Below are 125,462 nucleotides of genomic sequence, written 5' to 3' on the forward strand. Positions count from 1 at the left end.
AGAACCATAGAAATGGAAGAGACCTCAGAAGGTCATCAAGTCCAGCCTCCAACTAAATCAACCCGGCCAGGGTTTTGTCAAGCCGAGACTTAAACACCTCTAGGGATGGAGACTCCACTACTTTCCTAGGTAACCCATTCCAGTGCTTCACTACCCTCCTAGTGAAATAGTTTTTCCTAATATCCAACCTGGACCTCTCCCACCACAACTTGAGACCATTGCTCCTTGTTCTGCCATCTGTCACTACTGAGAACAGCCTCTCTCCATCCTCTTTGGAACCTCCCTTCAGGAAGTTGAAGGCTGCTATCAAATCCCCCCCTCACTCTTCACTTCTGAAGACTAAACAGACCCAAGTCCCTCAGCCTCTCCTCATAAGTCATATGCTCCAGCCCCCTAATCATTTTGGTTGCCCTTCGTTGGACCCTCTCCAATGCGTCCACATCCTTTTTGTAGTGGGGGACCCAGAACTGGACACAGTACTCCTGATGTGGCCTCACCAAAGCCGAATAAAGGGGAATAATGACATCTCTGGATCTGCTGGCAGTGCTCCTCTTAATGCAACCTAATATGCCATTAGCCTTCTTGGCTACAAGACACACTGTTGACTCATATCCAGCTTCTCATCCACTGTAACCCCCAGGTCTTTTTCTGCAGAACTACTACTTAACTGGTTGTTCCCCAGCTTGTAACTATGCTTGGGATTCTTCCATCACAAGTGCAGGACTCTACACTTGTCCTTGTTGAACCTCATCAGATTTCTTGTGGCCCAATCCTCCAATTTGTCTAAGTCACTCTGGACCCTATCTCTGCCCTCAAGTGTATCTACCTCTCCCCCCATCTTAGTGTCATCTGCAAACTTGCTGAGGATGCAATCCATCCCCTCATCCAGGTCATTAATAAAGATATTGAACAAAACCGGTCCTAGAACCGAACCTTGGGGCACTCCGCTAGAAACCGACCGGCATCCTGACATCGAGCCATTGATCACTACCTGCTGGGCCCAGCCTTCTAGCCATCTTTCTATCCATCTTACCATCCATTTATCCAATCCACATTCCCTTAACTTGCTGGCAAGAATATTGTGGGAGACCGTATCAAAAGCCTTGCTAAAGTCAAGGTATATAACATCCACTGACTTTCCCATGTCCACCGAGCCAGTTACCTCATCATAGAAGCTAATCAGATTGGTCAGGCATGACTTGCCCTTTGTGAATCCATGCTGACTATTCCTAATCACTTTCCTCTCATCCAAGTGCCTCAAAATGGATTCCTTAAGGATCCCTTCCATGATTTTTCCTGGGACCTAGGTAAGACTGACCGGCCTATAGTTCCCTGGATTGTCCTTCTTCCCTTTTTTGAAGATGGGCACTACATTTGCCTTTTTCCAATCATCCGGGATTTCTCCGGATCTCCACGACTTTTCAAAGATAAGATTAGAGATCATTATACTCACTAGAAATATCAGATTTTTTTCTCTTGAGACTAATGATATGAATGCAAAATTATAGTCACATTCAAAGACAACTAGTAAAATAGTTTTGGCATCTCCAGTGCACCTCCTTACGACTTGTTACCAGAAACAAATGAGTATGTCAGTGGCAAACTGACCAGGGTATGATTGAAGATGATACTCTGTCTGTCTTACAAGTAAAAACACTTCCTTTTAAAATTCTGACAGCACATTTTGCTCTCAATATTTACTAAAATGGGGATGCAGGGAGGAAGCTTGTCATAAAATCAGCCAGGTAAGGCAGGCAGTTACAAAGGATTGGCCTATAGTAAAGATTGGAAGGATTTGATTTTTTTTAATGGATTTCAGTAGATAACATAAGGGACTTGGTCCATAAGATTCAATGTTGGATTCAGATTCTGAATACTCCAAACAGTCTGTTGTTTTGTCAGGGATTTTAGACTGGTGTTTCGTTTCAAGGTATGTGTGTGATTAAAAATACAATTTGTCATCTAGAAGGTGTAACTAATTCTATTTTTGTTGTCAGTAGAAATTGAGATTGTTAAGACTCAAATAAAATCGGATTAGTTGATCGTAACATTTTATACAGTAATTCCTCATTTAACACTATAGATATGTTTCAGAAAATGACCGTGTATAATGGCTCACGGTTTGTGGTTGCGGCGCTATCCCAGCAGAGGCCAGAGCCACAAGATTCTTAAATAGCCTCAGCAACCCCAGGCAGTTCCCAGACCTGAATTGGCTCACCCTCTAGGCTGGTCATGTAACTCCTTTAAAAGGCCGGCCCTGGTCAAGTATATGTGGGTATGCAGATACCATAGAATCACAGAATCATTGAGAACTAGAACTGGAAGGAACCTTGAGAGATCAAGTCCAGCCCCCTGCTCTCATGGCAGAATCAAGCACCATCTAGATTAGGGGTACTCAACACACAGCCTGTAGGCCACTTGTAGCCTGTGGCCTGTTTGTTTGAGGCTCATTGTGCGGTTTGGGTTTACATGGGGCTCAACACGTGGCCCGCAGGTGGGATCCTTTGAACATGCCCTTCGCTGGAAACATGCTCCACAATGGTGAAGTGTCTCCCAAGTGGTGTGAGCATTGAAAGACGCAAGCGGATGGGCTGGCTGGAACAGACGGGTACAGGGTGTCAATATTTCGAGACCCCAGGGAGGAAGTGCTGGAAGCGCTGTGTGAAATAATCTAGTTGCATATATTTGCATATGTATTTGCATGTATATGCAACCACACTAAAGTTGTGGTCCTTTGCATGTGCTGTGAGTATCATTGTGGCTCCTGGGGCTTCCAAAGTTGAGTAGCCCTGATCTAGATCATCCCCGTCAGATGTCTATCCATCCTGCTCTCAAATATCTCCAGTGATGGAGATTCCACAACCTCCCTAGGCAACTTATTCCAGTGTTTAACCACCCTGACAGTTAGGAAGTTTTTCTTAATGTCCAACCTAAACCTTCCTTTTTGCAATTTAAGCCCCATTGCTTCTTGTCCTGTCATCAGAGGCCAAGGAGAACAATTTTTCTCTCTCTTCTTTGAAACCCCTTTTAGATACTTGTAACACCTTTTTAGATACTGCTGCAGTTCTGTTGTGGCAGGAAAAAAATTGCAATGTGGTTGTGCTGAACTGTTAGCTCTACATGTCAGGTGTGCACAAGTGTGTCAGCACGCATTTGCACAAACACAGTTCTGTCATCAGTGTTCTTGATCTTTCTTTTTCATCACCATGGTATCAGAGAACCTTAATCCATAAGAGTCTTCAAACATGCTGATTGCTCTGTGAATTGTTTCTGCCCCATTCAGAGAGTTAATTATTATTACTAACAAAGACACAAAAAGGCTAAACATGAACAGAGGCCTTCTGACCCTGGATGACCTTTAAACTCGAAGACTGCTGTGGTGATGAAAAGGAAACTTTTTTTGTATTTTTTTAAAGTAACTAGTTAAAATTAATAAATAAACCTTTAAAATAAGACATGTTCTATCATTGTCAAGCAGCTTGTCTCTAGAGAATTGTACTTTGCATACAGCATTAGACTTTGCTCCTTGTTTTTATGTCTATGCTAACAAATCCTTGTGGCTTTTTAAAATTCTGCTTTAATTTTCTGCTGTTATTCCAGATATTACAGTGCCCTCTTGATACTTACGATAGCTACATCTGTGTTATACATTGATATTTAAAGAAATCCAAGAGGAACCAAACAAAAATTCTGAATTCCAAATGCCTTATTGTTGAGGTTTCAAACATCTAGGTCTGGATCTGAATCTTGTGGCTTAAACCCACACTATTAATAAGCAAAATAAAAAAAGCCTTCAGTCCCAAAAGATATACACTCCCTGATATACCCTCCTTGGACATATCCACTTGTAGTCCATTGTCCTCTTCATTCTGAGGTCACCTTCCTTCCATTTCTATGTCACCCCATGGCTGGTAAATGTCCTTCTGGTCCTGCATAATTTGCCTTTATTGTGATTCACTTCTGCTCAGGCCCACCAATGGAGGATGGGCAAAGGGGGGCAATTGCACTGGGGCCCAGCAATTCCAAAGGCCCTAGGGCTCTGGCCACTGCTGCTACCACAGCATCAGCTGAAATCCTGGGGCCCTTTAAATCACTAGGAGAATGCCGTTGCCACGGCGCGCTCCAGACTGCTCTGAGGGTTGTGGGAGGAGGGAGGGTGTGGTGCACGCTGGGTGGCACAAGGACTGGCTTCTCCAGCCCTGCCACTTCTGCCCAAGACCCCTCCCCTTCCAGGGAGCCTTGCTCCTCCCACCTTGCTCGGGGGCTGGCTGTCAGCCCCACTGCTTGTATTTCATGCTTTTGGCTAGCTGGCAGTGGTGCAGCTTGAATGCTATAGAACTAGAGAGCAACATTCAGGGGTGGGAAAAGGATAAAAAAGATCCAAAGTCACCAATAATTCAAGGCTTCACCCATCTCTGATAATATTTTTCCTTCCAGGCGCATTCCTTCCAAACTTGAATCCCTGATCTTTCTCTCACGTGTGGCAAATAAACTCAGCTAGCTGGTGGGCAGCAATCACGTATGTTGCTGCAACTCAGCCTGTTGCTCTCAATCAGTGGTGTAAGTGGGCCAGTACAATAACTTGTACCAAGAAATTATTTTTAGTGGGTACAGTATACCACAAAGACTCCCTGCCCTCCATCCTCAGCCCCTGCAGAGGCTACTACTCCTCCATGGACGGGGCTAGGACCTGGGGGAGTGGAGCTGGGAGTGCTGCGGCTGCTGGAAAGGAGCAGAATTGCCAGGTCTCCCTCCCTCCCCTTGCCCTTTACACAGAGAAGAGGCAGCTCTATGGAGGAGCAGAGGCCAAGCTGACACTTCTGCTTCTTTCTCTGCTGGGAGGGGCAGTGGGGAAAGGAGCAGAATTGCTAGCAGCTCCTCTAGCTGCCGTTCAGCCCCTTTTTCCCTCCTCAGTTGGGGAAGATCACGATGGTCCTGAGCTAGAATCAGGGCGGAGTCACATGGGGAGGTCAATGTCGTTCTCCCCCTCCCCTCCTCCGGTTAGCTAGTGTGCCCTCCCTCTCCTACACTGGCAAGAACTTTTGTTGACTTGCCGCACTGCTCTCACTATTTGACACTGTGGCCTCTGGGTCTGCTCTGAATTTGGGACCATAAGCACAGGATATGCACTGCATCTAAGATGATAATACTTTTCCTTCCAGGCGCATTCCTTCCAAACTTGAATCCCTGATCTTTCTCTCACGTGTGGCAAATAAACTCAGCTAGCTGGTGGGCAGCAATCACGTATGTTGCTGCAACTCACCCTGTTGCTCTCAATGGCTACGTCTACATTGGCCGCCTATTACAGAATAGGCATGCTAATGTAGAACTTTGGAAGAGGCAAATGCGCGGGGGATTTAAATATCCCCCACGGCATTTGCATTTTCATGGCCGCCGCTTTTTTCCGGCTTGGAGATAAGCCGGAGAAAAGCGTCTAGACTGGCGCGATCCTTCGGAATAAAGGCCTATTCCGGAGGATCTCTTATTCCTACTTGCAAGTAGGGCTTTATTCCGGAGGATCGCGCCAGTCTGGACGCTTTTCTCGGCTTATCTCCAAGCCGGAAAAAAGTGGCGGCCATGAAAATGCAAATGCCGCGGGGGATATTTAAATCCCCCGCGCATTTGCCTCTTCCAAAGTTCTACATTAGCATGCCTATTCCGTAATAGGCGGCCAATGTAGACGTAGCCAATCAGTGGTGTAAGTGGGCCAGTACAATAACTTGTACCAAGAAATTATTTGTAGTCGGTACAGTATACCTTTATTCATATTAAACACTCATTGAAATTCGAGGGGTAGAAGGACACTCTTCTGGTTAAGGCACTGGACTGGGACTCAGGTGATTTGGGGTCAGTTTCTTGCTCAGCCTTAGACAAGTCCTTTAGGGTACATCTACACTGCACAACTATTTTGGGATACCAGAGGTATCCCGAAATAGCTACCCCACGTCTACACAAGCCACCCGTTATTTTGAAATATTTTTCAAAATAACAGGCAGCTGTTTCGGCATCCCAGTAATCCTCGTTCCACAAGGGTTAAGGGATGTCTCGAAATAGCGTGTTACGTTGAAATTGGGCACTGTGTAGATGCGCCAAATTTCAAAAACAGCTATTTCGAAATAGATTTGAAATAAGATACACAATTTGCATAGTCCATGAGGATGGGTGGAGAAGACGTTTCTCCACCCCTCAAGATTTGGTGCAGCTCCCTGTAGTAGGAGCAGGTGTGGGGTCCTGCCCCTGAGCGGGAGCTGTGCACAATGGCCTGAACATATCCTTGGCAGAGCTCTTTGACTTTACTCTGGACCTGTTCCAAGGTTTGGGGTGGGTGTCCGCGCTCCGCCAGGGAGTCAGCCATCCAGCCATAAATGTCTGCATTTCTGTGCTTTGCCTGGGGATCCTGTAAGGCCTCCTCTTCACCCCAAAGTTCCAGCAGAGACTGGATCTCTGGGCCTCACCAGGATGGGGTGCACCTCTTGTTCACAGTGGGTAGGTTCTGGGACCCCGGTGCTGCTCCCGGTGAGGACCAGAGAGGTGCGGGGGCTTGAGGCTCAGCCATCTGAGCAAGCCTGTGGCAGGGGGAGCCGCGGTGAAGTGCTGCTCTCTGGCCAGCTTCCTGCCACAAGTCTTGTCCAGGGTACCCAGGGGCAGACTGGCTCGGTGGGATACGAGGAATTTCCCGGTGGGCTGTCCTCTGAAGGGCCGGCTGGTGGCTGCTGAAGGAGGAGGGGGATTGTGACGGGGCACCACAGCCCTGCACTTTAAATTCTCCGGTGCTGGCCATGTACGGGGCACGGTGGGGCTGAGGGAGCACATGCATGGCGTGCTTAAATGCCGCGCAACAGCTGACAGGGGAGACGCCCGGGTGTGGTGTGACGTCACGGCCCGGGACTTTAAAACCTCCCGGCCCAGAGTTGCACCGCACAACCCAGCTACAGACCCGGCAAGTGGTCTGGAGCCCTGAAAGCATCTGGGGCCAGGGCTGTGGGAACTTTTGGGGCCCAATCACAGACTCCAGTGCTGCAATCTGGAAGGCAGAAGGTGGGGGAGAAGAGGGGAAGGGGGAAAAATAGGGAGAAGGGGTGGGAGAGGAAGGGGCTTGTGCTGAGGGGAGGGGGGCAGGTCAGGAGAAGAAAGGGGAAGGCACCAAGGGACAGGGTGGAGGAAAGACAAATGCCAGGGGGCCAAGAGGAGACAATGAGGAAAAGGGCAGGAAGGGAGGTGTCAGTGGGAGGGGGACAGGGTTATCCTGGGAGAGGAGAGGGTAAGGGCATTGGGAGCTAGAGGAGAGGGGGAGGTGAAGGTGCTGGGAGAAGGCTTGAAAGAAGGGGTGGGCATGTAGAAAGCGGGGATGGAGCAAGTCATGTGTGAGGGCACAGGGGCATGAGGGGAATGGGAACAGAGGGTAGTGAGAGGGTGGGCATCAGAGATAAAGAGGGCAAAGGGGGCAGAGGCAGTGAGGGAAGGGGGGCACAAGGAGGGTGCCGGGGTAAGGGATGGTGCAGGTGTCAGGGGATTCTGGAGGTGAAGCAGAAGGGCAGACACCTGCAGGGGAGGGACCAGCACCAGAGGAGAGAGGCAGGGCAGGTGTGTAGAGGGAGGTGTTAGGAGAGGGGATGAGGAGGGGTAGCTCACATGATCAGAGTGGGGCTACTGGAGGAGTGGGCACAGGGGGGAGGGAAGGGCTGATGGAAGGGGGCAGGTCGCAGGAGGGCTGAGGGCAGTGAGAAGGGCAGGAATCAGGACAGCAGAGGAGGGTGAAGGGTTTGGGGGGCAGCAGGCACCAGGGGAGCTGATGGAGCAAGGGGAGGAGACATGGCAGCAGAGGGAAAAGGTAGAGGTTTATAAGATATTTATTAATAACTTGGGTGCCACAGTGGCACATCTAAACAAGCCACGTGAACTCAGTACTGGTGTACAACACAAAATTCATTCTGCTCATGGGAGGAAACTCTTAGAGGGAACACTTCTCCTAGCCTCTCCACCCCCGAGTTACTGTCACACAGATTGGGTTAATGCAATTGCAGGACAGTTGCATGAGGGGGGCTTGGAGGGGGCCAAACTAATTCCTATTGGTAGGAGGATGGTGGGAAAAGTCCTTAGAGAGGGGTCACATGACACCTTTTACTTCGGGTCATGTGTCCATCTTGCCCCGAGAGTGTTACCTCCAGAGGCCTAGCTAATGGGAGTCAGGGAGTGTGGCTAATGGGGGTCAAAGAGTAAATTTTTAAAAATTATTTGATGTGAAAAAGTGGGCTGTTCTCAACCCATTTCCCGGGTCTATTTTGATTGCCAGTCTGTTCCTGAGGGAACCTGCAGCTTTAAGAGGGGCCAGGAGACAGGAACTATAGAGTTGTGATTATTTTATATGGAGTGGGCACTAGGGCACCTGAGCTTTTTCCTGGAGGCCTCTTCTTCCGAAAAAAAAACCCTCCTCCCTGTCCACACATGCCTTTTTGTGAAAGAGCTCTTTTGCAAAAAGGCTTCTTCCTCGTAGAATGAGGATTACCGCTGTCGGAAAAAGCCCTCTGTTCTTTCAATTTACTTGTGAAAGAATGCGATAGCACTGTGGGTGTTCCTCAAGTTTTGTCGGAAAAACGGCCATTTTTCTGCCAAAATTCTGTAGTGGATACTTGCTTATGCAAACGAAATGTTAATTTATATAAAATTGGTTCCACCAACATTTAACATTACTGTCTACCTGTGGCAACATGCAAATAGGTTTGTTTTTTTCCTGGAATGAGTTAATTCTGCAATCCGTTGAGGATCCTGCTGATTCTAGAGTTGCTACCTGTGCAGTGTTCCCCTGGACTGTCTAGTTTTTGGCTCATTGTATCTGGGTGCCATTTTACAAGCCCTGATGTCCAGGTTTTTTTTTTATCTGGGGGCGGGGAGGAAAGTAGAGAGTGGGGTAAAGTCTGGAGGAAAGAGATGGAGTAAGGCTGGGCCTTGGAGGGAAGAGGCAGAACAGTGGTCAGGATCTTGGGGGTCCAGTTACTAGTCATCAGAAAGATGGCACCCTGAGATTGTGTGCCTCAGAACAGTACAGAGTGATTTATTTGCTTGGGCTGCAATTCATATTTACTCTACAAAATAAAAATTTAGAGAGCCTCATGCTGTCACACTTGAGGAGACCCAGTGGTGCAGTTCCTGAAAGGTACTGAGCATGGGTTAAAGCCATTACTTTCAATGAGAACATTGCTCGAGTAAATACTGCATAAAAACGTCATTGTCTGATCCATTGACTTTACTGGTTCTATTAATGTCAGTTAGGTCTCAGGATTTGGCCTACAATGTGGCAATAGTTTCTCTGCATTTTTAACACATTATTTTGTCTTTATATATGTCTATTTAAAGAATTACAGCAATAGATACTCATTTGATTAATTAGTTTCTTACTATATTTAGTTCTCCTGCCAGACTGTGCCTGGAATAGAATTTTCTGACTTTGCACAGAGTACAATATTTACTGAAAACAAATAGAAGAGGGTAGCAAAAATCTTATAATACAGTATCTACATGAAAGTTATGAAATAGAAACAGAGAACAAAGACCATATCTCTGCAATTGTGTTGACTAAACACCTCTTGTAAGGTCATGAATGCCCTTGGTTAGGTAAGTGGGATACACAATACTTTATTATATTGAGGCATTAGGAATATGATTTATCTGGACCAAGGGTTTCAGGACTATTATGTAACTTATTTTAAAATTACTGCACACTTCTTTAAGATTCTGCAGACTGAATTTTCAGCCAACATCCAAAAATGTGTGTGCATATAATTTTCAGGAGCACCTGTTTGCGTGTGCAAAGCTAGACATTTGTGTGCACACGCAAATCAGACAGTTCAGCTCCAAAGCCAGTTTTGGGACAAGGGGCATGATTTGGGAGGCTGGTTGAACATTAGGCCTTAAATATCAAAATTTTATTTTGTTAGTTTTGAAGCTTCTGTTCTATAGATATTTTGGGGGGGGGGGGCGGGAGGGGGAGGAATCCATAAAATCATATTTTGCATTTTCATGCTGGCTCTGCATAGCAGTTGATGATGAAACCCTACTAGAGCTCTAAAAACACTCTCTAGCTACTTGGAAGCCAAATAAAGAGAAGTTGTTAAAGTCAGCCATGTTATCATCAGCTCCATTTAAAATTGATGGGGAATATTATGCTCATATTACAGACAGAGAAACCGAGGCACAGAGAGCTTAAGGAATCTGTTCACAGTTTATCTCAAGAGCTATGTCTACACTGCAGGCTTTTTGCGCAAGAAGCTTTTTGTGGAAGAGATCTTCCGCAAAAAGTTCTTGCGCAAAAGTGCATCCACACCTCAAAAGCGCATTGCAAAAGTGATGCGCTTTTGCATAAGAGAGCGTCTACACTATTGGATGCTCTCTCGCATATAAAGCCACCCGAACCGGATCTAGCCAGGCCTTAGGCCAACAGTTTCTCTCGAGTGCTGTTGCCAGAGCCTTGCAGAGACACTCGCTTAAAGGGATCCCCCTGGATAGCCTTTTCTCTGTTTCTGTTGCCTGCTTGCGGACCTCTGTTGAGGGACAGCAAAGCTTCAGCAGTGCCTGCTGTGGTTGCCCTGTTCTTTTTTGGGATGCCACAGCATTTTTCCTTGGTGTGTGCTATGGAGCTGGAGCTGCCCCTGGACAGGCAATGGCCCCACATGGCCACGCTGCAGTTTCTGCAGCATTTGCTTCCAGCTGCCTAGTTCAGTTCGGACTGGTGGGACTGGCTGGTTATGGAGCAGTGGGACGACCAGCAGTGGCTGCACAACTTTAGAATGCACAGGCCACTTTCCTCGGCTCTGTTGTGCCTGGCTTGCACCCACCCTCCAGAGACATGACACCCACCTGTGGCCTGCCATCCCCTGCAGAACTGGGTCGCAATCGTCCTCTGAAAGCTGGCCACCCCACACAGCTACCGCTCGGTGGCCAGCCAGTTTGGGGTGGGGAAGTCCACCATTGGGGCCCTGCTTATGCAGGTAAGGAGCACGCGGGCTGCAGTCCCTGCCCGGAGGGGTGGGGGAAGGGTGCTGGATAAGGGGGACCCTCGAGAGAGGTGGGGCTAGGGACTGTAGGGGGTGGAATGGGCGTGGGGGGAAAGCCCGGTCCCCGGGGGTTTGTGCCATCCTGCCCTCAACACAGCCCTGCTGCTGGGGGCGGGACAGGACATGGCCTCGTAGGGGGTGGCTCCTGCTGTGGGGGGGGCAGGAGAGGGGAGCAGGACTGGCACCTCCCAAGGGCTCAGGCACCCCCTCTCTCATTCTCTGTTCTGTGTGTTTCGTTATCTTCTTCTGTAGGTTGTACAGGTCATCAACTCTATCCTGTTGCAGAGGGTCATCCATCTGGAGTACCTGGACACGACCATGGCTGGATTAGCTGCCCTGGGGTTCCCCAACTGCGAGGGAGCCATTGACGGTACACACATCCCCATCCGGGCCCCGGAACATTAGGTGGCCCAATTTATCAACAGAAAGGGCTAATTTCAGTAGTCCTGCAGGCCCTGGTGGACCACCGGGGCCACTTTACAAACATTTACATGGCGTGGTCGACCAAGGCACATGATTCCAGAGTTTTTAGGAACTCAAGCTGGTATGCCACGCTGGAGATGGACACCTTTTTCCCCCACCAGGACTTTGCGGCGGGTGACCAGACTATGCCAGTGTGCATAGTGGGGGACGTGGCATACCCACTCACGCTCTGGCTGATGAAGTCATACACCAGCCACCTCGATCCCAGCAAGGACTTTTACAATGCCCGCCTCAGCTGAGCCTGGATGCAGATGGATTGTGCCTTTGGGTGCCTCAAAGGATGCTTCCGCTGCCTCCTTACCTGCCTGGATGTCGGGGAGCACAATATCCCCGAGGTGGTGGCAGCGAGCTGTGTGCTCCACAGTCTTGTGGAGCGCAAGAGGGAGGCCTTCCTCCTGGGGAGGGGGGCAGACGCCGTCTGCGAGGGCTGTGCATTTGAGCAGCCCCCGATAGCTGCCACCCGCCAGGCCCATTAGTTGGGGGTGTGCATCCGGAAGGCCCTGAGGGAGAGGTTTCTCAGGTCCTCCAGTAACTCTCCCCAGGGCTTCCCCAACAGGGGCTTTTGCCTTTCTGCTTTCTTCCTTCCCCCTCTAACTCCTCCCCTTGCCCTGACCTCCCAGTAAACACACCTGTTTGGTTTGAACAAAAAAGGAGTGCTTCTTTATTGAACATGAGGAGAAGGTGGGCAGGGAGAGGGGTGATCAGGACTGGGAGGAGTAATGGGGCAGCTTGCAGTGCCACCTCTGGTGCAGGGACCTCTTTAGGGTTGAGTGTGTCTGGGGACCAGAAAGGGGTGGGCAAGAAGGTCAGCTAGAGCGGGATCAGGGGGGACAGGAGGATGGGCCATAGGCATCACTTGGGGAGGGGGCATGGGCGTTGGGAAGGGAGGGAGCAGAGGCATGCCATAGGGAGGGATGAGAGGCACAGCAGGGTGGCCAGACAGATGGGCAATGGCCATAGGAACAGATGCAGGAGGGTGGAAGGGAGGAGCAGTGGCATCAGGCGGGTGTTCCCCCATGTGGGACAGGATGTTGCACATGGTGTCACACTGTGCTATCATGTTGGTCCATGCATGCTCCGGCCATTCCAGGTCCGCACTGAGCCTGCACGACAGGGTGTTGTGGATGTCATGCAGGATGCCGATGTGTTGCCACTTGAGGTCCTCCGCCTCTCTGGCTTGTCTGCAGGTCCCCTAGACTCTGGAAGATGGCTGTGGTGGTGATGTGGTTGGGCCCTCTGTCCTGGCTGGTCCGGCTGTGGAGAACACATAAGAGGGAGAGGCTGTCGGTCCTCCCTGCGCACACATTCTCTGAGGCCGTGCCCTCCTCTGTGAGTGGCGACAGCACCAGTCCGCAGCCCACAGGAGGGGGATGTCCCGGGTGCAAGGCCATGTGTGGCCTGCACAGCACGTCCTGTCTCACAGGAGCCCCGGTGTGGCCAGAGGACAGTGGCGCTCCCTTTCCCCCCCCACACACATGCCATGGCTAGGCAGGCAAGGGAAGTGTGTAAACACAGTGGGATCCCCTCATGGGCAGCAGAGGAGCTGTGAGCAGCCTGGCCCACCCTGGGGTCTGTACACACAGCGGCGGCTTGCTGGGCTGTCTGTGGGAGCGGCTGCTGCCTTGCATGTGCAGGCATGTCTGTGTGGTGTGTGCAGCACTCCGGGGCGCATAGGGGGTCATACCTGTGCCCTTGCAGCTAGCCTTCTTGCAGCTGGGTGTGACCCCTTTCCCATGTGTGCCCATGCATGAGACTGGCAGCAGGATCCCAGACATGTTCAGGGGCTGCCTGCTGTGCCCGTGTGCCACACCCTCCCACTGCATGTGGTTGCATGTGCATAGACTGCAGCACCATGTGCTGGCTGAGCAACCCAAGCTACACTGTGCCCCCAGTGCCCTGTGCGCCTGCCTCCCCCACCCTGTGTGTGTGCCAACTCACTTGAAGATCCCTCCCAGGTGTCTGCGGAGGCCTGGTAGACATCCTGGCTTGCAGTGACCAGCTCGAGGAACAAGATGACAGTCTCTGCCTCCTCCTCCTCCTCTGGCTGGGGATGGACCTGGCCCTCCGGCTTGGCCTCGGGGCAACCACTGGGCAGGATGACCACTGGGATGTCCAGGCCGGAGTCCACCAGGATGGGGCGGAAGAGGTTTCCCCACCCCTCAAGATGTGGTGGAGCTCTTGATAGTAGGGGCAGATGTGGGGTCCGCCCCTGAGCATGCCTTATGCTCTGTGGCCCTCATGTACCCCTGACGGAGCTCCTTCACCTTTGCCCGGACTTGTTTCATGGTCTGGGCAGGGTGACCTCACTCCACCATGCGGGAGAAGATGTCTGCATTCCTCCTCTTGGCACAGGGATCCTGGAGCGACTCCTCCTTGCCCCACAACTCGAGGAGGGTCGTGATTTCAGGGCCACTCCAGGTGGGGGCATGCCTTTTTGTCCCCCGGGGGGAGATTCTAGGACCGCTGGGACTGCTCCCTGGAAGGGCCAGGTGGGTCTCGGGGAGCTTGGTGGTCCACCATTGTGACTAAAGCAGAGCCGTGCAGTGAAGGCACCTGGTTCTCTGCGAACTTCCTGCCACAAGGCTTGTGCAGCTTTAAGGGGGGCCAGCAGACAGGAACTATAGAGTTCTGATGAACTTGGCCAGAGTGGCCAAGAGGTCACCTGTTTTTTTTTTCCTGGAGGCCAATTCTTGCACAAAACCCCCTGCTGAGCATCCACACACACCTTTTTGCACAAGAACGCTTGCGCAAAAAGGGGTTATTCCTCGTAGAAGGAGGAATACCTACAATGCAAAAAGCCCTCTGTTCTGCTGATGTATTGTACATTTTCTTGCGCAAAAACATGCTTGAGGTGTGGATGCTCTGCAGGGTTAAAGTAAAAACCCTGTAGTGTAGATGTAGCCAAAGAGAGCTGGTAAAATAATCCAGCATTTATGACTCCCAGGTCTGTGCTCTAGCTGCTAGACAACACTACTTCCAAACTAATAACATTATCAGAAGCATTTAAGAAAATCTCCCAGAAATAAAACACTCCACATCCCTCAGTTGATCCAATTATCTCTCTCTAAAAAAAGGTTTTTAACACCTCCCACACATAACAGCAATTTGGTGATGGTAACAGTGCATAATCAAGACACAGGAGGCTGTGCTGTTAGGTAATGTATATCCCATTTTGTGTATGAGATTTTTGTTTTATTTTAATAAATATAAATGTTTGGAAATGTTTAATTTTAAGTGTCTTCTGGACTATTTGTCATAATATTACCCACTGTATTAGCCTAATAGTAGCTACAAATGCCTCACAGCAGAAATATCTGTAGGTAGATCATGCAATTCCTGGTAATGGTAGGTAAGAGGGTACTTTGTACACCTTTGTCACCCTGATTGTTATTTTTTTAAAGGCAGAGAGTAATATGGGCAAGTAGTTGAATAGGACTGTGAGTTAGATTTCCTGTATACTACTCCTGGGTTTGTCACTGACTCACTGTGGACTTTATCCTGACTCACAGTACCTTACTGCATCACAATTAGAAAATGGCATTGGGAAATTTTGCATTCTGACTAGTACCTCTGATAATATCTTAGCATAAAAGTCAGGATAGTGTTGTAACTTGGCATCTTATTGTTTTAAAGGCCTGATGTTTATTTATGATAGGTGGATTGTGAAATAAATGTCTGCTGTATCTAAGAAACATTAACTACTTGTTGTCTCACTGATTAAATAAAAATGCCCTTATATTGTAAACTTATGGAAGAGTTACAGATATATCTATAATTTTATTGTATGTAGGCCCCTAGATAAAAAGGGGATTGGAACATTAGTCGTGTATCTATATTGGAAATGGTTTAAATTCTGTGTGAAGGCAGGGTTGACAAACAGGTTTTTCTGTCAGACAAAAGATGTTTATTCACCAAACTGGCAGCATGTAAATTAAGCATTATAACTAGCTAACACAATGGAGGGACATTCACATTTGAAGTCAACAGGGAAGAGCACACAGGTAAAACAAGCAATGGTAGGGTATATTATCTCTGGTTATGTCTAAACTACAATCTCCTTCGGAAGAGCAAATACAAATGGAGCTCCCATTTGCATATGTCGCACTCTCATTTTTATTTTCGCTTCCTTTCCCTTATGCGCAAGAGGTTTTTGCGCAAAACAGCGCTGTGCAGATGGCGCTTTTTTGCGCAAAAAAAAAACCTTTTGCACAAGAGCCATTCTTCCTCAGGAAGAACAGCTCTTGCACAGAAGGGGATTTTTGCAAATGAGCGCTCCATTTACATTTGCTCTTCCTCAAGAGGATCGTAGTTTAGATGTAGCCTCTGAGTATCTACAATTAACTATGGGGATATGAGAAAAAGACAAAGAGGATGCCCCCTTATCCTGCACCTATGAAGTAATCTGGAAGCATGTTTACATTTATAAAAATGGGCTCACAGCCAGCTTTGGCTGAAGATGCTACAAAAGGCTTTGAATGAAAAAAATTTCTTTAGACAGGAGGATAACCTGTTAAGTTTAGTCTCTAGAAAGTATGCTATGATTTTTTTATATGTAATCTTTTGTTTCCATTATCCTTACACATTATTTCTTGAATCTTGAATCTTTTGTAATAAACAAATCCTTGTTTTCAATATATCTAAATGCTGTGATATTAAGCAAAGTGCTGATCCTGGGTTCAATCATACAAGGCGATATGTACGCTGTTCCAGTGGGGACAACAGACCTGCTATTTCTGTGAGTGTTCAGTAGATTAAAGGATGGACACTAGAGGGGAACATTTTAAAGGAATATGGGCAGTAAGAGAAAAATCAGGCCATATGAATTCCTCATCCACCTAATTCTTCTCCTTCCCAAGGATAAGAATGTAATTATTGTAACTATTTTGATTTTATCTTCTGTGTATGACACAGTGATTCATAGAATCATAGAATACTAGAACTGGAAGGGATCTTGAGAGGTCATCCAATTCAGTCCCCATCCCTGATAGATGCCTATCTAACCTGCTCTTAAATATCTCCAGTGATGGAGATTCCACAGCCTCCCTAGGCAATTTATTCCAGTGATTAACCATCTTGACAATTAGGAAGTTTTTCCTAATGTCCAACCTAAACCCCATTTGCTGCAATTTAAGCCCATTGCTTCTTGTCCTATCATCAGAGGTTAAGGAGAACATTTTTTCTCCCTCCTTCTTGTAACACCTTTTTAGGTACTTGAAAACTGTTATCGTGTCCTGTCTCAGTCTTCTCTTTTCCAAACTAAACAAATCAAATTATTTTAGTCTTCCTTCATAGGTCATGTCTTCTAGACTTTTAATAATTTTTGTTGATCTTCTCTGGATTCTCTCCAATTTCTCCATAAATGCAGTGCCCAGAGCTGGACACAATACTCCCATTGATTATATAATGAGCACAGAGTAGAGAGGAAAAATTACTTTTTGAAAAATTTAGATGATGGAGAGTACGATTATTAAGTTTGCAGATGATACCAAGCTGGGAGAGGTTTCAAGTGCTTTGGAGGGTAGGGTCAAAATTCAAAATGATTTGGACAAACTAGATAAATGATCTGAGGTAAACAGGATGAAGTTTAATAAGAAGAAATGCAAAGTACTCCACTTAAGAAGGAACAATCAATTTCACACATACAGAATGGGAAGTGATTGTCTAGGAAATACTGCAGAAAGGGATCTAGGTGTCATAGTGGACCACAGGTTAAATATGAGTCAACAGCATTTGACTCATGCAAAAAAAGCAAACATGATTCTGGGATGCATTAGCAGGAGTGTTGTGAGCAAGACACAAGAAGTCATTCTTCTACTCTACTCTGATTAGGCCCCAATTGGAGTATTGTGTCTGGTTCTGGGCACCACATTCCAATAAAGATGTGGAGAAATTGGAGAAGGTCCAGAGAAGAGCAACAAAAATGATTAAGGGTCTAGAAAACATGACCTATGAGGAAAGACTGAAAGAACTGGTCTTGTTTAGTTTAGAAAAGAGAAGACTGAGAGGGGACATGATAGTAGTTTTCAAGTATTTAAAAGCGAGTCACAAGAAAGAGGGAGAAAAATTGTTCTCCTTGGCCTCTGATGACAGGACAAGAAGCAATGGGCTTAAATTGCAACAAGGGAGGTTTAGTTTAGACATTAGGAAAAACTTCATAACTGTCAGGGTGGTTAAACACTGGAACAAATTGCTGAGGGACGTTGTGGAATCTCCATCACTGGAGATATTTAAGAGCAGATTTGATACGCATCTATCAGGAATGAACTAGGCAGTGTTCGGTCCTGCCATGAGGGCAGGGGACTGGACTTGATGACCTTTCGAAGTCCCTTCCCATGTTGGAACTGAAAGTTTTATTCTTTTTTTATATTTGTATTTTAGGTTTAGTAATGTAGTAACGTACGGTAATATATAATCATATTTAAGATTGTAGTAAGTCAAATCCTTTAGTTAAGTGTATATCTCCTTGTTCTAAAGTTTAGTAATTAAAGAGACAGGCTCTCATATTGTGTCTATGTTAATTAGATTAGAAATATTGAAGGCCCGGGCCTTCAATGTGAATTGTTTTGCTTTTGCTTTTGCTTTTGCTTTTGCTGCTTTTGCTTTTGCTTAATATAAAACAGTATTGTTTACTTTTGAAGGATTTTGTGAAAGACTGTTTGTGTGAATGAGATAACATGTGAAGGTCATCATTAGAGCCAGACTGGTAAAGAGAAAAGGGGCAATGTGGGCGAAGACGAACTGTAAAAGACAGACTGCGAAGAGCAGAGAAACCGTCAGTGCATAAACATGGTCAAGAATGGATCAGATTGGCAGAATTGACGGCTCAAAAGGTTAAGGGCGGGCATCCCTAAAAACAACTGATTAACAATCAAGTACAGGATGAGACTTCAAGAGATGTTTGGGAATGATTGACATCAACAAGATAACACTCCAGTCACAGGATAGCACAGCGGAATACATTGATTTCAACACAGAAAACGATTATAAAAGCAGGGTGCTTTGCTTTGGAACTTTGGGTTCATCTTGCCAGCCACCAATTCCAGAGGAGCATCAGATCGATCGACCAACAAAGGCTCTGCTTCCCACTGTGTTCAATCTAGCTGGCCACTAGATTGATACAGAATCTGGACTGGTAACTATGACATTGTCTGGTGGGACTGTGTATGCATGATGTTTTGTGTCTGTATGATTGAAAAGCATATGCAACTGTTGTATTCTCAATAAATGCGGCGTACTGCCTTTTCCCCTATAAAAGATATCGTGTGCTTCGTTTAAGCATAACACCCATTCATGTCTTGCTCACAACACTCCTGTTAATGCATCCCAGAAGGATGTTTGCTTTTTTTGCACACTGGTGACTGGGGGTGTCTCTAGACTACACCTCTCTGTCGACAGAGAGATGTAGATTAGGCACATCGAAATAGCTAATGAAGCAGGGATTTAAATATTCCACGCTTCATTAGCATAAATATGGCCGCTGCTTTTTTCCAAAATTGAGGTTTTTTGAAAAAATAAACCCTTTTTGACAGATTCTGTAAACCTCATTTTTTGAGGAACACAGGATCTGTTGAAAAAGGGTTTATTTTTGACAGATCTGCGTCTAGACTGCTGTTTTTTTTTTTTTTCAAAAAAACTCTGTTTCGAAAAAAGCTGCGGCCATGTTTATGATAATGAAGCACGGGATATTTAAATCCCTGCTTCATTAGTAATTTCGATATGCTTGATTTGCATCCCTCTGTTGACAGAGGGATGCAGTCTAGACATAGCCTCATATTTAGCTTGTGGTCCTTTATGACCTCTAGATCCCTTTCTGCAGTTCTCCTTCCTAGACAGCCGCTTCCCATTCTGTATGTGTGAAACTGATCCTTCCTAAGTGGAGTATTTTAAACTTCCTCCTCGCTGGCTACAGTGGTAGACAAATGATGCAAAAATTAAGAGTTCTGGCTCATCACCCCTCAACCCTCTGGAACATACTTTCTACATTTAGCATGCTTTTGTCATTCTGATGTTCCTCTCTCAAGCCACACCTCTGAGCAGAGTTCCTCTGGGCCATATCCATTGGCTTCTTGGATGCCTTTTAGGCACAGTGGGCACTGTCTGGTGTTCTCTGCTCCGTGTCTCCCTCTGGATCCCTGATTGTTTTACCTGTGACCCCACTTCCATCCCTCTTTTTTCATTTGTTCAGTTATATGATACCTGTGTCTGGAGGCCCCTCCTCTTATAATGAAAGGGGCCTCCCACCTAGCTGCAGTGTTTCAGAAGGTGCATTCGGATGGAGTGTTTACTATATACAAAGTCTGACTAGGTGAAAAATAGCCAATTAATCCAGTGACAGGCTGCACCTGGAGGAGAGTCAGGGCTGCTAAGGCCTAATGGCTGATGAATGCAGCTGGAGAAGGAGCTGAGCTAGGCATAATGACAGAAAGTTGGTGGGAAGAGGAGGATGTGGGAGGAAATTCTGCAATCACTCTCTAGAGAGGAGGGGGTGTTGGTTGCAGAGATCATGGAGTCCTAGGAGACAAAACTGTAGGATTCTGCCTGGTAAGAACATGAGAGAGTGTGAAGTAGCCACAGGTAGTGGAGGAGGCCCCAGTGATATCCTGGAGATGGGATAGGACAGGTGTCCTTTTTTTTTGGTCTATAAATTACAGTCAAAGGGGGGAGTTGACAGAGTCTGGTTAGATCTATTGACTAGACACCCAAAGTCAGTTACTGTAGGAGGGGGAGGTGCCAGGTCATTGCCTGTAACAGTCACTCACTACTCAGATGGGGCTGCTCAGTGCCTACACCCCTCACTCCTTCCAGTGCAGACCTGTACCCCAACCCTCAGTCTTGAGCTCCTTCATGCAACCAAACTCCTCCCCAGAGCTTGCACCCTCTGCTCTCTCCTGCACCTCAACTCTCTGCCTCTGTCTTTAGCAGCCTCCTGCACTCTGAACCCCTATGCCTCATCCTAGAGTCTGTACCCCCAGACTGCAGCCCCTTCTCACATTTTGAAGCCCTTGGCGCCACCCTAGAGTCCTGTCCTGTCCCCAAAATCTCTCATCGCCAGCTTGCACACCCAGCCCTCGCCCTCGCCCTCTCTTGAATCTTGCCTGGTGAAAATGGGGGAGGGACGGTAGGGAGACAGAATGAGCAGCAGTGGGGACTTGGAGAAGGGATGGAGCAAGGTTCAGTTTTCTGCAAACAGAAAGTTGGCCATCCTAGAGTATATATACAATGGAGGTTCCTTGATCCACATCATAGCAAAAGATCTCTCCATTAAGCCAGAAGAAACTATAAAACAAGAGGAGTGATATCATGACGTGGCCTCACTCCCACACAACTGAGAACCTGGAAACGCATTTGGAGGACAAAGGTTTTGAACTGGGGAAGTGTTGCCAGGTAGGAGGAGAGTTCCATCCTGTGTATTGACAATATTCCATTATCAGGGGTGACACGTGGAGGGTGCACGAGAGGTCACAGGAACCCCAAATGCCGTGGACAGGAAGGGTAGGTTGGAGGAAGGGGCGGGGCGAAGCAAGGGCAGGGAGGGGTTTGGAAAAGGCGGAGCCTGGGGCAGGAGGGGTTGTCCCAGCCCTTCCCTGGTTGGGGTGGGGTCACATCGCCAGTGTCCCCCACTCATCTTCCCTCTCCAGTCATCTTTCTTCATTATCATGATAAGACACTGCTTGATCCAAATCCTGTTTGGTCTATAAAACTAAGACTTCAAATTTATTTCTTAAGTAGCCAACTTTGATTTTGAGGCTCACTGCTTATAATCACTTAAAATCTATCTATAATTAATACATTTGTTTGTTTTACTTAAAACAGTCTGTTGGGTTGAAATGCTTGGGAAATCTCAGCTTGCAAACGATCTCCACACCAATAGAGGCACAGACTGGATAATGGACTTACGTTAGCCAGGGCAAGATGATTACAGTTCTGGGTTGCAAGGCTGGGTAGCTGGGGGAACTGGCTGAAGCCTTTCTATTGTTGGTTCATGACTGGCTGAGTAAAGCATTCATGTAACTCAGTCAGGTGTGTCCATGGCTGTGTATGTTTGGGCAAGTGCAGAACCTGCCAGAGGTTTGTGGCTTATCACAGCATCACAATGTGAGAGAAATCCCCCAGGTTGTTGGGACAGAGGACTATGCAGTTCCACAATTCAGATTGCACACTGAAAAAACCAATCACCTTGGGGACAGAGACAAGACCTGGGAGTGGAGGAGGAAAGAGGGAAGCAGGTCAGGGGAGATTTTTTTTTTCTGCATATCACTGTGCAAGCAAAATATTTCCCTGAAAAAAGGAAAATTAATTAGAACATCTTAAGAATATGGGTCAGCTAGTAATAAAATTGGTGTCATCAAGCCAATGACAGGATAAATTAAAGGAGAGACAGAGAAGTTGTAGTTGAAGTAAATCCTTTTTTGAGGGGAAAATGGCCTCTGAGAAAAATCACTTCAAGATGTAGGGAAGATTTGGCTTTGCATGTTATCCTGGACATAATGTCATAATTTCCATTTAGTTCATATAGCTTTGAAGTCCTAGCTGTGCAGTCAATGAACATATCTTTTGACAATTTGTGCTCTGAAAGCCATCATCTAATCTTGATGTAATTAGCCTTTTCTGCTAAGTTCTTGGAAAAATAGGAATCTAGTTTGACACCTGTATCATATGTCTCAATTTTTCCTCATTTTCTAGAGCATCTCATAGATTACAATTAAAATATTAATTTGTTCCATTTAATGCTGTCAGCCTGCTTTTGCTTTTGGTAATTTTTAAAAAATCAGGAGGATTATGAACCTCAAACACAGGAATCTCTAATTTATTTCTATCTCATCTGGTGTTTCTCATTTACCTCATGTCCTTTATTGAGTTTAATGTTCAGCACTGGAAATCTACATGTTGTTAAGATGGTATTAATGTGTGCTCATCTACGACTATCCTTGTTTTCACATTGCTTTCCCTGTGAATTATTCCTTCCAGGGATAGTAATAGTTCAAGTTTAGGGGTCACTCATAGGGACTCTGTATCTAGCTCTACCCTTTCTCATGCTGAGAGGCTGGTCAAAGTTCTGGGCCATGGGGATATTTCAGTTGGAAATAGAAATTGATAGGCATGTCTTTGCACTTTTGTTTAGCTATGAAAAATGTACACAGTCCAGTTGCTAAGTGAAGGACCCAAATTGCTGGAAACAACTTCTTTGGTTCAAGAACAGGAACACTTTTTCTCAGTCTGAGTCCTTGACCCAAGAAAACGTCTCTTGAGTTTTCTTCCAATGTCTGCCACTGTGTTTTCATCTACCCCTTCTGGGTGTCTCTGTCTCCCAGTCCTCTCCTGTTCTGCCTTCCTGCTCAGTGACCTCTCTCCCCTACCCCACAATACTAAGCAGAAGTTCCTGGTACATGTGCTCCTTGTGTCCTAAGTGAGGATATAAAATGTATCTGTATACTTGTGTTAATTGAAGGGTGTGTTCATCACTAGTCAGAGGTGTGTGTTTCATGCAGTCCCTAATCACGCTCAGGATATACCAGTATGATGAGAGGGATTGTACAAGGTCCGTAGAAGTTGCCAAGAGCTTCCTTTCCCTGGGAGTTCCACAGAAGGGGACTGTGGCTCTTGCAGGCAGCCAAAAAAAACCTTTTAATTTTACCCTTTACAAAAGCCATGACCAGCAGTAAAGGTTGTGTGCTGTGTATGCAAAGGGGGTGCCGCTCACAATGGCAGCGTGGTACTGTTGCACTTACTTTGTGCAGGTATAACTGGCGACACTGGCTGGGCACTGGGAATTTGATGCTGGGAAGCCCAAAGGATTCAAACCAGCTCCCAGCTATAGGCCAGGCCCAGCAAGCTCAGGTGCATGCTGGCCTGAGTGGTGATATTGTCACAGGCAAGGGATGATGAGCAGGATTGCGATACTCTTGGTCTATGTCTACACTGGCGGGTTCTCACGCAAGAACAGCCGTTCTTGCTCAAGAACACCCAGAGCGTCCACACTGCCCGCCTGCTCTTGCGCAAGAAGATTTACAGTACAGCGTCAGAAGACAGGGCTTCTTGTGCAAGAGCTACACTCTTTTCCAACAAGTGTAAGCCCTCTTGCGCAAAAACTTGCGCAAGAGGGCAATGTGGACGCATGGCAGGGGTTTCTTGCGCAAGAAAGCCCTATGGCTAAAATGGCCATCAGAGCTTTCTTGCACAAGAGAGCGTCCACACTGCCATGGATGCTCTTGCGCAAAAGCACATGGCAGTATGGACGTGTTCTTGCACAAGATGTTCTTGTGCAAGAACCCAGCAGGGTAGACATAGCCCCAGTGACCTGAGGAGTAGCTCCTCTAACCCTAACTTCTCAGGGGATGGACTCTAGCCACTAGCTGGGACGTAGGTGGCACATGTTAGTTACCTGTGGCCAGGGGAGCTTGTTGTAGCCTCCCACTAAAGTGAGGCAGCAAGGGGCCTGGAGTCCCCCAGCGGGCACTACTCTCCCTCTAGGGGGCACTGCTCGCTCGCCCGCTCCCACCACTCTGCTTTGCCCTTCCTCCCCATCCTTCTCATTCTATCTCCTCAATCCGCCGTAGCCTCGAGTTAGCTCCACCCCTCTCTAATCCAGAAGCCGAGTCCGAAACGCATTCTGATTGGCAGATCTTCTTGTCAATCCCTCGCTCGCCCCGCCCCACGTCCCTGCTCGGTGCGGCTCGGGCTGTCAATCACGGATCAACATGGTCCCATGCCCTGCTCCCGCCTCCTGAGCGCGAAACGGATTGGCGCACAGGAATGTCCATCGACGATTAGCTCCACCCGCCCGCTCAGGTAGCCCGGAAGATGGCGGCGACTGCGGCGGCCGGTGAGGCCGGCTGGGTTCTGTGAGGGGAAGGGGCTTGCGGGGTCCGATGCCGGCGACGGCCGGGCCGCGGCGGAGGGGGGCAACGGCCGCTGGGGGCGCTCGCCGGAGACTCTGAGAGCCCAGTCCCCGTGTCCGGCGCTGAACGTTGGGGCCTGGAGCGAGCGAGATGCGGTGGCGGCTTTGGGGGCGCTGCGGGGGGAGCTGGCAGCGACCGGGGCCGCTCCTGTGCCTCGGACCCGGGCCCGGGCTCGGGCTCCGGCTTCTCTTCCTCTTGCTGCTCCTGGGATGTGGCGAGGCGGCTCCACTTCCGCAAACAGGTGCAGGTGAGAGGCCGGCGGGTGGGGGCTGAAGCGTCTCACGCGAGGGGGTCGGGACCCAAGGGATCAGGGCGCGATGGGGGGAGAGGCCTGCGGAACGAAGGGGTTGGGGGGGACCTGCCGAGCGAGGCGGTTGTGTGTGTGTGTGGGGGGGGAACCTACTCCCGGGGGAAATCTGCCGTGCGAGGGGTCTGGGGGGGAGAGACGAGATCTGCCGTGGGAGGGGGCTGGGGGCAGACCTGCCGTGGGAGGGGGCTGGGGGGAGAGACGAGACCTGCCGTGGGAGGGGGCTGGGGGGAGAGACGAGACCTGCCGTGGGAGGGGGCTGGGGGGAGAGACGAGACCTGCCGTGGGAGGGGGCTGGGGACAGACCTGCCGTGCGAGGGGGCTGGGGGGAGAGACGAGACCTGCCGTGGGACGGGGCTGGGGGCAGACCTGCCGTGCGTGGGGGCTGGGGAGAGAGACGAGATCTGCCGTGCGTGGGGATCTGGGAGGGGGTTGGCGGCCGGGGGGGTCCTGCTATGTGACGGGGTCACGGAGAGGAGGGAGGAAGACTTGCTGTGTTAGGAGGAGATGGGGGGAGGGAGGACCTGCTGTATGAGGGGGCTGTGGAGTGTAGCGACAGGTCGCTGGTTGGGAGGAATGAGGCAGATGGCTCTGGAAGAGAGTAAGCTGGGAGGAGCGAGGATGGGGGGGGGGGGGGGAAGGAAGTCACCATGGTCCCTGCTGCTGATGATCATTGTGTTTTGAGGTAGGACAGGGAGGCTGCAGTGATCCATGGTGGGGCTAGGAAGGCAGGGTCAAATGTGTCCAGTAAATTCTCCCAGTATAGTTTTGGTAGCAATTGTGCTGTTTGGAATCAGGAAGGAGTTGCTTCCCTTCCTTGTTCCACCTCAAGAGTGTCACATTTAATTGATTTATCTGAAGAAGTGGGTTGTGCCTATGAAAGCTCATGATACAATCTACATGTTTTAATGTGCTGCAAGACTAGTCGTTGTTTTTTACATTCAATTGGGTTTGTTAATGTGGTATATGTCAAGGACTTTACCTTCTCTGACACGGCAGGTACTGGATACTGTTATCTAGATGAAATGGTCCAGGGTTCTGAACCAGTGGGCAAATACTGTGCTTGTAGCATTATTATATGTTGTCTCACTTTAGTTATCTCTCTGGAGCTGTTGAGTTTTGTGCCTTATCTTTTCCCACAGTTCTAAGCTTTTAGCCCTGTGGCTCACAGCTATGAGACCTTTGTGTGATTATCTCTTTTTTTTTTTTTCCTCTCTTTTTGCGAATTCATTACTGAGACTAACATGCAGAGGATGGAGGCGCCCTAGTACAGATTTGCTTATCCTATTTCCAGCCAGATTAGTGTAGCTTTTTACTTGCTGCTTGTAGTTTACTTTTGCCTGTTACTTCTGTTTCCTGGCTTTTAGACCTATGGGTTTTCCTTCTATTTTTCTGTACACCATTTAAAAATATGGATTTGGGAGGGGATCTCTCTTTTCATAGTATAATTTGGTTTTTTGAAATCTTACTAGTGGTGATACAAAGGAGGTAGCTTTTTTACCTTTTTGTATTCTATTAGTGTTTTGAAATTTTAATTGATCCTGGGACCTGTTTTGCGATGCGGTGTACAGAAGCATAGTAAAAGTGGCCCCTGGCCCCAAAAAGCTTTTAGTTGAAATACACAGTATGGTCAAAGGGTGGAAGAAAAGAATACAGCATGCAAGCAGAGATTGGGAACTGATGGACAGAAATTAAATGATTTGTCCAAGGTATCACATGAAGTCTGGAGCAAAGCCGGAATTTACCCTTGTTCTCTATTCTAGGCCAGCACCTGAACCACAAAACCACCCTTTCTCCTGAATTTTCTTTGGAGAAAGCATTCTAAATTGTTTATAAACCACTTCTTTAGTTCCATGTAAAGATGCATTTTTGAAGATGAGAAATTGGTAAATCAAATGTATATGTTTGTAAATGGAATGACAGGTTTCTCCCTTGTGAATTTTTTGATTATTCAAATAGGATAAATTTGTCAGCAGGCTGTATGATGCTACATGACAAATTCAGTATCGTGATTTGTCCTCCCTTAAGTGGAATGCAAGATTTGTTTCTATAGAGTGATTTCAGAAGTAGGGGACTCTTCCTGATTACCTTTTCTCAGAGTATCTCTGCTTTTTTTGTTGTTGTTGTTTAGATTCCTCCTTACCATCAGAATTATGCAGTATATCTTAGAAAACTAGACACTCAAAACATTAGTTTTTAGTATTAATAACGAGCTTCATTTTGAATCTGGAAGATTGGAGGCAAAACTTGAATAGGTTTTGTATGGCATATAGTAATAAAGGTATCTTAATACTGTAATACTAACGTGCCATCTACAATGCAGTTAGAGTTACTATGTATAGAGCCCTTTGCTTGAGAAAAGGTTATTACTGAATGGAGTATTGTAACTCTCCATGAATTCATTAAGCACAGTATTCAGTGTATTTAGGTTTGATAGACCAGTTGAACTCAACCTTTTTAATAGTGGGGCTACCAGGTGTCAGTGGCTTTTTTTTCTCCTGTAGAATAACCTGCCAGTGTACAAAATAGGGATGTCAATATGTAGTCCAAATAGGGATGTCAGTGTGTAACCCGGGCGTGCTGCAGATAGAGGCTGGTCCGTGGCAGTAGCTTCTGTCTTTGGGGGGTGGGTCCGAGCTCCATGCAGACAGAGGTTGGAGCCTCTGTCTGTGGCCAGAGGTTGCTTCATGGCAGCTACTCCTCTCCCTCACCACAGCAGACTCTGTCTGTGGGGAGCTTGGACCCCTGCCAGCAGGGGCTGCTGCCAGGCCAGCTTCTGTCTGCGGTGAGCTGGGAGGCCTGTGGACAGGGGCTGCTGCCTCTCCGCGCTGCTGCCTCTGTATCAAAGGCAGCAGCAGGGAGCTAGTTTTTAGATTCTCTCTTGGACTGGCTCCCACCTGGTACCCCTTGCTGCTGCCTCTGATAGAAAGGCAACAGCATGGGGTGATAGGGCTCCTAGGGAGTACACTGGCTGCTGGCCCCACCCTCAGGAACTATCGAATAGTCATGTAACTGCTAAGATTTTATGCAGTTAAACCACTATTCAATTTCACTGTATCTAACACACTGGTACAAGGGTTTGCAGCCAATGACTTGTGAACCAAATATGTCTCACTGGGGAGCCAGATACGGCTCTTCTGGAGCCCCATCTCAGCCTCTCTAGCTCCCCTGCAGCAAGGAGCCAGCGCTGGCACTACAGCCTTCTGTTCCCCCACATGATGGGAATGCCAGCGTCGGCTTCCCTGCCGGATCCATTTTGTGGGAACAAGTGGAGCCAAAGATGGCTCCGTGTGTGCTGCCTTTTTCCTTTCCCCAGGACACATTTTCTGGGGGCTTCCTGTGCAAATCCTTCCTGGAGGCTTCCTTCTAGTAAACGGGAGCAGGGGGAGGACATGTTACATGGTCCCTGTGACGTGGCACAAAAACAAGTAAATGTCCCCCACCCCTCTAGTCCCTGCATGCCTACCCTCCCCATGCATTCTTCCTCCCCCTTGGCCAGACAACCTGCCCCCAGCCTGCTCCTGTCCCCTGGCCAGACAGCCTGCTCCAGCCCACTCCTACCCCCTTGACCCGGCCAGACACCCTATTCCCAACCTGCTCCTGCACCCTACCTCCCACCCAGACTTTGCACCCTATCCACCTCCCACTCAGATCCTGCACCCCCATCCCTAACCCATTTGCTGGCAGCCCTGTCCCCTACACTTAACTCCTCATTTTGGCCCCACCCCAGAGCCAGGGGAGGGGGGCAGGAAGAGACACAAAATCCACTAAACCTAGAACTCCAGAAGAGTAAGTTTGGCCTGAGGCCTTGAATCTCAGTCCTCCCTGCCTCTCCCCCCCACCATGGGGCTGGAGCACCAGGGGAGTGAGGTGTTTCAGTTGGGGGCCACATCTGTAAGAGTTGAGGGTTTTGGAGGTTTTTTTTTCTTTTCACTTGTGTGGTCCCTGACTGATTTTTCTGTGGGTCAGTGGCCCCTGACCCAAAAAAGGTTCCCCACTCCCGCCATAGATAAACACAGTGTTGAAACCTTTTCTGTTGGACATAATATTTTACTTTCATTATTTAAAAACGAAGCCTGGCCAACAAGCTCCCCGTTGGGACCCAGCCCCCGTGTGGCCACAGCATCATAACACCTATGTTATGAAGCTAGCAGCTTTAGTTGTTTGCACTGACACAGCTTGATGCTCCAGTGGCAGTAATGCTTACAAAATTGCTATTAATAAGTCATATAGATTTGTAAACCTGTAAGCTTTTCATTGAATAATCGTGTTGGTTTCTTTCATAAACATGTAAGATTGGTCTCGAACAAGCTCAATTGTCTTTCCTTTTTATGTCTGTGTGCAGGCTTCAGAATCCTTTACCAACTATTGTGACTGCTCCTTTGAAGAATTTTGGTAGTTGATAAGCATTCTAGGGGATGGATGTATCCATCCATGTACTGAGCTCAGGTTAGGAAAGTGAGGAAGAGGTAGGCTGAAACAGCATAGGAAACAGGCACTAATCAAGCTAGCTTCCCTGTGAAGCTAAAGCTGGAGAGCAAAATGAAGCTATAGGTAGATCCCTGCGAGACAGAGGGACAGAAAAATAGTGTTGGACATTGAGATTCATCTTGATTAAGATGAATGCTTCTTGGAGCTATAAGACACAACATCAGGGGATCATGCACCTGCACATCCACTAATTGTAATATACGCCATAAAGTGCCAGCAATGCCTCTCTGCCATGTATATTGACCACACTGGATAGTCTCTGCATCAAAGAATAAATGGACACAGATCAGGCATCAGGAATGGTAACACACACAAACCTGTAGGGGAACATTTTAACCTCCCTCAACATTCAATAATGGATTTGAAAGTAGCCATCCTTTTACAAAATAATTTTATCACCTGATTACAAAGGAAACAGCTGAACTGGAGTTCATTTACAAGTTCAATACTATCAATTTAGGTCTGAATAGATCTCATCTGGTTAACGCACCACAAAGGCATTTCCTTCGCCTCTGATATTTGCATCTTCATACCATATGCTGTGAATGAGGCAAGTCCACCCTGACTTAATTAGTTTCATTAGCACTGATCTTACAATTCACAGATAACTTATTTTGCTGTTAACATGAATTCTGTAATTTCCATTCCAATTCATCTGATGAAGTGGGTTTTACCTACAAAAGCTAATGACCTAATAAATGTGTTAGTCTCTAAGGTGCCACAGGACTGGTTGTTGTTTTTGGAGCTGTAGTTTTTCAGGCTGTTAGGAGATTGACAGTCATTTCTACATTTATTTACATTTGGCTCAGGTTTTTGTGGTTCTCTTCCCAATAATTTTTTTCAGTAAATCAGCCTAAAAAATGGGGAGAAAAGGGAGAAAAAAAGAGTAGCTGTGATTACCCTTGTGATTGCAGCAGAGATTGAGTGCCACTGTGCTACACACAAGAAACAGTTACATGAGATGGGAAAGTGTATCTAAAGAAAACACCAGCTCAAGTAGATTGATTAAGATCAACTTAGTTGAGGCTGTGAATGTAAAAACTAAGGTAAAAAGGTGGCTAGTGGTATGCATAATGATTGAGAACTGGAATCAATCCTGAATCTTGGATTTGGGAAAAGTAGATGTCTGATGTGTGTGGATTTACCCAGTATCCCTCAGTATAGAAACATCCATAGACTGAAGCATGGTTATTAGCTGTGCTTGGAGCCTGTGGAGCATCAGTGGTTTTAAACTGATGAGGGGACTGTCTTGTAATGTTTTTGTATTTTGTGTGGCAGAGAGTTAAAGGGTTTGCAAGAGAATTCTCTTCTGTGAAGATAGGCGTTTGCAAGCAAATTTACCACACCGCCATCTGACACTTCTACTTTAGCATTGGTTGACTTAAATACAAAATCAAACCCTTTCCAATGTGGCCAAGTTCTACTCTCATTTCTGATTATATACTCTTAAAACTTAATCTGGTCTGCCAAAATGAAAATATGCACCTCTCATCAAACGATGTCTCTGTCGTGATTATAATAGAAGATAACCTGACAAGTAATGAAAAGAAGGAAGAGCAATTCTAAAAATAGCCTTCTCTACTGTAAAACTTGACCAAAAAATCTAAGAGTTGTTCAGGAAATGCCAAATATAAAAAAAAGGGGTTTGCATTTAAGTCCAGATATTGCCAGGTTAATAGTCATGTTGCCTGCACAGGAATGAGTTCCATTGTCTGGATCTGGCTCCCCTAAAACTTCTGTTTGGTGCTCACGACCCCCTGTTGTTTCCCAATTTTGCAGTTCCAGAGGAGTGTTGCTATTAAGGATGGTTATGGTTAGAAACTGGAAGATGATCTGTTATCTAGCTTAATCCACTTTTGTAGAAGGTTTTGAATATTAGGGTGGACACCTGTAAATAAGACCGCATATTCAATGGAGACGCAGTGTTAAGAGCACAGCATTGGGAGTGGTGTGGTACATTCATAACCACTTATATGGTACTGTTGTATTTTGTACTAGTTAGCGTTTGGGGATGGCTTCATTTCTAGTTAGAACTTGCAGTAAACTGATTTGGTGGTCACTATGGCCTGATGTATGCCTCACAGTATGAGGGTATAATCTCTTAGATATCTGCAAGTGTCAGAAATGAGGCTCTTGCAGCTAGGGATGTGAAAGGCTAACTGTTAAGCATCACTCTTAGTGGTTGATGCTTACTGATTCTGGTTAACTGGTGGAGGCTGGAGCAGCTCTCCATTTGTGGCGGGAAGGGGGGCTGCTCTAGTTCTGTGCGGGGCCTGCTGCAGACAGGGCCGGGCTAGAGCAGCTCTTGCCTGTGGCAGGGGGACTGCTCCAGCGTGTGGGAAGGCCGCTCCAGCCCAGTGGGTCTGGAGCAGTCTCCTCACCTGCCCCTCTTGAATAGGTTAACCAGTTAAACATGATAGTTCACTGATTAACTGATTAAATAGAATTTTATATTCCTGATCTCACACATGGGCATTTAGGAAGGTGAGAAGGACCATGGGGGTAACTTTTCAGTCAGTTGGCTAATTCCCTTGATAGGAGTTGATATGGAGGAGGCAAGTTCTTAAAAACATTTCCTTCTTAGAACTAGTATCTGCAATGTCTTGCCTTGGTTCGTCTTAACTAGCTACTTTTGAAGTATGAGCTAGTCTCCTGTAGATCTTGGAAGAGCTGGAAGACAATGGTGTTGAAATCTGCCCTTTAGAGATGTGAACTGTGTGTATTGTAGCATTTTAACTTTTGTTGTCTACCCATATACCTACTTTCTTCTGGCTGAAGGATTCTAGCTGGATCTCTACCTCTGATGGTTGTTGCTTACTGTTATGTTTAATTTAAATAGTGATGCACTAAGAGTTAATTTCTGAGAGTCCTATGACACATCTTACTCTACTATTTTAGTAACGAAATAGGATATTTAGTAATCTTCAGCTAGGTTCTATAGAATTTGTACATTTTTAAACTAAGCTGCTTAGGTAGTTACAGACTTTTTTGTAGCCTTTACAGGGAAAAGGGAAGGATTTGAGCCACCATCAAAGTCAAGATTATACATCTATCCATATAATGCTCTAGCACAGGGGTTCCTAAACTTTTTGACACAGGGACTAGTAAATCCATTCACGAGCTTTTGGAGGACCGGTAATGTATATTTGCATATTCATTAAGCAAATTATGAATATTCAGATAAGTTATTTCTGGTCCTCCCAAAGCCCCCAGTGCCAGCTTTAGCAAAGCATTTGATACGGTCACCCACAATATTCTTGCCAGCAAGTTAAGGGAATATGGATTGGATGAATGGATTGTAAGATGAATAGAAAGCTGGGTAGACCAGGGTTTCCCAAACTTTTTACTTTAGTTGGAACCCGTTTTTTTTCAGTACTGTTTTTTGCAGCCCAAAAATATAAACACATATTAAAAAAAAGAATTAAAAATGAATACATTTTCATTGTTTCACCCGGCTGCATCCTCCGTCCAGCCTGGACCAGGGCTTGGGGGACCCGGCGCTGCATGGGCACTCCAGGAGGCGGGAGCAGGAGCAGATTGGGGGTAGCGTATCTGGCTAGGAGGGAGAGTGCAAGGAGGGGTAGGGTTGCCAGGTGTCCGGTTTTGTACCGGACAGTCCAGTATTTGAGACTTCTATCTGGGAAACAAATTGAGAAAATACCAGACATATAAAATGTCCAGTATTTTCTAATTAGGTAAGTTTTATTATTATTAGGTGTATCAGTCCGTAGCTGCTTGGCTGGTAGATGTGCTCGCGCTGCGTGAGTGTGTCTACCAGCCAGGCAGTTCGCAACGACTCGAGGGAGGGTATGGAGCAGGGGGGGCAAAATGGAATCCCCGGGGCCGGACTCACTCATTTTGTGCCCGGGTCTGCATGTGCCCGGGTGAATCCCGCTTTCCGCTTGCCGATTCGTGCCTCCCCCCCCCCCAACTTCTCCTCCTGATCTCCCCCGGCCAGCCCCGCTCCCCCCACCCTCTCTCAGCCTGTCAGTTCTCCCCTGCTTCTCCTCCCCATCTCCCCTGGCCAGCCCCGCTGCCGTGGCCAGCTCTGCTTCCAGTGACAGGTTCTCCCATCCTCCGTCTCCCGATCTCCCCTGGCCAGTCTCTCTCCCCTCCCCCCCAATCCCTTGACAAAGCCCTGGCCGGGTTGATTTAGTTGGAATTGGTCCTGCCTAGAGCAGGGGGCTGGATTTGATGACCTTCTGAGGTCTCTTCCAGTTCTATGATCCCCCCAGCCAGCCCTGCTTCCGCCGGCCGGTCTCCTCCCCCCCTCGATCTCCCACGACCAGCCCTGCTCCTCCTGACCACCTACCAGCCAGCTGATTCTCCCCCGCTTCTCCTCCCAATCTCCCCTGGCCAGCCCCACTGTCCCTGGCCAGCCCTGCTTCCGGCGGCTGGTTCTCCCATCCTCCTCCTCCTGATCTCCCCTGTCCAGTCTCTTCTCCCCATCCCCTATCCAGCCCTGCTTCCGCCGGCTGGTCTCCCCTCCCCCCTGATCTCCCCTGACCAGCCCTACTCCCCCCAACCACTTCCCAGCCAGCCGATTCTCCCCCCCTTCTCCTCCCGATCTCCCCTAGCCAGCCCCGCTGCCCCCATCCAGCCCTGCTTCCAGAGGCTGGTTCTCCTACCCTCCTCCCGATCTCCCCCGGCCAGCCCCGCCCCCCGACCAGCTCTGCTTCTGCAGCCTGCCCGCCCGCTCCCCCATCTCTGCCGGACAGCTCCGCTGCCCCCAACCCTGCTTCCCGGTGGCTGGTTCCCCCTCCCCACACACACACTTCCTCCCAGCCTGCTCCGTTCCCGTCCCAGCAGCCACGCTGAGGCCTAGTATTTTTTTCCCCACGCCCCTGTTACCAGGCTACAGCCCATAGATTGGGAAACGCTGCTCTAGCACATGCTTCTGTTCTTCAATGTGTTAGAGTTCACACAACTTGGGAAGTGGTAATTTCAAGAGTATGTATCTGCAAAATCTATTCAATCTGTAATATGCGTGTGAAGTTTACCACTTCATGGATCACTATTTTCTCAGCAATGTATCAACAGCAGATGCTGACTTCAAGTTTTTCAATCCTTGCTAAACTGCAGCAGGATCCACATGGCCAATTAGTGTGTGACAGGCTAGGATGCTTTACACTCTGATTTTCTGTGCAGTAAATTGCCATACAGACAAGACCTTTAACATCTGAGTTTTTCCTTTGACCTGTGGCATGTTTTAAAAGCCTATGAGAGAGGTTTAGGTACAGTATAACCTAATAAATCCCTGCATGCTGTTGTGTCTTTCTGCTGTAGGGTTACATTACAATGAAGGGACATGTCCAGTCTTCATTTGAAATAGTTTCAATGGTCAAAGTATATAATTTTTGTCAAAATATTAGCATTATGCTGAAGTTACTGTATCAGCAGGTCAGATATATTTTCTTGCAGAGTACCAGTTGCTAATTGATGTTTGCAGTACAGCATAAGACAGCTAAGTTACTTGAAGTGTATGAAGACCATACTTTAATTCTTCTTTCTTCTTTTTAAAAGAAGTTTAACTTCAGAATACATTCCTTTACCAATTCCCTTTAACTTGTGCTTGTTGCTTGTTTGCAGTGTTTCAGAAGATGATGGTATGCTACTCAGAAAGCAGAATTCAAGTGCAAAACATATAACAGCTGTAATTTTAAGGGTTGTTTGATTTTTATTATGCAGTGATATATTCTATTGTACCACTGCAGAAATAGATATTAAAGGCATTAATTTGAGGAACAAATAGTGTTTTTTTTTTTTTGGCTCAGAGTTGCTTAGTGGAACCCAGGAGAAGAAATGCAGGATGACAGGAATGAGGCGAGCAATGGAATGTGCTCTACAGTCTGTCATTATAAATCTAGGAAAGTCTCAGGTGGTACTGTTTTCTTAACCTTCAGATTGGTTCTTATGAAGAAATATATATTGTGACACAGTTTTAAAAAGGCTAAATGATTTAAGGTGCCTGCCACCTATATTCAAAACTCATGGACTTGACTAAGAAAATACTAAAAATGGCACTCTCACGTTTTCATGCCTATATGTACTATCCCCTTTCTATATTTAGATGGTTCTTAAAATGTGTTTTGGAGGTTTGTGGAGCAAATAATAGTGTTATATGGTCCTTGTCCCAAACTGCTAAGAATCAAAGAGACTTGTGTAGAAGTCAGGTAGAATTTCCAGAGTATTTCTCCATTTAAAAGCAATTGCTAATATAGAAGACAAATCAAAGCTACTGTCTTTTTTTTTTTATCAGTATGTCTCCTATTTGGATCTACACTTTACCCCAGAACCATTGACATTTGCAAAATCATATAATCCATTTTACAGATACACATGAGATTGCACACTTCAAACATCAGCTCTCAATAGTACCCTCTAATAAGATATTGTCCAGAAACAAGGAGCTCTGATACTTGTAAGTTATGAAGTAATGAACGAGAAAACCAGAGAATGGCCATACAACTACCAGGAATGCCTATATATTATAGGTGTTTCAGAGTAATAGACACTACTCTGGGCCTGACTCAATGAAAAGCAGCTTTTTTTCCCGGACACCATCACATTAGTATTTTATAATGTTAACTCTCACTAGTAATATTGCTTGCTCACTGCATGTTTCCCCAGTGTACCTTGCTTATGGATGCTATTTATATCCTCCATTGGGTGCCCACTCTCCAAATTCCCACTGCACTAGTTTAATGCTAAGTGTGTAGATGCTTATGTGAAATAAGTGTTCTCGTCAGGTTTTTACAGCTGTTCATTGCATATTCATTTGCTACTCTTTTATACCCGTGGTGTCCAACCAGTTCTGAAGCTATTAAACTAGCCACACTCAACTGGCCAAATAACCACATTTATCCACACACAACCTGCCAAGTAGCCACATGTGGCTAGCAAATAACATGTTAGGCACCATGGGAGAGAGGTAAATGAGTAAATTTAAATTAATGGAGATTGCCTATCTCCTAGAACTGGAAGGGACCTTGAAAGGTCATTGAGTCCAGTCCCCTGCCTTCACAGCAGGACCAAGTACCATCCCTGACAAATTTTTGCCCCAAATCCCTAAATGGCCTTTGCAAGGATTGAACTCACAACCCTGGGTTTAGCAGGCTAATGCTCAAACCACTGAGCTATCCCTCCCTCGCTATACAAGTAGATGAGTATATGTTTAACTGATAAACCTAGGCTTATCAGTTAATTTTCTTGACTATTCGTATTTCCCCCCCTTGCTTAAAAGCAGGTTTTCCCCCAGCACCGGCTTTGTGGTGCCATCTGCTTCCCCGTGCCCCCGCCATGCTGCTCCCCATATTAGGGGTCCCAGCTCCTCAAGGGCAGAGGCTGGAGTAGCCTCTGTCTGTGGGGAACTGGGACTGCTCTGCAGACAGGGGCTGCTGCCACCCACGCTGCTGCCTCTCGTTTTTAAACTGTCTCCTCTTGCAGACTGGCTCACACCTGGCACCTCCACACTGCTGCCTCTGATACAGAGGCTGCAACATGGAGTGACAGAAGGCTCCCCAGGTGTAGGGTCATGAGCGCACTGGCTGCTGGCCCCATCCCCGGGGACTGTAAAATAGTTGAGTAACTGCAAAGTTTTCATGCGGTTACTTGACTATTCAGTTAACCGATAGTTAACATCCCTACACCATGGTCTTATACTGTGTGACAACTTCAGGATTAATGCTGAAGTAGCTCTATAGGTGTGCATGAAGTTCCAGGGAACTCTGGATCTTTTTGACAACATCAGCTACATTGCTGCAATGATAGTGTTGTGGTTGAGCAGTGGTTCTTAAAGTGGGGTCTGCAGACCACTAGTGGTCCATGGATGCCTTGCAGGTGGTCTGTGCTGCCTTCCTGCTGGTGGGGAGGAAGAAAGGCCCCAAGTTTTGCTGTGCAATCCAGCTCATGGGGAAGAAACGGCTGTGTGCGCTGCTGCTCCCCTCCTCCTCCTCTTCCTGGGGAAACAGCAGCCCACTGCCTGAAAGCTTTCCCTGCTGCTCCTATTGGCTGGATTCTGGCCAGTGGGAGCAGTGGGGGGCTGTGTTACATGGTGCCCTCCCTCTCATGCCCTGAGCAGAGCCACATGGAGCAGGAAGCAGAGCCTGCTTCTGGTATCCTGGCCTCTGCCTTCCCCAAAACTCTGCAATCCCCGCACATGCCCAAACCTTCTGCCCCCTCCTGCACCTATACCCCTCTCCCACATCTGGCACCCCAATCTCCTGCCCTATCACAATCCCCTCCTAACCTAGGTCACATCCCAAAATCCTGCATCCCAGGCCCCTGCTCTAGGTCACAGCTGTCTCCTTCACTCAAACTCCCTCCCAGACTCCATTCTCTTTCCTGCACCCCAATCCCTTACCCCAACCTCCTTCTGCACCTAACTTCCACCCCGACCTCACACCTTCATTAAGATCCTGGAAGAGTGCAGCCCTCGACCACTTTCTAAAATCTTGGAGTGCCCCCCCATCAAAAATTATTGCCCACCCCTGCTCCAGGCAGTGCTTTGCTTCACCAGCAATGGGAGAGGTGCAGTAGTGCATGGAGCTGCTCTCCTGCCCACCTCCGTACACAGAGCCAGTGGGTTGGATCCAGTCCCAGGCTTACCTGATTCAGACCTACCAGGCCAGAGGCTCCCAACTGTGCGTGTGTGTTGGTGGGAGCCCTGAGCCTTGGGGGCCAGGTCTAGGTAAGCCTGGGCCTGCGGTTCCCCACTCTGCCTTAAATTATAAAATTGCTTAACATACGGTATGTTTGAAGAAGTGTTAATTACAGTAATAGTGTAGTAGCAAAAACACACTGGATTTTGTGTATGAATTTAGTGATTTTAATGCAGTAGTAATAAAGCAGTGTTCCTTCTGCATGTTGAATTCCATAAGTTGAAAAATATTTTAATTCCTCAAATAGAAACACATTTTTGCAGCTTCTACTCAACATTTTAAGTGCCATTTATTCATCTGTCATCCTAGATGCCTAAAAGTTGCAGACACTTATCCATAGTGGCTTAAAAGAAAATGGTTTAAATGAAGAGCATGTATTTTACCTTTATCCATAGTTTACACTCCAAATTATGTAACGTTGGGAATTACAGCACTCTTCTACCCCATCCCCCAAATTTCTGTACTCAGCTCTTTATTCTGAGGTGATCATCTTCTACTTTTTTCCTTCACTAGCTGCACCGTTTGATTGTTGTAGCTTCACATTCTTCCAGTGGCTTGGAAATCTTAAGTAGTCTCTTTTTTTTTTTTTCTTTTAAGCTTCTGTTTTGATGTTCCTTCCTAAACCAGTCAACTAAATCAGTATGGTGAAATTCTCTATATTTATTCAATGCATTTTCAAGGGATTATATGAAGATGACAGATAATGCCACAGGGCTTTTGAAAAAAATCTGATCTATATATAGAACATTTTGAAGCTTTTAGACTCAAATGTTAAGATTTTCTTCAGAAAGCTACTTAGTACATTTTAAAACAAGAATTCATAGTCTTAACGAGCCCTTTTTAATGTAAGTTGCATAGACAATGTTCCTAGTATGTTAATTCAGTAGTAAGCATAGCTCAAACATACCTTCCTTCACTTGTATCCAATTCTAAAATGTGATAAGCACAACTATAAGAATGGACAGAAAGTTGGATTCTCAGAAATAAAGAATTAGTCATGAGGATTTGGAAACAAGCAACTCAGAAACTTTAAGTGGGTATGCCGTTCTAGCATTTCTAGCTACCTATAACTTTTAGTAATCCCATTTCCAGTGTTCAAGAGGTACTGTATCCAGAGTATACTTTTTTGCTTTTAACTACAAACTGATTGTTCATTCGAAATCTGTTTTCATTATATACATTCACCAGACATTATATATTGGAATAATCCAAGGAGAACCTGTTCTAAATGTGTAAACATAGAAATATCCCAATATCTGATGCAGTCTGTTTCATGCCACTATTTTATATTTCAGAGGCATAGACATGCAAGGGTTTCTTGACATAATGCATCTGTATCTTCAGAATCAAACAGTAAATTCCAAAAGTCTAGGTTTATCTCCTCTTCCACATTTAGTGATAGGACAGTGCATGTGATGACAGAGGGTGTGATCTGTAGAGTGTTGTCAGTTGTTTCTCTTTATGGTGAAAGAAAATGATAACATTTCACATGGAAACACGTTTTGGACTGTACAACCCATCCTAGCTATTGAAGAAAAGCCTTTCAAAGATTTGCTTGAATTAGTTAATTATTGCTTCCTTCACAAGGAACATTTTAAGTTCAAGCCATCTCCAGTGACGTTCAACCTAGGTTACTTGGTATTGCCATGTCCAGTTTTTCTGAATAAACAGTATACTTGGTGTCTTTCCTAATGGTCTTACATTTTATGATTTGGCTTCAGTTAGAAAGTCAAAGTAAAATGTTCTAGCTCTTTACCTACAGGTTATCTGAAACTGATTGCAGCACCTGAGAAACCACAGTAATCTTGCTTATTTATCTAGGATTCAGCAGAATATGAAGTAAACAGTTTTCAGTGCTCTACCTAAGGTTACTGATGGCAGAGGACTAGCTAAATTTCTTGAGAAAGTGTGTATGTGTGCGTTTTCACATTTGACAACTCGTTTAGAGGACTATCTTTCTTATAGTAATATTCAAATAGGCTGTTTTTCTTAAAGTACTGAGATACTGTTTTTGTACCTCCTTCAATCTAGCTACAATAATGTTTTCAGAATTTAACATGTTAAGGTTGGTATTCTGTAAAATGAAAAGAATTATTTTGTGGTCTGTCTAAATACTTCTCAGTTAACTTTCCTGTTGACAGTTATTTTTTCCCTTTAATGACTTAAAATTTCTCAGCTTCATGTTAAGATACAGATAAGGATTTTAGGTTTGTTTTTTGTCTGTCAGTCTTGCATGAGAGATCTTTCATGGAATTTAATATCATATGATCTTGGTGATTTCCCTACCTGTATTACAAAAAATATTTCCCACTAAATTGTAAACGCAGCTTTTTAAAATTCTTTGATAGGTAGAACATCTTACTTGAATTTTATAGAACCAGTGTAGGCAAAAACCAAAGTATTAAGGCAGGTATATAACTTTACTCAAACAAAGAGTCTCCTTGAGGACAAGGAAATTTGTCATGTGCTTAAAATCAATAGAAGTGGTTGTAACAAGGGCTAAAATTTTATTTTCATTTAGAATACTTCATTGCCATCAAACAGGTCACTTCATACAAACGCTATTTTGTTTTGAACAGTGCAAATTATTTAGCTTTCTAGTACATTAACAAAGTTACTGTGTGTGTGGGTTTTTTTAATTAGGCCAAAATCATGTAAAAGGGTAGGTTTTAAAAGCACTTATTTGATTTAGATACAAATCCCACTGAGTTCAGACTGCAAACCCTGACAGAATATAGCCTAGTCAAAGCATTTCAGCTTTCTTGACTTGTGGAAGTTCAGTTCATTGAGGAAAAGTGCTGGTTGCAAATAAAGCATGGACTGTTGCTTACTTATCTTGGTTTAGTTTGTGGTGTTCCCATCATAAAAGTGTTCTTACAGCTGGCTCCCACTCCCACCTCTGGGGCACGGATGTTGCCAGACCAGAGAGTCCCAGATTTGGGAGGTTCAACCTGTATTAGGAAACAAAAGTAACAAGTACGTAGTCAATTTTAAAGCCTGTTTTTGCATTAACTTTTTCTCCTTGTAATACTGTTGCCTTAGTCGATATAAGAATTAGAGATGTTAAAATGCTGCTATTAAGTAAATGTGTAACCGCTGAAATTTTCAGCGGTTACACTGGGTGGGACAGGTGGCCCTTTTCTGCCTCCTCTCCGTGTTGCTGCCTGTGATACAGACACAGCAGCGCGGGGGTGCATGTGTGTATCTAACCGTGCTTTTTAACTGATGATCCCAAACTCATCAGTTAACCATGTAAAAGGTACACTTTCACATCACTACTACTAATTAGTTTTTATAAACTGTACACATTTTTTAAATAGTCTTTTCATAAATAAAAATGCCAAGAATGTAATATTTGATGTGGGGTTTTTTTTTTGGACAGCTAGTAGGAATAAGTAAATAAACTAACTTATTGCCATTAGAAAGGGTAGTGTTCTGGACCAATTGCAAGATACTGAAACTTAATATAGAGGATCTGATTCATTTATATGCATAGTGCTGTTCTGGTGATTCAAAGAAGAGTGCCCATTACCCTGGAGTTAAAAATACTTTTTGTTGACAGAGCAGCGAAAAGCACCCTGATTGTACCGGTAAATCTAATCAAAGTGTAATTTTCAGTCTGTGCTTTTGCCTGAAATAGTTAGGAAAAATGGAAAGTTTTGTACAACTTTTTATGAAAAAGGGGTTTACTTAAAAATATCAAGTGGCTGGCAGAAAGGTCTATGGTACAAAGTACATCTACAAAAATTAGGGATGTTAGCATATAAATATTTAAATGATTAACTGATAAACCTGGTTTATTGGTTATTCCAAATGACCCTTCCTTGCTGCCTCACACAGATGAAGTGGGGGGGCGCATGGGATCCTGTGCTCGGGGGGAGCCGTGCCTATCGGCTCTGCAGAGCCCCTTGCACCGCAGAGCCCCCTGCACCACGCTGCTGCCTCTGTATTAGAGGCAGCAGTGTGGGACAGCAGGTAGGAGCCAGTCTGCACACAAGTCAATTTTTGATACAGGCAGTCCCCGAGTTACGCGGATCCGACTTACGTCGGATCCGCAGTTACGAACAGGGCCCTTCCTCTCCCTGGTCTCCAGCAGACCAGGGAGAGGAAGCAAAGCGGCGGAACACGTCTGGGCTGTCAGCTGGCCGCGTGTTCCGCCGCTCTGCTCTGCTCTGCTCCCCCTCCCCCTGGTCTGCAGACCAGGGGGAGGGGGAGCAGAGCGGAGCACGCGGCCAGCTGACAGCCCAGACGCGTCTGGGCTGTCAGCTGGCCGTGTGTTCCGCCGCTCTGCTCTGCTCTGCTCCCCCTCCCCCTGGTCTGCAGACCAGGGGGAGGGGGAGCAGAGCAGAGCAAAGCCACGGAGCCCGAGGGCAGCAGGATAGCCACGGCGCGTCTGGGCTCTCCCGCTGCCCCCGTGCTCCGCGGCTTTGCTCCGGACGCCTGTGGTACAGCAGCTGGGGCGCTGCAGTTTGGTCCCGTAGCGCCGCTCTGGGCGCCACTGGACCAACCCAGCAGCACCCCAGCTGCTCTGCCCCAGGTGTCCCCAAGTCAGCAGCTGCTGAAAATGACCAGTGGCTGACTACAGGAAGCCCCTGCCCCAGGCTTCCTGGAATCAGCCGCTGATCAGTTTCAGTAGCAGCTGACTTGGGGATGCCTGGGGTTCTTAAGTTGAATCTGTATGTAAGTCAGAACTGGCGTCCAGATTCAGCCACTGTTGAAACTGATCAGTTTCAGCAGCGGCTGAATCTGGACGCCAGTTCCGACTTACATACAGATTCAACTTAAGAACAAACCTACAGTCCCTATCTTGTACGTAACCCGGGGACTGCCTGTACAGAGGCAGCAGCGCAGAGTGATAGGGGGCTCCCCAGGAGAGGGGCCGGGAGCACACTGTCTGCTGGCTCCCTCCCAGGGAATATTTTAATAACCACGTAACAGCTTAAAAAATGGTTGCAGCTACATGATTACTAAAATAACCAATACCTAACATCCCTAACAAAAAATATACTGATTCATCGAGGTCATTGTTAAAATTTATTTCAAACATCGTAAGCTTTATATTTTCAGTGTTGTTGTTTTTACTCTCAGAATTGAGAAAATTTGGATTATGAGGAGGTATAACATCTTCACACTATACCCAACCTTATTAATTAAGGAAACTCAGTTCAGAGATGTGGAATAGATGACGTGACAAATTGCTGACATTTCTGAATTATTACAAATAGAAAACATAACAGGCATTATGTAGATTTTATTTAAATGGATATAATTTATTTTGCCAACAGAGTTCTTTGCATTCCTGGCTACATAATTGTGACAGATGACCTTATGGTCAATATTTACAGCAGCAGTGTGCCTGGTACTTGTTTAGATTAGAATACTTAAAGCCTTTCTAAGGCACCAACTGCAGTTGAAGTCTCATAACTTCTGAACTTGTTTTTTCTGCATTAATAATATTTCATACTCTTTTATTGTCAGGATTAAAATGTTTAAACATCCTAAAATATGCCAATATGATCGTTGTAAGCCATATTTTGATTAATTATGTCAATTGTATTAATTTAAAAATGTGTACAGAATATATGAGGGTTGTGTTTTTTTTCCTGCTTAATACATGCTGAAGAGCAAGGCAACCAACTGTTTACGATGCGCTTGTTAAAGCTTCAACACTTAAAACCTGGAAAGAATATTTAAAAGGTAGAAAAAGAAGTTTGTGTTCTCTGTAACAAATAGATGACCTTCAAAAAGTTAATTGTCAGAAATAAAATTCCTTTTATTACAGACCTACACCGTTTATTTTGTTCAGATCCCTTGAGCATTGTCCACAATAATTGAAGGTTACTTTTAGGGACAATTAGTTGACTACTTTTCTTAAATTCAAAAAGTGATCTTGTGCTTAAAAAGGTTGGAGATCACCGGGTTCAGAACTTAAATTAAGTGCAATCCAGGATCTACCTCAAATCCAAACACCCTTGCCCCACCTTCTTCCCACCCTAAGGCCCTGCATCTGCTCACTCCATCCTCCCTCCCTTGCCCACCCTCATTCACTTTTATAAGGCAGAGAGCTGAGGTACAGGAGAGGGAGATACAGTCTCTGATCTTGAGCTAAAGGATTTGGAGTATGGGAAGGGTTCTGAGCTGAGCCTGGGGTAGGGAGTTGAGGTGCAGGAAGGTGGTTCAAGGTGCAGGCTCTGGGAGGGAGTTTGAGTGCAGGGGGGACTCGGAGCTAGGACTGGAATTTGGGTTACAGGAGGGGTTCGGAATTCAGGCTCCAGTTAGGCACCACTTACCACAGGTGGCTTCTGGATGGTGGTACAGCGGTGCTAAGGCAGATTCCCCCCTACTCTGTCCCTGCACTACTCCCAAAAGCAGCCAGCAAACTCTCTTCATCCCCGTCCCTCCTCTCCTCTGTGGAGATGGGGCATGGAAGGAAGATGGGCACCCAGATATCAGCACCCCCTCCTCTTCTTTCCATGCCTTGCTCAACAAGCAGGAAGCTCCCAAGGGGTGGGAGTCAGCTCCAAGGCAAAGGGCGGGGGCAGGTGAAGTGCTGGCACTTGATAGCCTCCTGGCCAAACCTGTCAAGATCACTTGTCAAAGACTCCAAGATCTACTGGTTGGTGACCACTGGCCTATATCAAGATTTGGTTACTAGTCGACTAGGATGGTTTAATAGATATCAGTTTTGATCTAAATGGTATAATACAATCTTAGTCTGAGATATTCCAGATGTTACTCCTGAGACCACCCCAGTATTTTTGTATTTGTACTTAGTATTAAAAGTGAATGGGAAATTAACTTGGCAGTCACACAAGACTTCCAAATAAACATTAATATTTTCTTACTGAAAATGTGTTCTCGTGACCAAATCAGGTATTCCCTTGCTGTGTATGCAAGGTCTGGAAAGTCAAAGAATCATAATGTATTTACATTTTGGAGCAGAAAGGGGAAGATTAGAGATGCAACAGCAGGAAATTTTGAATCACTTTGTGCTGTGCAGTACAGGCAGTCCCCGAGTTATGCGGATCCAACTTACCTGCGGCTTTGCTCCCCGTGTCCCTGGTCTGCTTGGGGGAGGGGGGACTGCTAGGGAGATGTGGAGCAAAGCCCCGGGCCTGTGGTAGAGCAGGTGGGACGCTGCCGGTTGGTCCTGCAGCACCGCTCCTTGGCGCTACTGGACCAACCCGGCAGCACCCCAGCTGCTCTGCCCCAGGAGTCCTGATTCAGCCGCTGATGATCAGTTTCAGCAGGGGCTGAATCAGGACACCTGGGGCAGAGCAGCTGGGGTGCTGCTGGGTTGGTCCAGTAGCGCCGAGGAGCAGCGCTACTGGACCAACCCGGCAGCACCCCAGCTGCTCTGCCCCAGGCGTCCCCAAGTCAGCCGCTGCTGAAACTGACCAGTGGCTGACTACAGGAAGCCCCTGCCCCGGGCTTCCTGGAATCAGCCGCTGATCAGTTTCAGCAGCAGCTGACTTGGGGATGCTTGGGGTTCTTAAGTTGAATCAGAACTGGCGTCCAGATTCAGCTGCTGTTGAAATTGATCAGTTTCAGCAGCGGCTGAATCTGGACGCCAGTTCCGACTTACATACAGATTCAGCTTAAGTACAAACCTACAGTCCCTATCTTGTACGTAACCCGGGGACTGCCTGTACTGACATCCTGCAGCAAAATGCTGGCAGAACTGGTAAGTCTGCAACTGAACGGAACCACTGGCTTTAAGCCTTTTGTTTAGAGGAAGACAGTGAGTATTATTGTTCTAGCTTTTGGTGTTCTACTGTTGTGTTTGGATTGGGAAGAAGATTAGTTGCCTTCTGATTAAGGCTGTCAAGTGACTAAAAAACTCCCACCATTAATTGTTCAATTAATTGTGCTGTTAAAAAATAAAGTACTATTTATTTAAATATTTTTTGGATATTTCCATATTTTCACATATGTTGTCAGTTACAATGCAGAATCCAAAGTGTATAGTTCTCACTATTTTTGATTTATAAATATTTGCACTGTGGAAAAAAACCAAAATAAATAGCATCTTAGTTCACCTAATACAAGTACTATGGTGCAGTCTCTTCATCATGAAAGTTGAATTTATGAATTTAGACTAATGTACAAAAAATAACTGCATTCAAGAGCCTACAAGCCCACTCAGTCGTACTTTTTGTTCAGCCAGTCCCTTGGACAAACAAGTTTGTTTATATTTGAGGGAGGTAATGCTGATAAGCTTCTTGTTTACAATGTCAGCTGAAAATGAGAATAGGCATTGGCATGGTACTGTTGTAGCCAGCATCGCAAGATATTTTAATGCCAGATGCAGTAAAGATTCATATGTCCCTTTGTCACAATTCTAGAGGACCTATATTCATGCTGCTGCTGCTAATAATCCAAAGCAGTGTGAACCAGTGCATGATTATTTTAATAATCTGAATCAGATACCACCCCAGAAGGTTGTTATCCTCTTTTGTAGAGCCGAGGGGGGAGAGAGAGAGAGGAAGTGTTATTTCTGCATTGGGATTTTGGAAAGCATGTTCCACATAGTGTCTCCAGATTCTTAAACCTTGGTTCAAGTGATGTAACTCTCTTTAGAAATCTCACATTGGTACCTTCTTTGCATTTTGTTAAATTTGTATTGTAAGTGATTCTTAAAATAAACAATGTGTACTAGGTCGTCGTCATCATCATCCTCTTCCAAGACTGCCGTAACATACGGTACGTCTAGACTAAAAGCCTCTTTCAAAAGAGATCGTCTAGACATCTGCAAGACTTTCAAAAAAGCAGATCGCTTTTTTGAAAGAGAGCACCCAGGCAATCTGGACGCTCTCTTTCGAAAAAGCCCTGTTTGTGTTCAAGAATGCCTTTTTTTCAAAAGAGCTCTTTCGAAAAAAAGGCATTCTTTCTCGTAAAATGAGGTTTACCACTGTCGAAAAAACAGCTGCGTTCTTTCAATTTAATTTGGAAAGAACGCAACAGCAGTCTAGATGCATGTGAAGTTTTTTCAAAAAAAGGCTACTTTTTTCGAAAAAACTGTAATCTAGACATACCCACATTGTGCCAAATATATTATGGCTAAAACACAGAGCAGGAGATGTACAATTCTCCACCAAGGAGTTCAGCCACAAATTAACACATTTTTTTAAATGAGAGTCATCAGCATGTAAGCATGTCTTCTGGAATGATGGATGAAGCAAGAAGGGGCATAAGAATGTTTAGCATATTTGGCACGTAAATAATTTGTGACGTCTGCTACAAAAATCCCATGTGAACACCTCTTCACTTTCTGGTGATGCTGTAAATAAGAAATGTGCAGCATTCTCTCCCATAAATGTAAACAGACTTGTTTGTCTTAGTGAGCAGTTGAACAAAAAATAGGATTGAATGGACTTGTAAGCTCTAAAGTTTAACATTTGTTTTGTTTTTTTAAAGTTACAAATATAAACTTTTGTTATGTAAGTTGCATTTTCATGATAGTTTGCACTTATCAGATTAATTGAAAAATACTATTACAACTTTTACAATACAAATACTTAATAAAAATAGTATAGAATAAGCACTGTATACTTTATAGTCTGTGCTACAATTGAAATAAATATATTTGAAAATGTGGAAGAAAAACATTAAAAAATATTTAATAAATTATAGTTGTCATTCTGTTTAACAGTAGTATAAGTGATTAATAGTGGTTAATTTTTTTAAATCATGTGAGTTCTGTGATTGCCTCTCCTATTTTCTATATTCCCTGAAACAACCCTTCCTCATGTTTCATAAGGGTTTGATTATTATTCCAGGGAGAATTCCACACTAAACAATTAAAAATTCTGTGCACAATATGTAAATTTTTGGATATTTGTCAAGTAATGCAATATAATCACTCTGGTTTCAATTCTTTTGGTAATTTCTAGGGCTGTCAAGCGATTTAAAAAAAAAAAAAGTATCGCGATTAAACATGTACACCTCTCCTTTGAAATGCCGCTGTGGCATTTCAACGGGACAGCGCTGCATGGAGCCCAGGTGATCAGCTAGATTCCCTAGCTGATCCTGGGCTCCGCGTTGCACTGCCCCTTGGAAATGCTGCCCCACTGCTTCAAAAGGGCAGCACATTAGGAGCCCGGGATCAGCTGGAGTGCCCAACTACCCTGTGTTCTGCTGCTGCGCAGAGCCCAGGATCAACTGGCCAGTCCCCAGCTGACCCTTTAAAATGCTGCATCTGGCATTTCAAAGGGACAGCTGCCGTGGAGACTGGAGTCAGCTGGGGACTCCCCAGCTGATCCCGGGTTCTGGGGAAATGCTACATGGAGCCTGGTGTCAGCTGGTCAGTCCCCAGCTGATCCTAGGCTCCACTGCCCCTTTGAAACACGCGGAGGCGGTGCTTGAGGGGCAGCTGCCGCACAGCTGATCCCTGGCTCAGCTGTGAGGTTGCTGTTCCTTTGAAATGCTGCTTCTGTGCATTTCAGAGGGGGTAGTGGAGCCCGGGATCAGCTGGGGAGTTGGCTCCACATTGCGCTGCCCCTTTGAAGTGCTGCAGCGGCACTTCAAAGGGGCAGAGCAGCATTAATGCCTGTGATTAATGTGTTAATCCTGGACTATGTTAATTGCAGGTATTAACACATGTCAATTGACAGCCCTGGTAATTTCTTTAAACTACAGTACAATGAATGGGGAGCATGGAAGGAAATCCTCAACTTTCTCGGCCCCCCCTTTGTGTAATAGGTTTTATCCTTTGATTCCCAAGTCCTAACTAGAAATAAATTCACAATTTTATATTGGCTGTTGACGATCTCCAGAAAGGAAGTATCAAACAGTTCATGAAGCACATTTTGGTAGCAATTTCTTTTAGTCTGAAAACATTGCTAGTTCTAATCACTAATTCCACATAAGCATTTATAAGGCCATACTGCCCTTTACACGCTTCTGGCAATGTAATGGAACCTTCAGATTTTTACACCTTCTTCATTTTCCTGGGGGGGAGTCTCAAAGATAATGAGAACAATTCACTAAGGGGGCAAGTGGCTACATTTCTGTTCTGCCTGCTATATTTCTTTTCTTCCTGTTGAAGTATCCTTTTTTTGCAGTATTGTAGCTGTGTCGGTCCATTTCATGAAAGGAACCCTGCATAATGCTTTAAAAAACTGAAGAGCATAACTTTGCTAGACTCTAACATCACAGACTCAATAAAAAGACACTGGATTTATGGTTCAATAGTATGTTGCATTTTGTTCTAACTCTCCTTTGTCTTATGACTGTAAGGTATTAACTGCCACTTCGCTTTCAATGGTCCCTTTCAACATGTTAATTCCTTTGCTGAAGTGGATTGTGCCCACGAAAGCTCATGATACCATCTATATGTTTTGTTAGTCTCTATGTGCTGCAAGACTATTTATTGTCTAAGTTTTTCCTTTGCTTAATGGTCTGTTTCACCTTGGCTGTGTCTACACTGGGCCACATATTCCGGAAAATCAGCCACTTTTCCGGAATAAGCTGCGAGCTGTCTACACTGGCCCTTGAATTTCCGGAAAAGCAACCATGCTCTACTGTACAAAATCAGCCGCTATTCCGGAAAAACTATTCTGCTTTCGCTCGGGCATAAGTCCTTATTCCGGAACACTGTTCCGGAAAAGGGCCAGTGTAGACAGCCCAATAGTCTTTTCCGGAAAAGCGCATCTACATTGGCCACAGACGCTTTTCCGGAAAAAGGGCTTTTCCGGAAAAGCAGCCTGCCAATGTAGACGCTCCTTTTCCGGAAAAACTGAAAACGGAATAGTATTCCGTTTTAAGTATTTCCAGAAATTCATGCCAGTGTAGACACAGCCCTTGTGTATAGTTGTGGCGCTCTGAGTACCTTCCCCAGATCTGGCAAGGAAGAACTCTGTAGGCTCAAAAGTTTGTCTGTTTCACCAACAGAAGTTGGTCCAATAAAAGATTATTACCTCACCTATCTTAAATCTCATTGGGTATGTCTACACTTACCTTCTAGTTCGAACTAGGGAGGCAAATGAAGCATACTGAAGTTGCTAATGAAGTGCGGGATTTAAATATCCCGTGCTTGATTAGCATATTCGTGGCTGGTGGCCATTTTAAAAAGCTGGTAGCCCAAATTAACTCGCCGCGTGTAGACATGGTAGTCTGATCCAAAACCCTTCCCTCGAATTAACTGTTACTCCTCATTGCACGAGGAGTATTTTGGGAATAGCAAAAGCAGTGTTCTGTACTAGCTTTTTCACATAACTGTCATCTTCCTGCTATAGATAGTTCCTGAACTTGTTCATTCATGGTAGAATTTGTGACAACTGAGAACTAATTTAAGACGTGTAAGCAAGTTTGACCTCACTTGAAATGATTTTTAGACCTGAATTCTGTCTACTGTGCATATTCAATAACATGTTTTTTTTAATTGTCCCTCTGTTCCCTGTTTCACTCTCTACTCTGGTCTGTTTCCCTGTACCTTTGGCTCACAGCAGTCTGCCACAGTCACCTCTATCAAATCTATGCTCATAATTTCCAGATCTTATGGTGTCTTGTGTGCACTTAAGACTCATTTGATGTTTACTGGATGCCAGATCAAGTTCTGTCAAAAACTGAATTAATTATTCTCCCTTTCCCATGTGTCATCAAACTTGGTGTTATATTTAGCTGCTTTCTCTTCTCTGTTATAATCTTGATCACTAAATTCTATCAATTTTGTCCTTGTTGTTGAAGTTGCTCTTTCATCTGCCCACACTATAAAAACCTTGTTCAGTCCTAAATCTTGCACATCATCTCTTTAGCTGTTCTAACACTTGAATCACCTTCAGTTACATTCCCTCACTGTGTAGTGAAACACCAGTGGCTGAAGCGGGTTGGGGCAGTCCAGAGCTTTGGTCAGGAGACATGCAGATAATCTGGTAATTGGGAGGCCAGTTGACATTAAAGGCAATCCAGGGCAAGGGGGCAGTAGTTTGGAGATCCAATCCAAGGGACTAGGTTGTCAGGATTGGAAGGCAAAGTCAGGTGAGCTGATTAGGCAGCATGGCAGAGAGGTCTAGGTAACAACCAGCAGGCAACGACTTATTACTCAGTTTCCACTTCCTGTTGGAGTCTTTATATAATCCAGATATCAGGTGGGAATGCTTTCTGGCCAGCTAATCAGGGTTTTTTGGTATGGTTGCTATGAAGTTGTAGACCTTTGCACTAAGACTGCTGGTTGGAACATTGATTCAGCAATACTGTCATGGCACAGAGTCCATGGATTTGATTCCAAGGTCCAGACATCACCCACTCCCTCAGGGTAACATTGAGATACTGAGGGACCAGGTTTATCTAGGTGGGCTTTATGGAAGGCTCTGAACTTTTGGGGACTTTGCACCTATAAGCTCGTTCCTAGGATCACTTCCGTCTGTACCTTTCCCAGTAAATGAGGTATTATATATTTCTTCCTTCGTGTATGGAAGTCTAGGATCTCTAAGGCAAGATACTCTTGGCCTTGGACCAGGAGAGTGGAGGTGATTTTCACTTGGGAAGGAGGTTGTTGAAGAATGGTGTAAGAAGTGAGACCTAGGCTACAAAGTGTACCTTCAGGGACTGGCAAAGTTCAAGTTCAAAAGTAACCAGTTTGATTTGCCTGCGTATCTTGTGGGATTTTAAGTACTCGTGGTTCACTTTGTGTAAGGTACTCGTTTTGAGTTATTTGGCCATTAGCCACATATTCGGCCATACTGGAAATGTAGGTCCCTCCTTCTGAGGATGGTGAGCATGGTGCCTTGGTTGCATTTAAGTTTTGTTTCAACTCTTCAGATGTTTGCATATGACAAACCAGAGCTAAGGTCTGAGGTGATGTAATTTGGGAGACTAGAGCAGGGGTCCCCAAACTTTAAGCTGCAAGGGCTACACCACTTAGTGTTGTTCTCTTGGTGGGCTGGAGCAGTTCAATTATAGGAAATAATATGTACCAGATGTGTGTAAGACATCCTGCCCTGAAGAGCTTATAGGTAACCTAGACAAGACAGCAGAGGGAGAAAATTGGTAAGTGTGGGCAGTTATTTTATCTCACGAGTGTGCACGAGGGATTTTAAATATCAGGTAATTGAATAGTCAAGTAACCTCATGAATTCTTATCGGTTAGATGACTATTCTATAATCCCCAGGGGCAGGGCTGGCAGCCAGTGTAGGGCAGAGTGTCTGCCTTCCTGATAGGGGAGCCAGGTGTGATGTAGTGTCAGTACCTTGCTGGTTGCTATGCTTGAGCTGTGGATGACCCCTACTGGCCTCTGCCTGTAAGCACTGCCTCGCTGGGGGTGCCTTGAGGGCCCCCATGACAGTGACCGAATCGGTCCTACCGGTTAACGGAAGGGATGGAACAAAGGAAGTGAGTGTTGGGGCAAGGGGCAGTTTTTGGGATGTAACCATGAAGGAGACCGACTAAGGGAGCTGGGAGTCTAGGGGCCCAGGTACCCTATCTCAAGGGGTCTGAGGCATCCTGGCCCAGACTCCTGTAGTTACGTCACGTCTATGCTGTGCTCTATCCTGGAGAAGCAATAAACCCTCTCTATTCTACTGGCTGGCAGAGTCTGTTCTCACTGCTATGGGGCTGCAGGATTGGGGGGAACCCCGACACGCCATCACACCAGGAAGATAGGTGATAAGGATGTTAAAATGTTATCTGGCTAATCCTATAGTTGATACAATTAGTATCGACTATATGATTAGTCAATAAGCACCTCTGTAGAGCCACAGTGGACATAGCTCCGCAGGCACCAATTCAAGCTGGGACTGACCAGTCCTGGCTCATGCTGGCTCCGAAACCACCTGCCACTAGGGTCTTGCTACATTTAAAATGCAGAGACGTAGCGATCAGCATGAGCTGGGACTACTTGTTTGTGGCGCACTGCAGAAGCGCCTGCAGTGTGAACTGGCGTGAGTGGGGACTGAAGCAATCTCCACTCGTGCTCTTTTCCGCTACGCCTCTGCCTCCCCTGTCCCCCACAGAGATGGTGCTGGGGGGAACCTGATAGAGGCAGCAAAGGCGGGGGGGAGAGAAGTGACTAATCGAGTCAGCTATCCAATAAGCATTTGTTTATCATATAGTTGACTAGTTGCTTAGATCCCTAGTAGGTGACAGTAAAATCAAATCCTGAAAAAAGATCCAAGCATAGCTGATTTGTCCCAAGAGTCACAATGATGGCAGTCTGGGTAGGCCAAACTTGAGCGAATGGCTGTGCAATCCCACGACCCAGGTCACAACTCTACTCACACAAATTAGGTTTAATCCTGCTCTCCATGGCTGGACCAAAGTAGCATTGCAACCTGGCGCAGAGATCCAGGCCCTGTAGGCTGCACATCATAGGAGCTGCTGATGTGGTGTGAGTGCTGGGCGGGGCCCATGGTGCCTCCCCCCACCCCCCGACTTGAGAGTGGAACCTGACTGTAACAACCACAGAGTCTGTGCTCTCAAGCCATTTACAGGGTTGTGACAGGCTGTCAAGGCCCAGTCCCCACTCTGGCAAGATGAATGCAGAAGTGGGGGTCTGCAAAAGTACCCCAAAACCTTATCTTTCCAGGCTTTGGTATAAAGCTTCCCCCCAAAAATCTTAAAAACCTAGATTTTTGGGGTTAAAAATCTGCTGCCACCACCCAAGTAATGATGATAAACCCAGGGAAGAGATCACTTGGGAAATCTCAGCCCTAAAGTAAAATCAGGACACACGGAAATTAACCAATACCAGGTTAATAAAAAAAGAGAGAGAACTTTTATTATCACCACAATACTCCTGTTACAAGCATAATGACTAGAAGGAAAAGTCTCCAATTAATATACTCATGGGGAGACCTTCCATGGACCAAGAGCTTAGTTACAAAGGAGAGGAAACCCCATTTTTAAATGCACAGACATCAGATTCCTATTCCCAATCCGTAAAACAATAAAACCTAACGGATTTATCTAAACTTTACCCTATTTACAGATAGTGAAGAGTCTTTTCTTGGAGAGAGAGAGAGAGAGACATGTCTTATCTCCCTCAGCATCTGGAGAGAAACTGCCCAGGGACAAAGGAGGGAAAACCCAAAATTTCTTTTGTCCCAGTTTGAAATCCCTACCTGCATTTTTATTGGCAGACTGCTACCTGGCTTAGGTATAATTAACCCCCTAGTCTCCAGGTTGCTGGCCATCTCTCATGATCAGGGCTCAAGAAATAATACAAGTAGATTGCAACCTGGGACGAGTAGATTGCAACCTGGAAGAGCTGGGTTCGGGCGATCTGCGCATGCACATGCGCAGATCGCCGGACAGAGCTGCTGGCGAGCGGGGCTCGCTGTGGTTCAGCGAGCCCTGCTCATGATCATGACACAGGCCACAAACATTTACAAATGGATCATGAGCCCAAGTTCTCAAGTAAGGATATGGGTATATCTGAGGGTACACAGAGGTCTTCCAGAAGGTACATCAGCTCACCTAATTTTACAAGAGGCTACATGCAAAGCACTAGTATAATCAGTACAAACTGATATTTCATGCAGAATAATGATTTTGTATTTTTATGTCTGGTTTTGTAAGCAAGTAGCTTTTAAATGAGGGTAAATTTTGGGTAAATTTGGGGGATATGCAAGACAAATCAGACTCTTGCAAGGGATATAGTTGAATGATTGATAGCCATTGTTCTAGATAATGCCCACAGGTCTTGAAAGCTGCTTTGATGGCAAGTAGCTTCTTATCTGAAATCTAATAATTATGTCTGGCAGGGCAGACCACAGGGAAACTTTTTTGTTGAGACCCTGTTTGTGACAGCACTGGCTGGCGAAATTAGAGGAGTCAGTTTCCAAGTTGAGTGACGGTCTTGGGCCACAGTGTTTGAGGATAGGCATAGTCATGAATCCTGTCTTCAAATGTTTGAATTCTCTTTGGGCTTCTAATTCCAAGCAAACTTGGCGAGGTTCCAGAGCAAAGATATTATAAGGGGCAGGATTCAGAAGTAGTCATGTATAAAATGTCTCTAATAATTTGCATATCCATTGAAGTATCTAACTTCTCAAATGTTTCATGGCATTAACCAATCGCAGTGCTTCCACCTTTTTGATATCCATGCAAGCTCTCTTGGCAGTCAGAATGTAGCCTAAGAATTCAGTGGTGGACTGCTTGAAGATGCATTTCTCAAGTTTTGCATGGAGCCCATGTTGGCAACATTTTTTTAGAATGCTATGCATGTGCTGGTTATACATAGATTTTTCCATCGACTAGTCGGTTAGTCAATAAGCGGGGTAGCCGCTGTGGGATTAACTCCTGTCCCAGGGAGTTAACCCTGCTGCAGCTCTGCCTTTTAAATGTAGAGGCAGCAAGTGGGGGGAAGCAACTAGTCGAGGGACTAATGCACTAGTCACTTACATCCCTTGTGTAGAGACCAGGTCAGGCTGAATTGGAAGAGCTCGTGTTGCTCCCCAACCATCACTTCCAAAACTGTAGCTTCTTGGTTGACTAGACCAGAGGCAAACAGCGAACCATGGACTGTTTTGACAAAATCAATTGTGGCCTTTGACTGTATGGGTAGCTGAGCCACAACAGAAACTGTAAAATTTACTCTGGGGCAGGTGATAATCAGGACCTTCTGAAGGAGAAGTACCTGTCAGGAATCTTAGTAAGAATTGTAACAGGAGCTCTATATAGGGACAACTTCTAAGTGTTTTGGGGAGGGGATCATGAGAGTCCAGTAGCCTAGATGGGGGGGAAGGCTTTGCCTTCACAAACCACCAAGCATGGCCCCGCCCACACTCCACCCCAGAATGCCTGCTGTAGGTGTTCTGGGGGTGTAGTGTTGTTGCCCTCTGCACCCGTGCTTCAGGGAAGGGAGGCTGGGACCATTCGGCCTCCTCCCTCCCCTGAGCTGGGAGGGCCATGTCACGTGCCAGCTCCCCTCCTTTTCCCTCCCTCCGGTTGGGGGGCATGCTCATGGTGTGCTGATCCACCTCCCTGTGGTGGGGGGGACAGGGCCTTAGCAGAAGGAGTGAGGCTGGAGGTGGGACCTCCTGCAGCCCTACCTTCACCAGCCACCCATGGAGCGGATGCTTGATAGTGTTGCTGAAGAGGGTTTTCTGGCGCTTTCCTGGTATTGCCCAAGCTCAACCTCTTTATTGTTCCTTGGACTGGTATTTGTCCCAGGGACTTGCCATCTGTGTTCTCAGTTGGGATTGTGCTGAATCAACTTGTATGGACTTAGGAGAGAGGACCTTTGCAGATTTGAATGTAAGACAATATCCCTCTTCTCTCAAGTTGCTGCTCACTGTTTCTTGTATTGGTTCAGATCAAAGCTCAGTAAATGCATCTAGACCCACAAGCTCATCTTTTATTTCCTCACTGAGACCAAGACAGAATTGGTGTAGCTGGGCTGACTTGTTCTGTGTCTGTTGCCAGGCAATGGAAACAAGCTGCATATGTTAGAGCTCATCCTGAGGTTTAACAGAGTCACTGTAAGACTGTCTCTTTTATGTGAGCCCATTGAGGGTCAAAGAAAATTTGCCATAAATGTCCTTAGAAGTTGTCCTAGCTAACCAATATGGGATGAACTAGCTGGAGCAGACTGGACACACATTCTAGAGCCTTGCTTTTTAAAAGGATGATGATCAGTCCCACTTTTGCCTGGTCTGTCCTGTATGTGTTGGGCTGTGACAGCAAATGGAGTCTGTGCTGCTTCATGAAACCCCAAAACTTGCTGCAGGTCCTGTCATAACACTCTGGCTAATATGCCATGGGTTCAGGTCAGAAGGTAATGTGGGCTTGGGAAAGGCATTCCTGCTTGTACAGGCAGTCCCCGACTTACGCGGATCCGACTTATGTCGGATCCGCACTTACGAACGGGGCTTTCTCGCCCCGGAGCTCGCAGGCAGCGGTCAGCCACCTCGACCTCCGGGGCGAGAAAAGCTGCTCCAGCAGAGGGGACCGTCTCCAGCAGACCAGGGGCATCGGGAGCAAAGCCGCAGCAGCGGCGGGTCCTGCGCCAGAGCAAAGCCTCAGAGGCGAGGCACCCTGCCGCTGCGGCTTTGCTTCCCGTGTCCCTGGTCTGCTGGGGGGGGGGTGCAGCTAGTGTGCCCACTCCCCCCCCCAGCAGACTAGGCTTTTGTTGTGGACCCTGGGGCAGAGCAGCTGGGGCGCTGCCGGTTGGTCCCGCAGCTCCGCTCTGGGCACTACTGGACCAACCCGGCAGCACCCCAGCTGCTCTGCCCCAGGCGTCCTGATTCAGCCGCTGCTGGTCAGTTTCAGCAGCGGCTGAATCAGGACGCCTGGGGCAGAGCAGCTGGGGTGCTGCTGGGTTGGTGCAGTAGCGCCGAGGAGCGGCGCTACTGGAGCAACCCAGCAGCACCCCAGCTGCTCTGCCCCAGGCGTCCCCAAGTCAGCCATTGCTGAAACTGACCAGCGCTGACTACAGAAAGCCCGAGGCACAGTTGCTCTGCCCCGGGCTTCCTGGAATCAGCGGCTGATCAGTTTCAGCAGCAGCTGACTTGGGGTTCTTAAGTTGAATCTGTATGTAAGTCAGAACTGGCGGTCAATTTCAGCAGCGGCTGAATCTGGATGCCAGTTCCGACTTACATACAGATTCAACTTAAGAACAAACCTACAGTCCCTATCTTGTACGTAACCCGGGGACTGCCTGTATTTCTATGTTCTGTCCCTGAAGAGCATGGCATTCTGCTCAGAGCTGCTCCATTGTACCCTGTAAGGCTTGGTTCTCCAGCCTGTAAGTGGATAATCTATTCATGGGGGCTTAGCATCTCCTCAAGCTTTTTTTGGAAGCAGGAGGAAGGAAAGAGGGTCCTGGAGCCTTAGCTCCAACCGGAGTCCAGATGTCTACGCTGCAGTTTTATAGCCCCGCAAGCCTGAGTTAGTGGACAAGTTGGCTACGGGTGTTTAATTGCAATACCTTAAAACTAATTTATATCTTGCAATGTAAATAGTGGTTGGCACTGTACATTTTAAAGGTAGTTTACATTTTACATTTGTTTAAAACTGCATGTGTGTTTTATTTCTAGGGGAAACAGATGCAACTGAAGTTTCTTCCTCTTTTGTAGCTGTGGCTGCAAGTAGTTTAGTAATCCTGGTAATACTGCTTGTGAATTGTGTGTCCTGCTGTAAAGATCCAGAAATAGACTTCAAGGTAAGCAGTGAAGCTAAAAAAGATACAAAAGTAATCTGGGATGGATAATGATATAACTAACATGCAAATGATTCAGAACATCACTATCCAGTGATGGCCAAATTTTGCAGTTGCTTGCATGCTCTGTAATATCAAACACAAATAAGTGCAGATTTGGTGCAGAGTGCACACTACAGCAAGTTACTTGTAATATACTACAGTAAAAAGTTATCAAGTGTATACATTTGCTGCTAATTTTCCTATTTTAATACTTCGTAAGTCTTTCCGTTAAAGATCAATTCTTCCTATATGTATCCTATATTTTATTTGTCTAATTGCTATTTTTACATATTGACAGGATTACTGAACTCCTGTTAAGTAATTTGAAGTTACAACCCAACAATAGCTGAACTCTGCCTAAAAATTCTGATCAGCATGCAAATACAGCTGTCTTTGTGATTTCTGTGAATTTTGGGATTACTTTGACTTATTGAAAGCGACGCTTAGGCTCTGCTGCTTTGAGATAATGTAGAAAGAATATCAAGCTATTTACATTATCCTGGGGCAGCATCTTTTGAAATCTTTATGCCAGTAAGATCTTTTCAGCACATCAGGCTAGCAGTGCTTCTTCTACCTTACAACACACTGGTTATTCTTTTCATTCACGATTATTTAAAGCTATTGCTACTGATTATTGATTTTGGAAATTCAGGACCGACTGGGAAACTTATCTTCAAATAAAGTCCCTTTTTAAAAAATGGAAGTGATTTATTGATGAGAAATTCAAGCTGCTTGAACTACTAGAGAATTGGAAAAGTAATTAAATCGGAATGAATTTTTTTCTCTCTGTTTATAAAAAAAAAAAAACCTTTCCCTGCGGGACATCAGGAGTCCTTACTATGTGACTGCTCTGTGAAATGGGAGGACAGTGGCTGCATCCCCATGCACCCCTATGACCAGCGTCTGCTTGTCTCTGGGCCCCACCCCCAGTTTGCCCAGCCCCTGAGGCTTAGCTCTGCGAGGCCGGGGCTCAGGTGGGCCTGCTGTAAGCTGGGCAGGTCTTGCACCCCAGCCATGTCCCCAGCTGTCCATGGTGGCTTCTTTGTGCTCTGGGCTCACCACAGAAAAAAGCAGCCCCAACAGGCCCATGCAGAAAGGCTGGGGCTCCTGCTCCAGTGGTCAGGGCTGTGCTTCATGGCCCAGTGGTGCTCCTGGGGGGAGGGAGGGGGTAGCTTGACAAATTCGTGGGAAGGGGCAGTGTATGTGTGGGGAGGATAGGGTATATGTAGGGATGGGCAGTGCAGTAAGGGGAGATGGTGGGGGATATAGGAATGGGAGAAGGGTCATGGGCAGTGTGGGGGTGGGGAGATGTTAGGGTAGGATGGGGTTGTAGGAATGGAGGAAGGAGGTGGTGGTAGGCGTAGGCAGGATGGGGTGTAGTGGGGTTAAGGAGGATGATGAGTGCAGGGCAATCAAATGGAAGTACAGGTTGTGGGGGCTGGCCCAGCCTCAGCCCTTCCTGTGGGGGAGGAAGAGTTGGGACTGGCCCAGCACTGGACTGGCCTTCACCTAGCAGCTGGGAGGGGAGGAGGCAGACTAGGGCTGCCATGCCTCTGCCTGGGCCTCCCTGGCAACCAGGAGGAGAGCTGAGGCTGCCTACCCCCCCAGAGATGGGGTTGGCGAGCTCAGTGAGCAAGGGGCACCATTCCCTAGTATTTTAAAAAAAGCAAAATCCCTTAAATATATTATAACACACATTACAGTTTCCTCTGGATGGGGGGTAGAGGGGGATCACTCCTGAGCTAATGATTTTTGATGTAGTCAAGTTTGCATGTTTAAATCTGATGAAGCGTATTAGTCTTCCACTTTGAAGGCAGTAAAATTCTTTATGCTGGTTTCCTAACATCTTTGCCTTTACAGGAATTTGAAGATAATTTTGATGATGAAATAGATTTTATACCACCAGCAGAAGATACCCCATCTGTTCAGTCTCCAGCAGAAGTATTTACTCTTTCAGTTCCAACCATTGCTTTACCAGCTCCGTCCCAGGTTCAGCCTCCTGCAGGTGATGTAAACTTTTTCTTGCTATGAAACTGAAGATGACCAAGTGATAGTTATTTAGTATTCTAGTATCTGAAGTATAGTGTTTGTGTGTACATCTTTATACTGTACATATTACACAAATGTATTGTTTATTTACTAAAATGTTTACTGACAGTGTCTAGGAAAATATTTTTGTAAGTCACTTTTATTGCAGCATAAGTATTTTATGAGATCCAAAGAAAATGTTTGTTAGATACAAAATAAAATGTATTCATATTTCCTCTTTAGAAATCAACTCTAAAATTGTTTTCAGAATCTAAATTTTCAAAAATTAAAGGGCATAGTAAATATTTTAATATTTTTCTATTCTTAAACTAATGTAAAAAGAGGACTGGATGGGAATATTTAGTTTGGCCAAGTATAATTTTTGCCTCTTAATAATCCTGGTTCATGGAGCTGGGTCTGTTCCCATGAAGCTAGTAGAACTTTAGCCACTGAGGCTATGTCTACACTGCAGGGAAAAGTTGGAAAAAGATATGCAAATTGAGAACTGCAATTTGTTTATCCTTTTCCACTTTTCTTCCGAAAGAGTCTTTTCCTACATTTGGCTTATCTCCTCTTTCACAACAACCCTTCTTCCTCGTAGAATGAGTTTTACAGGGATGCCGAAAAAACATGTCTGCTTTTCCAAAACTTGGAAAAGTTTTGCTACGTCCTTGGATGCAGCAGAGCTTTTCTGGGATATCTCCGGTATCGCAGAAAAGCTCTGCAGTGTAGTTGTAGTCTGACTGACCTGAGAGTAAGATTGGGTTTAATTTTAACAAATTTTGCTGGTGTGTATGTGTGTCTGAAACTTGGCATCTGTAATCATGTTTATCACGCCATTGGTCTATTTTTAGTGTGAACTTTATTTGCTGCAAATTTGTGAGGATGAGAAATGGAATCAGATTTATTTTTTGTCTTTAATTAAAAAGTTTCATGTGTACTTTAAAAAAGGCCAAGTCCCCATAAAGAAAAGTATAGTTACCTTTAATGTAATTGTACCATCTCAAATATTATACACAAATCACTATTTAATATAAAATATGAAAATCATATTTTCATAGCTCATTTCTGATTAATACAAAGAAATCTCTCTGGGAATACATTCATGGCCAACTGCTGGTTTTTAGAGAAAAGACTCAAAGCAGACGTCAGTAACTATCCTTAGTTTTAAAAAGAAAGCTATTAAATAAAAGAGTTCTAGCATTTTTGCGTAAAATACATTATCTTATATTTCATCAATGTGTGTGCTGAATTTTTTTGTATATCTGCTAACTATTAGTGTGGTCTTTCCAGGTTACTAATGATTCCATGGGAGTGTCTAACTTTTCCACAATAACTTTCTCTAGGCAAATGCATGTGCTGGATTTCACCTTTTAAAATGCTTGGGAGTTTTGAAATTAATGGTGAGAATTTGTAGGCCTAGTGATTTCAGGTGGCTTTTTACTCTTGTATATTAGGAGATTTCTATTTTTATACAAGTTTTGCAGGCCATTGATCCAAACTATTAGTTATTAGGTAGGAATTGTTTAGGAATGTCTAGGAATTGTCATACCCACCATGTATGAACAATAATCACTGTAATGTAAAGGAGTTTGAGTCCATATGTTAAATCTGTAAGTACTACAGGTACATTAGCCTGATATACTATGAAATTATACTTTTATTGTGGTTCACATATTAGTGAATTGCTAGGCCTTGATACAATGAAATACAATAGCTCCACAAGAACAGTCCTAGTTGAGCATGTTTGGAATTTACATGTTGAAGGAGGCTCAAAGACCCCACCATACCACAGATTAATGACGACTGTTCTCAATGGCTTTGGGTCCAGTTATAAGATGTCTGGGAGTTCTGGTGATTAGCCTTCCTCATCTGCCTATGTAAACAATGCATGAAAAATTTACTTAACTACTGCTAGCTTGAGCACTAATCCTACTGCCATTTCTACAAGTTCACACCACCTTCCATTTAAACGATAAACCATTTGTATACTATGTATAAAATCTTCCTGATTGGTTTTTTAAAATATTACCGCTAAGTCTGGCCAAAGTAGAAAAAAATTAACCCTATCAGTGTTTGGTGCAATTTAGTAAATAATACCTTTGTACGGTAATATTAATTCCAGCCTATTTATTGTCACTATTGCATTTGCTTTTCCTCCTTTCCCTTCCTGTCTTCGCTTTCCTTTTCCTTTTTCTTAGATCAGGGTGTGTTTCTTTGAGTTGTTTTCAGCATATTTCTACCATTCTCAGCCACCCTTCTTTTTTTCAGTGTTGTGCTCTGTTCCCTTATATTGTATTTTATTTTCTTACGAAACCATTGTTATCATGTTTCTTTTTATCTTATCAGTCATACTGTCCCATGGTCTACTGGTAGAAATTTCTGCCAGACATCTAAGCCTTAATAGCCAAAAGACTAAACTTACTAGAGGCTAACACTAAAGGTGGGATTTGGGGAAGATCTTGTGTCTAGAGACAACAGGGCCTGGTCTACACTAGGACCTTAGTCTGAAATACCCTGTACCCCCAAGGTTGAATTTGTAAGTGATAGATCCATGCTACCAAGCCTGTTCTGGAATTAGGGGCCACAGTCCTGCTTTTCATGAGGAATAATGCAATTCCTGAACTTGTAAATCTGAAATACTGTTAGTGTGGTTGCTCTGGTGCTGTTAATTCGAAATAATTGGCCTTTGAGAGGCCTTTTGCAGTTCCCCAGAGTGCTTCCTGGGGCTCTAAGTCCGAGATAGTGCATTTCCATTGTAGTCCTGCCTCGGATTACATTTGGTTCTTCCTCATAGTTTGGACACGGAACTTCAAATTTGTAAAATCGGGGTCCCAGAAATCGAACAGTCTTCTAGTGTAGATGTGGCCCAGGTGAAAAGTCAGCCCCACTTTTTAGCTACTATGAAAATGGGGAAGTGCTGGGATTCCTATTAGAGCTCTCTGTTTGGACCCTATTTTTGTGAGCCTAATCTTTATCTGTTTCTGGGTAGGAGGTTTTTAAGATGCCCCTCAACCTCTTGTGTCTTCTCCCATTTGCATTTTGCCAGGGTGAAGGAAGATTGTTCTTCCTTTCCCAAGCCTTTTGGATACAATGAGGCGTGTCTGCTATTCCACTCACCTCCCAGGCTCCATTTAAAACATAGACATTCTTTCTGGTGAACAGGTTTACTGCTTTCCTCTGCTGCTGCTGTTAATTTTTCCAAACATCAGAAAAATGAAAATAACTATCAGTTTCACTGTGTTTCATAAGATTTTGAAAATCAGCAGTGAAACATGACATGGGAAGTTAACTTTCATTGTTCTGTAGGTTGGGGGAAAATATGAGCAGCAGTAAAGGCTATGAATCTGTCTGTAGAAGAAGACAGTGCTATATCAGTTAGCCTTCCTAATATGGGTAGAATATGTCTTCAAAAACTTAAGGACTTGAAACATTTCTTTAAGCTTCACTTCAGCAGAAGCAGATAGGAATCACTTAGCTGGAGTGCTACCAGAGAAAACACTTAGATGGAGTGCCATCAGCTCTTAGTGAGGGAACTTTTTAAGCCATGTGTAAATTAACTTACTATAGATACTCCGTTCTTCTTGTACCCCCCCCCCCCCAAAAAAAACCAACAAAAAAACCGAGATTAAAGATCCAGAAAGTGAGGTTTTTGTTTTTTTTGAAAGAGACCGGTTTCCCTTGCTTGCCTTCTTTCTTCACCTGTTAGCTAATATTTGCATTTCCCTTTTTTTTGGTGCTGTTAGTCTCTTTGTACCTGGGTTTGTTTGGGGGGTTTTGCCCTATTGCTTTTAAAAACAAAGTATTCAGAGCTGTAAAGGGAAACTAATTAGGATTAATCAGCTACTTTAAAATCTACAGAGCTGATTCTTAAGCAATACTGAGAAGAATTGCAAAATGTCAGCACTTGATTTAACATCCCCCACCCCCTGCAACCTCACATAGGGAAGATTGGCTTGTCACATGAGCAGATTGCTGTCTGTCCTCAAGATTGTTTCTGTGGCCAGATCTACACTACAGACTGTTACTGTTATAGCTAATATTGTTTAGGATTGTGATGAAACAGTTGTGCTGACAAAAGCCCTTAGTGGCAAAACTGTTCATTTTACAATATAGCATGTTTTGCTTTGGGGATGGGGAGGAGTACCTGCAATAAGATGTACTGGTAAGCTCCTCGCATATATCTGGCCTACTGTGGCAAAAATAGGAGCTACTCATGGTAGCAGTGACAAAAACTGTAATGTAGACTAGGGATGTTAGATATCATGTAATAGAATAACCGCATGAAATCTTAGTGGTTACATGACTATTGGATAGTCCCTGGGGCTGGGGCCGGCAGCCAGTGCGCTCCTGGGGAGCCCCCTGCCTCTGGTAGAGAAGCAGCAGTGTGGGGTGGCAGGTGGAGCCGGTCCACAAGGGGAGCCAGTTTAAAAACCAGCAACCCCACGCAGACTGACTGTCACTCCACGCTGCTGCCTCTGATACAGAGGCAGTAGCATGGGATGGCAGCACCCCATGTCTGTGGGAGTCCATGCTCCCTGCAGACAGGGACTGCTCTGTGGGATGTGGAATAACCTCTGTCCACAGGGAGCTCTGATCCCTTGCGGACAGGGGCTGCTGCAATGAAGAGGCAACAGTTGGGGTAAGCTGGGGTGGGAACAGGTGGCACTGTAGAGCTGGTGCTGGGAGGAACCTGCTAAAGATGGCTTCCCCCAGCACTGGCTCCTGCCTGCTCTCCCCTCCCGTGCCCCCCACTGCCTCTGTAAGAGGCAGCAAAGGGGGGGCCAAGCGGGTCCAGAGAGCCTGCTTGAAAGCTGGCTCCCTGCACATATCGGCTCCCACCTGTTTCCCTCACTTTCTGCGCTGTTGCCTCTCTATTACAGGCAGCAACACAAGGGTAAGGGGGCAGGCAGATGCGGTGCTCAGAGGCATTGTGTGGGGAGGGGAAATGCATGTAGTCAACCAAGATTAACCAACATGCCTAGGCTTATCTGTTAATTGTGTAGTTGTTTACACGATAACGTCCCTAATGTAGACAGGGCTAAGGTGTCTTGACCACTGTTCCTTATCAATTAGATGACACAATGGTTAAACACATCCGAGTCTTGTCGGCCTTGTCACTTCCACCCTTGTTACCACCAGTGGAGCTGCACTTGGCAGTGAATTATGGGTCCCATATTTTTGCCAGCATACATAAGGGCAAAGGCTTTCATACTTCCTAGCAGTTGGCCAAGGGGGCTTTTCATGTAAACTACATTTAAAAAAATAATTTTTCCTCGTATAGGCAATGGCTGCAGTTATAGCAGCTGGGTCGGTGTGTAAAGAACAGGCGCTCTGCTGTTTAATCAGGGCTTGTAAAAGCAGTGAGTATTCAATGACCTGCTGTGGGCTTGTGTTCTGCTGTTTGTGGGACTCTTGTAAACAGTGATTTAATAGACTTCCTGACAGTCTAATGCAGATATGTTTACAGCAACAAATACAAACTCAACTGTTTTGATTTTCTTGCTTTTGTTGGTTTGCAGTATACCTGGTTGTGTTGATAGCTAAAGTTTTCACATCTGTCTGACCTTGCATTACTGTGCAAGGGTGTTTCTTGGAGCAGTTTCTCGGTGAATCTGTTTAAAATCCTAATCAAATTGAGAAGTGTTAGCCTTGACTTTTGTTCATCTGTCCTAATGTTAGCTTTCTTGAAATTAACTTAATACTTTGTCATTGTGTATGTTTAACGATATTTTCTGCTGCTTAGCTTAATGCGTGCATTTTATTTGCTGTAGTGTATTGCAATTATTAGTGTAAAAAAACTAAAAAAAAATTAACATTGTAAGATTATGCATTATTTCTTCAACAGTTGCATAGGCAATTTTGGCCATTTTGTGTGGCTTGATGTGTGTCTATTTTTTGTTTTGTATAACAGAAGGATCAAAGTCTCAAGTTGCACGGCAGAATCTAAACTATATTCAAGAAATTGGAAATGGCTGGTTTGGAAAGGTGAAAAGTCCTCCTTTAATATTGTAATTCTGCAGTTGAGGTTTTAGTCCTAAGTAGAGATCTCCTTTAAAATAATATTTATCCAAAGTAATAACATGACAAGAAAATTGTCTTTAGAACTTAATTTGTGTTGCTGTTTTCATGTACTTTATTTTCTATCTGATTGTTATCTGTTTAATTCAGATGCAGTGCTGCTTAAGAAAACGTCACCAAAAATAGTCAAATTCCCTTTCAATAGGTTGAGCATGTAAATTGTTGTTTTAATTTTAGTACCTTTTGTAGAAAAAGCACTTAACTCAAATTTTTATTTAAAAAAAATCTACATACATTGTTTTTTAAATTCAGAGGATTAATATCGCTTGTCAGAATAATTTCAGTGTGGAAGCTTAATTATGAAAGCTTTTGATGTGTTAACAAAACATCCTTAAACCCATGTGTTTTTCTTGCATTTATAATCGAGGTATAACAAAAAAACCAGATATTTCCTCTTTTTAAGTGTGACTGAAGCTGTGTAATGTAGAACTGTTGGTTGTTTTTCAGGTCCTGCTTGGGGAGATCTACTCAGGTACTAGCGTAGCAAGAGTAATAGTGAAGGAATTAAAGGCAAATGCAGGTCCCAAAGAACAAGAACAGTTTTTGAGAAATGGTGAACCTTACTAGTAAGTAGCTTCTCATACTTAAGATACAGTCTGTGCTACTAATATATATTTAAAGTATAGAAAGCTTTTTTACATAGTACTCACCTCTTTCCTCCCTTTTCGGTCTGTTAATATAAAGTAAAAGTTGGTAGTTAAAGATATTGAAAATACACATTCAGTATTGTCAACACTGAATGATCAAAAATTGAGTCTCACCCTCTTACCGCCTCCCAAATCATCAGACTTTTAATAGTGTAGTAGTTCACATGGGATTCTGTGACAACAAAGTTTGGAGACTTGCTGCCACAGGACTCTAGGTATGTTTTTCTGCCCTGATCTAAGAAAAGAGGACCATAGTGAGTGTCTCCTTCCAAGCAGCCGTACACACATGGCTTCGGCTGTTATCATGAGAAGGTCTCCAGACTCCAATCCTCAGGGCTGCCACCTGAGGTCTAGCATTTGATCCAGGATCTTCCCTTCAAGATACCTCCCTGTTCTTATAAAAGACTAACTCAAAGCTCCATGGTCTGAGACACTCCAGGGTTACCCTCAGATCCCTGGACCTCTACTCCCCAGCCTCTTTGAGGGAGCATTTCAGATCTCTGCAACAATCCACTTCATAGCTCTGCTTTCTTGCCAAGACCTGTTTAAGAAACTGAGCGGAGGTTACAAGTGCAGGCACACCCCCCTTCCACCTCAGCCTTGCTACAGGGGTCATACAGATAATCAGGAGGCCCCAAACAGAACTTTTGAAGGTGTACCGGAGGGCACGATATCATTTTCTGCATTGGATCCTCCCCTTGTTTTCAGACCGACACTTCTGGCGCTTAGCCGGGAATTCAGAAAATACCGGACATTGCACATGTCCGGTATTTTCTGAATTTTTCTACTGGACAGAGGGTGAAAATACTGGACTGTCCGGTAGAAAACCGGACACCTGGCAACCTATCCCTCAGCACCTTGGACTCCTGGGTGTTGAGCAATGGGGAGGAAAATTACACCCTTAAATTCCCACTCTTCCCCCAATCCTATTCCTCCTCCTTTATCTACAAAAAACAAAGGATTTTAGATACCTAAGCTATTTATTTACATAGTAGAGCAATGAAGGGGCTAAGCTAAATTAATGCAGAGACTTTCAAAGTAGATCTCAGGTTGTATTGCTCTTTGTTACAGCTAGGTCATAGTCCCCCTCCACAGGGCGTGAGGGCTCATAGAGGGTAAACTACTCTGGCTGCATTGCTGAGACATTCTCCTCAAGATGTGTGGGAGATCTACTTGCAATAACTTGCATATCTTCATGAGACATTATGTCAGTGATGGACAACCTGTGGCCTATGGGCCGCGTGTGGTTTATCGGGGCTCTTTGTGTCCCATGAGACATTTTGTAACCAACAGGGTTGCCAGATTCTGCTGGTTTCCCTCTGCATGGGTGACACACACGTAAATCAAGGATGTGTGCTAATTGTGCACAATATTAGATGCAGAGGGAGCACATAGCTCTCATAGTCAAAGAGCTGCTACATTTCAATTGGTGCATCTCACAAATTCTAGGTACACAAACATAGGGGCTTGTAGAAATGTTGGTGATGCCCAGAGCCTGCACCTCTGTGACTCAGCACCCATCCCAAGGCTCTGAGAGGGAGTTTGGGTATGTGTGGGTATGTGTGCAGGTTTGGATACTAGGTGCAGGCTCTGGGCTGTAGCAGGGAATTGGGGGCCAGAAGCGGGGCAGACTCTGGGAGGGAGTTTGGGTGCAGGAGCGGTGAGTTGTGGGGCTTGAGGAGGGGAAGGGGGCTTGGATGCAGGTGGAGGTCTGGAGTGCAGGCTCTGGGGATGGAGTCGGGATTGAGGTACAAAAGGGGTGCAGGCTCTGGGAGCGAATGTGGGTGTTAGCTCTGGCCTGGAGTTTGGGTGGGATTCTACATAAAGGCTCTGGGAGGGCGTTTGGGGTTAGGATAGGGAGAGGGTGCAGGCTCTGGAGGGATTGAGGTGCACAAGGAGGTGTGAGGGGAGGTGTGTGGGGTGCTCTGCTTATGAGGCACACCCCCTCAGCAGACGCTCCTGGGAGAGTGGGAGTCTGCGGGTGCTGGCGCCCACATGCCTTCTTCCCTGCCTGCCGCCCTTGCACAACTTAAAATGCCCCGAGGGCCCCCTGCTGCCACCAAAGGATGCAAGGAATGGCAGGCAATGAGCTTTGATGGAGCCCACCTCTGGGCCAGTAATATTCCTGGTGCGGAGGTACAAGGGGTGCTCATACAACTCGCCACCTATGCACAAGTGCAGTTAGCAAAACTATCCTATCCTGGGAGGCAATCTTGGTTATGACATTCGAGTAGTCCTCCATTTCAATGGGCCACAAATGTGGCCCACTCACTAGTCTAGGTTGTCCATTGCATTACACTATGGTCCAGTTATCAACTGTGAATACAGTAGTTGAGACAGCAGTATTACAATTTACATCTTTGTACCCATGCCATCTGTTTGTTGCTTATTAATCTTGCATGTGTGGAATACACAAATACTATCATCCAAAAAAAATTGAGGTAGATTACTTGTAACTGGAGTTTTTCAAGCTGTATGGTCCCTATCTGTATTCCACCACCCATGCAGCCTGTTTGAACTGTGCTAACAATGGGAAACAAGAGTGGTGTTGGCATGCACTAACTTTAATACCCTTGATTCAGAGCACAAAGTGAACTACAATATAGATATAGGACAAATCACAGTGCTACCAAAATATTCCTGACTCAGATGCAGGAATCCACTTGTGGAATACAGACAAGAACCACCTGTCTTGAAGAACCTTCAGTTACAGGTAAGTAAATTCCATTTGTTTGGTCTCCTGTTCTGAGTCCAAGTACACTCTAGTATTGGCTGGAAACTCTAAGGTTGAGTTTTCATGTGCTTTTCAGGGCATGGGTGAAAAGTGGCTTTGTCATATTTCCATTGTCATCTCTGCAAGCAGAGCGAGAACTTAGTAACTGGCTGCTTTAAACTATAGGCCCACTGGGACTATTGGATCACAGTAATCTTCAGCCATGCCCTTGCGTGCTCTTGACACATCCACCATAAAGGGAGCAGAGGGAGGGGAAAGGATTGCCTTTATACCACTTGAAGTTCCTCATGCCAGGAGAATTCTCAGCTGTTCACGTAAGGCGTGTGGAAGACTTCCTTTCACTGCTAGAACATATCAAAAAAGACTTGTTGAATCTGAAGCCTTTTTTATGCTGTTTCTGTGGATTTACATATTTCAGAGAGAAAACTGAGATGCATAGTGGATAGTTGTATTCAATAATGTTAGATCTATTAATGTGTACTGTTACCTTTCTGATTTAGAAACGTCTGTATTTTCATTATAGCATTCTTCAGCATCCAAATATTCTCCAGTGTATTGGACAATGTGTGGAAGCCATCCCGTATCTTCTGGTGTTTGAGTTGTGTGACTTAGTAAGTAAACTTAAAAGTGAAAATAGTACATTTAATAATAGTTATAAATATTGTTTTCTTGCTAGAGTACCTTTTAACAGTTTTTTGTGAACCTCATCATTTAAACCACATGCTCATTTTTAAATATTCCTTGAGCCAGTTGAAGTAGTATTAAAAGGGTAAATATCATTTATTTACTTTTTTCAGTTACTGACCACAAAATCAATTTTTTTTTATACTTAACACTCTCTAAGTTCAGGATCTAACTTTTAGTTCATTGTGGAACTTTCTAAAGAGGAAAATAATGATATAGGAATAAGCTTTGCCACTTTGTTCTTCCTGTGCAATAGAGTCACATCACATTTTGAAAAACAAACTAATTGTTTATTCCACGCATGAATGAGGCAAGAGTCTTGTGCGGTGGAGAGAGGAAAGGGAGAACGCAGGATGATCTAACTAAGACTCCTATTTGTAATGCATCAACCCAAGAGAGCCAATAAATATTGCATGGGTAGCCTTAATATATTTTCCAACTTTTGAGTGCTTGATTTTAGTGTTAACATTCTTTTAATGTCATTTCATATAATTTCTTAATTTAAGAGCTTGAAAAAAATACAAAGTAAGGTGTAATTATAGTAACACTTCATATAGATTTTCAGTGGGGAATGTAAATGGTATGAGGAAATGGAATATAAATCTTTGGAGAATCTAGCTGCCTAACACTAGTTAGTGTTCCATGTGCTCAGTAGAGGCTGAGATTTCAGGGGCTTATAAACTAGCCATATGTAAGCATATTTTACTGGCATATTCCTAATGCAAGTGTGAAGCCTTTGCTAAACTTCAATTCTCTGCTCCTAAATATGGAGTGAGAACTTTTGAGATGCTTTTTTTCCTTAGTGTTTTTTAACATGGGGAGAATAAGTTGTTTTGACAAAGTTTATTTTTGGAAATGTCTGAACTATTTTACCGTAAATTTTCGAGAAAAATTCAACCTGAGGCAGATACTTGGTTGAAATTTTCTGTGTCCAAATTGCTAGTTTGGCAAAGTTGCAAGCAGCTGAAAACAACTGTATAATGGACAAGGAGCTGCAATGTAGTAATCTAAAAATACTGTAATGTAACAATTTTATGAACACTCTGTGATGCTGTCAGTGAAGTCCAGTTGTTGTTTATTGAGCTATTGGACTTTTCTGTGTGAATGCATTGATCTAGGTTAAGAGACTGTGGAAGAACAAACAGGAAGGGAACACAGTAGCTCTCTGTTTAAGCAACCTCTAACAAAACATTTCTGGTGTTGAGGCCAATTGCAGAACAGTGCTCTATTTCTAGATCTGTGGCCAAAGTGACACAGCTGTTCTATCAGTACTCAGAATGATGAAACCAAAAGAACAGTATACCAGTTAAAAAGCCCTTCTGAGGAAAAAGAGGTGGTGATGATAGTGGAGGGGGAGTCAGTTGTCGGCAGCTGTCAGGGGCACAGGTTGATACAGAGAGGCTCTGTAGAAGAGTCTGACAAAGTTTTGGATTCCAGGGAATGGTAAAACTTGTAGACATGGACAGGCAAACATAGCTTACCGGTTTTTGAGATTTTTTTTTTAAATGTTTTTTGGTTTAAATAAATACTTTGCTTTAAGAAAGCTGTCTGAGGTTACTGATTTATAATTGTAATTCTTTCTAGGGCAGTGGTTCTTAAATTTTTTGGCACATGGCCCACCCCACTTAACTCAGATCTCTTTGCAAACCACCAGCCAACCACCCACGGTGACAAAATTGGTGCAGGAGGTGGCAGGAGTGCAGGGCCTGTCTGGGAGGTAGGGTGTAGGAGTGGGCTGAGGGTGGGGTCTGGGTGGGAAGGGAGGGTGCAGGAGTGGGGTGAGGGTGTGGGGTCTCAGCAGAAGGCTATGTGAGGGGGATGAAAGTGCGGGGTCTGAGAATTAGGAGGATGGGGGGAGCACATAACTGTTTTAATGACTCACACTGCTCCCATTGACCATGATTCTAGCCAGTGGAAGCAGCGGGGAAAGACTGCGGGGGAGCGTTTTCTCTGCTGTTCCCCCAACCAATGGGAGAGGGAGGGTTGGCAGTGCACAGAGCCGCTTCTCTCCCAGCCACCCCCAGCCATATCTGGCCCATGAGGCTCAGGGCTATCTATTCCCCAGCAGTGGAAAGCCAGTGCTGGTGCTCCAACCTTGGGGGGCGGGGAGGGCACGGGGCTGAAGTGCCAGTACAGGCTCCCTTCTGGGAAAGATGGCCCCTGAACTGGCAGTCCATCTGAGGAATTACAGTTGGTCATTGGGCACTGTAGCCAGGTCCTGGTCTGAGAGTCGGAGAATCATGTGATTCCACCTGAAAATAGAGGTGACTGTTTGAGGCCTAGTACCTCAGTAGTACACCTGAGACCAGGGGGAGAGGGAGGGAGTGTTCAGAGCTGCAGTTACTTGGGAATTGTGACACACAATACCTATAAAAACAAACAAAAAAAAACCCTAACTCTGTTCAGATGAGTTTAAAGGCTATCTATACAATCACCTCTTTTTAAAGGATTGTGGTTTCAAAGAATTTTTAAAGCAGGATTTCAGTTCAGAATGTACAAAGACAAAAATAGGCTCAAATGTGCATATATAATTTACATCAAGAATAAAATTTCCAGAAGCAATAAAAGTAGTGATTAGGTTTGGGCTTGTAAAATTCATTGTTAATCAGTCTTACCAATATAACATTATTTCCCTAAAAGCTCCCTGCACAAGTATAATTGTATTTACATTAATTGTTTCAAGCAATTTCAAACAGAATAGCAGAGTGAACCTCTGACTTTTCTCAGAGGAAATGCTAGTTAACTTCCAAAGATAATGACACTGCTTTAATTGTTGGCTTTTTTGCTCAGATTGTATTAGCTGGAGTTAAATAAAATGAGGCAGATGAAACCCTGATAGAATATCAGTCATCTTTTCTCTTTATAGAAAAATGGTTTGAGCTTTCATAGTGAGAAGTCTTAAAGAAGTTGAACAAAATGGAATGCTCACTTTGGTCAAGAGTGTCAAGAGTAATGTCTAAAGTAAGGCATATAAATAGGTAGCATGATTTTTCTAGCAGTGCTTGAATTCAGTAAGTTGTCATTGACTTTGGTCTTCATCTCAGGCCGGGGAAGTTATTGCTAAAAGCTTTAGAATAAAGTTGCATTTTACATTGCATATGTTAACACAAATAAGCGTGTAATCAGCCTTTATTGCCATATTTCTAAGTAGTTAAATTATTTAACTGGACTGTAAATATCTTCAGATGTAGACGTTGTTCTACTTCACTTAATACAGAAATAATTGTATACTTTCATTTGGTTTGAGACTTAACAGTTCCCTTTCTGTCGTCACTGGCCGGAGAAAGAGTGCAGCAGTCATGTTGTCAGTGCTCTCCTCAGACCTTCTATAGTTAGTTTATCTTAGTTAATTAGCTAGTAGTGTTGATACAAGGAGGAAAAAACCCCTCTGCTTCACCAGAATTTTAACAGCTCTCAGTCACTGGTCTGACTGACTCTCCAAGCTTCAAGAGATGTGCCTCCTGCAGGGAGGCTATGCCCATCTCTGGCTAGCACAGCCAGTGTGTCTGCTGTTTGGGTGAGGGTCATATCCCTAAGATATGTGCCCACTGTGCCAAACTGAACTCCACAGCATGCAGAGACCACTGAAAGAGGGGAGGGAAAAACTGCAGACACCTTCTCCATAGAGCACAAAATAAGGGAAAAAGTGCTCTCCAATGAGATCTCTGCCGCCGCCACATTCTGCTCTGAGAATGAGCGTGGTCAGTGTTCTGGGCACCTTAGGCACCACCAGTGCCAAAGCTAATGCGGCCACCCTTCCTGTCACTCTCCCAGCACTGTCGGCATCTTAGATTTTTCCACCAACAGCCAACCCGCTCTCAATACAGCGAGCTCAGTGCTGCAGAGATGTATCACTCTTCCCTTGAAAACCACACTGCAGCTGTCAGCTAAGGCTGCAGTACCGTAACTGGCCACATTTGATGCAACTACCACATTCTCCAGAGAGATCCAGAGCACCGTGGAAGATTTTCCTTTTGACACCAAAAAGGTCTTTGCAGCAATGTTCGATGAGGAGCTTCGCTCCATGAAGGATTCTCGAGCTGCTCTGCGATCCCTGGGCATGCAGACATTTGCTGCAACAACTCATCAGTTTAGATACCAACCATACCAAAGAAACAGATGCTCATTACTCTCAACAGCGGCAGAGATCGTATGACCAGCAATAGACAGAGGCCACAGTGACTAATGACTACAGTGTCTCAACCCTCCCCCTCCCCGTCTCACCCCCCCAATAAGCACATTTGAAGTTTTGATCAAGAGGAAGATCACTCCCTCTCTTTAGCATGCTCAACCCTCTATTTCCCCAACAGCCTTTACTCCTTCTATCAGGAATGGCTCATGATTACTACCAACAAATAGGCATTAGAGGTCATCAGATCTGGCTAGGCTATTCCCTTTTTAGGGATCCCTTTCACAATTGTTTTCAGGAGGTAGACGGTCTCCTAAACTTGGGGGGCTGTAGTACCTGTTCCCCAGGAACATGTAGAGTAAGGATTTTATTCCCACTATTTTTTAATACCCAAAAAGTATGGAGAATGGAGACCAATTCTCAAAATCAGAAGTTTAAGCACATTTGTAAAGAAACAAATTCTTTCAAAATGCTCATTCTCTCTACAATAACCCCAGTACTAGAGCAGAGGGACTGGTTTTCAGCCCTTGACCTGCAAGATGCTTATTTTCATATCACCATACACCCTGCCCACAGACATTTTCTGAGATTTACAGTATGGGCTGCCCACTACCAATACAAAGTTCTACCCTTCGGAATCTACACAGTCCCCCGAGTTTTGTCCAAACTACTTGTGTCAGTAACTGCACACCTCATGAAACAGGGAATCTTCATCATTCCTTACCCGGACAATTGTCTTTTCAAAGTGCCAACATATGTGGAAGCCATTCATGAGAGACCATCACGATGTTGAAATGCATTTAGAGCCTGGCCTGCAAATATGCACAAAGTCAAAATACAGCCCACACAGCATCTGACTCCCTGCCTCACCTGACTACCCAAACCTTCCCTCCCCCTCGCCCCTTAGGTCACAGTTGCCTCCCTGACCCTGCACCCTCTATACCCCTCCCCCTGGCTAGAATCCCCTCCTGCACCCATGCCTCCTCCCCAGCACTGCACCCCCCCTGTCCCAGGTCACAACTCCCTTCCATATCCTGCAACCCATTCTACACCTCTCCCTCAGGTCAGAATCCCCTTCTACACCCATACTGTCTCCCAGACTCGGCACTCCACTCCCCTGCCACAGGTCACAACTACCTCCTTCAAACACTGTCTCTTACCCTCTCTCTTGTACCCCAGTCTTCTACCCCAAGCTCCCTTCTGCACCCAACCTTTGTCTCAGATTCCATAGAAAAGTGCAGCTCTGGACCACTTACAAAATCTTGGAGTGGCCACCCCATCGAAAATTGTTGCCCGCTCCTGATCTGGAAGCTAGAGTAAATGTAGAATTAAAATACATAGTAAATCAAAGTTAAACAAGGCTTGTCTCTATAATTTGTGTTACTGACCATGAATATGTAGCCGACCTAATGGAGTTCTAACCTCTAGGGTAGGATTCTACCTATTGCAATCTTTTTTTAAAATTCACTGTGCACACAATTGCCCTAGATGCCTGACAGGCAAATAAGGTGTGGTCCATTACAGTTAAGCACAGACATAATGGAAGAGGTAAGGATAATGAAAAGCAAGGTTTAATATTTCAAGACCATAAATTCTACTGACAGTCATTTTTAAAACTTCAGAATCTAGGAAATTTATTATAAATATCTTAAGGTCTTATACACTGACAGATTACCAGGACACTCAGTCATGGTTAAATTATAAATTCACTAGTGCTTGTTGTTCTGAGATCAAAGTGTAGTAAGGAACTTTTGGAGTGTGGCAGTACAGTTCACATGGATGGTTACTATGTGGCCGCTATGTTCTGCAGATTTACATCCCAACCTGCAGTACATTTGTTTCTCCCTTTGGACGAGCCCTTAGGACTGAGTACTGGATAGTGACAAACTAAAATGCATTTTAGGCACCTCTAAACTGATTAAAATAGCTCATCTATAAAACTTTGTTTTATATGAAACATGTATAACTAAGTTATTTACTAAATTAGAGAGAGAGAGTCCATTTCTCTCTCCGCCGCCCCCACTTCATTTTTAAATGTGGATATCAGAAACTCCAATTCAGTCACTTGAAACACATTCTAGGATTGTAATCCAACTGGAGCAAACCATAAATGAACAATTGTTCTTCTGAATTATAGTTTTCACAAAGGACATACTATTACTTTGGCAGCTTGCTGCCATCTAGAGCTAACTAGGCACTGTTCATTTTCAAATTGCATGTTAAAAAAGCACTGAATTGTATAAGTGAGGATGTTTGCTTAAGTTTCAGATTCTTTGTGTGTTCACTGGCAAGGTAAACCAGATGCAGGTATCAAATATATACAGTTTTCAGGATATAAATGGAATACAATTGTTTAATCATCAATTTAATGCAAACTTTTGAAAAGTTTTAAGACATTCTATAGCATGATAAAAATATCAACTATTTCAAACTTTATGAAATTAGCAATTGAAAACAGGGCAGAAGAGATTATAATGAAAAATCTGATGTATCTGTAGTAGAAAAGATATGATTGCTTTAATTGTTATACTGATTTGAAACATAGGATATACATTACATTTATTGGAAAAGCAGATGTGGGCAGAACAGTAAATTTTACTGTAGACGTAATTTGATATCCAGATCATTTAATATGATTTGTTTTAAACAGGTATTGTGATTGCTTATTTTTTGAACAACACTTAAGATTTCATTTGCCACAATTTGTAAGACAGTATTATACAAAAATAATATGCTATTAATCCTTTTCACAGCAATCCTATAGATTAAATGCAGTCCACACTGACAGAGGTTTTTTTCTGTTTGGTGTATGAATACCACTTCCATGGAAATTAACTGTTGATGGATGCCCTCTTCTGTTGGCATAGTTACGTCTATCCTAGCCAGTGATTAACTGAAAGTGAAACTCAGGGGACTAGGGCTGTTAAGTGTTTAATCAGCGCCCTGCTGGAGCAGCCCTGTGTGGCCCAGCTGAAGTAGCCGCCTACTCACAGCATGCTGCAGGCAGACAGCTGCTCAAGCCCGGCTGGGCCTTCTGCACTCTAGGAGGCACTCCAGCCCAGCTGAAATGGAGCAGCTCCATGGTGCAGTGCGGGCAGGTCCTGCCCAGCTCAGCTGGAGCAGCCCTCACTCAGTGTGCCACAGGCAGGAAGCTGTTCCAGCTTGGCCAGGTTCACTGCATCCTGGGCAGGGGTCTGCTCCAGCACCCAGCCTACAGCGCAGCAGCCGGTTAACCCGGTAACCAAATTACATGGAATTTTACATTTCTACATCAGACTGGGTGTTACATTGCCATAGCTACATTATTGATCAGAAGTGTGAGGTTTTTTGATCAGGGACAGTCTTTGAAGATCAGCAGCTGTGAAGGGCTTAATCTTGTTTAGTTTTTTTCCCTGGAAGATTATTTTGTGATTAGTCCTAAAAGGTAAATACCAAACAAATATTTGCATTTAATAACTATTTTAGTGAAGCTTAAGATTGAAGTTGCTATTTAATATCTTTATTAACAAGACTAATGTATTATTGTTCTTCATATTTTTCTTTCTTATTGCTATGATTTGCTGCTGTGCCTTAAATATTGTCACTTTGAGAAACTGTGAACTTCTTTTCCCTTAGGTCTTGTTCCCATGGAACCCTACTTACCAGTCCTCAGAATTTGTTTATCTGCCTTTTTGAAGTCCTTTGGAGATTTTTAGCTGCTAAAATCAGAAGTCTCTACTTACTTCATGTGAATTACAATTTTTCAAAGGCTTGTAACTTGGCCAAATTTCACACATTTTCACACAGGTAGCAAAGTTATTTACCTGACACACAAGCCACACCTTGACAAATTTCAAGTTACTGCTCCAAAGCGCATAGGTAATATAGCTGTTTAAAAAAATTACCCCAGAACCTAAGACGGACAAAAAATATTTTTACCTTAGCTGCCTCTTTGGAAATAAGTGAATCATTTTGGTTGAATTTATTTGGGAAACTGCAGCCTGAAACAGACACCTTGGCATCTGACAGTTATAAATAACTGAAAACAGGGTCTTGTAGTGGAAAGGGTTGGGCAGCCTTAGAAGATGATGCTGCCAGCCCTGCCTGATTTGATTTACTTTGAATTCAACAATAGGTAAAAAGCACAGTCTTAGCGTGGTGTACCAAAGACTGTAGAGCCAGAGAAACCTGGTAGTGGTAACTCTGAATCCAAACAAAGGAGCTATAGTGGCATTTTGGAGAAATTTAGACTTTTATCTTTACTACAGGATCCAGTTACCATACTTTTTGTTTCTGGACACTTTTAATAAACTGATTAATTTTGTCTGAAAGTTTAAGAACAAACATTAAGTACTGTCAGCTGTCTTCTCAATTGCAAGATTATTTTTAGCTTAGTTTCTGGCAAGGATTTTACCATTCTTATATGACTTTCTTTGCTACATCTTGTTCAAACTCATAAACTGGACCAGATGGAGCCCTCCTACGGACTCATTCACTTGGTGCCATTTATTCGCTGTACCACTTAGATTCCATCCACATGCTGCCATCCTGTGATGTCTGAATTCTCAGACTAGGAATTTGGCAAATAAGGCATGCATTTCACATTGAAAGAACTGGCCAACTGGGAACATTTGAGAGACTACTTCTTTTTCCCCTCCTCCAAGGTCAGCTCCACTGGTTTGCAGAATGTTATCTTAAGATGGTTTCACATAAATATTTTTGGTAGCCAAAGGTCATTAAGCCATATTTTTTATTTTAAGTATTATTGCTGTAAATTAATTATGCATATGTATGAAAATGTGATCTAGAGTGTTAACTACTTAATGAATTGAAATGAAAAAGTACCATATTCCTTAGATGCCTTCTGTAAAAATATCTATAGAGACTTGGAACTTGATGGAGACTCTTCATTAAGTACACATTTATATTTAAATTTTAATAATGTTCACTAACAAATGCTAAGTAATATTTCTTATTGCTTCTTCATTAAGTATCTTGGTGCCACCAATGTATGAGATAATTTATAAGAATTTCCAACTTGTTTTACAGGGTGACCTAAAAACCTATCTGTGCAATGAACAGGAGCATATTAATGGAGATTCACAAATAATGCTGCTACAGAGAATGGCATGTGAGATCGCTGCTGGACTAGCCATAATGCATAAACATAATTTTGTGCATAGGTATGCTTTCCAAATATGTTATACTACACTCTAAAACTCATGCAGACTTTTCTTTGTTGTGATTGAAATGGAAGCAATATGTATCAGTCAAATATTTTATAAGGTATGATTCAATTAGATTTTCCTTCTTTAAGAATGGTTGATTTGTATTTATAGAGCTGGTAACTAAATTACTGTATTTAAATCCTATAACGCATACTCGATGAAATGCTGCAAAACTAAAAACAACCGGCCAACTCAGGAGCAAGGTAGATTTCTAGGCTACCAGTAGAAGAGCTAGTTGTACAAAAAACTTGCAAGAAAACAGAGTTTGAGATGGTCTGTGGACTTTCCTGATTCACCTGGTTGAGCTCCAGTGCGATGAACCTCCTTTAGGAAGTATGAGTAATGGTTGTGTTCTGTAGATGGTATTTTTTCACTCTAAGGGTCAACTATTGCTTAAGTTGATTGTCTTGAGCAAGAATTTCAGATTTATTTTGTCTTAATGAATTTCCTCAAGACTTAACATACATGTGGTACATGAAATTTATTAATTCTTATGATTTCAGATACTACAGACCTCAGATCTTAGCTTTAAAATATATTTATGGCCAAAGTAGAGAATAAGTGAAAGTAACTGTAAAGTAAGTTTTCATGTCATTTCAAAGATTGCTATCATGTTTTTAAAATTTTCAGTTAAGTGGAAAACTTGCCTATAGAATGTATAATTTATTATGAAAGCACTTAACATTTACAGCTTTAATGTCAATGTAGTCATTAATCAGATCAATTAGTAAAATGGACTAAACTGATTAAGATTGCATTAAAAGGTTTGCATTAGAGCCAATTCTTTTTGCCATTTTTGGTTGGTAGGGTGAGGAGGTGAGGTAAATTGATCTGAGCCAGATTCAGCCTTAATTTAAGCAGTTGTAATTCTACTTCAATTACATCAGACTTTTACAACATTTTCTTTACATTTAAATTTTTACTCAATGACCAGAATTGAATACATGATTTCAAAAAGTTATATGCAGTAATATGTGAAAGTGCTTTATTCTGCTTTTTTTAGTCTTAGAAAAGTAATTCAAAATTTTTCCTTGCTGGCTGAACACCACCAGTCCTAGTACAAGGAATAGTATTTGAAAGAGAAAAATTTTCCTCCCATTTATGATTAAACTAAATGCAAGAAAACATCTCAGTTAATCTTGTTTCTCAAGGAGAGACTTGCTCCTGTATTTATTATTCATTCTGAAATAGCAGATCAGGCAATCTTCAAGTGCTGTCTCCAATTCTGCAGCTGTAGTTCTAATATAAAATGCCATTCCCAGCCTTCATTGACCAGAAGCCTGGAACTTTCTTTGCTACATAAGACCCACTAAATCAAACATGGAAGGCGGCTCTGGTCGGCACTGGTACTCTAGGCAGTTGCGAGGAGTAAGGGAAACCAACTGGAGCATTTGCAGGCTCCTACAGAACCATCTCCCCCCTGCCACTGCCTCCCACAGAGGCAGCAGCACGGAGGGGCAAGCAGTTCCACGTGAGCCAGTGCTTCTGCTCCCCCGAGCACCAGTTCCCGTCTGCTCGACACTTGCGCTGCTGCCTCTGTGGGAGGCAGCGGGGGGAGGGAAGATGTGGCTCTGTGGGAGCCTGCACGCATGGAGAGATGGCTTAAGTTGAATCCCTATGGGCACTAAATCCTGCCTTCTGCCCCTTGCTGCCTCTGATACAGCGGCAGCAAGGGGGGTGCATGTAACTATTAGGATTATTCTATGAGCCTGGGCTTACTGGTTAATTGTGCAAATGGGTACACACTAGCATCCCGAATCCCAAATAGTGCTTAAACTGGATTTTCAATTCTGGAATGATGGGAGAGCATACAGTTATTTAGTAACTAACAAGACTGTGTTAATAATTCTTTATTTTAGTTTGGTAGTAGCAGTTGTAGATCCAACAAGTATAATGTTCCCAAAATATTTCTGGGAGGTATTACTGATTCTTAGCTCAGACTGATTCATAATAATCTTTGCTTGCAAGTATTTAAAAGAAGGGCCATGATTGCTTCAGTTTAGTGTGTGAGGGGAAATAAATAGGCACCAGAATATTTTGAAGAGAATATGCAGCAAAATATCACAGATTTTTCAGGTTGTTTCCAAGACTGGAATACTTCTGATAGGAATTTCTTTTTATTTTAATGTTTGTTCCCAGGGTTTGCACTATAATCTTGGTAGTTGTGAGAAGAATATGCATATGTTCCGAATTTTATTTGTATAACTGGTCAGAGATATCACAGTTGCTTCAAGGTCATAAGAATCTTGAGCAAATTGATTCTTCACTATCAATGTGAAGAAAAACACTGTTTTTTCCAAATTCTTATCACCTGTTGGATCCAGTTCAGTAACCAGATAGGGATAGTAATATAAATACATTTGTTTTTCCCAGCAGCACTTGTTCTATTGGTTCTCCGAAAGATCCATAACATCAATGGAATTCTCATTTTCACATCATAGCCCTAATTATGAAATATTCTTGCAATGTAACTGCATGTCTCAGTGCAAGGAAAAGACCCAACTTATTTTCTTATGTAATTTTTCTGAGATGTGGGGGCGATTATGATTCTTTCAAAGGTGTGATGTATGAAGTAGGGTCAGGAACAAAATGGTGGCATTCCAAATTATTTATTCAATGAAATACTTTGTTGACACTCAAGGACTTCCTCCTACCTCTGGATAAAGGACTAATTATTCAGAATTGAAGTTTTTTCTATAGTAATCAGGAGAATGCTGATAGGGCTTATTTTCTCAGGGCTGCCTTAAGCAATTGGAGCTGTAGTGGCTGAACTGCTGTGTGCAGATGATGTGGTCATTGGGATCTTGGAGCTCATAATATATGATGTAAGAACTTGAGGTGCTTGCAGAATACTCAAACCTGCTGTATAATAAAGCAAACCCTTATAAAACACTGTGAGAGGAGAATGACAAAGCTAATCAGAGTATGTATTTAACAGATTGGCTCTTCCAACTACGTTCCTTCATTTCTAGATAGTTCCTCTGTTGCAGCTTCTATCAGACTGTGTCTATGCTATGAGCTAGAAATGTTATATCCCCAGCTTGTGTTCACATGCTCTCATCAAACTAGCACAAGTGTCAATATTAGGGTAGCCATGATAGCATGGGTAGTGGCAGCAGAGTCACAGTTGAATCATGACACACACATACATAATAATCACTTTCAAATAGGTTTGTATTTGCATAGCCCAGCCATGCTTCTGCTGCTGCTTTAGATTTATTAGGAACTGGGAAACTTTTGGGATAGGGGGAGCCTATACAGGAAGCATGGGTTCCACCTAAAACAGAATGGAACCAGACTGCTGGCACTTACCATTAAAAAGGTTGTAGAGCAGTTTTTAAACTAAGGGCAGAGGGAAAGCTGACGGGTGTGAAGGAGCACATGGATTGGACAGAGACATCTGTTAGGGGAGGTTCTATTAATAGAGATGCTCTGCGTTCTAGTCTGGAGGAGAGGATGGAAGTATGGGTCGGATCAGATGAGACACAATCAAATGAAAGAGTCTAACACATCAGGAAATGGCAGATGGATAAATAGTGATAAATTATTAAAGTGCTTATACACAAATACTAGAAGTCTAAATAGTAAAATGGGTGAATTATAGTGCCTAGTTTTAAAGGCAGATATTGATATAATAGGCATCACGAAAACTTGGCAGAATGAGGACAATCAATGGGACACAGTCATACCAGGGAACAAAATATATCGGAAGGACAGAACAGGTTGTGCTGGTGGGAGAGTGGCACTATATGTGAATGAAAATATAGAATCAAAAGAAGTAAAACATTTTAAATGAGCCAAAATGTTCCATAGAATCTCTATGGATAGTATTTCCATGCTCCAAATAAGAATATAGCAGTAGGAATATATTTTCGATCAGGACCGTGATAGTGATGATGAAATGCTAAGGGAGATTAGAGAGGCTATCAAATCAAAAAACTCGATAATAGTGGGGGATTTCAGCTATCCCCGTATTGACTAGGTACACATCACCTCAGGACAGGATGCAGAGATAAAATTTCTTGATAATTTAAATGACTGCTTCTTGGAGCAGCTACTTCTGGAACCCACAAGAGGAGAAGCTATTCTTGATTCATTCCTAAGTGGAGAGCAGGATCTGGTTCAAGAGGTAAATAAAACTGGACTACTTGGAAATAATGACTCTAATGTAAAAAAAATTTAACATCCCTGTGGTGGGAAAAACACCTCAGCAGCCCAACACTGTGGCATTTAATTTAAAAAAGGGGAACTACACAAAAATGAGGAACGAAGTTAAACAGAAATTAAAAGGTACAGTAACAAAAGTAAAATCTCTGCAAGCTGCATGGAAACTTTTCAAAGACACCATAATAGAGGCCCAACTTAAATGTATACCCCAAATTAAAAAACACAGTAAGAGAACCAAAAAAATGTCATCGTAGCTTGGCTTAACCAGGTAAAAGAAGTAGTGACAGATTAAAAAGATATCTTTTAAAAAGTGGAAGTCAAATTCTAGTGAGTAAAATAGAAAGGACCATAAACTTTGTCAAATTAAGTATAAAAAATATAATAAGAAAAGCCAAAAAGGAGTTTGACAAACAGCTAGCCAAAAACTCAAAAAGTAATAGTAAAATGTTTTTAAGTATATCAGAAGCAGGAAGCCAGCTAAACAGTGGAGCCCTTGGACGACCGAGATGCTAAAGGAGCATTCAAAGATGATAAAATAATAGTGGAGAAGATAAATGAATTATTTGCCTCAATCTTCACGGCTGAGGATATTGGGGAGGTTCCCAGACATGAACCATTCTTTTTAACAGTCAAATATGAGGAATTGTCCCAGATTGTGGTGTTTTTAGAGGAGGTTTTAGAACAAATTGATAAACTTAATAGTAACAAGTCACCAGGACCAGATGGCATTCACCCATGAATTCTGAAAGAACTCAAATAGGAAATTGCAGAGCTATTAACTGTGGTTTGTAACTTATCCTTTAAATCGGCTTCTGTACCAAATGATTGGAAGATAGCTAATGTGACGCCAATATTTTAAAAGGGCTCTAGAGGTGATCCTGGCAATTACAGACCAATAAGTCTAACATCAGTACCGGGAAAATTAGTTGAAACTATAGTAAAGAATAAAATTGTCAGACACATGCGTGAATATAATTTGTTGGGGGAAAGTCAACATGGTTTCTGTAAAGGGAAATCATGTCTTACTAATCTTATAGAGTTCTTTGAGGGGGTCAATAAACATGTGGACAAGGGGGATCCAGTGGATATAGTATTCGTAAATTTCCAGAAAGTCTTTGATAAGGTCCCTCACCGAAGGCTCTCAAGTAAAGTAAGTTAAGAGGGAAGGTCCTTTCATGGATTGATAACTGGTTTAAAAAACGGAAACAAAGGGTAGGAATAAATTGTAAGTTTTCAGAATGGAGAGAGGTAACTAGTGATGTCCCCCAAGGTTCTGTCCTGGGACCAATCCTATTCAATTTATTTATAAATGATCTGGAGAAAGGGGTAAACAGTGGGGTGGAAAAATTTGCAGATGGTACAAAACTGCTCAAGATAGTTAAGACCAAAGCAGACTGTGAAGAGCTTCAAAAAGATATCACCAAACTAAGTGATTGGACAACAAAATGGCAAATGAAATTTAATATGTAAAGTAATGCACATTGTATATATAGTTGGGATTATTTTGTCCAATATGATGGGAACTAATTTGGCTACAACTACTCAAGAGAAACATCCACTCAGTGTGCAGCAGCAGTCAAAACAGCAAATAGAAGGTTAGGAGTTGTTAAAAAAGGGATAGAGAATGACAGAAAATATCTTATTGCCTCCATATAAAAACATGATATGCCCACATCTTGAGTATTGCGTACAGATGTGGTTGCCTCATCGCAAAAAAGATATATTGGCATTGGAAAAGATTCAGAAAAGGGCAACAAAAATAAGGGGTTTGGAATCGGTCCCATATGAAGAGAGATTTAAAAGACTTGGACTTTTTAGCTTAGAAAAGAGGAGACTAAGGGGTGATATGGTAGAGATCTATAAAATCATGACTGGTATGGAAAAAATGAATAAGGAAAATTGTTTTACTTATTCCCACAATCAAAGAACTAGAGGTCACCAAATGAAATTAATAAGGCAGCAGGTTTTAAAAAAACAACAGGAAGTTTTTCTTCACTCAGTGCACAGTCAGCCTGTGGAACTCCTTGCCAGAGGATGCGGTGAAGGCTAGAACTTTAACAGGATTAAAAAAGAACTAGATAGTCATTGATGGACCTAATCTCCATGAACCTATTAGCCAGGATAGGTAGGGTATCCCTAGCCTCTGTTTCTCTGGAGGTGGGTGACAGGGGAGGGATCATGTAAGGATTACCTGTTATGATCCCTGCCTCTGGGGCATCTGGTATTGGCCATAGACAGGATACTAGGCTAGATGGATCTTTGGTCTGACCCATTATGGCCGTTCTTAAGTTTTGTGCCACTTCAGCTATCCTACTATTTGTACTAAAGTTAGCTGGATGAGAGCTAGCACAAGATTGTGTACACAGTCAGGGGACCATACCGCTAGCTCACAGTGTAGATGTAGCCTGAGATTCCTCTGGTAATGATTGTATATCTTGGAAGAGTTTCTCACCATGCACCAGTTTTATAGGCATGTAGTCTTTGTCAGATAGTGCAAAAACATAAGAGAAGTGTGTTAGCAAGTGCCTTGATAGGGCAAAGAAAATACAAAATTAGAATTTTGGGTTACAACAGTCAGAGAGAGCCTCACAGGGATATTGCCCATTCACAGAATCTTTATACTGCAAGAATGAAATAAGTTGTCTTGAGCCAGCTTGAGACAGGTAACGTGATACATTATATTTAAAACATAGAAATGATGGGCTGGAAAGGACCTCAAGAACTCATCTGTTCCATCCTCCTGCACTGATGCAGGAACAAGTATGCCAATATCATTCCTGACTGGTCATTGTGGAAGCTCTATCCATGAGCATTTTTAAGAACAGATTGGCTAATCTCCCTTGGCAACTTGTTGTACTTAACTAAGTTGTTAGAGAATTTTCCGATTATAAGTAAAATTAAATGTTCCTTGCTGCAGTTTGTTTCTTGTCCTATCTTCAGTGGACATAGAAAACAATTGATCGCTGTTCTTCCATTAACAGTCTTTGACACATTTGAAGATGCCCCTCAGTCTTCTTTCCTCAAGACTAAAGATTCCTCATTTAACTTTTCTGTGTAGATAAGGTTTTCTCTTCATTGTATCTATCACTTTTGGTGCTCATTTGCATCCTCTATAATTTGTCTACACCTTTCCTGAAGTGTAGTACCCAGAATTCGACACAGTACTCTAGCCAAGTAAAGGGAATAATTGTCTCAGGTCTTACATATGACACTGGTTATGCTTTTTTCACAACTGCATCATGTTGGCTCATTCAATTTGTGATCCCCTTTAGCCCCCAGATTTTTTTCAGCAGTGCTACTGCATAATTAGTTATTCCTATTTTGTATTTTATGCATTTGATTTTTGCCTTCCTAAATATAATACTTGCACTTATGTTTATTGAATTGTATCTTACTGATTTCAGACTAATTTCCCAATTTCTCAGCGTTTTGAACTCTAATCTTGTCCTCCAAAGACCTTGTGACTGCTCCCAGCTTGGTGGGATTCACAAATGTTATCTGTTATCCAAGTCACAAATGAAAATATTCAGTAATACCAGACCCAGAACAGACTCCTGTGAGTATCTACTTGAAATATCTTCCCAGTCAGACGTACCCAGTCAGTCCCATGGTACAGCAGGGCACGCAGGCAGGCAGGCTGGCTGCCTTCCTGCGGCAGCCCCAACGATGCCACTCCCAGAAGTGGCCGACTACCACAAACAAGAATGCTTTTGGCCCTTGGGAAGAAGAGGGCGCCCACACTGCACCCTGACCACTGAACCATCCTCATAGCTCCCATTGGCCTGAGACCTGCAGTGGTGATGTTTGCAGGCAGTGCATAGACACACACTGTCCCACCTCCCCCCGAGAGGTGCACAGAGGCATTCACCACCATCAGCCAACTGCTTTGAGTGGCCGTCATGCTGGTAGCCTGCCTGAGTATCCCAATGCACCACTGGTTGGGAGCTACCTATGGTAAGCACCTTTTGGACAGGGCCAGGAGGTTTAGATTGGATATTAGGAAAAACTTGCTGTCAGGGTGGTTAAACACTGGAATAAATTGCCTAGGGAGGTTGTGGAATCCCCATGACTGGAGATATTTAAGAGCAGGTTAGACAGATGTCTGAGGGATTATCTAGATGGTGCTTGATCCTGCCATGATGACCTCTCGAGATCCCTTCCGGTTCTAGTATTCTATGATTCTATGAGAGCTTTGGGCTGTAGGAGGAGGCTCTGGCTTAGGGGGAGGGTCAGGGCTGGGACAGGAGGGGCTTATCTTGAACAGCTCCCAGTCAGTGATGCACTGAGGTGTTAAAGCAGGTTTTCTGCCTGTCCCGGCATTGCAGACTATGCTGCACCACAGAAGCAGCCAGCAGCAGGTTCCTTGCCAGTGAGTGTGGAGCTAGTGCTCAGGGCAGGGGCAGTGTGCAGAGTCTTATGTGCTCTCCTCCCTCCTAGGAGCCGGGGCTGCTACTGGCCTCTTCTGTGGCACGGCGCAGCACAGCCTGCAATGCCAGGATGGGGAGGAAGCTTGCCTTAGCCATCCCAATGGTTACCTGATTACCCTGAAGCAATGAGACCCAGTACCTGACACTCCACAACCCAGTACTGGGTCCGACCCCTAGTTTGAAAGACACTGATTTAGGCTGACTGGTTTCTAATCTTTGGTCCTCTTTGTTCTCCTTTTTAAAGATTGGTACTGTATTTGCCTTACTCTAATACACTGTGACCTTCAAGTTCTTGAAGATAATTGCTAACAGTTCTGAGATTGCTTCTGCTACTTCCTTCAATATTGTAAGATTACTTTCACCATGTCCTGCTGACTTGAAGACATATTACTTATCAATTCTTACTTAGCCTGTTATTTCTCAGTTCTGGCTTGTTCCTTTCCCCTTTTTGAGTTACAATTAACTTTTTTAGTGAAGACTGAAGGAAATAAATGCATCTCATCCCCAACTGACAGTGATGGGGGCATTTAACTTGACTCTATGAAGCTGCAGGAGAATTGTGTGACTTCTGGGCTCAGTCTTTCTATCCCAGGAGCTGAGAGTACCATGCACCACAATAATTCCTCCAGCAAGTTAAAGACAGTGTTGATAAGCTCCAAAATGCATCCCATTCCTCAGCTAAGAAAAGTTTTGTTTTAGAGAAGGGTCTGGAATATTAAAAACTAGAATTCTCAATTTAGGGGGTTAGGTGAAGGCTGTTACTTCCTCCAGGATTCCTTGTCAAGTAGAAAGCTTTTCTTTTAATCTGTACTGAACAGTTTTGAATAATGACTTTTAATAGTATTACCAGTCTAAAGAACATGAGAAATAATGGTTTTGCAATTTCTAAACAGAGGTTTTTTTTTCCAAAATGTAGCTAAGTTTGGTAGATAGCTGCCTGTGGATCTGCAAGACTGTCATTGCAAATGTTTATTTCTGGCAACACTATCCTGATGCTGTCAGAGTATGTGGTAAAGCTCCAGCATCAGTGATTTTGTTGTTGGTGGTAAATTCAAGCAGCTAGAATTGTATTATATTAATATTCTCTTTCAGGTGTTTTTCCAGCTTTGATTGCTTGAAATCAGATGGGAATTTCTTGAGAGTGTAAATACAAAATGCTTATAATACATAGACAAGTCATCTGTCAACTGATAACAATTTCTAAACATACTGTCAAAAGAGAACAAGTTCCCCTGGCTAAAATGGGGGCAAATGAAGTGCTAATATTTTTACATGGAGTCTTTTCTAAAACCACCACTGACTTACTACGATTAGCTGAACCAGCTATAGCTACCTTACTGATCATGTGATGGGATGAATTTGATGGAAACTGGATATGAGTTTTATTGGTGTTTCTCCAAGCTTTTAGGTTTTTTCCAGTGAGACAACTTCTGTGCACCTCTGATTGTTTCCTTGGAGCTTTGATACACTGTCTTTTCATGGATGTAGTGTATATTTAAATAGTTTATAGCATATTAAGTGTAAATCATTACGCAGAATATTGATTGGTTCTTTATAGTTTGGGTAAATAAGCGTCTTTCTTTAAAAACAATTTCAGATGTTTGTACCTACTATGTAAAACCTACATTATTTATAACTTCCGTTTTGGCAGAGACTGTTACCATGGGATGGCAGAAATTAAATGCTAGGTGTGTCAAGTTCGAGGGTTCTTTTAGGTAGAGTAGAAGAACTTAAGAACTCCTATGATGTGCTCTTTCTTGTCTGTGGCATTTAATGACTGAACATAAACGATTACAAACAGCTTTTTTTGTAAGTTGAGCTTTAAGAGCATGCCTTATTGCACCAGATCACCCGGAGGTAGTGATTGCTGCATTTTAAACTTACATTTTGTTGGGCATTATAAACAGTTTGTTACTTATATTGTCTAGCTATATACTAACAGGACAGGAGACAACTGACATTGCTTTTATTCAGGCCAGAACTCTGCAGATAAGTGGACAATGTGGGTTACTATGTGTTCATTCGGTTTCCCACCAGCTCCTCTCCCTGTTTTCGGTCCAGGTACCACAGTCCAGTGGTTGCAAACCTTTTTTTATATCGCGGACTGGCAAACCCATTCACAAACTTTTGGCAAATTCTCCTCTTCCTCTGCTTTCCCCTCTGTCTTACAGGTGCAGTGTGGTCATTTTCAACAAAGCACGTTAAAAAGTTACCTTGCATTAGATTATGGTAGATTATCTAATAACATTGATTATTTATTAGAAATCCTGACATTTGGCTTTATTTTGGCATAGTTTTCTGTCACTTTCTAATATTCTCAGATTTAAATGGCATTTTATCTTAGCTCTAGACTCAAAATGTATTTAGATAATTCTGATACCAAAATGTGGTGAAGGGGCTTTCATCTAACAGTAGTCTATGAAATGTCTTTCTTTGTGCTAGTAAACATGACCCACATCTATGTGTGCATAATTTTTTTCCCCAGTGAGTAGCAGTGGGAACCTTCAAAGTATCCAGGTTTTTGGTAGATTTTGCGTGATGGTGTGAGAGGCTTTAAAATTTCTTGTTGGGAATGAGGGGAATAAAAACAAATACTGTTGGCAAAATATGTATCTCTTGGAATCATGGAAGCAAGAAAATAATTTCACCCCAGGATTGCTCAGATTTCTAATATTTCAATTTCATGCACAGTGCATGACAACAAATTTAAGTAGTGTCAGCACGATTCAACCACAACCTCCTGTGTATAAAGCACATAGCAGGCTAGTGCCTGGTCTATGACAGATCATAGAACGGGGTGGGCAATAATTTTTAAAAGAGAGCCACTTCACAAATTTCTAAAGTGGCCCTGGGCTGCCCTGGAAGGAGCAGAGCCTTGGGCAGAAGGGGCAGAGCCAGGAGCCTTCTCGTATTCCCCCACCCACAGACCCTGATTGGCCTGGAGTTGGGGGAGTGTGAAGTCTTTGCCCTCTCTCCATAGAGAGAAACAGCTGATGGTTCCCTCTAGGTCCTGCAGCAGGAGGAGACCTCGCGCACACACCCAACCCCCAGGCCAGTCACGGGGGCACGCAAAGTTTCTCGCCCCCTGCCCTGCCCTGCCTGAGGTGTGTAGAAGCTAGAGAGTGCTGCTGGCTGTTTTAAAACAGCCAGAAGTTCCCTCTGATGCCGCACGCCCCTGGCAGGGGGAGGATACTTCACACATCCCCTACCTCCAGGCCAATCTGGGCCTGGGGGCAGGGGGCCACATGTTGGCTAGAGAGTAAGGTCAGCTGTATTAAAAACAGATGGCATTTCTCTCTAGTTGCCATGTGCCCTTGGCGGGGAGGGAGGAGACTTCACATTCTCCCATGTCCCCAGCTCTTTATTGGTCTGGCAGAGGGGGAGCAGCAAGGCGGCTGCAGGCCGGATCCACCGGCCTTTGTCCACCCCAGTTATAGAATGTGGTGATTGAGAGTATGCCCTCTGCAGCATCCTCCATTAGAAGGAGTCCTTAGCAGGCACTAGCATGGCTTTCACTGGGAGATAGCACCATCTACCTTTCCTTTCATGAATGCTTCATAAGATATAGTGAGGTGGACTGGCATAAGGAGGGGTTATTTGTAGCCCCAAGTATCATAAAAGTAAATCTAATCTCAAAATTATATTAATATCTTACCTTTATAAAGAGGGAGGGATAGTCTCTTAGTATATTCATTGTTATATTTAGACCTCCAGAAAAGAGGACGACAAAAGCATAAATGATCTCCGCTGTTCTAGTGAAACATAATGTGATTTGTTTTTGGCTTGTGTGATACTGAAAATATAAACAAGAACAGTATTGAAAAACGGCATGTAAATAAACTTTTTGTGATTGCATTTTCTGTAGCATTTTGCTTATTTAACATCATGATTGGTCTTCAAGCTCTAATCTAGGTTGATGCTGAATTGAATTTCATTACATTAGCCACATTATTGATATTTCTCTCAAACTAATATTGAATATCCATTTGTCTTGTTTTTGCTCTCATTATTGCACTATTTGTTTTCTAGTGATTTAGCCTTACGGAATTGCTTTCTTACATCTGATTTAAACGTAAAAGTAGGAGATTATGGAATAGGATTCAGTAGATATAAGGTAAGTCAACATATGTGTTTTCTTTGCCTAATCAGTTTTAAAGAGATTCAGAGCATCTTAAAATTAAAATATTACAAACCAGTATAATATAAAATGACTGCTTTTATGGGGTTATGTTTTGGATCAGGTGCTTTACGAATTAGATTGGTTCTCATGTAAGTACAGGATGTATAACATTTAACTGAATTGTTAGCGGTGACATTGCTTACTAGAGAACTGATGAGAGAACATGACTAACCTGATTTTAGCCTCATCTCCCCACACATTTAACAGAACTTCCAGTTACCATTTAAGCTTGCATGCCTCATTGTACAAGAGACCTAAAATAAAAGAATGCAGGAGATGATGTAGAAGTTAAACAAGATATGAATTAAAATGTAAAGTAAAGATCAAACATATTGTTGATCAGTTTAAAATATTGTTTGAAATGAAAGTGTTAATTACATCTCATATTAATTCTAAATATTATACATTAATTCCTCATTTAACACTATAGATATGTTTCAGAAAATGATTGTGTTAAGTGAAAACATGTTATGCAGGGTCAATTTTCCCACTGAAAATAATGGAAAAGTTGAGAGTTGCATTTCAAGTGGTGGTGTCTGTTGGAATCGGGACATAAGGTTGGGGGAGAAAGGGGACTGGGTTACAGCAGGGAGGGGAGGTGTTTGGCTCTGGGGAAGGGAAAGGGAGGAGACGGGAGAGGAGATTGGGTTGGAAGTATGCCCTTGTGACGGGTCTGCTGGGACCCACACTGCGTCCGGCAAGGGGGGGTTGCTGGGGAACGGCGTGGCGAACGGCGAACCATCCACCGCTTTGCAGGGAGGTGGGGAAAGCCCTGCACAGCTGCTGGTGACAGGCCAGCTGGGGAAACCCAGCTGCCGGCCTGCAAGTGGGAGCAGAGGAGAGGGGGAGTCAGTGGGGAACGGCACAGCGAGCGGTGAACCCTCAACCGTTTTGTAGGGAGGCGGGGGAAGCCCCATGCAGCTGCCGGCAACGGTCCAGCTGGGGAAATCATGTTAATCCGGGGACGGTCGTGCAATTCAAAAAATGTTCCCTAAAAAAAATTGTGCTATTGTGAAAATGTGTTAAGTGGGCACATGTTAAATGAGGAATTACTGTACTCCACAAACTGAATAAAGGAGGGCAGTGTCAACTGTAATCCCATTTTCTTTCTTAGCCAATCTTCGAAGTATTTTAGCTGCTGAACTATTTCTAAATATTTTTAATATACTGAGAATGGTTTTCAGTACAAAATGCTTGAACTTTGATAAACACTCACAGAAGATATTCTTGTTCAATAGGCACCTCTATGCTCTACAGAGAATTAAGGTAACTTTTTATGGCAGAAGGATGCTGAGACCATTTATTCTCTGTGTAATCATTCATAGAAGCATTTAAGGTGTTTCAGAGAACATGCAAATGCCCTTCTGCTGAAGGGGAAAAAAAATACAGGTTGCACCTCTGAAAACCAGCACTCTCGGATCCAGCAACATCCAGTAGGACCATGGATGCATCTGGACCAAAGAGCCTGGGAGTCTAATGTCTGGAGGGTCAGCCAGGGGCAATAGGGTCAGCAACCCAGTCATGGTGCAGGGATGAGGACACAGCCTGGTGGCAAGCAGGGCTGGTAAGGGAGCGGGTAGTAGTTGGGCAAACAGTCCAGCCAGGGTGGGGAGAGGGGTGGAAGTGGAGGCAAGGTGCATGCTGGAGCAATAGCCTGCCAGCTGCAGGCAGTAAACTGGTATAGTGAATTCTCTTCTTCAGGACTCAAGGGTGCCAGAATGGGAAGGTCCAACCTGTATCTGAAAGAAAGAACCTAATAGTGAGTGAAAATTAAGATAAATGGGAGATTAACTAAAAAACAAACCTTGGAGCATCTCTAAAGCATTGGTCTCTTCCAATCCTATGATTCTATTATTTTAACCTTAGATTCACTCTTATTTTGGTTTTCTTTTTGTCATACCTAGGAGGATTATGTTGAGACAGAGGAGAAGAAGTTTGTTCCTCTTCGATGGATTGCACCTGAGCTAGTAACAAGCTTTCAGGATAGATTGTTAACAGCAGAGCCAACCAAGTATAGTAACATATGGTATGTAGTAAACTTAAACAGTTGAAAGAATTGGAGTTCATACATTTTTCACTATAAAATATACAATTATTAATCAATGTATTTTCATTGTAAAGAATGCACCAAAATGGACTGTTGGCTTGATGTGCTAGATTTAATATTCTGCTGTCTTTGTTTTGAAGGAATTTTTCAGATTAATTTCTATTATTGACTTGAAATTACACTTAACACTCTAAATTTACTGTTAAGCAGTTATAACTTCAAAATAAAATTATGGAAATATGTTTAACAGACTAGGTTTTTACATTCAGTTGTAAAAGAAATAATTGCTTGTGTACAAGGCAAACATTTGCCAGCAGTTAATAAGTGGAACAACAAATGATTTGGTCACTAAGGTAATTGTCATAGATAATGTAGAAAGTTTTGATACTTATGGCCAACATGTTAGGTAACAGGGTAACGTTACCTTGGCACAATACACTACAGTAGAGCTTTAACGTTTGTGTTCCACAATATACCATTCATTTAAAAGAACTGAAGTTAAATAGATTCACTTGCTCCCATTTACACTGGTTGTTGCCATTGATTGGTCTGCAAAGAATCTAAGCTGTGGGTAAAATTTTCAAAATCACCCAAGTTGTTTAATTTCTTTCTATGACATTTAGACTTTTAAATTACTTTGAAAAGGGGATTTTGGCCCACGAGTCAAGACATTACCTGAAATCCTAATTTTTATTGAACCTAGACAGTAGAATAAATTTCATTGAATACTACAAGTTGAACCGCTCTAGTCCGGCACTCTGGTCTGACAACATCTGTGGTGTGGCATGATTTTAGTTAACTGAATGCCCACTTATGACGGGCGTTACCAAGTCACATAAAATTTGTTTACAGCCACCAGTACTGGCTCTGTGTTCTGTGCTGTTGTTTAGCTCTAATTTATCCCTAAATGTCTTCTTAAAGCCCAGTAAGCAGTGAAAGCGTTTGTTGATAATGCTGCTACACAATATTGACCTCCCATGTTTTGGAAAATTCTCTGGTTTGGAGTTGGTTAGGTCCCAAAGATGCCAGACTAGAGAAGTTCAACCTGTAGAATAATTTGATTTCCTTTTTATTGCATTAACCAGAAAGCAGGTGGCCTAGGACAGTAGTGACTTAAAGCCTCAGTTTGTAATATCTGTTTACCTTACATACCAGATCCTCAGATAAGCCATTGTGCTACTATGAGTTCATGCAGTTAAACTTTATGCATTCCAAACGAAACTCTAGTTGCTTTTCTGTGCACTATATAGGTTAGATCAGGTATTTTTTAGATAAACATCAAATCTTAATATTACCTACTTAGGATTTCAGTGTTTCTGGGTTTTGTTTCTTTTATAAAGATGGGGATGAAGGCAGGTTAGCTAGCGTGACAGTTCCTCATATTGTAATGGATAAAATGCTCTGCATAGACCTTTTAGATAGATGAGGGTTAAGGAATCACTATATTTATTTGCTTTTGCCTTAACCCATTTTGACTTCTTTTGCAACACTTATTTTTATGCAGCTGAGCAAGAAATGCTGCCTTTTCCACTTGAAACCAACTTGTTTAATGCAACTCAGTGGCATCAGCTGATCTTTTCACCATCATGGGAATTAATAAAAAATCATTGTTACAGTGACACTCCTCCTCATGTTGCATAGACATTTTAATTTGTGATGAGCAGGCTGAATTGGAGCTGTCCTATACACATGCCTATTTTACGCTTCTTGAGTAGAGGATGGTTTGCTAAAAGCTAGCATCTGTAAAGTTATCTAGATGCTCTATGCATCAGATAAAACAAAACCTCTCTTGATTTTAATCTTTTATGGGAATCTAGCACAAGAGGGCCCACTATATAGTACTTTAATACAAATAATAAAAAAATGTTTAATAGAAAACTCATGTCTCTCTTTCAGGTCACTGGGTGTAACATTGTGGGAGCTCTTTGACAATGCTGCTCAGCCTTATTCACGCTTTTCTGACAAAGAAGTTCTAACCCAAGTCATAAAAGAGAAACTTGTTAAACTTTCTAAGCCACATCTGGAACAGCCATATTCTGATAGATGGTAATTTTCTTTTTAGACTATTTAAAAAGCAACTCTGAATTGTTAGAGGTTTCTCAAATGCTGTAATTTTTATACTATCAAATAAGTCAAAAGAGCTGCATATTTGTATATTTCTGGAAAAGTGATTTTTAGAGATGTTTGTATATTTCTGGAAAAGGAATTGCAACAGATAAGGAAAATATTTTTTGCAAAATACATGAATACAAAAGGAAACCTCTTGAGTTTAATTGCTTGATGTAAAGTAACCAACTGAAGTGTAGCCTGTCCATGCAGTGAATTGAAGGGGAATACAATTATTTTTATATATGGTAACTGCTGAAAATATCCTTTTCTTCATCACAGGTATGAAATTCTACAGTTCTGCTGGCTACCTCCAGATAAAAGACCAACAGCAGAGGAAGTACACAAACTTTTAACATATCTCCGCATGCAAAGCCAAAGAGATTCTGAGATAGATTTTGAACAGCAGTGGAATGCTCTTAAGCCAAATATGTCCAATAGAGAATCAAATAATTCTGCATTTCCAATCTTAGATCATTTCACAGGAGATCGCCTTGGCCGTGAAATGGAAGAAGTACTCACTGTAACTGAAACAAGTCAAGGACTCAGCTTTGAATATGTCTGGGAGGAAGCTAAGCACGATCATTTTGATGAATGTGGTCAGATGAATGCTGATGAAGCAATGACATACACAAACATTTTCTTTCCAGTTGAGGTTTTTGAAAGGCCACTTTCAGAACAACAGTCTGGAACAAAGGAGGAAAGTGGTCAAGAAGCATCACTTAATATACCTGGGGTACTTCCCGTTTTTGATGCTCACAAGCGATCTCTTGGAAGTGATTACTATATCCAGTTAGAGGAAAAAGGTGTGGGCAATAGCATGAATTTTGATAATCAGTCAGCTGTGCTCACAACAGAAGTTGATCATCAAGAAGTTGTACAGGAGAAAAAATCTCTTTTCATAGTTCCCAGGGATTTTAATGCTGAAGAATCCAGCACAGATGAGGAATTTTTCCACTATAACAGAGATCCTAAAGATGAGGCTTTACATGTTACTAATGGTCCTGAAAGCCCTTTCCAGAATATATTCAGAGATATTGACAGAGCAGAGGAATTGACAAATAACCGAAATATATTTGACTTAACTGAACTAAATGATATTCATGTTGAATTTATGCCAACAGCTTTAAGTTCAAGTTTAGAGGTATCAAAAGCAATCATTTATCCTGATAAGGACAGTCCTAATCATGTTTCTGAAAATGAGGCTGGTTCCTTATATGAAAATATTAGAGAATCTGATTTTAGCCTGCTATCTGCAGAAGAACTCTCCAATAACTTTCTGTTTCTTCAAGAGAAGAATTTATTAAAGGGACTAGTGACTAACAAAGATACCAATGATGACATCAGACCAAAATCAGAAAAAATGGATTTTAAAAATTTATCAGAAACATCAGATAGGATCTCTCTTGACATTGAGCTAAAACTGGATAAAAATACACCAGACTTTTCTTTATTGCATGATAATTTAAAAGCTGAGAGCAAAGATCACATTTTCTATGTACCTGCAGATGAAGATGCGAATTTTCTGCTTCAGTCTCTTGCAGAAATGCAGGTGCCCTCTTCTTCACCCATAATAGATGAGAAGTCACAGGATAAACATCAGAACCTCCCCATAATAAAAGGCAGTGATACATTTTTATTTGAAGGAGTGGATAAAAATTCATCCTACAGTATTAATGATGGTCTCTGTCAAGGAAAGGAGCAAGGCACTGAAGATGCCCCCATTGAAATCCTGTCTAGTACTGCCAAAAGTTTTGGAAACTTGGGTGTCACACTTGAAACTAAAGAGTCTGCAGAACAGATAAAAGATGAAATACTTGTTAATTATGGTATTACTTTGGATAGAAACCTTGGTATAGAGAGAGGAAATACTAGTAAGGAACCTATGAACTGTGATTTGCAGAACATGTCTTCTGTATTAGATGGGGGTTTACTGGAGAACAATAAGGAAACTTCATATAATCTTAAATATAGTGATGCTCCTAAACAAGTGACTTTAATATCTGACATTTCATCAAACTGTGCAAGTCAAGATCATCTGTTGGAAGACAGCTCATCATCTCTTTCACAGACTGTGGAGCATTCCATAAAAACACCAGACTCTGTGGATTCATTAGATGTGAATGAGGTATTAGAGTCCTTAGAGGCTCAGAGTCCCCAGAAACTTTTGCCACCTGATAAACCTGCTGATAGTGGCTATGAAACTGAAAATCTGGAGTCTCCAGAATGGTCTTCCCATCTTTCTGTTGATGCATCTAACGTAGATCCTGCACTACGTGTTGATGGTGATAGGAGTGCGGGTGATTTGTCAGCCAATCCAGTAGTCATTGTTTCTGCAGAAACAGCTTGCTCAGATTCAGTAAATAGCAATAATAACTTTGAAATAACCACAACAAATTTTGCTAATAGAAATCAGAACTCTTATAGAGACTCTGCTTATTTTTCTGATAATGATTCTGAGTTTGACAAAAAAACAGAAGAGATTGTAAACAAATCAGCAGAATCCACAGTACTATCAGTAGATACTTGTAGTACATCTTCTAGCACAGAAAAGAATAAAGCTGAAGATTATTATTGTTTTGAAGATATACAATCAAAGCATAATCAAATAGAGGATTACCAGGACCCGGGTAATGTAGGCTCACAATTAGAATTATATGATAAATTGGGGAGAGAGCAGACAGATGTAAAGATGCAGGTGTCTCCTGACAATTGGACTAAAGAAAATCTGATATTTGCAGTGAATTTGGAACAAAACAATGGGGGTGAAATTAAACTACATGAGGAATTTCGCAGAAATGTTTCTTGTGTTGGCACTAATACTTCAGAATTTCTTCCATGCAGAGACTTAAAGTCTACTCATAACATACACAATCCTTCAGTTTCAACTGATGTTGAAAAACCCTTGTGCCACATTGAAGGACCTAAACTGAAAGAGCCAGATATTGAAGGAAAATACCTTGGTAAACTTAATGTTTCTGGAATGCTAGATTCATCAGAGGACGGAGATGATGCAGATGAAGAAGATGAAAACAGTGATGATTCTGAGGATGATATGAGAACTTTCCATATGTGTAGTCTTAGCTCAGACAGTGAAGATGAAACTGTACATCAAGTGCCTGTGATTGTTTCTGATAAAGATGATGGAAAGCATCTGAGAAGCCTGCTGAAACTTCCGAAGTCTCTTAAACATGATCGGCCCTCTGAGTATTGGAAAAGCGAGAAAAAGGCAGTAACATTCTTTGATGATGTCACAGTCTATCTGTTTGATCAGGTATTTTGACCTCTTAATTACTAAGCATTGATTCCAGAAATTAGATATTTTTATTTTTAAAAAGAAAATTATCAAAATTGTAAAGCCCCAATTGAAGAAGATATACTGGCAAACTTTGTTGTTGTTAAATCTTTACAAAATTAGCCATTCATCTAATTAACAAACCTTTTATGCATATTCAGCAAGGACCTTTTGAGATTCTTTCCCAAATTCAGTGCAGTGATGCAAATTAGTATTTATAAAGTGAATGTAGTTTGCTTTACATAGTGTATGAGAGCTTGACCAATCACACCTGTGCTGGACAGAAGAATATGGTCTTCCAAGACTTTCATTTTGACACCTTTTACAAGCACTTTATTAATCTGGCCTGTTTTTTAATGTATATAACAAATATTTTTACAGGTCAGGACTGTTCTTACACTGATTGTAGAAATATTGCCATTTTTATATTTAACTAGTTTTAGTATCCGAATTCTAGTGAATTTCCAATTCAAGTATCTTCATTATAAATATACTATTTCAGATTAGCTATTTAATGCATTTCATTCATCCAGAATGGTAATAGATGTGTATGTGATAAGGCTAAATTAAATTGTTACATTTGGTCACAGTAGAGTAGCTCAGTATTTGAACTTCAGTATTTTCTTCTTTTTCTTAATCTGATACATGTGATTCTTCAAGTTAGTCCAATACAAACACAATATAAATGTTTGACCTACTTAATAAAATCCAAGGTTACGTTTGTTTCCTTATTCACTTTATACAATAACACACTCTTGTTTTTTTTAAACCTTATGGCCACACAGACTAGCATGGTAATTTAAAATGAATAGAGAGCTTTGAAAATCTTGCAGGAGAAGACATGGATAAAAAATATTAAAAGGGTTATTGCATATCGGAGTAGAAAATAGAGGTGACTCTCTTGCTCTGTGGCCTCTGTCATTAAAAGAAATAGCAGTTCTTTTGTTGGAGGAAAAAACACCTGCTATCTTGGAATTATATCTCTCCCAATATTTGGTTTTGTATTGCTCATTTTCACTAACTGATTACATACTAGTAGCTTTTTCATATACCTTGCCTACTAAATTTCCCTCATCCAGAAGTATTAAAGGATAGAATTGGAATAATGGTGGATGAAACTGAAAGATAGATTTTGAAAATGAAAAATAGTTAACTAAATAGTTTCATGCAGAGAAGACAACAAATGGTCAGTCTCAAAATCTTACGCTTCAGTGCTATATCTTTTTTCTAAGGACTCTGTAAGTAGAGGACAGCAGGTGGGAGAGACAGTTTAAAAATTCACACTTCCTTCAAACATTGTCGTGTTCATCAGTGCAACTTGAATGAAATACCATGCATTGTAATCCATAGCAAATACATATATAGAATATGAATTGAAGTTTGGCTATGATCTTGGTTGAAGAGAGGCTATGTAGTCTAGTTGGGCTTGAGAAATACCTACCTGGTTTGGAAGCCCTGGCATCTGTATCTGTTTGTATATATAACGAATGTACAATAATGGAATTGAACTAAGTTTTGTTGTGTATGGGGTGGGGTTTTTTTGGGGGGTTGTCTTAGGAAACACCAACCAAAGAGCTGGGAAACCGTGCAGCAGAATCAAACAACCAAGGCTCTGCTAACACGCCTGTCCTATCTTCAGGTCTGAGTTACATGAACAGAATTACAAATTCAGAAAGTTCTACTGATGAAGAAGGTACTTCTGGTTAACAAAACAGTGTATTTTAAATAAAACCTGGTTTTTTTTATGGAATATAATACATCTTCATAAAGATGCCATACAACACTGCCTTCGGTGCCTTGATTGTATAAGATACTCTTTATCAGGGCTCAGACATTTACTCCCAATACATATTAGAGTCTGGAAAACTTTACTGGCCCTACAGAATATTCCCATTCCTGGTGACCTAATGCAACTGCTTAAAACCATAAATATCTAATTTATTAACTTTCCCACTATTATTTCCTTGTGCATTTGTAAAACTTCTTCATACTTACTTAAAAATTTGTTTCCACAGTGGCTCTTCTGGTGAAGCCAGAGAAGCTGTTTGAAGGGAGTTCCTACTGTCATATCAGAGGAGCTTCAATGGCCTTAATGAATCAAGAAGAAAATATAAAGCTTTAAGTAATATTTTCTCTTAATTTCACTCTGCCATTGTAGCTCCTGCTAGCCATGGAAACCATGTCTTTATGATGATAGCATGGGAGTTCGTAGCTTCTTAAGCTTCACTAGGAGAGAGATCCACAGGGGAGGGATCCCATGAGGATTACTACTTGTGTTTCCCTCCCTCTGGGGCATCTGGTACTGGCCACTGTTGGCAGGACAGGATACTGGACTAGATGGACTGTTGGTCTGACCTACTATAGTCGTTCTTGTGTGGCAATATTAAAATACTTAAATTTTGGAAACATCTGAATATGTCCAAAAATGTATCATAGGGAACATAACTTAATCAATGTATTTAAAATAACTAACTGTATTAAATAATTATTTAAAAATCAGAATTCCTACATTGCATCCCCCATCTGTTTAATTTTTCACAATAATATTGGCATATATCTCAAAGCTGTTAGTTAGCAAATTAATGCTTTGTTACTTTGAAAGCTGGACTTCACTAGCTGCTCTCAAATAACAAGCAATATTTTCCAATAGCAATTCTCAGTAACAACCACTACATCAAACTGGAGTTGACATGATAGAAAGAAAAATGTGGTGGTAAAGAATGTTAGGGTATTTAAGGCCCCTGACCTGTGACTCATACATTCTACCACCAGAAGTTTCTAGCTTTCAGATTTCTTTCAACATTAATTTGTAGTCCCAATGATTCCCTAAGATACACAACTTGTTTAAGTATATTTCATCTGCTGATTAGCATTTGCTTTTATAGAGTTGGACTGTGATACACCTAGTAGTATTCTTCAGATCAATACAGTTTTTCACTTATTCCTTTATACTTACTGCCTTAAATTACATACAGCCTGATCAATTCTGATTGTTTATTCTAGGTGGAGCTTTTGAATGGGATGATGATTTCTCTTCTCCAGAACCCTCTTTTATAGCTAAGTCAGCAAATAATCTCATTAGTTCTAAGCCACCTCTTCACAATTCTAAGTACTTTTCACCCCCTCCACCATCCCGGAGTCTTGAACAAAACTGGTCACATTCATCACCTTATTCCAGGTTCTCTATTACTCCGGCAAACATTGCAAGTTTTTCTCTCACACATCTTACAGATTCAGATATTGAGCAGGGAGGTAAGTAAATTTAGGTTTCCTTCAAGTAAACAGTGTATATTATGCTGACTTTTGTAATATTTTGGCTTTTAAATAAAGCCTGTTCTCAATAACTTGTTAAAGTTTTATATTAACATACAGTGCAGAGATATAAACAATACAAATAATGTCAGTGAAAGAAATATTGGTGATGAGGCCTATATTTGTTTACCGTATTGATAAATCCAAGTAACTTTTCCTTTGATAATATCTTAAATGGTTTTCATATTTAAACAAGCCATTTATTAATAGCTTCCATACTGGGGTAAAAACATTTAACATCAAAATAATTTTGTTTTTGTTAATGTTTTCCAGAAAACCTGTGCACAAGTACTGCCAAAGTTTTGGGTTAGCTCCCAAAGTACTGTACTAAATTTATTCCTTCTAGGAAAAACAATAAGATTTCTACCTTGGTGACCACTCTGTGGAGCTTTGGAAGAAACCATGTTCCCCCATAAAGAGCAAAAACTTAAAGCTTCTAAAGTTTCTGAGAATCTTCCTACAATGGCCCCATCACAGGCCATAATTTGATTTTTGTTTTTGTTTCACTAGTTAAGGACTTTTAGAGCTGAATTAGTAGTCTGAATTTGTTTTACTATCTAGTTGCTTGTAGGAAGTATGTCCCTGATATTCTGCTAAGGTTTGTGGGTTCTTTAAAGTTTGAGGGTTTAGCAATAGGCCCGTGTACGGTAATGTTTAGGTACTGATGTCTTTACTGAATTATTTCCTTTATATTCTTGCCTCTATTAAAGTGCTCCTCTGTACATTTAAGTAATAAAATGCCTCAGGAAAAAAATGATAGAATAAAAATAGGGATAGACTTGAAAATAATTTAAAGTATCATTATAAATATAATTTACCAAGAGATTAAAAATAAATAGGATTAGACTTTGAAGTTCTCTGGCTCTTGTTTTTTATAAAAATGTTAGTTTTATTTGCATTGCTGCTTAATAACTTCTTGATAAGAGATGTTGTTTTAGAGGTCTTATATCACTTTCTCAGGTGACCTAAATAGTGACATAGAACTGTATGATAAGCAGATGTCCTTCTGTCTGTGGGTTCCATATGTTCAACATTAGGGTAGCCGAAACCAGAATGTTACATTCTAGGAAAAGTGTAGCAAAGACTTAAGGGAAGACTTACACAGTAAATTCTTAATATATTTTTAAATAATAAAGAAAATTTGCAAGTATCTTACCTTTGTCTTCTGACTTTCCCTAATAGGTAGTAGTGAAGATGGAGAAAAAGATTAGTATGAGTTAGTTTTTTCTCACTGGAATTACATATGTGGTACATACCGCATTCTTGACTAACGTTTGATAAACTCAAAAACCTATGTGGATCTGCTGGAGTAAAATACAGGTAATCAAGAAATTTGAAGACTTAAAATAAACACTGAAAAGCAATGATAAATCAGGATATTAATTTGAATGTGTATTTAACTTTGTAATGTATTGTTTTTAAATCAATGCAATTTGCTTTTCATTGAATCTGCCGCTCTTTTTCAAGTACTTGAAATATTCAGATAATTATTTGTAACAAACATGTAAAGCAGTTACACTACATTCTGGTTTATGTATGGAATTGTATCATAGTCTTTTTATATTTTTTCATGTAGTTTGTTATCTATTGGAACATAACACATGTTGTAGAATTGTGTATAATTGTTCTGTGCAACAGGTGGCTGTGTTGTTGAAACTGTATGAATGATAGTTGATCCGTAGTGAGCCATATTTATTCTGAAAGATATCACTTATTACATGTTATTTTGCTTACTGCAATTGCACTATGGATTTTTCTTCCCATATTCCCCAACATTGTACAGAATCAAAATCTTAATTTTTTCAAGGAAATTAAGACCAATTGAATTAGCCCAGTTAACCAGTTCAGTTTGTACTGTTGTAGTCTTTGCTATGCACTGCACTTGTAAAACATACATAATTTCTGAGTGTTGTGTGAGAATTCCTGGAATCCTGCATGCAGTTCCATTTAAAGTAGTAGCTGACTACAAATTATGAGAGTGCCTGTCTTTCATAGGAAATTTGGGGAGGGATGTCTGAAATATCTTTGGGATCCATTTTGGATTAAGTGAATATTTTATTTTCACTCCTGAAAGTGATTATATTGGTTTAAATTATAGTAGCATCTTCCTATGTAGTCTATTTAATGGCCTTTCTATATTCCATTAAAACTGCCTAGTTTTGGAAGGGAGGGAGGTTTTAGCCTTGAAAGTGTGCATTGAAACTGGGTATCTTGTAGAATCATTAACTTTAATAAAAATGGACCCACCAGGCCTACCTGGTTGCTCACTTGTTCATCCTGTGAATTCTGAAGTCCAAATTATTTTCTTTTGTCTATGGATTGGGCCTCCTTCCCATTCAGAAGCCTGTAGATGTTCCTATCTCAATTAATGCAAAAACAATTGAGTATTAGAATTAACAATTGAGGAATTAAGAATGCTAACAGTCTTGCTTCAAAACCAGCGGAAAATTGGCATTCATACATTGTCACCCAGGCCTATATTAAAATATAAGCAGAGCTCCCTGGTGTGGTTGAAATGTGCACTGACTCAGATGTAATATGGATAGCTTAATGAGGTGAACATAGTTTTCTCTCGGTCATAAATCCATCTAGTTTAATTAATCTTTTAAATAAGTTGTCTAACAAGTACCCTCACTGTCTTTCTAAGTACAGTTGGGCAGCAATTCTTTCATCTATGATGTGTATAATGCAGCTGCAAACATTGGGCCAGGTTGGAAAAAGCTGAGTTGTCATTTGAAGCTTTGTGGTGAATCCTTTGATCTGCAGATTAGTAGTGTGAATATTTTTTTAAACTCTTCTTTAGTACAAGGCTAGTCTTTCTGCTGAAAAGGTCTAGGTACAAAAAGCTAAGAATTGTAACCACCTGCAGCACATAGAACTGTATACTTTCACTGTTGAGCTCAGTTTGATGTTACTGTTTTATTTAATGCACAGTTTGGTTTAAAATAGGACATTGGTTTTAAGTGATAGGAATACAAAAAAATAGAATATCCATTTTTAAAAAACATTTATTTGGCCCTTGCAGCTGGAATGGCTTTCATACCCCTCAAGGAAAAGAGATCAGTTCTAGAAATAAAATGCTTTAAAGTTACCTGTGTATTACTGAGGCACTGAGTTGTCCATCTGAGGAGCTCAGGTCCAGAGGGAACCTGAGTGTCACTGGGAGAGTTGTATTTCAGTGTAACATCATGAAATTTGCTGTTGCATATGCACAGCAAAAACTTTTAATAGAATTTTACACTATTTACTGGAAGTACATATTTATTAGACTTAAATCATCTCATATGCTCTTTATACATATTAGAATATAAACTATAGGCTTTGGCACCCTAAGCAGCATTATAGCCTATTAGATCTGTAAAACAGATTTTTTTTTTAAATTCCTTAAACACACTCACCAGATAAAGTCCTCATCAGTCCTTGTATTTTTCTGTAACACTTTTATATTACCATAAATAAAAAAGCAGGGAAATTCAAAATTAAGACTGAAACTACTTGCTCCTAAAAGTGTGGAATTGTCTACCCAGTATGTGCTGGAACATGTATGGTATCACAGGGTTTCAGCCTTAAATCTGAATTTCTTGATGTTGAACTTTAATTTCTGAAGTTAAATAAAAGGTAATATAGTCTGAATGGGATGTTGAGATGTAGCTTCACTTTTGTTCCTGTTGTAACTTCAGAAATTCAGATTATGGAACAGATCTTGTGTAGCTGAGCAGTATTTAACCTTGTAGTGAACACATCAGGGTTTTCCTCAGTTGAGGAGGCATTAGTCATTTGTGACTCCCATTCTCTTTACTAAGAGAACTATGTCTTAAAACCTTAAATTATTATGAAAGTTTACTCCTGTGTCCAAAGGGACTGTTTGCTAATGACTTGCCAAAAGGACACTTTTTTCTCAAAATAGGATGTGTGTGTAGGATGCTATACAGTAATGTGCTTTTTAGCCATATTACCAAAAAAAAATCATTGTTATATCTGAATTGCCACACTTCCTTAATATCAGTGGATATTAATTTCATTAATCCAACTCTCTAAAATGTAATTCGTTTTTGGAAGTATATGTTAAATTGTATTACAAATTATTAGCAGTGTCCAAGAAGTAACCATCTACTACCAATGAATTATGCAAGGAAGGCAGATTTGAGGAGTAGCTGAAATGTAATCAAGTTGAGGTGATTTGACGAAGGGGCCAAATGTTAAATTCTGTAAACTCTTGCACTAATAACCCAAGAGATTTCAATTTTAGAAATACTTGCAGCTGTTTTTTTAATGGTTTATGATGAGGGTTGATTCCATTTTAGTTTCTTCTGTGTTAGAAGATCTTGATAATTTATTTAGATGTTAAAAGGCATTAGCTTAATTTGGCTACTTAAATATCTTACAAAAAATCCCATTTACAGCCTAAAATGGAAGCTGATAAAGTGATTTTAAAATGATTCGATGATTAAGTTTCACTCGGTCGTGCAGTGAGAGGCCAGTAAAGCGCGAAATCTGGTTTTTGTTTTGTTTTAAATTTGAAACACCTGTTCCTTCCCTAGTCCCTCATCTTTAGCAATATGTTGTACATGTCAACTGCCATTTCCATGGAAATGGACAGGTTAAACACTTTTTTTCATATTCTTGGTGATGCACTAATGAAAGCCATTAAGCCTCTTTCTTTTATCAGTATTTTAAGTAGTATGTTAATATTTAGTATTGAATCGTTTTTCATGAGGGGCTGATTGGTAGGGAAATACTTGTGTTTTTATCTTTTAAGCACTACGCTAAAGTTTCAGTGGTAAGTCAGATGTTAGTGACATGGCTATTTGGTGGATTTAGTGAAAGGTGGAATCAAAGTATATTAGCCTTATAAGAAATAGCCTTAAAATAAGAATGGAGTGTACAAAAATACATCAGCTTTAAGTCATACAAAAATATCCTTAAATATTAATAAGTTTTGGTTCTCAAGTCTTTGATATGAAAAAATCTAGAGTAAAAGAGCATATAAATATATTGAAAATAAGTATTTGTGATACCAGCAGCCTGTTTTTCAGATAAACTTGAATGACTTAAAATTATTAGTTGTTTATGAAATTGTTTGAACTTGCACAGTCGTAGCTGTAACTTAATGATAAATGGTACTGATGTGTATATACAATGTTTAATTCTATTTGTAAATGAGGAGCAATGTAACAAAATCATAGATATGAGGTTTTCCTATTGTAATTTAATACAGGTATGAGGTTTTTGGCAATACATCATAGTTAATGAAATTTCAGGTCAATTCATCTTGCAATTGTGTACATTTTTAAATTGTAATATTTCTACTGTATATGGATTATCATGCATAGTGTGATTCAATAAATTGCTTGTAATTTAAAAACACTATTTAATATTCAAAAATAAAATACGGTTATATATTTATAACCTTTGTGTCTGTGTTCATTTATTTTTTGCTCAATTAATTTCTGGGATGTGTTGGGCTCTTTGTTTCAGTGAAATCATGAGACTACCTGGAGTGAAATTAATGTGCTCATAAGAAAGGAACTAGGCAGCATCTATTCTACCCTAGGAGCCCCTTCGACCTACACAGCACAACGAAGTCTGTTAAGAGATTTAAAATACATCCTCTATCTCTTCTGCTATTATGTGTTTCTATCATTGGAATATCACATTACATAACACATAACCTCTACGGGGAAGTACTGTTGAAAGTACAGCATAGATTTAATGTGTGGTAATGTCTTTCAAGTGACAATGTGGTGAAATGTGTTTAGCTTCTTGAAATCATCACAGTCGGTTTTGCAATAATTATGTGAGATTTAATAGAGACTACACATGAATGTGTATGTCTGTATATAAACAAAACAAATCCTGCTATTGTCATATAATATATTCCTGCTCTGTAGCATAAGAATGCCTCAGTAGAACTGACATACTTACTGTCTTGTGAAGAGGTTGCTTCTTCTCTCTTTACAAGACAATTAATTGGGCAAGTCGCATTGGTATACACCTCTGAGCACTTGTTTTCTTGGTTTAGGTGGTGATGATGGAAAACCACTTATTTTTTCCCCCATTTTAAAAGAAGCGCTCAAAAATGCTTGTTATAAGGCAATTCCTTATGCCTGGGCCTTCTAAAGTTGTTGTTACCATCACCACCAAAATTACATATAATAAGAAGAAAGGTGGGTCCTTGTGTAGATGCTTAGAAGTCACAAGACTTAGACTCTATTTCCAGCTTCTCTGCAAACTTCTTGTGTGCCTTTGGAGCAAGTAAAAAAGAGCCTACACTTCTAAGAATGACCTCTGATTTTTCAGTGCTTTCCATTTTAGGTGCTCAACTTAGGGGCACTTACTACAGTAAAACTCCAATTGTCCGGGATCCAGTTGTCCGGCACTCCCAATAGTCCGGCATCAACTGGAACCCAGAAGTGCTCCAATCAGCTGCTCTTATGGCCGGACCACTGTGAGCCGCATGCACGTTTGTGGCCCCGCACCATTCCACTCATGGTCCCCAGCACACACAGTGTCCAGCCTGCACTTGCTAGCAGCTGGCCGCTGAGCACAGGCAGCTGCCTTGGGACCCAGACATAAGGTTGAGGGAGAAGGGGGACTGGGTTACAGCAGGGAGGGGGAGGTGTTTGGCTCTGGGGCAGGGGAGGAGGATTGGGTTGGGAGTATGCCCCCTTATAGTACCTCCCGGTACTCTGGCATATCCGATAATCTGGCACCACCTAGGTCCCAAAGGTGCCAGATTATTGGAAGTCTGCTGTACTTTCCTCGTGCTGAACACTTGCATTTCCTATTGATTGAAATTGAAGTGGTATGGTCATCAGTTCTGCAAACAAGGCCTTACGTGTCCTAAGTTAGCAATATAAAGTTAGAGGCCTCTTCTGAAAATGTGGGCCAAAAAATTCTATGCACCTCAGTTTTCCTATCTGTAAACTGAGGATAGTGGAAGCCTTTTTCGAAAGATACTTCTGAAAAAGCCTCTTTTGAAAAAGAGCGTCTAGACTACAACCAGTACTTCCGAAAAAGCACATTTTACATTATAGTGCCTTTTTTCGAAAGAGCAGTTTCAAAAAAAGGCGCTATTCCTCATAAAACGAGGTTTTCTGCGGTCGAAAATACTGCCGCATTCTTTCGATTTACTTTCGAAAGAAAGCGGCAGCAGTCTAGACACAGGAAGTTTTTTCGAAAAAGGCCACTTTTTTCAAAAAAAACCCTGTAGTCTAGACACCCTCAATGTTTGCAAAGCATTTTGATTTCCATGTGTCATGATAAGCACAAAATATTTTGTTTGCAACTCTTCACACTTTGCTATAGTAGAAGAATGTTAAAAACAGGAAAGAAACCATGCAAGTAACTTGTGAAAACATTGAACAGATGTATAGATTTATTTTAATACAGATGACATAATTAGCTACTAACATGTAGGGATGTAAAAATCCTGTTTAATTGGCTAACAGGTTAAACATATCGCTACTAACAAGAAATCCATTATAACATTTGCACTTAAAAAATGCAACTGATACAGAATTTCAGTGTGGATAAATTGGGCATAAATTTATAACAAAACTTCAGAATTTGTAACACATTTAGTAAACAGCAACATAGATTGTGTTGAGGGTTAGATATTCTGTGCTACTAATGCTATTGTGTTCCAGTCTTAATTTAGGAAGTGACAAAACTACCACAAAGTGCACAATAAATAAGACACAATTCTGTTTTCACAGTCCTTTTTCATGGTCATGATCTTATAATGTATTTAAAGCAGGTTTTTTTTTAAACTTTTAAAGTCTTCCCTTCAAACAATAACCAACTTTTGTTATACTATACAATGGAATATATTAGTTTTTTGGTATGTGCCTTTAAGGTATGTAACTGCAGGTTTTTCCCAAATTAAATTTCCTTCAATGCATTTTAACAATCATATTTCAACTTAAACCACAATAGGAACTTTAAGTAGGCTGAAATTTTCCATATCTCTTAAAGGCCCCATGGTACTTTTATGACTTGTATCTCATGGTCCCAATCACAATTGTGTCTGATCACCTCACAATCTTATGCATTGATAACTAAATCACCACTGTGAAATGAGGAAGTGCTATTAACCACATTTTATAAATGTAAATTGTAGCACAGGGAGACTTGCCCACTTTCAATTTGTAGTGGAACAGAAAATTGAACCCACTTCTGTGCAGTCCCAGTAGTGCTCTAGCAACCCGTTCTAGGGCTGCGTATATGACCATTTTTGATATTTGACGATATTTGCGTGGTCAAATATTTTAAAGCAGCAACTTAATAGAACAGTAAAAGCAAAAAGACTTTATGGTCTCAGCCTTAAATTTTTATGCCTAATTCTACAAAAACAAATTAACTGAGTTACTCTAATTCAGAAAAATGCAAAACAAATTATCCTTAAAGATGGAATAGCACCATGATGCAATCAAAAAGATAGGCCATCGCCTACATCAGGAACTTCTTACTGGAACACTGGACAGTATTTAATAGTAGTTAATAGGTCAATTAAGATTGTTAGACTGGTCAACTGATCAGCTTGCCAAGCTTGTTCCTCTCTACTGCCAAGTGGTCATGAACTCATTGTCTCTGCTCTGTGTGAAAGGCTCTGTCAGCACAGTGCCAGCCACAATTGTGTTGTAGCATTGTTTCAGCACTGATTTTGAGGTAAGAGTTTCTGCCTATTTAAATCACCAGATCCACTTGCAGCACTTGATATTGAACTGAAAGTCTCCCAGAATACTGACCCATCCAAAAGCAGCTCAGTCTGTGACACCAGATGGAATTGCAGCAGTCTTTTAATAACAATAAAAAACCTCTGAAATTTTGGAGCATTGAGTTTGCAAGCTGATGCTGTCCTCTGGTGAATTGACACACAACGTATGCTGAAAGAGAGCCTGGTGCCACGTCATTGGTAGCACCATTCCTGGTGTCTTCTCATGTAGATTAACTGTTTGAACAAATTCCCCCAATGTATTGGACATATTGGCTTTATTTCAGCCTTGTGCGCACACATGCTCCCTGATAGATGCCCTTAGCAGATTGTTTATGGCTATATGCTTGCCCACTACTCAGGCTATAATTTGTGTCAGGCTATTTTTACCAATAGCTGCTCATCTTCATAAAGAGATTACCAAAATCTTGGTTTCCCGCTCCTCTGGGTGAGTGCATATTTGTGTATAAATGTAAGACTCTTTCAGAGATGAAGAGTGTGGTTTGAGTTCACTTTCTCTTTTACAAAGAGGATCTGGTTCATTAGCTTCCCTCAAAGACTAGTTGGAATAGGCTTGATCTGAGGTTCATTCAGAAGGACAGGTTCTTTGAATGTCAACACTGACTATGGCAATCACTCAATTCCTTCCTTAGATAATATCCTGCACTGACACTGTAGTCCAGGGCTACTCAACACGTGGCCCTTTTGCGGCCCGTGGTGCGGTTTGGGTTTGGGTTTACATGGGGCTCAACATTCAGCCTGTGGGTGGGATCCTTTGAACATGGCCTCCACTGGGAACTTGCTCCACAACAGTGAGGCCTCCCGGTGGGGTGAACATTGAAAGACGCAAGTGGATGGGCTGGCTGGAAAAGAAGGGTACAGGGCATCAGCGTGCAGGGAGGAGGTGCGAGGAGTGCCAGGGCATTGGGAAGTGCTCTGTATTCATACCTGTCAGTGTGAAAGAAGCTATTTGCATATATATTTACATGTATATGCAACCACACTTAAGTTACAGCCCTCCGCATGTGCTGTGAGTATTATTGTGGCCCTCAGGGCTTCCAAAGTTGAGTAGCTATAGTCCTTTGAATGCAGCCCTCCAGTGCAGGCTTATAAGCAGGAATTTCTGTGGGTGAGGTGAGCTGTGGGAGGGGCTGATGGTGGTCCTGCCTTGGCAGTGCATTCCAGCCCTACCTCTGCCCCTGCTTCTGGGGGAGAGGAAATCAGCCCCAACCTTCCTCTGGCCGGCTGGAGCACAGGTATGGGAGGCTGGGGCAACCTACTGCTCTTGCCTTCCCTTGGCTGGCCGGAGCATGGGGGAGAAGGAGGCTGGGGCAACCTCACGCTTACTTGGAGGACTGAGGGGTGCCTTTTGCACACACACACCCTCGTGCAGGCCTTGCTCTGCTGCTGTCTTGTGTGAGTTGGGTGCTGACAGTTGCAACAGCTCTACTGCAGTAAGAAAGCACTAAATATTGTCCGGACAGCCTCCCCCTACCCTTTCTCACTGTATTAAGGGATTTAACCTCTCCTCAATCCCAATTCTCTGCCTATGCCTTCTTGGCATGGCTTCAAGGAGTGCCATTAGCTTGTTTTGCAGAGCAAAGGGTCATTTTTTACATTGTTAAATGCTGGACCACATTCTTGGTGTTGGACAAGAGCTTGCAGCAGCTCAAACCAGAGAGAAGACAGTAAGGGTGATGCTAACCCTTGTTTTGTGCTTAACTCTACAAAAAATAGTTATAAGGGAGTTGTCAGAGCTCATTTGTGAAAGGCTTGGTTCCTTGTCTCAGTTTACACCATACACATCATTCTGGCCTCTGTGCCAATATGCCACATTTTAGGCTAGCTTAGTGATGCCTGTGGATTTTAGAACAGGTTTGAAAATTCGGTTTTAAACAGAAAATATCTTGCATAGTTAGCCCTGGAATAGCTATTGCTAAATGTGGTGGACAGCTGGTGGACAATTTCTGTTAAAATAATTACTGTGTGGCAATGTCTCATTCTCCCAATGTGACTACTCTTCTTACCAGGGCGTCATACTAGAAATAGTAGAAATGAACCTTGTATCCCTCTGTGCAAAAAACAAATCCCAGACATTCATGCTCTCTCCTCTTCGTTATTTCATTCCTCTTTTCTGGAACCCATCTGCTTCTGTCCTAAGATTGAAGTGCAAGGTGCATTTGACGGTGCCCTTCATTAAAAAACAAATACAGAAACAACCCCTCATGGTAGGACAGATGCAAGGAGTTAAAAAACCCCTCATATAATCTGCTCCTGAAGGTGAGAATCAACTACATCCATAAATGCTTATCTCGTTGCTTAATGCACTTTTGGGAGGGGGGCCCTACGGAAAATCCCCTGTTCCCAGTTGTAGCTAATCTTTCGGCCGGATCCTGGCCGCTGTTGCGCTGCCTTATATCTGGCGCTGGGGGATAAGGAGTCTTTGTACGAAGTGAATTGCAAAAAAAACCCCACCCTAGCCTCGGCGAGGCGCTGTCTGGGGCCAGGCTCTTTGCCCCTCTTGGCTGGTTCTTAGAGCCCAACGCAAAGCAGATGGAAAATTGGCCGGGTGTCAGCGCTGGGCTTGTGGGGGGAGCGAATCTCACGCTTAAACTGCGCCGCACAATGCGGCTTCTGTGCGCAGCCCGCGCCGTAAGCGCCCGCGGTGCCCCCCCCCCGTGGAAACAATCACAAGCCGCGGGGCTCGACGCGCCCTGGTCTGAGCCCCGCTGCCAGCCTCCCACGGTGCCCCCCGCCCCCGGCGATTTGCATAGAAGCTCCAGCTGCGCCAGGCTCCGCCCCCGCCTGGCCCCGGCACTAAAGCGACGTGTCCCGCTCACACGCGCCCCAGCCACCTGCCTGGCCGCCAGCGGCCCCGCTCCGCTGCCACGCGGCTGCCAGGTACGCGGGCCGCGCGGCGGGCTAGGGACGGGACCCCGCTGCCGGCCTCTCCCACCCCGCTGATCCCGCCGCCCGCCCCTGGGGCTTGCACCGCGCGCGCCCCCTGGGACTTTGCCTTCGTCCTCTCTCTGCCCGCTTGCTCCCTCGCTAGCCTTGGCGCCCCCTCCCCACGCGCAAGTAGCAAGATGGTCCCTTGGGACAGCTGCTCACCCTCGCTGAGTCTGTCCAGTCACACTAAAGGGGGGGGGGGGGTTGGGAGGGCACAAGATTGGTCTGGAGCTTGTGGCTGTACTTGCAAGCAACAGTCTCCCCCATTTAAAACCTTCTCTCCCTGCCCTGTTCCCCTGCCCCCAAGCCACTTCACAGTACCCTGCCTTCCCCTGCTGCCCTGGGGCTACTGGTTCTACCTTGCTCCCTGCTCTCCTTAATGGGCCAAATCTCTCTGCTCCCCAGGGCTGCCCCCCCTTTCCCCTGCTGGCTGCCACCACTGGCCCTGGAGGGTAGAGGTCTGTGAAGGAGCAGCTGGTGGCTTTCCCAGGGGCAGTGCTTTCAGGAGGCATTTGGCTGCTCTCCGTGGTGCCTACTCTCACCCGTCCATCCTGTTTCCCTTCTGCCCTCTCCCCTGCAATGAGAGAAGTTTCACCCACGGTTTCTCCTGGCCTGACTTTGGCTATTTGCTTCCTCAGTATCGGGCCTGTTCCTCCAGGCCTGTGGGGTTGGGGGGGGAGGAAGGAGAGGAAAGGAGGTGGGCAATGGGCCGGCTACCCTGGCCGGGAGATTCTAAAGGGCTCCCGGCTGCCACGGTGACTCTTCAAATTGCTGCTGGAGTGTCGTGTGGTGGGTTCTGGGTGGTTCTACTGAGTCCAGACTCCACTGAGGACTGGCTGCCTCTGGCTTTGCCCCTCTTCCCAAAACTCCACCCCTCCCAGGAGCACAGCGCTGCCCCCCCCCCAGCCTTGCCCAGGGGGCCAGCATGACTGTCTGTTCCCCTGTATGTCCCAGCTCTTTTCCTCAGCCCCCGGCCCGGGACTCTGTCACGGTGTGGGGCTGATGGTGAAACCTGAGATGCAATCTTGCTTGGCAGCCTTGGGCTTGGAGGCCCCCCCCTAACCCAACTACTTTGTGAGGTGAGCATAGGCAGGCCCTCTGTTGGGAACCTTGAGTCTCCTGTCATGAGGTAAGAACCCAAAGAATGGCCAGGGTGGGGGGCACAGTGCAGCTGGAACACTGTGAAGGCAGAGAAAGGAAGCAGCTGAGCATGCTCCTGGGTAGTAGCCGTGAGGCTGGTTTTCCCTGCATCCTCAGTGTTACATCAACTGCAAGTGGTGGTGGTGCAGTGCGGTGGTGCACTCTTACTGGCCTCGCAGGAGGGGGCATGAGGCTCTGGGGCTAGGATGCCCTGAAGGTAGCAAGGTGGGGTGGGTTCTGGAGTGGGCTAGGGGCTAAAGCATTCCCCTGGGGAGTGCAGGGTGGTGGGTTCAAGTCACGTCCCTGCCTTTGCCCATCCTGGGAGTAGCCAGATAGCAAACACAGGCTAAGGGTGGGTGGGTTCTGGAGTGGGCTAGGGGATACAGCATTTGCCTGCGGTCAGTGCATCATCACAACTATTTTCTAAGCCTGGCACTAAGGGGAGTAAATGGACCCCCCCCCATTAATACCAAACATCAGCACAGAATGGAGGGGGGGGCATGCTGCATCATGACTGTCTTTTTGGCTTATTGATTTGGGAGGAAGGGGGCTGTCCAATGGCCCAGGAAAAACAGAATCTGTCGTGCTGCCAGTGCTGACTAGATTATTAACTTGGGAGGTGGAGAAGTTGCTATTATATGGTGTGTCCAAACTGCAGTACCCCGGCCATTAGCTGGCGAAGAAAGAGAGGCTGAACCCAGCCGTCCTCCTGGACTGCTGCTATCTGTGCAGGAGGAGGTACGGCTGCCTGCTGCTGCACCATACAGGAGTTCTCACTGTGGGTGCAGATAACAGCTTCTAACTGAAACAGTCCAAAAGAGTAAGGTGGTGTCCCTGGAAGAGAGAAGGGAAGATCCTCAGTGAGGAGGAGCAGTCTGAGCCTTCTACTAGTTGCGGACACAGCGGCGGCAGCAGGCATTTGAAAGGTGAGACTACAAGCAAATGACAAGTAGGAGGGCATTGGCTTGTGAATGAGAAATGAATAAAAATTGGAGTTAATAGCACCTAAAAGTCGTCTGGATGGTCCCAAAACAAGGTGGGGAGGCATAGGGTGGAGCTGGGAGAGGAAATGAGAGCAGCACTGTAAGGGATGGGGGGGAAGAGAAAGGAAGGCGTGCAAAGGTGTACGACAGTTTGTTGGCTTTGCAGCAGGAGCGTGTGGTTACATCCACAAACAGGGCCTCCTACTCCCACAAGTTTTCTGCCAGAGCCAGTGGGCTGGACTTGCCTTATTTGGAGCTGAATATCCAGGGGTCTCGTTCCAAACTGCTTCTGCCAGGAGCTGAGAGGAAAGGGAGTTTATAACCAAAGCCTGAACTGGCAGTCATTCTCCTCTCGTGCTTTCTGGTTTGCAGACACCAGCGGCCTTTTTTCATTGGTGAGATCACTAAACTGGAAATGCTGCCTCTCAGTCCAGCCTTTGAATCCCTTTCCTGTTTTCCCTCAAGGCAGCTCTTGCTTAAGGGAGCAGACTTAGCTCGCCAGTAGATGCGGAAGGCACTTTTTATGTATATTGTTCTGCCTCTAGTTGCTCGGGACAGACCAAATTCTTCTCTCATTTAAACCAGTGGTAGCCAAGAGGAGAACATGGCCAAATGTTTTTAACATCCATCTGCCTTTTAATGCCTTACACCAGGCCTGGGCAAAATACGGTCCACCAAGATGCCGGTTCCAGCCTGTGGATGCAGCGGGGGAGCCTCAGACAGGCTTCCTGCCTACACCCCATATGACCCCAAGAAAAGCAGCTGCTGTAGGGTGTCTTTTGAACAGCTGAGACCTCAGGGGAGGGGACAAAGGCTTCACACACTGTCCCCTCCAGCACAATCCCATTGGCTGGTTTCCGGCCAATGAGAGCAGCCTGTTGTCAACAGGCAGCTTGCAAAGCACCTTTCCCCCTGCCCTCAGGCTCATAGCTGTTCAAAGACCACATGGCCCCCGCAACCAGTGCAGGGGTGGAGCAAGCAGGGAGTCTTCCTGAGAAGGCTGTTGGCTGGGAGTCAAGTAGGTAAGTCTCCAGCCAGAGCCTGCCTCTGACACCCCAAACCTCTGCCCCCCCACTCCACATAACCCAAACCCTCTGCCTCCTCCTGCACCCATACCCCTTCCCAGATCCTGTACCACACCCTAGGTCACCGCTCAAACCCCTGCACTCCAGTCCCCTGCCTGAGGTCACAATTCCCTCCTGACCTAAGTCACAATCCAGACCTCTACACCCACTCCTGTACCCTAGTCCCCTGTCCCAGGTCACACTGTCTTCTTCACCCAAACTCCCTCCCAGACCCCACACCCTCTCCTGCACCCAGGTCCCTTACCACAAGCTCCCTTCTGCACCCAGCCTCCATCCCAGACCCTACACCTCTTCCGTTAATATGGAAGAGTTCAGCCCTTGACCACTTTCCAAATTCTTGGGAGTGCCTCCCCCATCAAAAATTATTGCCCACCCTGCCTTACACTGTGGTTATCAACACTATTGTCATTTTGGTTGGGCTGTGGCATATGTAAAATGGAACTGGAATGAAAGCCACCAAGATTCCTGTCCACTTAAAGTCCTGTTGCAAATATTTATTTGGCTCCAGGGTTAGCAGGCTTGTTGGCATTCGCAGAAGAGAGGCCAAAGTCTGAACCTGGAAACAATTCCCTTAACCGCGGAATATAGGTGGTGGTGGTGGTGGTGGTGGTGGTATAATTGCATCTTGATTTAGACATATTAGTGGAATTGAGGGGATGAGTGGAAGGGGAGGGAGTCTGCACTATATTTGCTCATGACATACTGGCTTTGGGTTTCAGTCTCCAACTGGCAACATTCGTTCTCTCGTGTCTGATTCAGTTTGTCTCTGTTTATGGCCTCTCCCTGCTAACGGAAGGACAGGCCATTATAGTTCTTCATGATGGGATCCTTCCAGGGCCCCTACTCAGATGGGCTGATACTCACAACCACTACAATGTATACTGATGAATAAAAGATGCAACTGGTAATTTGATGGTGTTATGCAGGCAGACACTGGTACAAAGCAAAACCGTGACTTTCCATTTGTTCAGTATGACATGTAATGACAGCTGAAGATGTTGGTGTTATGTTTTTGCAGCATGTTTGTGGGAGAACAGGCTGGGTGACATTTTTCCCATCATCCACTGAAACATGAAGACCAAAAGCAAAAGAACAAAGCACAGGCTTGCTGTTGACAAAGAAGCCTTTCTCAGGGAGACTACTGTAAGCAAAGAGGAACCGGTGAAACGTTTGCGATGTAAAGAAAGGCAAAATGGTGGAAACAGTGAGAGCCATAAGACGGATACAGTCAAAGCCAAGCATGCTTGGAAAAACAAAGACAGACACTTGAGGCGACTGGAAAGCAACGAACGGGAGAGGCAAAGAATGCACAAGCTCAATAATGCATTCCAGGCCTTGAGGGAGGTCATCCCTCATGTGAGAGCTGAGAATAAACTTTCCAAAATTGAGACTCTCACACTAGCCAAAAATTACATCAAATCACTGACTTCCACCATACTCCAAATGTCCAGTGGACACCTTCCAACTGTTGAAGTAACTGGGACAGCCAATGGCTCCAAACTGTACCAGCACTACCAACAGCAACATGGTGACGATGAACGTGATAAACAACTCAAAAAATACTCCACACAAATTCACAGCTACAGACAAGGCAGCTGAAGTTAGCCAATGGCCTCATTCTCTCATCTCCATGCATTCCTTTATCCTTCAGCACTTGGAGGGCAGGTGCCGGCTGCTTCTGCAAGTGGCGTGGAACCAGGGCAGGAAGGGATCCTGCCTTAGCCCCACTGCACTTCTGGCAGTGGTTGGGGCTCCCAGCCCCCTTCTAAATTGCCCTGGCCTCTAGGCAATTGCCCCTTTGTCCGCCCATCATTGAGTCTAACTGGTGCAGTTCTTGGGAATGTCTACAGCTACCAACATATCTAATTGACCTGAAGTATGGATAGCAGGACTCATTTCTTTAACCACAAATACGTGGATTTTTCCCCCCCTTGAATATCCTGCTACCCTGGAGAAGGAACCAATTTAATGACCATAGAAACCTGTTTTGAGTAGCTTGATTAATGTAATTGAACAGGCCTGAGTATTACCTAACAAAATAGCCTTTGCCCAGACCCTAAATGCCCGAAACTTATTGAAATAAACGGAAAGGTTCCACTTCACATCAGTGGGCGTTGGGTCATGTTCCTAAAATGGGAGTCATACACTTAAAATGCACAGTAATTCATGTGATCATTGTAGCACTATATGTATTTTAAAGTGCCTTTTAACACAAAAAATTAAGAGAGCTGGTAGATTAACTGTAAGCTCTTCTAGGCAGGAGCTTCTCTCTGGCTGAGTTTGTACAGCAGCCAGTCCAGTGGGGTTCTAGTCTCATTTGGACTCTTCGGGTGCTATTGTAATAGAAAATAGTTAACTGTTAATTCACTTCTGATCATTGCAAAAATGATGTGATTACAGAACTACTGTTTCGTATAATTGGACAATGGTAATCTGTGCATTTAAAATGAATTCTGCTAATAAAGGCTGCCTTGGCATCAGTTAAGGTTCAGTGTGAGGTAGCACTGGGCTTGGTACAATGAAACACAATAAATGAAAGGGGGGATCTTGTAACAAGAAAAGAAACTTTAAAAAAGATGTTGGAATAAAAACACCCATTTCTCCAGCACTGCTCTTCCTTCCCCTACCACAGACTAATGGTTTTTCCTTTGGAAATGTGTGTACAGCATATGTCACAACCCTTCCACCCATGGCCATAGCATGCTGATGTTAGCAGGAATATTGTGGTTCTGCTGCAGAGAGGGCAAGAGTAGGATTTAGGTGCTCATGGTGGAACAGGATGCAGCTTCATGGGCCCTATCTTTGTCCCCATAGACAGGGGAATTGCAAGTGGGAAGCAGGCTAGAAGCTGAGTGAGGTAGAGATTCAGGGGACCTTTACTGGGAGGGGGCACTGAAAAGAACAGCTGCAGTGATCCCCTAGAACAGGGTTGGGCAGTAATTTTTGACGGGAGAGCCACTCCAAGAATTTGGAAAGTGGTCGAGGGCCACACTCTTCCATGCCATTAATAGAGGAGGTGTGGGGTCTGGGTTGGAGGCTGGATGCAGAAGGGAGCTTGGGGTAAGAGACTGTGGTACAAGAGGGGGAGAGGGTTCTGGGAGGGAGTTTGGGTGAAGGAGTTGGTTGTGACCTGGGGCACTTTACTGGGGTGCAGGGGTTTGGGTTGTGACCTAGGGCAGGGGATTGGGATGCAGGGGTTTGGGTTGTGACGTACGGCATGAGGGGATTGTGATCTGGGGCAGGAGATTGGAGTACCAGATCTAGGAGGGGATATGGGTGCAGGAGAGGGGCAGAGAGTTTGGGTATGTGGACTAGGAGGCAGGCGTGGGGGGGGCAGAGGGTTGGGGAAAGAAGAGGCTGGGGTGCCAGAGGCAGGCTCTGTCCAGGAGACTTACCAGGATGACTCCTGGCTAGCAGCCCAGCACGTTTCCCAGCCAACCAGCCTGCCTTCCCTGCCTACCCCACCCCTGCACAGGCTGCAGGGCCATGTGCATGTGTGGAATAACTACAAGCTGGAGGGGGAGGGGACATGGTGCTTCATGGCTGCCTGTTATTCAAACAGGCAGTTCCCATTGTCCCATTTCTGACTAGAAACTGGCCAATGGGATCGTACTGCGGCAGGGACGGCATCTGAAGCCTTCCCCCCTCCACCCTGGGCTCACAGTTGTGAAAGAGAAACGGCCTGGCAGCTACTTTTCTGAGCAGCATGCAGGTGGAGTGAGGCAAGTAGGGAGCCTGCCTGGGGTCTTCTGCTGCATCCATGGGCTGTATCCATTGGCTTGGGGGGGGGGGGGCAGATCTGGCCCTAGATCATAAGAACAGCCATACTGAGTCAGCCATACTGAGCCCAATCTCCTGTCTTATGGCAGTGACCAGTGCCAGGTGCTTTGGAATGAACATCACAAGCAACCATCAAGTAATCCATTCCCTGTCAGCCACTGCCAAACTTCTGGCAAACCAGGGTCAATAAAAATAGATAATTTTTTCAAAAAAAAAAATGAATAACTGGGTGTTTTATTTAAATCGTTTTTTAATAAAACTCAATAAAATACTAAATTTCTAAGTTAAAAATAACAGTTACAACTAAAACTCATCACAAGCATGCTACACCTACACTTACACTATGTCTACACTGCAGGCTTTTTGCGCAAGAACTGTTTTGCGGAAGAGTTCTTGTGCAAAAGGTCTTCCACACGCGTGTGTCCACACTGCCATGGACTTTTGTGCAAGAGCTTCCATGGCCGTGTGGATGCTCTCTTGCACAAGAAAATGCTAATGGCCATTTTAGCCATAGGGGATTCTGTCGCAAGATATTCATGGTGCCTGTCTACACTGCCTTCTTGTGGAAGAACTCTTGCGCACGAGGGCTTATTCCTCGTGGGGAGAGGAATAACTCTTCCGGAAGAAACACTGTTTTCTAACTCTGTACTGTAAATTTATTTGTGCAAGAACACACATGCAGTGTAGACACCCTGCAAGTTTTTGCGCAAGAAGCCTGCAGTGTAGACGTAGCCTTACAGTCTCATAAAAATGAAATTGTCTCTAGTCTTTCCAGCCTACCTACTAGTGCCCGCTGCTTGAGAGCTCTGGCTTTCCATTTCTGTTTCTCAGCAGACTAAAAAGTAACACGTGCAAAGAAAGATATAAGCTGGGTAGGATTGTTTTTGTTCTGTGCTTATGTGGTGGTGGACCTTGGCCAAGCACAGAAGAGTTAGGGTATGTCTACACTTGCACCCTCGTTCGAGAGAGGGATGCAAATGCAACTGAGCGAAATTGCAAATGAAGCACTTATTTGAATTTCCCATGCTTCATTTGCATAATTGCAGACCGCCGCTATGTTGAAGTACCCTATGTAGATGCGGTTATTTTGGAAGAAACCCCTTCTTTCGAAATAACCGGTAAACTTCATTTTCTGAGGAATAATGGTTATTTCAAAAGAAGGGGTTGCTTTCAAAATAACCGCGCCCACACAGCGTTTGTTATTTCAAAATAGGGTATTTTGAAATAGCGGCGATCCGCGATTATGCAAATACCATAAGACTAGTCCCTATTTTACTTCAGCATAACTCAGCTTTTCCAAGGGAACACCAACCGCTACTTGTTTTCTAAAAAAAAAAAGACGCGCCAGTGAGTTCAATGGGGGCTTACGCCAAAATTAAGTGACCTCGCAGCACAGTCAGTCTTAGCTTTTTTCGGTAGCTTGATTTAAATCAGATTTGGCTGGGTTTTTTTTTGGTGATTTAAATCAATCCACCCTGGGGCAAACAAAGGCTAGGGACAATCGGCGCATGGTGTGGCAGCTCTGTCTATCCTGGCTAATAGCCATTGATAGACCTAGCCTTTAGGAACAATTTTTCCCCTTCCGGCCTCCCTCCCAGGGAGAGCTCCACCGGTTGCCTATGCATTTTGTAAAGAACCCTTGCAACACGGTGTTCTGTGTGCAACAGGAAGCAGTGCTGACCCTTAAAAGACATGTCTACACAGCTGTTAAAAACCTATGGCATGGCCACCACAGCTGACCTGAATCAGCTGCGTCATGCTCATAAGGCTCAGGCTGCAAAGCCAAAAATGGAGGTGTAGATATTCAGGCTCCGACGCAGGCTGGCACTTGGGCTCTGAGACTCACCCTCTTGTGAAGTCTCAGAGCTGGGCTCCAGCCGCAGCCTGGACATCTACCCTGCTATTTTGAGCCTTGCAAGCAAGAGTCTGTTGGCCTGGCCTCTGAGATTAGGTGCTGTGGGATTTTTATAGCAATATAGAGATAAATTGTGAAAGCTCCCTGCTTTAACAATGCGTGGTACGATCCAGAGAGACTATGGCCATTAATACATTGCAACATGGCATTTAGTCCACTCTGGCAGGCCTGATAAAGTGATAATGTTCATATCTGGGGCATAGGATAAAATGTCACAGATAGGCTTGAGAGAGCTGCTCTAGCCACCTGTAGATATGATGGGGAACAATGAATGTTGCATTTCATCCACTGGGCACACTTAACTGTGGAGGTTGGTTTCTGCCTCCTGGACTTGAGCTCTTCCCAGGGACTACTCTGTTTACATGCTCTTCAAAGAGGCAGCAGATGTGCTAATAGTCGCCTTTGATGTCACTGCCAGAGACATCAACTACTCAAAACTATTTCTGCCCGTGAACAAGTGGACTTCAGCTGGTACTCTGCATGCATGCAACGCCACGCCTTGCGAAGTAGGGCCGAAATCGTAGCCCTAGTGAAGTCAATGGCAGAACTCCTGTTGATTTCAGTGGCGTCAGGATCTCACCCCAGGGTTGTGTGTGCCAAAGGTAAGGTTGCCAGGTTTGATTGACTGCTTTCCTGGAGGTTTCATCACATACCATTATCTTTAAGTCGAGTGTAATTCCTGGAGCCTGCAGGACAATCCCCGGAGGGCTAACATCTCGCGACTTGATGGCTCAGTGGTCTGATTTGGTATGGCAAATTGTATGTACCGCTCTTAGCAACAGACTTGGGTAGTACAGCTCAGAACTGCTAGACTTATATAAGCACAAGGGCTGTGTCTAGACTGGCAAGTTTTTCCGCAAAATCAGCTGCTTTTGCGGAAAAACTTGCCAGATGTCTACACCGGCCGCTTGAATTTCCATAAGAACACTGACTTCCTACTGTAAGAAATCAGTGCTTCTTGTGGAAATACTGTGCTGCTCCCGTTTGGGCAAAAGCCCTCTTGTGCAAATTATTTACGCAAGAGGGCCAGTGTAGACAGCACAGTACTGTTTTGCGCAAAAAAGCCCCGATGGCTAAAATGGTGATCGGGGCTTTTTTGCGCAAAAGCGCGTCTAGATTGGCACGGACGCTTTTTCGCAAAAAGTGCTTTTCCGTTAAAAGCATTTGCGGAAAATCATGCCAGTCTAGACGTAGCCAAGGGGTAGGGGGTAGCAACCCTCACCAGCCTTGAAAGGGTTAAGAAAGCTAAGCAAGAGCCAGAGTGTGACAGGCTGCCCATGAGGTGTAGAAGCAACTCCTGAGGCAACGCTAACGCTCAGCTGAGCAGCTGTTGGCTGGCAATGGAAATGGCTGTAGTGAGGAAGTCTGCCACCATCTTCCTCTGTGCCTTAGGGAAACAAGGCAGGCGCCCAGGGAAAGAGTAGACCGGCTGGGTGCCTGGCCCTGGTGGGGGCATACCTGGGAGAGGGAATGGTGTGGGAAGGCAGGCAGCTGTGGGAAGTGGAGTAGGAAGCAGCCCAGCGAGCGGAGACTGAGTAGGACATTGGTTGTATGTGGCAGGGTCCCTGGGCTGGAGCCTGGAGGACTGGGTGGCCCTAGGTGTCCTCTGCCACCCAGTGACAGCGTGATGTAGCCTGGCCCAGCAGTTCTCAACCCTGGGGTATGCTGAGGTCTGCCCAGAGGACTCGGCTCCCCTAGAACAGGGTTTCTCCACGAGGGTTTGAGACCTGGCGTGTGGGGGGTTTGAGAGATAGGGCAAGTTAGGGGGTTTGCAAGTGCAGGGCCAGCACGAGGAGGCAGCAAGCAGAGCAATTGCTG

The 125,462-nt window shown here is 43.5% G+C and overlaps 2 protein-coding genes across 8 annotated transcripts; both read left to right on the forward strand.

Annotated features, from left to right (window-relative positions):
• The first annotated feature begins 24,302 nt into the window (after positions 1–24,302).
• LMTK2 (lemur tyrosine kinase 2) lies at positions 24,303–108,485 on the forward strand. 3 transcript variants are annotated; one of them, XM_075899511.1, is made up of 14 exons: positions 24,303–24,680; positions 57,869–57,993; positions 59,893–60,037; positions 65,975–66,048; positions 66,589–66,707; positions 70,046–70,133; positions 79,364–79,497; positions 92,166–92,250; positions 94,221–94,342; positions 96,260–96,409; positions 96,752–99,743; positions 101,322–101,457; positions 102,768–103,016; positions 104,259–108,485. In XM_075899511.1, exons 1-14 carry the CDS (start codon positions 24,524–24,526, stop codon positions 104,285–104,287), a joined length of 4,605 nt encoding a protein of 1,534 aa, XP_075755626.1. In that variant the 5' UTR covers positions 24,303–24,523; the 3' UTR covers positions 104,288–108,485. The 3 variants fall into 3 exon arrangements, with proteins under 3 accessions (XP_075755626.1, XP_075755627.1, XP_025034346.2); XM_075899512.1 differs by having other exon boundaries at positions 24,303–24,674; XM_025178561.2 differs by having other exon boundaries at positions 24,321–24,357.
• A 6,003-nt stretch (positions 108,486–114,488) lies between these two features.
• BHLHA15 (basic helix-loop-helix family member a15) lies at positions 114,489–120,430 on the forward strand. 5 transcript variants are annotated; one of them, XM_075899515.1, is made up of 3 exons: positions 114,489–114,693; positions 115,696–115,870; positions 118,968–120,430. In XM_075899515.1, exon 3 carries the CDS (start codon positions 119,021–119,023, stop codon positions 119,546–119,548), a length of 528 nt encoding a protein of 175 aa, XP_075755630.1. In that variant the 5' UTR covers positions 114,489–114,693; positions 115,696–115,870; positions 118,968–119,020; the 3' UTR covers positions 119,549–120,430. The 5 variants fall into 5 exon arrangements, with proteins under 5 accessions (XP_075755630.1, XP_075755629.1, XP_075755628.1 ...); XM_075899514.1 differs by having other exon boundaries at positions 115,696–115,820; XM_075899513.1 differs by lacking the exon at positions 115,696–115,870.
• The last annotated feature ends 5,032 nt before the right edge of the window (positions 120,431–125,462 follow it).

The sequence above is a fragment of the Pelodiscus sinensis genome, chromosome 16 (genome assembly GCF_049634645.1).
Source record: "Pelodiscus sinensis isolate JC-2024 chromosome 16, ASM4963464v1, whole genome shotgun sequence".
NCBI classification, from domain to species: domain Eukaryota; kingdom Metazoa; phylum Chordata; order Testudines; family Trionychidae; genus Pelodiscus; species Pelodiscus sinensis.

Excerpts from the sequence above, each read along its gene's own strand:
- LMTK2 (XM_075899511.1), top strand. The coding sequence starts at position 24,524 with ATGCGGTGGCGGCTTTGGGGGCGCTGCGGGGGGAGCTGGCAGCGACCG. Across the intron at positions 57,994-59,892 it reads ATCCAGAAATAGACTTCAAG|GAATTTGAAGATAATTTTGA; the intron begins GTAAGCAGTGAA and ends TTGCCTTTACAG. Across the intron at positions 70,134-79,363 it reads TGTTTGAGTTGTGTGACTTA|GGTGACCTAAAAACCTATCT; the intron begins GTAAGTAAACTT and ends CTTGTTTTACAG.
- BHLHA15 (XM_075899515.1), top strand. The coding sequence starts at position 119,021 with ATGAAGACCAAAAGCAAAAGAACAAAGCACAGGCTTGCTGTTGACAAA.